Source organism: Phascolarctos cinereus, unplaced genomic scaffold (genome assembly GCF_003287225.1).
Source record: "Phascolarctos cinereus isolate Bilbo 61053 unplaced genomic scaffold, phaCin_HiC Scaffold_2;HRSCAF=192, whole genome shotgun sequence".
Classification (NCBI taxonomy): Eukaryota; Metazoa; Chordata; class Mammalia; order Diprotodontia; family Phascolarctidae; genus Phascolarctos; species Phascolarctos cinereus.
In genome coordinates, this window is record NW_027555625.1 from 172,058,310 (window position 1) to 172,202,488 (window position 144,179).

The 144,179-nt window shown below is 36.9% G+C and overlaps 2 protein-coding genes across 5 annotated transcripts in view; both read left to right on the top strand.

Moving 5' to 3' along the window:
* Positions 1-8,672: 8,672 nt before the first annotated feature.
* On the top strand, positions 8,673-104,059 carry TMX4 (thioredoxin related transmembrane protein 4). Its single transcript, XM_020985649.2, has 8 exons — positions 8,673-8,926; positions 39,144-39,259; positions 59,982-60,027; positions 61,339-61,467; positions 65,067-65,112; positions 74,121-74,222; positions 96,104-96,167; positions 99,693-104,059. Exons 1-8 carry the CDS (start codon positions 8,721-8,723, stop codon positions 100,001-100,003), a joined length of 1,020 nt encoding a protein of 339 aa, XP_020841308.1. The 5' UTR covers positions 8,673-8,720; the 3' UTR covers positions 100,004-104,059.
* Positions 104,060-117,860: 13,801 nt separating this feature from the next.
* HAO1 (hydroxyacid oxidase 1) overlaps positions 117,861-144,179 on the top strand; it is a 118,363-nt gene continuing 92,044 nt past the window's right edge. For 2 of the 4 annotated variants that reach the window (XM_078149728.1, XM_020985640.2), the window contains exon 1: positions 126,245-132,452. In XM_078149728.1, the coding sequence (XP_078005854.1) occupies positions 132,316-132,452 (137 nt within the window). In that variant the 5' untranslated portion in view covers positions 126,245-132,315. The other 2 variants (XM_078149729.1, XM_078149730.1) reach the window with 2 other exon arrangements.

Below are 144,179 nucleotides of genomic sequence, written 5' to 3' on the forward strand. Positions count from 1 at the left end.
GAAGATTGGAAATGTGGGGGTCAAGAGAGAGAGGGAGATTATGAAGGGATTTAAATACCAAAAAGAAAATTTGGTATTTGGTCGTGGAGGTTAGAGTGAGCCATTGGAATTTACTGAGAAGAATGGCATGGTTGGACTTTAAGAAAATCACTTACTGAATTCAGGATGACTTTAATGGGGAAGAGTCTTGAGGAAGGCAGACTCACCAGCAAGCTGTTGCAATAGTCTAAATGTGAGGTGATGAAGACTTGCATTAGGGAGATGGAAATATCGGGGAAAAAGAAGAGGGCATATTGGAGAGAGGTTGCAAAAGTGAAGTTGACAGGTCTTGGCAACAGATTGGATATGAGGATGAGAGAGTGAGAAGTCAAGGATGAGACCTAGTTTGGGAGGCAGAAAATGCTCTTCTTGACAGTAATATAGAAGTCTGGAATGGAGGAAGGTTTGGAGGAAAAGATCATGGGTTCATTTTTGGACATGTGGAGTTTAAGATGTCTACTGGACATTCAGTCTGAGATGTCTGAAAGGGAATCGGAAAAGCAAAACTTGAGGTCAGCAGAGAAGTTAGGGCAGGATAGGCAGATGTGAGAATCATCCATATACAGATGATAATTAAACCCATGGGAGCCAATGAGATCACCAAGTGAAGTAGTTTGTAAGAAAGAAGAGAATATTGTCTGGTAAGGTGACCTGTGAGACACCCTATGGTCAGAGGGTGTGACCTGGATGAAGATACATCAAGAGAGATTGGGACATGAAATAAGACTGAGATTCATGAAATCCATTGACTACTAGACAAACTCTTAGTAACTCTTGTTTACAGACCTCCAGGTCACTCTCTTTTTCTCAATGTGCTTAGTACCTGGCTAACAAATCTTGACTTCATACTAGGTGACTTCAACATGGCACTCCCTCCAACATCCTAGGTGTTAATCAACCTACAAACTTCCCATGACTTACTCTTCTACCCCACCTCAGCCACATACAAGACAGTCCTACTTTTGATCTATCACTCACAAATGTACTGCCTGTATATTCAAGAATCCTGAAATCTCCTTATCTGACCATAATCTACTGGCTTTCTACCTCCCTTTCTGCCTTCCCTTATCAAACCCTATTCTTAGTCCCAGCCATGACCTCCAATTTCTCAAGCCCTCAGTTCTCTCTCTGGCCATTGCTCCCATACTAACCACTCTCTTCTTTTTTCTTCATCTTGAACCCTTGGCCCACCAGGTCAACTCTACTCTGTCTTTATGTCCCTGGCTCCTACATCATATTGCTGATCTCTCCTACCTTCAAGCCTCAGCCTTGTATCACTTCCACCATCTGCCACTTTCATTCATACACACATGTTGTTCAACAAAGGTGGAGGCAGCCATGCAATCATTTTCACTAGGCCCATTATAAATTTGTCACATAATCTCAACTGGGCCTTACAGCCACTAGGCAATCTTTTTACACATATTTCCTTTATCATCTCACTATCTCACTCTCCACAATAGCTTTTCCAGACCTTTTCATACCTTCTCAAACCTCCAAAGGCTCTCTTTCCCCCTGATCCTCTTGACTGAGAATTTTGCCCCATTTAATAGAAAAAAAATTGAGGCTATTTACTCTGAGCTCCTTCCTCTCCCATCTTCATCTCACATCAGTTAGATGCCTTTTGCCACTATTCTCTCCTTCCCCCTGTCACATGAAGAAGTGGCCTTATTCTGTACCAAGGCCAACTGCTTTACCTACACAAATGATCCCATTCCATTCCACCTCTTCCAGTAGGTTGTACCCTCCCCCCAATTATCCTCACTCTTTATCTCCTATCTTTCCCAATATACTAGCTATGTGCCTACTGCTTACAAACCTATCCCTGTCTCCCTCATCCTCAAAAAGCTCACTTGATCTTTCCATCTCCACTACCATCCTCCATCTCCTGTTCTTTGTCACTAAAATTCTTGAGGCTATGCACAATAGGTGCCTCTACTTTTTTCCTCTCTCTTAACTCCTCACAATTCAACTTCTGACCTTTTCATTCCACCAAAATTGCTCTCTTCGAAGTCACCAATGATCCAGTCTTCCAACTACCAAATTCAATGATCTTTCTTAATCCTCATTCTTCTTGACTTCTTTGAACCTCTGACAATGATAGTCAACCTCTTCTCCTTTTTACTCTCCTCTCTCCATTCCCCTCCTCCCTATCACATACTAGAGTACCACACAAAGTGACTGTTGCTTCTGATCTTGATGTTCACATGGGTCAAAGAGATCAAAGGAAGAGACAAAGAATGGTGTCTATGATCACCATCATGACTCAGACACATCATAGTGGTAAGTACTCTTGAAAGAGGTGTTAACATGGCTCAGTTATAATTAAAAAGGGAACATAAATAGTGGAGCTCAAAGAACAAATAGTATTGGAAATGATGTCGATAAAATTCACATATAACAGGTAACTAACTAATAAAGGGGACTGCTAGTGCTGAACTGGATGTCTACATGGCTGTTGCATATTGAAGGAAACAGATAATAGTGATGGCAAGTATTCATCATGCTTAAGATAGACATGTAGTATGAAGAAATAGGTATCAACATGGTTCAGATACATCAGAGAAGTTAAAGTGTGGACACCATAGTCAACAACATGATTCAGATATTGTCCCTAGAAGTGATTAAAACTGCTGAAATTAACATCAACATTGCTCAGACATAACTGTGGAAGAGAGTAATTGTGCTGGAACCAATAGGAGTTTCAAACCTTATTATATATCAACATAAGAAATGAGACTAATACCAGTGGAAATAGGCACTGTCATAACAAAGACAGAGCACCTGAAGTGTTTAGCACTGTTACACTTATTCTCAATATGCCTCACATATAATAGGAGAGAAATAGACTAGAGGCCACCTTGTCTACCATAAAGGAAGGAAAAACACTAAGACTAGTGGAACTTGTGGGTAATGTCACTCAAGCATTGCTCAGATAGACAAGTAGTGATAAAGGCCTGTGTGCAATCTTGATTTAGTCACAAGTCTTCAGGGGAGTAACAGTTTTAGAACTGGTGGCGAACACAGGTTATACATACCAGAGCATGAGATGAAGAAATTAGGTTTCAACATGGATCAAAACGACAAATTGTATTGGAAATGAGTGTCAGTAGGATCATACATAACAGACTTCCTGAAAAAGGTGATTATTACTGCTGAAGTGGATGAAAACATTGCTCTGACATACTAGAGGAGGAGATTAATAGTAAATAATTGGGGATCACGTAGCTCAAATATCGAAAAAGGATATTAGCAGTGGTAAAACTGAGTACCCCCAAGGCTCATATTTAAAAGCAAATGTATTCCTGTGAACTTCATGTGAAAATGGCTCAGATGTAAAAGAGGAGAATATCTGTAGTGATGAACTGGGTACCAATATTCCATAGACATTCCAAATGAAGTGATTAGTCCTGTTGAACCAGATCATAAATAGCTCACAAATGCAAAGTAGAAAATTAATCATGTAAGAATTGCACTCCAACTTGAATAAGAAATAGCAAGAGTAACATGAGCTAATTTTTTTATGGTAGGGTCTAACATTACCCTTAGCACAATATAGTACAGAAATTGCATTATAACATGCTTCAAGACATACCAGCTCAGGAGACTATTAGTATCAAAAACTGCATTTAACACAAATCAAAGATAAGAGGAACAGACTAAGAAACATACTTTCAACATGGTTCAGAAAGAGAAACAGTATTTGCAAATGGGTGTCAACATGACTCGGTAGCACAGCAAGTGATGACTCCTGCTGAACTAGATGTCAGCATAGTTCAGATGCACAACTGCACTAACTGACCTCCAACGTAGACTAACAGCACAGGATATTAGTAGTATTGTAACTAAGCAATCGTATGACAGACATAACCGAGCAACTACTAACTCAACTAGATATCACCGTGGCTCATGCTATTCGGAAGATGAGACTAACTGTTGTGGATTTGGCCAAAGACATGATTGACACATAGCAGAAAAATTAACTGTATGTCAACAGGGCTTAGTCAACAGGGGAGTCTAACTGCTTCGAATCTGGTGCCTAACATCACCCAGATATAGGTAAGAAGACTGATAATAGAAACGGGACTTAATATGACATATCAGGTCACGAAACATGATTTCAACATGCTTCTGATCCAAAAATCTTAGAAGTCTAGCTCAACTTGACTCAGACATATCTGTTCAGGAATTTACCAGTATCAGAACTAGGGGCTAACATGTGTGCCATCTCATAAGGCAGATGAATAGCCCATAACAAAGCCATTATTAGCCAGGTGGGACATAAAGACCACCTTGGCCTAGTTTATGGGGAATAACAAAATGATTAAGGAGATTCTAGAAGATGGTTAAAGAGATTCTATGCATAGCTGACCAGCTGTCAACTCTGCCATGCACTGGTCTCACCCACTGTTTTCCCATACGGTCAGGACAACCAACTACTAAAGACATGTATGCCAAATAAGGTAAAAATTACAAATGATGAGGTTGGGCAGACATTCAAAGGGGTGGGAGACAAAAGGGCAGAGATGAATAGGAAATGAAGGCATCTCTCTCCATGCTTAGGAATGCCCAGGACTCCAGAGTGGTAATTTCATACAGCTTAGCAGATGTGCAAGCCACACACAGCAAATGACTAGAATCATTGGCAGGACAGTAAGCAAGCAAAAGCAGCTAGGAGAAAAAGCAGTCCTCTGGCTCATCCCTCACTCAATTCTACTCCCATCCAGAGTCAGTCAACTATCATTTATTAAGCTCCTACGATGTGCCAAGTATTCTGCTGACTAGGTCTCCTTGCTGCTCCTTGAACAAGATACAAATACTCCAAGTCCCAACCTTGGGCATTTCTAATCGGTTCCCACGTGTAAGAATTTTCCCTCTGCCTCACCTCCACCATTTGGTTTCTTTGATGTCCCAGATAAAATCCCAACACTTCTATAGTAATTTTCTATCCGTCTAAATTCTAGTGCCTTCCCTCTGTTATGATTTCAGATTTATCCTATACATTGCCTTATTTGTATACACTTGCTTGCATGTTGTCTTCCCCATCAGACGATGAAGTCCTCCCTTGAATGCAGGGAGTATCTTTTGCTTGCTATCCCCAGAGTTTAGCACCATACCTCAAATAACCAGTGCTTAATATTTATCAACTATATAGGCATTGAACCTTCAGGAACTATGAAATGCCACATCTGATGACCTTTTTCCAGGCTATTATCTTTCCTCCTCTTTGCAACATTTGATATTGATTACATACTGCTAAGTGCTCCAAGTTTCCATGGCATTGCTCTCTGGTTGATGTCCTTCAGTCTTCTTTACAGGTCCTTCTTCTAAGGCATATGCCTTTAGCGTACTCTTGAACTCTGTCCTTGGATCTCTTCTTTTTTCAATAGAAACCACTGGTGATCTCATTATCTTAAGTTCAGCAGGTAGATCAATACCAGATCTAGACTTTTCCATATCAGTCTCTCCCCTGAATTCCAGTCCTGATTCAGCTTTTGTTTTGGTTTTCAGCAATACTTCCAAGCTGTATTGCCAACGATGAAATAATTAGATCAGGTCAAAGGGTATCATTAGTTTTGCAATTTTTATTATGTAATGCCAGATTGCTCTCTAAAAAGCTTCTACAAGTTTATTATTCTACTGGCAATAGTCGAGTATACTTTTCCTTCCACAACCTCAGCAGTTTTACCTGGTGAGGCCTTCAAAGGTTAGTTTGCCATTTACCAGCATGGGATTCTTTTTTTTTTTTTATAGATTGTACTCAATAGCTATTTAAGTCCTTTAAATTGTGATTAATTTATTTAAATTAGTTTTGCCCATTGCTGACTATGAAGCAGTACCTTAAAGTTTTAATTTGTATATAAAGATATTAGTGATCATTAGTTTAGGTTATTATTAGGTTATTATTATTTGAATATTTCAAATTATCAGGTTTCTTTTAATAGTTATACCTTTTTAAAATTGTTTATTGCAATATGAATGTGGAATTACCAATTCTTCCTGTCCTTTGTCAAATTTTTAATGTTGTTTGTAGTATTTTTCCATCTTAGTTCCAAATGTCTTACTAAATTTATTTTCAGTCAAGTATATCAGTATTTTCCCTAATAGCTGCCTTTTTGTTGAATAATAGCACTCAGTTTTCACTGCATGACTGAAATAAATGCTTTATTCCATTTTAATGTTTAAGAATCTCATCCAGCTGGAATTTATTGCAGTTACATGGTATAAGATGTAGATCTAAATGTCCTTCCTACCTGGTTGTTATTTTGCCTAAGTACATTTGTTAAAAGATGAATTTTGAACCGAAGAATTTTTTAAACTTTCTACAGGTTTACCAAACAGTAATCTTTCATGAACATTTTGTTGCCTCTCTGGTGTACCTCTAAGTTTGTTCATCTAATTTTCCATTTTGTTTCCTGAACCAGATAGCTCTGAAAACTGCTTTATATCTTAAAAATCTAAGAGTATAAAACTACCGTTAACTCTTCAGAGTACTCCTAATTTAGATAGTTGCCTACTACTTTCTCCATATAAGTTTTAATATGATTTTATCTAAGTCCATAAAGGTCACTGACATTTTGATTTTATCTTTAAATTTAATTTTTCGTATATTCCTATCTGTATCTCATCAGACCCATTCATGAAGTCTATGATCCGCTATAGTTATTTAAATTAGACTTTAACCTTGCAAGAGATTAAACTTACTCTTCTGAGCTATGACTCCCAGCACTGTGGCCAAGAGTACCATCTACTCTTTAAGTAATTTTTCTGGTTCTAGGAATGCTCTCCCTTTTTCTATTACCTTTGGTAAGTGCCCTCTCCAGTACATGCCACATTTCAAGAGCGCATTATTAATTATCCTCTAATGAAAAATTCCCCCATCTCTATACCTTTGCATAAGAATGCTCTGCTTCTTTACCTTCATTTTTTATAATGCTAGCATCCATTAAGGCTCAGCTCAATTGCTCTTTCCTTTACCAACATCTTCCTGACCCCTCATTTGTTAGTGCTGTATTCAGAAATTACTAACTACAAATCTGTGAAGCTGTGAAATCCTCATATTAAAATAAAATGTAAGCTCCTTCAGAGAAGGAATCATTTTTATTTTTGTATTCCTAACCTTTGGCAGTGTTCTATATAGAGCACTTTTAAAAAATGTTTGCTGAATTGAACAGAAGAGACAGTAAGTAAAAACATAATTGGATTCAAATATTTGGAAAGCAACTTGTATAAGACAGGGAAAATTTGCTCCTACTTTAGAGGGCAGAACTAAAGTGGAAGTTATAGTGAAGCAGATCTATCAGGATTGTACAATAAATTAACAGATCATCCCGCCAAATATGCAACATCCTTTTCCTTGGTTATATTCAAGAAGAGAATGGATCCGATTGATGTGATAAAATGGATTCCAAGAAAACAGGCAGGCAGTTGTATTAAATGACCTCAGAATTCTAGTATTAAATGTTTCACAATTCCTACCTTCACTGAATGATTCTTGATTCCTAAAATGTCTATCTTACTTATTCAAAGTCCACTTTACATTTTACTAGCTTCTCTAATTCCTTTCTTTATGACTGTAGACCCCCATTAACTTCTCAGTTTGTACCACTGAGGCAACCAGATTAGAAGCCAAACTCTGAAGTTATTTAATCTTTTTCAGTTGGTCTCTTCATCTGCAAAATGGTGATAATACTATAGACAAAATGCTCTGTAAATTTTCAGGTTGGACATAACCTTGGTTATTATTACTTAAAGCAGCTACTACCATACTAGGCAAAGTGGCAGATTATCCAGTTAAGTACTCCATAAATCTTTAGCATAACATATACCTATTATGAAGTCTACGAATAAAAAGTGTCATATCAAAGATCAATCTGTTTAGCTCACATAAATACAACTGCATTTCTTTTAAAATAGCCTATCATTTTTTTTCACTGACAAGTACTCTTCTTAGACCTTTTGAATTGTACTTGCTAGATTTTTAAAACACTGAGTCAAAAACGACCTTCATGTTCCCTCCAGCAACGAATGCCCGATATTTCAACAGCAACGTGAAAATCCTAAAACAGGTAGCTATTTTTGTTTGCCAATTCTGTACTGAAGATTGGCTGGGGGCAATTTTTTGTTTGCCTTTTCCCTTTCTCTCCAAAGGCCCAACACAACAGCCGCAACAACAACAACAAAAAAAATCCCCACACCCTTCCTCCACTGCGGAGCCACCAAGAAAGCTTCTCTTTTAATAAAAGCAAGTTGGCTCATCGTTTATTTTCGGCTGTGGCAACCATCAAAAGGAGGGGAGGAAAGGGCGCTCGTTGCCATAGCAACCACCCCAAGCCCAAATGCTAGTGAAAAGGAAAAGAAGGCGTGGAAGGACCTGAGGCTGAGAGGATGGAGACTAGGGGCTGGGGGGGGGGAGGGCGGCCTGGGCTTTCCGGCTTTTCCTCCCGATTTGCTCTGGTCAAAGACCCAACCTGGGGGACCCTCCGCTCAGGTTAAGAGGCTGGGGAGTCGGGGAATCTCTCCAGACCACCTTAAAAAAGAAAGGGAGAAAAGGGTGGGGGCCTGAGGTGGTGAGCGGGGGGAGGGAAAAAAAACCGGAGCCCGCCCCCCTCCCCGCCGCAGAGCCAGCCTCTGCTTCACTTCCTGACTTTCAAAGCTGGTCTTCCCTCCTGCCTTTCAACATGGCCGGCCCGAGCACCAGGGCGGCCCGGGGGCCTGGGGCCCCGCGCCTCGTGGCCACTGCCGTGGCCATGGCCGTGGCCGTGGCCGTGGCGCTGGCCGGGCCCCCTTCGGCGGCGGCGGCAGGGCAGGAGGAGCACAGCCGGGTCCGAGCTATGACCTCCTCCAACTGGACCCTGGTGCTGGAGGGGGAGTGGATGCTGAAATTGTAAGTCACCCTCTGCCTCGTCTCCTGCCCCGGCGGCCGCGGCCCCCCAGCCGCCTTCGCAGCCCCCTAACATCCCCGCTCCACGCTGGAGAATCCCCCCTCCCTCCTCTAGGTTGCTTCCTTCCCCCAAACCCGCAATGCGCCCGACCTGCGGCGCCCGCGCTCCGGCTCTGAGCGCCGAGTGGGGGCGCATGCGCCTTTTGAGAGCTCGCGCCGGACGACCCCCCCCTTCCCTCTCGGGAGGAAGTGTGTAGTACCCCCTGCTGAGCTCCCTTTTGGAAGGAAAGGGGATAGTATTCCCTGCACAAAAGATGAGAATGAGGGCATCTGGGAAAAGGGGCTGGGGGAGGTAGAATGGGCTTTGAGGAAGATGGGATTTCTGGGGGAAGGAGAAATGGAGGTTTAGTTTCTGATAAACTGGGGAGGGGGCCATGAACTTTGGAAAGGTTTTGACTACGTATAGCCAAAAAAAAAAGGGTTTGGGAGTCGGGGAGTGGTCTTCCTGGGGGACATGGAAGAAAGAGTCCATTTGAATTGTCTTTCAAATGTTCCTTTTGCTTCTTGGGGCAAAGAGGAAGGGGGGAAGGGGACAGGCACCAAAGTTAGGGTTTGTAGGCCAGCTAAGACCAGAAGTGCCTCCAGAGGAGGGGTTTGGTTATGACTTCCCAAAGGTGCACGTTTTCCTGTAGAATCAGCGCAGTAGCATGGAAAGAGGTTGGGTTTTTTTCTTCCTTTTTTAAAAATTGAGAGTCAGAGGAGCTGGGTTTGAATCATTTACTACCATTCTTAAGTCATGGTCTCTCTGGAATTCAATTTTTATTTTTCGTTTAAAATGGAACTAGATCTAATGTCTATTCCAGCACTTCACTGATGCTCTGATCCTTGGACCTGGGAACTGTATCACTCTTCTGGGAAAGGAATTCAAAAAGGGGAATGTAAAGCTGAGCAATTGGGAAAAGGGTTCTTACAGCATGTGTGTACTCTTTGTTCAGGTTCCCATGGTGTAATGAATAAAATACTGATTTTGGGGTGAGAAGACTTTAGCTTCTTCATCTGCAAAATGCTGTAAAGTTTTATTATGTACCTCATAAGTTTGTTGTTATGAAAGTGTTTTGTAAACTGTACAGAGTTATTATTTATGTGACCTTTTGTAGCGCTCTCACTACCATGTATCACCTTAGGCAAATTACTTGACTTCTTTGGACTCAGTTTGCTCCTTTGTAAAGTGGAGCTAGATTAGTTGATCTATAAGGGCCATTCCAGAGCTTGGTCCTGAGTATGAATATATATTGTACCAAAGACTAAACCTTGGTCTTTGAAGAACTTTTCTTAAGAAGAAAAAAGAGAGAAACATACAACAGGGTAACACACACGTGTAAATATATCATATTAAATGTTGTCAGATGTTTCTGATATAGGTTTGTCTGGGTAATATGGTACCAAGCAGTGCATAATAGTGCTTAACATGAATTTGATATAATACTAATAATACTACACACAGTGCTACAGTGCTTGGCACATAGTGGGTGCTTATTAAATGTAAATTTTATTGACTGTACAGGATGGACATGTAGGAAAAGAAGACCTTGGTGAGTCTTTGAATATGGAGTTGAAATGTTGATAGTTTTTTTTTAATTGTAGTATTTCCTGAAGGTGGGATTTGAAAAGGTTTTGTTTTTTCTTTTGTCTTGAGGGAGGCAGATAATTTAGATAATGTGAAGTGAGAAGATCTTCCTAATTGAGGTAATGAATGACCCCACAAAAGGCACAGAGATGAGTGTTCATAGATATATGAAAAACTTCATGAACCTCTGCTGGTATCATTGACCAAAGGGGGCAAAAGCATCATCCAGGAAGGAATAAGAAGTAATGCTAGATGAGGGAGACTAATGAAGGGTTGAATGTAACATATACTGTTCATATTCAATAACTGATTTAAAGATGAAGATGATTTTTTATTTTTCTGGAGGGCATAGGATTCCACAGTAGCAATCAATCTTCAGCACTCTAATAGTTGTGATAGCTCCATTTACTCTTATTTAGTGAAAGTTGTTGATGTTACCATATGTGCTAATGCCACTTTTTCAATTCTTTATCTTTTGGTTATTTAAGAATAAATTTTAGTTTTAATTCTTCCTGATTTGATGTTAGCTATATATTTCTTAAAATGTTTTTGAACAATAATCGTAGATCTTCCTAGTCCTGAAACTGAAGAAAAAAAATTGGAAAATATGGGTTAGGGCAGGGGTGGGGAACCTGTGGCCTTGAGGCCACATGTGGCCCTCTAGGTCCTTAAGTACAGCTCTTTGACTGAATCCAAACTTCATAGAACAGATGGATCTGTTCTATAAAACTTGCACTCAGTCAGATGGCTGTACCCGAGGACCTAGAAGGCCACATGTGGCCTTGAGGCCACAGGTTTCCCAACCCTTGAACCATGAGGGTGAAATTACCCATAATAAAAAGACCCTTTTTGGTACATTTAATAATGTATAGTAAATGAAGCACTGACAGCTTCAATATTTGACACTGGAGGATTTTAATGCTTATAGATATTTAAACGTATCCATGTTTTCAGTGCTGTGTACTCCCCTGAACAGTAAAGATTATAGCCCAGTTATCTCCTCTTCCTGTATAATACTTGTATACATTTTTTTTTCCCATAAATCCTTTTTAAAGGATCTATCCTACCTATTAGACTTAATTTTTTTTTTCTATTTTAGCATTTTATGTATGTCAAAAATATTCTTCCACTCGCATGGCTACCACCATAATTCAGGCTTCCCATTACCTCTTAACCTATAATTGAAATAGCCTTCTTGATCTTTCTCTTTGCAAAGATCTGACTGTGACACTCCTCGTAGTGGCTACTTATTGACTCTATCTGGCATTTTTTAAAGCCCTTTACAGTCAGTTCAATTCAATAAACATTTATTAAGCTCCAACTACTGCTGGGCTGGAGATAACAAAGATAACAAAGACCATCCCTGCCCACAAAGTACTTACAGTCTAAAGGGGGAAAACATACACATGGGTGGGGAAGGGAGAAGGGGCCAATGGGGAGTTGAAACTAAGTTCTAGCCTGACTTTACAGGCTGATTACATCTTTCTCCTATTTACATTCCAACCAGAACATAATATTTGATGTTTCCTTCTCATGACATATCATTTTGCCTTTTATACAAGTTTCCCCCATGCTTGGGATGTTCTCTCTCCTCCCTTCAAGGAGGGCAATATGGTGTTGTGCATTGAATTTAGAGTAAAGAAGACCTGAGTTTGAATCTTGCCTCAAACATTTACTAGTTGTGAGACCATGGACAAGTGACTTAAACTTTCTGTGCCTTATTTTCCTCATCTGTTGGTTGGACCTGAAGATTTCTAAGGACCCATGCAATTCCAGAGCTATGATATTATGATCCCGTCACTTCTCTTGGAACCCCTAATTATTTTTTAAAGCTTAGCTCATGTTATCTTGGAGAATATTAGTGTTTAAGATACAGGTATTTACACGAAGCAAGTAGCTGGGGATTATTGGAAGCTATTTAACAGCTTCCAAAGTCTCTAATACAATCTAGTCCATATTTCTTTTCTGGGAAATAAAGCTCCTTTTCTATCTGCAATTCCTCAGTCTGTGCAGAGACTATCTTCATAATAATTTTATGGAGAGAAAGTAAGCATATATTTTAAGAGTTGCTCTTTTTGGCCTATTTTTGCTAAGAGTACCAAAGTGATCTTTCATATTCTTTTGTACTGTGCTGAAGATATGAAATTACCACATATATAGCCTTTGCACTCTGAGAGGTACACACTTAAATTCTGCTGGAGGAATATAGATTATAAATAAAAATTACAAGTTTATTTTGTTTATTTAGGGTATCCCCAAAATTTTAGTGCAGTTTAATAGCTTCAAACTGTGCTAGGATTTTTGGCACTTTCTATTTTCTATGTACCTATATATGTGTATGTTATCTTCCGATTTAGATTTTTATTTCCTGGAGGATACCAACTTTTACTTTTTTCTTTTTGTACTAAGGGCCTAAAATAGTGGCAGATAATGTAGAATAGACACTGAATTAAGTTTGTGGATTGACTGAAGTAAATGTAAAGTTATACTGAGTGATCTCAAGAGGAAGAGAATACCAACACCTAGGGGGAGTCAGGCAAGGCCTCTTGCTGGAGATGACACACAAACCATGCTCTGAAGGAAGGAAGAGGCAGAGATGAGTACAGAGAACACTCTGGATATGAGGAACCTATACAAAATCATGGAAGTGAGAGATGGAATGTCATAATATGGGGAAGACTTAATGAGCTATTTTAATTGGAACATGGAATGCAAGGAGAGAAGAATCATTAAGACTAGACAAGTAGGTTAAAAACATATTGTAGAGGGCTTTAAATACCAGATATAGGGTTTTATATTTTAACCAAAAGGCACTTAAGAATGCACTTAAACTTCTTGGGCAAGGAATACCAGGGACAGACCTGTGCTTTAGGAATATTAAGTTGGAAGCTGTGTGGAGGATGAATTGGAAAGGAATGAGACTGAATGTAGGGAGACCAATTATGAGGCTGTTGTTAAAGAACAGGTAAAAGATAATGGGAACCTAATTTAGAGTGGTAGTCAGCAATGGAGATACAAAGGATGAAAGGAGAACTGTTGTGGAAGTTATACTGATGATACTTGGCAACTAGTTGGATATGGGGTTGACAGAGACTGGAAAAGTACAGGTTAACTTACTCCAAGGTTATGAACCTGGTTGGCTGAAAAAAAATGGTAGTACCATCTACTGCAGTAGGGAAGTTGAGAAAAAGGGTGAGTTATAGGAAAGATCATGAGTTCTGTTTGGGATATATTGAGTGTAAGATGCCAATAGGACATCCAGGAGGAGATATCCACTAGGCAGTGAGTGATCTTGGACTCAAGTTCAGAAACGAGACAGGCTAGATATATGGATATGAGAGTCATCTGCATAAAGATGGTTAGTAATAACAGTGATAATTTTTATAGAGTGCTCAGTTTGCAGAGAACTTGACACATAGTATTTTATAGGATACTCACAGAAACTCTGGGTGCTCTTATCTCCATTTTACAGATGAGGAAACTGAGAAACAGGTTAAATGATTTGCTCAAGGTCATATAGGTAATAAGTATATGAAGCAGATGGTATTTGAACCCAAAACATCCTGACTGCAAGTCCCAGTCAGGTTTTCCTGACTCCAACTGCTTTGTCCACTATGCCATGTAGAGCAAATGAGGTTATCAAGAAGAGACAATAGAAGAGATGAGGACCCCAGGACAGAGCCTGAAACAATGCCTTCATTTAGAAGTAGGACAAGGGTAGTGATTTAGCAGTGGTCTAGGAGGAGTGGTCATATAGCTATGAGAATCAAGCCAGAGCAATGTCATGAATATCTGGAAGAGTATTCATCCAGACTCAAAGAGTCGCTTCAGAGTGGTTAAAGAGATAAAGACTAAGAAAAGGCCAACCAATTTAGCAAATAAGTGATTCCTACTAATATCAGAGAGCTTAATTTCATTTGGGATCATGGGGTTTAAATCCAGAATGGAGACATCTGTTTTTTCTCGGAATTTGGCTCTGAAACGGAGGAGAAATATATGACATAGCCTGGGGTTGATAAGGGCTAATGAAGTAATAGTAGTAGCAGTAGTAGCAGTAGTAGTAGTATTAGTAGTATTAGTAGTAGTAGTAGTAGTAGTAGTAGTTGTTGTCGTTGTTGTTTTGTTTGCTTGTTTAGGGTAAGAGAGACCTGGATGTGTTTATGTAAGAAAGCCAGAGCAGAAGATAGGCAGAACAAATGTGTTAATAGGAATGCTGAAATGCGTGATGGAGAAAAAGATCATTATACTTCAAGATTGCAGACCTCCACATCAGTGATTTGTCATTCAGTATGTCAAGAATCAGTGCTTAATCACTATTGTCATTTCTGCTTATCAGTAAAGAGGAAAAAATTATATATACATACATAGATGAAACATGAAGAAGTTGGGGCCTTGTTACAGAATCCCCAGTCCTCCATAATTTTAAATCCTCAGAATTAATTTCAGTATGAAACTACTGTCAGGGTACACAGTGATGTCACAGTGGCGAAACTTTCTGGAGCAGAACGCATTCCAGTTATAATCACTGATAAAAATAATATAGTTAGTTTAATGCACACTTTTTTCAAGTTTGAAAAGCATAGTAAGCCAAGAATTCTTATTTTATGAAAAGTATGTTAAACGTCCAGTAAAGTCCCAGTTCTTTATCTTATGGTGGTATTGATGTGATCATGGGTTCTTGAAGACTAATCCAGACTTTGGTGGGGCCTATGAAGGTAGAGGCTTTAGATACAGGTTCAACAACGAACTGTATCTGGCCTTAGACCTGTATCTGAAATTTAGTTAATTTCAGAGGGTCTTATCCCTAGGAGGCTGACCACCAAGGTCTGGGAGAATGGTGAGATCTATGCCCATATCGGGATATCTACCCAGATAGAATAATAACTCTTTTGAAATATTGTAGCTCTATTATACAGTGAATCAAGTTAACAAGTATTCATTGAACCCCAGCTGGCTATCAGCATGGGGTTAAGGTGTCAATAAGCATGTTTAAGTGGCCAAAGTGCTCTAGTTACATCACCTTCCACCCATGTAGTTAGTTTAATGAAGATGAGGAACTGGCAAACTATGGTTAAAACAATTTATTTAGGACCTTGGTTTGGGCCTTTGCTTTTAGAATTTAAGAATGTAAATTGGCAGGAAAAACATAAAATTCACTTTGGTTAAAATAGCAGAACAGTTTTATGTCCTTGGAGAGAAGAGTATTTTAGCAGATTATTTTGTTCAAAGGTACTAATTTATGCCCCCACCCTTCAGATTTGTCTTTCATTTTCTGCCTACAAAAGAGGAGATAATTTGTTTTGAGTATTCAATATTTTTGAGGCCCATTGAATATCTAGTAGGCTACAGCTATAGAGGTCACTTTCCATTTAGGAAATTTAGAGATTTAAAACTACATTAAGTCAGGTGAAGTCTCATGCCAGGGACTGACATAAACTTAAACAATAATGGTTTTATATAAATTAAGCATTCTATCAAGTGGTAGTTGAGAAACAGTTTTTTTATTCAGTGCTTACACAATAAAGTCATTCTGGAATTTTATTCTGTATTCTTTACTGTATGTGCTCAATGAAAGAAAAGGCAAGAAATTTCCTATTCATAATTTTCTATTACATCAACATCTTTATGTTCCTAAGGGAAATAGTCTTTAATGCTTAAAAAAAACTAAAAATTTGGGACAGTTAACATTAAGATTATGATCTGAATCATGACAAACAAGGTCAAATTTTTCATTATATTTGAAACTTGAACATAGTTTTTCTTTCAAATATACTTCAGAGCCACTGCATTTTGATAATAATTATAAGAAAATCTTCCTTACTGTTCTCTCTCACATGCCTTGATTTGATTAGTGATGAACCTGATTGTTTTTGGTTATCTTTGCCTTGGTCTATGTTTCCCCCTTTGTGGAAGAAAACTAGATGACAAAAATAGGACCAGCAGTGGCCTATAAAACAATATTGTCTGTAGGTTTACATTTTGGGCACATGAGATAATTTTAGTAAAAGTGTTTGTGAGTACAAAGAAAAAAATAATAGTCCCTACCTCTTTTTTAAATATCCTTTTTCATTAAAAAATGCCAAATGCAATTAGTGATTGTCACCATCAGTAAGTTAATTGGTTCTTAGGAAATTCAGCATAATTAGCAGCTCTTGACAGAATGTAGTAGGGAAAGTTTCTGAAAAAACTCATCTGATTGTTCTTTATGTATTTTTTTGGCTAATCATCAGTACTGTTGATCATCCTGTTTGAATTTCCTACAGAGAAATATGTTTTTAAAAATTATTAAAAAGTCAGCAAAAAAGTAATATATTTACAATATATTTCTATCATTCACTATTGTGTTCTGCAGCTGTCATTTTTTTCTTTAGTGAGAACAGTTTCTATACATGTGTTTTCACCATTTTTTCTTAACTTTTCTTTTTAGTACTATATTCCTGTTTCAAATATGTTTTTTTTCATTTCTTAGATCCTTTGATGTCCTTCTATTCATTCATTTTTTCTTCCCGATCCTCCCATTTCAGCTTTTGTAGAACTATTCACTTCAGCTACCTTCTAATGTGAAATATTGCTATTGTGTTGTTTTGTTTCTCATCTCAGTGGAAAATGCATATTATCAAAAATATTTTTAATGTTTTTTGTTGTTGAGCTGTGTGTGTGTGTGCATATGTGCGTGTGTGCATATGTGCATCATCCTCATTACTTCCTATCATCCTTCCTCATTGAATTGTTTTCTAACTTTTGACTGTTTTAGAAACTTGCTTTGATTGCATTTTATTTTTTAAATCACAAACGGTATCAGTGGTTGACAGAAGCACTGGGAAGACAACCTTGTTTCTTCTGAATCAGAAAAATGTACAATAGGATACAAAGCTTGTGTACTTCTGTTTCTTTCTCAGAGGGGAAAAATCAAGTCAGTGCATAAGTAGCTTAATTTCTACATGCCTGTATTTTCTAAAAAAGGAATCAAAATGAACAGGTTGTATCTTCAGGTTAAATTATGCTAATCACTTTGCAGAACACACAGATCTTAAAGCATCATCTCTTTTGTATTTAGTATTGTTAGTAGCTAATGTAAAAATCAGATGACGGGGTGAAATCCCTCCCTTTTCTCATTATCTTCATTTTCTTTCATTGTTATTCTATGAGTATCTTTCTGACAACCAACAATATCTTGACAGTACCTGTTTAGTCTCATTGCTTTAACTTTAAGTGAGTTGTCATAGGAAGCTTTCAGTTGCTTACATTTAAGGACTGTGTTGATTGATTCACTTTCCTCATTTTAGGGATGAATACAGCACAAATAATCTGACATAAAGCTATTATTTGTTATTAATAAGTTTAGATGTTGGTGGACAATAGACAAACATGGAATGCAATGTCCCTTTAACAAATATAGCCTGGGTGCTTGAGGGGAGTGAGACAAGTTCTCTCTATTCACTTCTGGGTTGGTATTGGGGGTGGAAGCCTGTCAGTCAGATTCTAAATCTAGCCAAGGAATGAGCCACAGTTCCTCAAATGACCTGATAAGTGCAAATGGGAAAGTCTAGGGCCAAGGCTGTGACCCTGTGCAATCTCAGCATCATTGGTAAGGAAATTGTTTAGAGAAAGTTGAATGTGCCCCACTCCCAACTAGAAAAGCTGTGGAACCCACTTCCCTTGGCAGTGAAAGTAAAAAAGGAGTATTCAGTCCCTATATGTGTCAAAGAGGAAATATCTATCCTAGAATTCGTTTAATTCTCTTTTGAATTTTATCTCTTGTGATAGTTTCTTACAATGAAATGTGCCATCAAAGTTCACCCCTTTTGTTGGCAGAGGTATGTATAATCATTCCATTATTACCTTGAGCATGTCTCAAGAACACCCTTGTGTTTTATAAAGCTGCTCAGCATCAACATTTTCCATCCTTCAGACATTCCATTTCAGAGCTGAGGTTTTTTTAGGCCTGCCACCATTTTTATCATGAGTTTTCAGTATCACCAGTTATGACTCCCTTAGCATTTTACTGATAACCCTGTTCTAAAATAACAGATCCTGTCTCGCAGTTTACATCTCTTTTTTGATACAAAGGTTCCATCAAAGAGGCCTTGTTTAGAAAAAGGAAGAATTGCCCTGCAGTTTTAGCAGAGCTTGTTTAATGACTGTGGATTTCGTTTTGTTTGGTGAATCATAGAAAAATTATGGAATTATTTTGGAATTAAAGTATTTGATTTGTATTTTCTTGGGGAAATATAATCTAGATTTAAGTAATTTATTCCCCTCATTTCTTCAAAATGTCTACTAAAAATAAAAGTATTTCATGAATTAATGTAAAAGCTACATTTCAGGCAAAAATTTAAATATCTCCAAGTATGTCATATAATTTTAGATTGAATTTAATTATTTTCAAACATGAAGGTTAAACAGAAATAGGTTGTAAAGATGATTGTAGAATTTACTTTAGTGCTAAAAATTAGGCTATAAAAACTGAGAAACCAACTAATTAGGACCCACGGTAGATTGAACTTGTTTACTCTTTTAGCAGGAGGTAAATCACAAAAAAGCAAGCTGACATTTTAAATTTCAGTACAAATTCAGCCCAGTTTCCTATACCTTTTGATCATCAACAAGTACTATATATGAGAATTAATTTTCTTAATAAAGATACTAAAGCCTTTCTGGAGACTGAAGTATTCATTTCTGTTTAGTATATTTTATTTACTGAGACAAAGAAGTGAAGGAATACATTTTATAAGCATTTGATCTAATCTTGATTTATATAGGGTTTTAAAGTTCTGTTAATCAAAATATTTTATTTCCTGTGCCTTCTGGTTACCTGAGATTTCATTATAATATAATTTGATAAAAGTATTAAATAATTTACTGATTGTCATCAGCCTTTTTGTGGTTTTGATGGTTAATACTGAATTGAGTAATTTGCATAGTCATTGAAAAATTCTTTAACTTTTGTCAACAGGCAGTCACAACATTGTAAGACTTAACATGAAAACCAGGTTTATTACAAGAGAAATGAGCATGCATGTGGAACCAGAAGGGTTCCCAGTCTTTATAGAAATTTATATTTTTATAATAGCAGGACAAAGGAAGGTGGGGATACCAGGAAGGGGCATGACATAGGAGGGGAATGGTGCAGCAAAGGTGGGAAAACGATAAGACCACTCCCCGCAGAGAGGAGCAAGGTGAAGGCAAAAGCTTCATTCTTTTCCCTTGGGGTCTGCTAGCTAGGCTATGAAGATAGAAGGGTCTGCTTATCTGCAAAAGACCCCAGCAGCACAGGCATTATCCCAGCCTGGCACAGATTGGCTGGCGCCTGCTGTGTCTTCCAAGAACGGGTAGGGAGTCCAGCTTGGGGTGCAGCAACAAATTATGTCAGCTCAGGGGGAGTTTCATCCTTGACACATTTAGGGCCTCCTGCATGCCCTGGGTCTGATGTTTTTGGAAAATATGGCAACTCAAAAAGACATATTCAGAGGATCCCTTAACAGCCCTTAATACTTTCTAGTGTATATTTCACTACAATTTCTGAAATATGCTATTTGTATGACAATAGAATTCAAGAAAAGGTATTAGTATAACAATTATCTTGACTACTGAATGCTGGTTTTTCATGTGGGTTTTGCAAAAAAAAATAGTATAAAAGACAGACATAAATATGTCCAAAAGATCAATAGAATATCAACATATCCTGTGAGCAGGTCACAGATTTCTGCCTCCTACATGAGATGTTTCCCAGTTCTCCCAGCTACAAATGATGCTTCCCTTCCACTCATCAAAACTACCTTGTATTTTTAAATATTTTGTATTTTGAACTTAAGCATTAAAAAAGAGCATTCCATATGCAGTAGAACACAAAAGAGGAGTCTTTATGAAACCATGAATCTGTTTCATACTGCTTGATGAAAAAAAATATAAAAAATTCTGCCCTTTGCTTTGAAAACTGTCCTGCTCGTCTGTCCTTCTTTATATCTGAACTTCCCTCTGTTCTCTTTTGTGCTTTTTTAAAATGTTACAATGGCCCTCTTTTTTTTGTCACCACTATTGTTAACTCACCCCCTCCTTTCAATTAACTGAGAAAAGAATAGGGGAAAAACAAAAACAAGACACATTTGTAACAAGTAAGCACAGTCAAAGAAATCCACACAGTAGCCATGTCCAAAAATATATGTCTTTGTACTTAGTATCCATCACTTTTCTATCTGGAAGTGAGTAACATGCTTCATCAGGGACCCTCTGAAGACATGGTTTGTCATTTTTATCAAATTATCCAGCATTTAACAAACTGTTACTATACGCCAGGTATTGTGCTAAGTACGAGGAATACAAATACAAGCACAAAAAAAGACAGCCTCTGCCTCAAGTAGCTTACATTATAAAAAAAAGAACTAAAAGAGGAGGGGTACCCAGTTGGACACATTGTAGAAAAGTCTGAGAGAGTCAGGACTTCAGTCTGTAAAGGGATGAAGACATGACTGGCCCAAGCCTTCTCCTTAGCAGATTCTGTGAGGAACCAGAGGATAATTTCAATGTATGAAAGTCCAGAAGTATAGTCAAAGAGGCTGAGTGAGCTTCCAGAAGAAGTGGTTTCTGTAGAGAAAGATCCAGAAGAATTAAGAGTGCAGCCTAGACAGGAATGAGGACTCTTTGATCAGAGCTATTAAGTCTTTCAAAGTTGTCTGTCTTTCTTTCTTTCTTTCTTTCTTTCTTTCTTTCTTTCTTTCTTTCTTTCTTTCTTTCTTTCTTTCTTTCTTTCTTTCTTTCTTTCTTTCTTTCTTTCTTTCTTTCCTTCCTTTTTTTTGTTTTTTTGGTGAGGCAATCAGGGTTAAGTGACTTGCCCAGGGTCACACAGCTAGTGAGTATCATGTGTCTGAGGCTAGATTTGAACTCAGGTCCTCCTGACTCCAGGGCCGGTGCTATATCCACTGTGCCACCTAGCTGCCCCCAAAGGTTTTTTTTACAGTATTGTCTGTCAATAAATCCCCTAGCTTGTCTTATTTCATTCTGTATCAATTCATACTACCCAGGATTGAGTGAAATTGTTTCTGATCATGGCTTATAGCACAATATATTGTATTATATTCATATGCCATAATTTGCTTAGGCTTTTGCCAAATGTCCAAAAGTCAATCTAAGGCACCTAACCGTGGAGATTCTAGTTCTTTGGTTTTCTTTTTTCCTTTTAGATTCCCACTTTCAGGATCAGGAACTTTGTTTTGCTTGTGGCTATTCCTTCTCTGGCATCATCCTTTCTCTTAACCACCCCCATCAACCCCACTTATTTCCTTGTTGAGTTTTTTTTTCTCTCTGTGTGTGTGTGTGTGTGTGTGTGTGTGTGTGTGTGTGTGTGTGTGTGTTCAACCTTCCTTTGTCCATTTTAAATAAAAGATTCATCTGACAACTCCTCCCTACACACACACACACACACACACACACACGTGTGTGTGTATCCATGTTTGTATATCCTTCTACACACTAATTATGAGAACAAGGAAGTTGCTTTAACCCCTTCTTCCTCCCTTTTATACTAGTGTACTCCCCTTTTTAATCTTCCTTTCCCTTTTCTCTCTTAAAATTTGAAAAATACAACCAATCTACTTGCCTTTCCCCAAGTTTCTTAACCCTCAATATTCTTTGAAGATAGCAAACTTATTTCTTCTCTTACTACTAGAATGTTAACAATTAAAACATATATCCACTTCCTCCTGCCAATTGCTCAATAAATTTACCTTTCTAGGTTTCTTGGATTTGTTTTCAAAGTTCCTACTCAGGTCTGGTCTTTTCAGAAAAAATGTTTGAAATTTCTCTATTTCATTAAAGGTCCATTTTCCTCCTTGAAAGATTCAGCTTTTCAGGTTGTTATTCTTGGTTGTAAACTTTTTGTCGTATTATGTTCCAGCAACTCTTGGGTTTTTAGTACATGCTGCCAGTCTTGTATGATCCAGCTATAGTAACTCGTGCTTACTTGCAGTATTTTTTCTTTAACATCGGAGTGTTGGATTTTGGCTAAGACATTTCTAGGACCTTTTATTTTGGGCTTCCAGGAGATGATAGGTAGATCCTTTCTGCTTTACTTTGCCTTTTGTTTTTATTAGTCACTTGTTATCTCTTGAAATACAGTGTAAAGACCTTTTAAAAAAATCGTAGTTTTCAGGGAGTTCAGTGATTTCTAATTTATTTCTCCTTGAAATGTTCTTCAGATATGTTGTTGTTGATAGCAAATAGCTTATATTTTCTTCCATTTATTTCAGTCTTTTGAATTTTTTCAAATATTTTTTGGTATTTTAAGGAATCTTTCATTTCCTTTTGGGCTGTTCTGGTTTTGGGGATTACGTTTCTTGGTAAAGTTTGCTACTTTTTCTTCTAAGTTACTTATTTTCCTTCAAAGTTTTCCTCAAAAGTATTTATTTAAAATTTTTTTTAAAGCTCTTGCTTAATGTTTTCTAGGTATTCATATAGTCCTTATGGAAAGTCCATTTTTTCCCTTGAGTATCTGCTTACATTTGTTATGGTGTTAGGTTAATAATTTTTGGTACTTAAACTTAATGTTCTTTGATTTACTCATCCTTCTAGCTTTAATTTATGAATGGGAGCATTGTGGCAGGGCCAACCTATGCTCCTTGTTCAGCTCTAGGGTGGAATGGTTGACCCTTTTGCACTGACCCCCACCTCCTAAGGTTAAGATCCCCCCACCTATTTTTGAGGTTCAGAGCACTGAATCTTCAGGACCTTCTGGCATATCAGAAGAGATGATTCAGGACCTCAGAGCTCCTGGGCCTGTGTTATCCTGGTTTGAGTGTTCTGGCACCACATTGGGTGGTGCTATTCTGGTTGGCACTGCTTTCATCAGTGCCTGTTCCTGTACCATGGCCTTCCACAGACTTTCTCATAGGAGCCCTTCACTTTTGCTGCTTTCAGACACAGAGCCTTATAGGTATCCCAGTCAGGCTGAGAGACCCTGGCACTAGCTTTATTGGAGTTTGGGATAGAGGGGTTCTTCACTCTTACTCTGAGCTATTGTCTGACTTCTGTGAAGTTCCTGGGTAGAACTATCACCATGGTTTCTTTTTTGATTTCTTAATCATTATTTGATACAAACTAGATGGTGTCATTGGAGTGGGTATATGAGAATTGGGCTGCCCTCTCCTATTCAGGTAGCTATCTTGGCCAGAAGTCTCTTAGTCTCTTGTACATGGGTGTGGTTGTGATTGTGGTTGTTGTTTCCCTGAGACAGAATATAAGCTTTCTGAGGCCAAAAAGCCTCTGTATCCCTCATACCTAAGACAGGGTCTGCTACATAGTATGCCCTTATTAAATGCTTGTCAGTTGATTAATTGTAGAAAAGTACTGCTATTAGAAAAAAAAATTCCCTTAAGACAAATAATTTTTAAAAGAAAAAGGAAGAGAAAAAAATCAATAAAACTGATAAATACATAAAAAAACTGGACATTATATTCAATGCTCCACACCTGTGAACCCCCCTCACCTCTGCAAAGAAGTAGGAGGAGTTCTGTTCTGATAGATCATCATTGGAGCCAAGAGTGTTCTTGTAATTTGGCATAATTCATTATACATTGTTTCAGGGTTGCTGGTCTTTTCATTTGTATTATTGTCGTCATGCTATATATTGTTTTCTTGTCTTTGCTTACTTCATTTTGCATCAGTTTACGTGTCTTTCTATGCTTCTCTGTATTCATTGTATTCTTGCCTTTTGATAGTTCAATAACGTTCCATTACATTCATGTACCACAATTTGTTTATCTTTTCCCTAGTCTATGGGCATCTATTTTATTTCTAGTCTTTTGCTACCACCAAAATAAGGGGGGGTGGAGCTGTATTAAATATTTTAATCTATATGGAACCTTTCTGTTTTTCACTGACCTTCTTGGGGTATATGCCTAGCAATGAAATCTCTGGGTCGATAGCAATGGACATTTTAGGCACATTATTTGCATTTATTTACACATTACTATCCAGAATGATGGTACTAATCCATAGCTCCGCCATTATTGCAAGAGGGCATCTATGTTTCCCCCACTCATACAACATTGACTATTCACATTTTTCATCATCTTTGACAATTTTCTGGGTATGAGGCACACTTTAGGGTTCTCTTAGTTTGCATTTATCTTATTAATAATTTGCAAAATTCTTGTACATGATTATTAATAGTTTGCAGTTCTTTTCAGAATTGATTCTTATATCTTTTGACTGCTTATCTTTTGGGGGAAAGGGTTTTGGTTTTGTGAGTGCACGTGCTTACTTGTGTATTTTTGTTAGTTTTCTATATATCTTGGGTACTAAACACCTAGAAAAATATATGTCTACACTTACTGATTCCTCTTCTTCTCAGTCACTTTTTAGTCCCTTACAGTCTAACTTCTGAACTCAGCTCTCAGTTGGGAGGTAGATGGCACAGTGGATATAGAGCACTGGGCCTGGAGTCAAGAAGACCTAGGTTCAAATCTAGCCTCAGGCACTTTGTAGATTTTTTACCCTTGGCAGTCACTTAACCTCTGTCTGCCTTGGTTCTTCAGCTATAAAATGGGGATAATAATAGTATTTACTTTGCAGATGTCACTAGTGAAATTTAACAAAGGTAGACTGAGGCATATTTTCTCCAAGCAAGGCAACATTTTATTAACAGGGATGCTATCCACCAGTAGAATGGATCTAATTACTGCCTCAGTAAGCCAAAAGACCCCAAGATAAAGATTTAACTCTTTCTATAAGGTTAGAATAAAGAACAGAATAGGGTAGGTAAGGAAATAATATAATTGGTTATAGGATTGGTGATATCATGGGGTTGAACAACATTATTGGTGTGGAAAACAGTATCATTGGTTAGAATTTGGGAATAAGGGAATAGCCACGACTCCCTTCTTCCCTCCTGTAACTAAAAAATGTTCATTGCTTGAGTCCATCTGCAAGGTCGGAGATAGTGGGACAGACTTCTTTGGATAGCAACCTAGACATACTTGAAGGATAGCTTGGTGGTATAAAGATACTAGACCAGACCCTCTGGTGTCCAAACTCATTCCTCAAGGATTACAGGTTTCGTTAAGGCAAAAATAGAACAGTGATTAGCAAGAGAACTGGATTTCTAAACTTAACTCATAGGCCAATGGAATTTCTGAACTAAGTTCAGCAACAAAGAACCATGACTTGGGTGGTTTTAGCACAAAAATCAATTAACTATAAATAGGATCAATTAAAAAATGATGCATAATCAATTTAATCTTCTTACGAGGTTGTTGTGAAGATTAGATGAGATATTTATAAAGTGTTTAGCACATTGCCTGGCACGTAGTAGGCACCATATAAATGCTTATCCCCTTTCTGCTTGAAACTTCTCTCTCCAAAGTTACTAGCAATCTTTTAAGTGCCAACTTTGATTACGTTTTCTTTCTCCAATATATATTTGATAATTATTTAAATATAATAAATATAGACATACTAGTTACATTATACTATGAATATAAAACATCAACAATAAATATAAAACAAACGCCACACAAATATATAACTAATAGACTGTTATTTATGTTATTAACAAACACAATAAACATGTCTAATAATATTTATTTAACTTCCTTACAGCATCTAACACTCCAACCAGTTTATTTCCTGATATTTGTTCTCTGGGCTTTCATGATACTGCTCTTTCTTTGTTCTCTTATCTGTTTTAATCCTCCTTCTCAAGTCTATTTTGCTGAGTTATCTGCCGTATTTCACTTCGTAATTGTAGGTATACTCCAAAGTTAGGCCTTCTCTTTTTCTTCTGTGCTTTCTCTTTGACCTCATCAGCTCCCATGGGTTCTCATCTTTATACAGATGATGCCCCAAAGTATAAATCCATTCTGCTTTCTCCAAAACTCTCCCATATCACCAGTTATTAGACATTCCAAACTAGTTATCTGCATGTCTGCACTCATTTTTGCATCACATTAATAAAATTGGTAATCTGTTTATTTATATATATATATATATGTGTGTGTGTGTGTGTGTGTGTGTGTGTATATGTATGAATGTATTTCCCTCCATACTAGACTTCATATTTCATAGTGATTTCCTTGGGAGAAAACTTACTGTACTGTTAAAAACTGGCAGCTCCTTTGCAATTTATAGTCTTAAGGGTTGCTTTGGGGCTCTGAGAGGATGACTTCTCCCCACTGTTACTTTGCAGATCCTCTCCCAACTCCTTTCATTTAAGCAACTTCCCTATGAGATTCAAGCTATCTAAACCTATGGCCGAATACAAAGCCCAATGCTTGTTATCTGAAGACTTCCAAGGGTAGATCACCCAGGTCTTTCTCCTTCCTTTCTCAATGAATTTATAGTCTGGCTCATAATTTTTCTCTCTTTTCCATTTTTTGCCCTCATACTAGGGCTCTCTAACATACACATTGATATCCCTTCAAATCCTCTTACGTAACAGTTCCTTAATCTACTCAGTTTCATAGCCTATTCCTCCACATCACCTCAGCTACACACAGATTACACCTTTGACCTTGCCACCACCCAAAGTGGTCTACTTCCACATTCATGAACTCTGAAATTCCTTTATTTGAATATATTCTTTTTATCATTCCATCTTTTGCTGTATCTTATAACCCATAACTCTTTTCTTCATACTTATCTTGACCTCTATTCCCTCGATCCCTCAGTTCTTTCCCAGGCCATCACTCCATTCATTGACTACATTTTTCTCATTTTTCTATGTAGATTCCTTGGTAAACCAACTCAAGTCTGCACTATTTTCCGTCCTTGATTGCCTCAAAAGCCAAAGCAGAAAACATCATAACTGCATTTGTTTGTTTTGCCAGTAGGTAGAGAGAGTAATATTTTCTAATGTTTAATCCCTTGTTCCCTTGTCCTTTCATGGTGGATTGTTTCTGTCATCTTCCTCTTTTACTCCTGCAAAAATCACAAAACTGTGCTGAGTTCTTCCACTACAGATTTAGATCATATAATCTCAACTAGACTCCCACTACAGCAGTGTGATCTTATTACTTCCCCATAATTGATAACCTATCCCACTCTCCAAATCAGTTTTTTCCAAAATTTTCTTTTTTCAACCCTCCCACACCACTTCCTCCTTTCACTCCTTCACTTTACTTCATATTGAACAGAAAAAAAGAGAACTTTTCTCAAGAGCTTCCTCTCCCTTCCTTATCTCATGTGATTCTTCTATTTTCCTCCAGTCTTAGATGAAGAGGTGGCCTTTCTACTTTTTAAGAACAAAACCTTCTCCTTTGATTCCATTCCTTCCTGGGTTCTCCATTCCCATTGTTTACTTATCTTCATTGTCTCCCTGTCCACTGACTCCATCTTGGCTTCTTAAGAACAGGTTCATGTCTCCCCTATCTTTAAAATAACCTTTACTTGATTCTAGCATCTTGCTAGCACTCATACTACATCTCTTCTCCTTTTCATGACTAATTTTTTTTTTAAAGCCATCAACATTAGTGCCTCTACTTCCTTCCCTTTCATTCTCTTCTAAATCCTTTTCAGTCTGGCTTCAGACATCACTTACCCGAAACTCTATCCAAAGTTAGCAATGCTTTCTTAATTGCCAGATCAAATGTCCTTTTCTCAAATCTGACTCTGTTTAACTTTTCTTTAGCACCTTGTAAATACACTGTCCTCTCTAGGTTTTGTAACACTGCTCTCTTCTGCTTCTCCTATCTGTCCAACTCTTCCTTCTCAGTCTCCTTTGTTGGTACCTCATCTGGGTCATACCTGCTCACCATAGGTGTACCCCAAAGCTCTATCCTGGACCCTCTTCTCTTTTAATTCTGTTTCACTTGATGATCTCATCAGCTCCCATGTGTTTAGTTATTGCCCAGATGTGTATTACCAGCCTTAATCTCTCTTCTAAGCTGTGGTCACACATCTCCAGTTACCCCTTGGGCATCTCAAACTGGATGCCTGTAGGCCTCTCAAACTCAGTTTGTCCAAAACAGAGCTCAATATTTTCTCCCACAAACTCTTCTCCCTCCCAAATTTCTCTGTCACTGCCTATCCTTCAAATTATGCAGACCCACAACCTTGGTGTCATCCTTGATGCCTTACTTTTGTGCACCCCACATATCTAAATTGTTTGCATATCTTGTAATCTCTTACTTCACAGCATCTCTGATGTATCTATCCTTTCCTCTTCAACTATACACCCACAACCATATTTAAGGTCTCATCACAACTATTGAAATAGCTTCTAGCTGATTGTTCTCCCTCAAGAGAAAGTACTGCAAGTATTCCCTACTCTAATCCATCCTCCTCTCAACCACCAAAGTGAATTTTCTAAAGCATAGGTTTGACTGTGTCACTTTCCCTTTCCAAAGAATTTTAGTGTCTCCTTTTTACCTCCAGAATCAAATATAAGCTCCTTTGTTTGGTGTCACCTCTTCATAAACTGGTCCCTTTCTACCTTTCCAGCTTTCTTACACTTTACTTACCTCCCCAACCATTCTGTGAAGCAGTGACAGTGACAATTTACAGCTCCTCAAATACTTAATTTCTACTCTACATGCCTTTGCACTGGCTGTCCTTCATGCCTCAACAGTTATGGCCCCATAGCCCTGCCTCAATTGCCTCAATGGCTTCCTTCCAGACTGCAGTAAAATCTTTCCTTCTGCAAGAGGCCTTTTCTGGTCTTTCCCAGCTACTAATGCTTTATTTTTATCCATCTTGTATCCACCTAGATATTTACATGTTACCTTTTTTATTAGAATGTATGTTCCTTGACAGAGATTCTGTGTGTGTGTGTGTGTGTGTGTGTGTGTGTGTGTGTGTGTGTGTGTGTGTGTGTCTGCCTTTGCCTTTCTTTGCATCCACAGTGCCACATCTCGGCCAGAGTAAACACTTAATAAATCCTCGTTGACTGACTTATTCAAGGAAATAGCTAGCCAATTTGTGTCAGAGATGGGACTTGAACCCAGATCTTTTTTTCTTCCATTACTAAGCTGTTGTTATTTGTGAAAGTAAGTAGTAATAAATTCATTTTTAAAAATTCTTGACATCCTTTCATTTTTTTCCCTTTCCCTTTGCATTGGTAGAATGAAAAACCTGCCAAATTAAAATATTTTGAGTTAGCCTGTAGAGAAGTAGTCTGTGTAGTCAAATAATACAAAGCATTTTACTTCCACATCTGAATGGAACTTGTATACTAGACTCTGCATAGATCACAGATTTTAATAGTATTTGTAGATACTGACAACAGTATTTGACCGTGTACTGTTACAGATTTTGATCAGCTGTCATTTTGTCTTTCATTTCTTGTCATTAGTCATAATACATTTCCCCCCTCAGTTCTACTTTCTGCTCTTTGCCTTGACTTTCCTTTTAATCCCTTTTTTCTTCTATTATTTAAACAATTGTGCTTTTTCTCATATTTCTTGAGAGCTCTTAGCTTTTTGAAAGTGTCTTTATTATTTTCTTCAAGGAACTTCACGCTTTAATGCTGTGGAAATCTTTCTTTTTCACTGTTCACCTAATTTGTTTTTTTTTTGTTATTGAGATTATTATGGCAAAATTTGTAGTTTTCTCTTTGAGGAAATGTTTTTCCAACATCATTATCCTTTCAATGTTAACCTTTTTTAACATGGCAAAACGTTTAATGTATGTTGTATATCAACACTTAAACAGGTCTCGTACCTATGGTAGTGCTTAATAAATTCACAGTATTTTTTTTATTGAGGCTTTTCTTTTCCACTTATCTTAAGATACAGTGAGAAACATTTCTAGCCACATTTCCTGCTGGTTTCAATAAATAGCATCAGATCTTTTCCCATTTGACATACTAAGTCCACTGAAACAGTCATATAAAAAGGAAATGAATTTCTAGATGCTAGAGAGAAGTAGAAAGGTCGTTGTTTTAACCAAATTATTTTTTGTAGTGTTTAAGTAGTTAATGACATTGGCCTAGATATTATAAATAAATATCATAGTTCAGGAGAAATTAACAGATATTTTAAAGAGCAACAGTTTAAGGGAATGATTTTTTAAAAATTAATTTGATGTGGTAAAAGGGTAACTTTTTGCTCTCTGGAAAATTCACTTATGTGTAATATATCCTTCCCTGCTGTTGTCACCTGGCTAAAACTGTTATAGTAGTATTGTAAGATTATGTTCAGGAATAAATTTCAAGGAAGAAGACAAGAAGATAACCATCAAACTTCTCACCATGTTTCTAGGGCTTGTCACGTTTAGCTACTTTGGAATTATTTGTGACACTGTAGTGTTTATCACTTTGAACAAACAAGAAAATGTTTAAAGTAGGTCTTTGGGGAAATCTTTAGCTTACTTCTTGGTTTAGTTTACATGCAACCTACGGTAAGCCACTCAATTTCCCTAGTTTTTAGTGTAATATCCTTCATCAAATAATCATATACATACATACATATATACATATATACATATATATATACATATATATATATATATATATATATATATATATATATATATATATTATATATATATATATATATATATATAATATGTTATCTGTTTATGTATTGTGTCTTCCAGTAGCAAGTAGGCACCTTAATGGAGGGATTGTTTTTCCTTTTGACTTTGCTTCCCCAGAATGTGACCGTGCCTTCAACGTAGTTTCTATCTCTGTGCCAGCCACACAGTAGGAGCTTAACAAATATTTGATGAAATGAATATGTTGAAGGCACGGTCACATTCTGGGGAAGCAAAGACCTGCAGTCTTTCAGTGTTGCCATTGCTAGGTCTTGTGTGATTCTGTTTGTGGCACTGCCATATTTAAATTGTTTTTTTCTTGTTGCTTGTAATATTTTATCCTTAAGCTGGGGGTTTTGGAATTTGACTGTGATATTCCTGTGAATTTTCCTTGTAGGATCTCTCTCAGGTGGTGATTGGTGGGCTTTTTCTATTTCTATTTTTTCCTTTTGTTCTAATGCTTCAGAAAATTTTTCTTTAATTTATTGTATTATTGTATCAAGATTCCTTTTTTGATCTTAGCTTTCAGGTGGTCTGATTATTCATATGTTTTTTCTTCTTGATCTGTTCTCCAGATCAGTTGTTTTTCTTATGAGATGTTTCATGTTTTCTGTTTTTTTCATTTTTCTATTTTGTTTTATTATTTCTTGATCTCTTATAACTTCACTGGCTTCCCCTTGCCCAATTTTTTTTAATGCTTTTTTTTGATGAGAAAATTGGGGTTAAGTGGCTTGCCCAGGGTCATACAGCTAGTGAATATCATGTCTGAGGTCACATTTGAACTCAGGTCCACCTGACTCCAAGGCCAGAGCTCTGTCTTATCCACTGCACCACCTAGCTGCCCCACCCCTTGCCCAATTCTTATTTTCAAGTTGTTTTTTTCCTTAAGATTCTGCATCTCCTTTTCTAATTGGTTAACTTTCTTTTCATAATTTTTTTTTGTTTTTCTTGGATTGTTATAATTTTTTTTTAAAGTTTTTCCTCAATCTTTCTCATTTGAGTTTTGAAGTCTTTGTTAAGTTCTTCAATGAATTCTTTTTTGGGCAGGTGACCATTTGATGTTACTCTTTGGGGTAGAGTAGGGTTTCTTTGCTTCAGTATCCTCCTCTGAAGATGAACCCCAGTCTTTTCTCTTCCCATAGCAACTCTGTATGGTTGGATTCTTTCTCCTTTGCCTGTCCATTTATTAAAATTTTATTTGTAGCAGCTTAGTTTTTGTAATCGCCTCTAGTCCTCGGGTATAGGGGATGGTGACTCTGGCCTCAGATCCTCCTTCAGTTCTCCCCTCTGGCCTGGAACTGAAACCAAGACCTCTGGCCTCCTGTAAGTGCCCATAGCCAGTGGTGTCCCTGCCCCACTGCTTCTGCACTCATCAGGTATGTGCTGGTTCCTTCTTGCCCTCCCCCACTGCGTCTCTGCAACACAGCTAGGTTTGGCATTTTTTGTCAACAGAGGTTCCCCCAATGTTCCCCAGCTCAGATTCCCAACTCTGCTCACTGTCCTGGGGGTAAAAGTTCCTGTGGATGGAGTGAAGGTTGCTTCCCAACCAGTTAAACCCCAGTTTAAGTGGAACTAGCTTGGAGGTATATACCTAACAGGGACCACAGTTCATCCTGGGATTTTTCTTCAGATCTTCTCCAATTGTCTCAGGAGGGCCACTGTTCTGCCCCTAGTCTTATTTATTTTTACTGCTCTATGTTAGCCCTGAGGCACTATTTGTGGGGGAAACCTGGAGAGCTTGGAATTTTCTGACCTACTCCACCATCTTCCCAGAATCCTCTGGTGGTTCTTAAGGGAACAAATATTATAGAGGTTGTTTCTGAGTTGAATCTTCCTTTCAATAGAAGCTTCAATCTCCACCACTTACAGGTTCACTGAATCCCCATTTTTTTTTTTAATCTATCTTGGAGGTTGATGTGGAACAACAGTTTTAGGAGTTGGTATATCCCACCTTTGACTCATGATGCCCACAATCCAGTAGCTGTTTTTAGATGAATTTCTGTGACATGTCCCCCATCTTATGTATGTGAAGTTGATTTTTTTTAATCACAAGCATAAAAATTTACACTTATCTCAGTTATTTTATGTGTGCCATTCAAAGTTAATGTATGAACCATTAAAAAAAGACAACATAATGAATCATTAATTAGAAGTAGAGAATTCTAATATATCATCTATACATTCTTGAAATGTGCAGTTATTATTTGAAGGTTAAGTTTTAGTTATTCCAAAACACTGAAGAATTTTATACTTCTCACTTTTTAAAGTTTTCACTACATCAACCTATCTTGAAAGGCTGTCTTAATTTTTTTTTTCTAAAAATGTTTGTTTCTTTGCTATTATATTTTCTGTAAAGGAGTAGTTTTTGTCTCTTAACGTACTTCTAAAATATTTGTGGATGGTCTTTTTCATTAGCACAGTTAAGTCAAGTTCTATATAGTCCAGATCTTTTGTGATTCAGTCTCTCTACTCCAATGTTAGCTATCCTTTCCAACTCTTTCTTCTCTTAAATGTGGTCCATATATACCATCTATGACTTTTCCAGGTCACTGATAACAATGTTAGACAGCGCAGATCCCTACAGTTCTCCACTAAAGGCTTCCTCCTAAGTTGACACTGAATCATTTTTCTCTATTTTTTTCCCTTAAGAATAATAAGAGAGGCTTTGAAAGGCTTCAAGAAAATCTACATAAATTATATCTACAACATATCTCTTATCTACTAGACTCACAACTTTGTCAAAAATAGAATTGAAGCTAGTCTGGCAGGATATTTTTCATGAAGCCATGCTGGCTTTTTGTAGCCCAACTTTTTTCTAGATGTTCACATGCTATCTCTTTAATAATATGTTGTAGAATTTTATCTGCAATCAGTCAAGGTTTTGCCTGTAGTTTGAAGATTACATTCTCCTATCTCCTTAATGTGAGTGCCTTCCCTCTTAGGTTATTTCCAGTTCCTGCATATATTTTTTTCGTTCGTTGTTTGCATGTTGTCTTCACCGATAATTGAGTTTAGAGACCATTTTTGCCTTTCTTTGAATCTTGGACTCTTGGCAGCATGCCTGATGGGTAGTAGACAGACTGTTAGTCAATAAACATTTATTAAGCTCTTAGTACCTGCCTGGCACTGTGCTAAATTCTGGGAATACAAATTCAAATAGAAAGAAAGATAATCCCTGACCTTCCAGGAATTAACAATCTTATGAGGGAAGACAGCACAAAAGGAAGCTGAAAGCAGAGTAGGGGAGTGGGAGGGGGAAAGAAAGTGCCGTTGGGTAGTATGGTAGAGGAAGTTCCAGAATGTGGCCTGGAGAAGAATGAGACATGGCTTAATAAATCCTTGTTTACTTAATCTTTTTTGAAAAGCACGATATTTGTTCTATAATGCTGTGAGAGCTCTTCAATTCTCCATGGTCCTTCAAAGATTAGTTAATAATTCAGCAGTCATCCCTTTCAGTTTTTTCAAAACTCTAGGATATATTCCATCAAAGTTGGGTACTTGGATTCATCAAGGGCACCTAAGGTGCTCTCTTAATATCTTCCTAACTATTTTGAGTTTCAAATCCCTATTTTCAATTCTTTTTTTTTTGCCCTGTCCTTTCCATCCTAAATATCATGCTCTTTGGGAGGAAAAAAAAAAACTAGAAGCAAAATAAGGGTTGAATAGCTCTTCCTTCTCTTTGCCCGTTTTCATCATGCCATCTACCCCTAGCTGCCATCTTATCCTTACTTTTATCTTTATTTTCCCCTAATGTGACTAAAAAGAAGTGACAATAAAAATCTCTAGCTTTCCTTGCCAACTTTAAGTCATTCAGTGTTTTTATACTCCAGATGATATTCTTATGTGACCATGACTGTAAGAACTCATTTGATTTAATCCTGTTCCCTGTCTTTGTCTTCTACATGTCTTAAAAAACCTGAATTGATTTATGAGTTCCCCTTTGTATTCACATTCATCTCTTTAAGCAATCCCCTCCTCTTTGCTCCTCCTCATTTTTTCTCTTCTGTATCTTCAGATTTTCATTTTTGAGATTTTTTTCAGCTCTTTTGGACTGACTTCCTCAGTAGAATTATAGGTCCTGGGATCCTTTTAGGAAATAGTTGAAATTTTTTTTTAATCTGTGATTCATATCAGATTTTATATGACTTTCTTTATTTTGTTCTAAGATGGAGTACTCACTGCCCCCCAGCAATCAGTTCCTCCTTGTTTGGCCTAGTCTGGACCTGTGATCTCATCAGTATAGGTAACACCTGGTTTGCACACTCCTATATAACTTACAGTTTTAGAGAATTGTTGTGGCGGCACTAAGAGTTAAGGCTACCCCTCTGTCTGCTACACAGTGGTGCCTCTCTTTTCCTTGCTGGGGAGATTCAAATTGTCCACATTTTGAAAGATAAAATTATCATTAAATCAACTTTAGGAAATATTAGCTACTCTGATTTGGGCATAGAGTCTAGTCCAGCAGATATCTGTTTAAGTAAAGTTCCATATCACTTCAACTTCGTGTTGTCTTGCTGGGACTTTGATGTTTCCTAAACTACTCAGCTGTTTCCTCTTGTGGTCTGTCTCGGTGATATGTAGTGTACGCTAACAGCAATGATGTGTCTCTTTCTGTGTCCATTGATCTTTACTCAAATGTTCTTTACTATGCTTACCTTCTCTGGTTCCTCTATTTCCTCACATAAACATATGTGTTTAAAATACAGTGCTTAACTCCACTCCCATCCCCTTCCAATCCTTTGGAATATTCCATTCCTTTGGAATAAGGCAAACCCTTCTATGCCATATTCCAGTCATGGGTCTCATTCCACAAAATCTTAATGAGGTCAAACTTTCCTTCTTGTGTAACAGTCTCTAGTTCTCCCTGCTTGTTATCCATCCTTTGTGCATTAGTGTATCAGCATCTACATCAGAGGCCATGGATTTTATTGCTGTCTACTTACTTTTACGTGGTCTCATGTGAATTTCTGGAAGCCTCTGCTTCTATTCTTATATATCTGGTGGCTACTCTCTATAGTGTCTAGCTTGATTGTTACGTAATAGGCAGTTTTCTTCTTCTTCCCTTTATAGTTTAAAATTTTTTTGATTAGATTTAAAAGATTCTAAGCAAGTACATTTTAAAAACCGGTTCTTATTAGGTATATACCATCCTTGACCAGAGTCCTATCATGGTCCAGAAATCAAGTCCTATTCTCAGGCAAACCTGAGTTGTATCCCTTTGATCTACTCTGGTCTAGACTTGAAGGAATAGTCATTTCACAACTGAATTAACCTCCCTTAATTCAGGATAAATGAGTCAGGGATATATACCACCCTGAAAATTGCCAAGCTCTTTTATCTTCTCCTGTGAAGTGACTAAAATAATACCATTTGCTTCTTATAGGATCGTAAAACCAGGAGGGATGTCAGAGTCTTTCTAGGCCAGGCTCCTTTTTTTTTTTTGAGCATTTCTTTTTTCCAGTTACATGCAAAGAAAGTTTTCAGCATTCATTTTTTTATAAGATTTTGAGTTCCAAATTTTTCTCCCTCCCTCTCATCCCGCCTCCCCAAGAAGGCAAGCAATCTGATATAAATTATATATGTGCAATTATGTTAAACATATTTTCACATTAGTCATGTTTTGAAACAAGAAACAAAACAAAAGGGAAAAGCCACACAAAAAAAGTGGAAATGGTATGCTTCGATCTGCATTTAGACTCTATAGTTCTCTTTTGGATATATATATAGTATTTCCTGTTGTCAGTCTTCTGGAATTGTCTTGGATTATTGTAGTGCTGAGGAGAGCTAAGTCAGTCATAGCTGATCATCACTCAATGTCACTGTTACTGTATACAGTGTTCTCCTGGTTCTGGTCACTTTACTCAGCATCAGTTCATGTAAGTCTTTCCAGGTTTTTCTGAAATCCTCCTGTTCATCATTTCTTATAGCAAAATAGTATTTCATTGCATTCATATACCACAACTTGTTTAGCCATTCCCCAATTGATGGGGATCCCCTCAATTTTCAATTCCTTCCCATGACAAAAAGAGCTGGTATAAATATTTTTGTACATGTAGGTCCTTTCCCCCTTTTTATTAACTCTTTGGGATAGAGACCTAGTAGTATTTCTGAATCAAAGGGTATATGCACAGTTTGATTGCCCTTTGGGCATAGTTCCAAATTGCTTTCCAGAATGGTTGGATCAGTTTACAACTCCACATGCATTAGTGTCCCAATTTTCCCACCTCTCCAACATTCGTTATTATCCTTTTCTGTCATATTAGCCAACCTAATAGGTGTGAGGTGGTATGTCAGAGTTGTTTTAATTTGCATTTCTCTAATCAATAGTGATGTAGAATGTTTTTTCATATGAGTATAGATAGTTTTTGTTTCTTTGGAAACTGCCTATTCATATCCTTTGACCATTCATCAATTGGGGAATGACATGTATTCTTATAAATTTGACTCAGTTCTGTATCCATTTGAGAAATGAGGCCTTTATCAGAAACACTTGCAGTTTCCCATCTTTTGCTTTCCTTCTAATCTTGTTTGCATTGGTTTTGTTTGTGCAAACCCTTTTTAATTTAACGTAATCACAATTATCCATTTTGCATTTCATAATGTTCTCTGTCTCTTGTTTGGTCATAAATTCTTCTCTTCTCTGTAGATCTGACAGGTAAACTGTTACTTGTTCTCCTTATTTGCTTATGGTATCATGTACCCATTTTGACCTTATCTTGGTATACAGTGTGAGATGTTGGTCTGTGCCTAGTTTCTTCCATACTTTTTTCTAATTTTCCCAACAGTTTTTGTCAGATAGTGAGTTCTTATGCCAGAAGTGGGTTTATCAAACAGCAGATCACTGTAATCATTTACTACTATGTCTTATGTACCTAACCTATTCCACTGATCCACCATTCTGTTTCTTAGCCAGTACCAAATAGTTTTGATGATTGCTGCTTTATAATATACTTTTAGATCTGGTATAACTAGGCCACCTTCCTTTTCATTTTTTTCATTAATTTCCTTTCAGGGGTGGGGAACCTGTGGCCATGAGGCCCTCTAGGTCCTCAAGAGCAGCCCTTTGACTGAATCCAAATGTCACAACAAATCCCCTTAATAAAATATTTGTTCTGTAAAACTTGGACTCATTCAAAAGGCTGCACCCAAGGACCTAGAAAGCCACATGTGGCCTTGAAGCTGCAGAATCACCACCCCTGTCCTTGGTATTCTTGACCTTTTCTTCCAGATGAATTTTGTTAATGTTTTTTTTAGCTCTATAAAATAATTTTTGGTAGTTTGATTGGTATGGCACTGAATAAGTAAATTAATTTAGGTAAAATTATCATTTTTATCATATTAGCTAGACCTACCCATGAGCAATTGCTATTTTCCAGTTGTTCAGATCTGACTCTTATTTGTGTAAAATGTGTTTTATAGTTGTGTTTATATAGTTCTTGGGTTTGTCTTGGTAAGTAGATTCCCAAATATTTTATAATGTCCACAGTTATTTTTTTGTTTGTTTTTATTTTTGTTTTTTTAGGGAGGCAGTTGTGGTTAAGTGACTTGCCCAGAGTCACACAGCTAGGAAGAATTATGTGTCTGAGGCCAGATTTGAACTCAGGTCCTCCTGACTCCAGGGCTGGTGCTTTATCCACTGCGCATCTCTCTGCCCCCGCCACCTAGCTGCCCCATGTCTACAGTTATTTTAAATGGAATGTATCTTTCTGTCTCTTGCTGCTAGACTTCAGACTTTTCATTTTAAAGATGAGAAAGGGACATGCCTGAAATCACAAAGGTAGTATATATCAGTTAGGATTTGAACACAGTTCCTCTGACCATGGAGTCACATGAGATAAATTTGATTACTTACAAAGCATGTTTTCACTTTGACAAAGTCTGGGTTCACCAAAGAAAGCATGGTAAGGTTCTTCTTCTCCCAAAAACCTTGTCATGAGCAAATATTCTATGTGACTATACTGGGACATAGACTGACAAATCTGTGTTCCTATTTTTCTGCCTCTGAAAATTTTGTTTTTATATTTCCCTTTTCTATGCATTTTTAAATAAATATAAACTGCCTTGCGTGTCTTTATTTTTCTCACAGGTGCATTTTCGTTGTGTACTGATGAAATATTCTTCCCCCCGTAGTTATGCTCCGTGGTGTCCCGCCTGCCTTCAGACTGAATCAGAATGGGAGACTTTTGCCAAAAATGGTGAAATACTTGATATCAGTGTGGGAAAGGTGGATGTCACTCAAGAACCAGGTACTATAGATGATGAACTTTAAATGGCATATTTTTAAAGAGAACTTTGAATGAGTAGGCTTTTAAATGTTGGCAAGATGCCCAAAGTTAACTATTCACTCAGTGTATAACATCCTGTAATTTAAGAAATAAAGCTATATTTTTTTGTAATTCATATTAACTCTAAAAATTAGATGACTTCTAAGCCTCCAAAAGAACTTTATTTTTACCCTTGAATTTTTTTTTTAACTTATTAATTTCATGTCTAAGTTCTGTTTTGACCTGTTGGGACCATTTGAAAAAAGGAAGAATAGATGTGGACTTACTTTTGGAAGCTAAAGGATCAGATTTTGGAAGATCTGCATTTAAAACCCTAATCATTAATTCAGTTGGCAATAAAAAAAAAAGGCTGTGCAAGTTAGGCCTGAAATGTATAATAGATCTAAGGAAGGATATTTTCATTAAAAACCATCCTCAGTGGGGCAGCCTCTTTGTCCCTTTTATAGAGGCCTTTGAATACCAATCATTTCTGCTTTTCTGCTTTTTAAAAGGAGGAAAAATTATGGTTGCTTTTGTATATGTAGGAGGATGGTTGATTATGCATGTTATGCATGATTTGGGTGTTAGAGATCTATGGTGGAGGTCATATTCTTATAATTATACTTTTGCTGAGAACTTGTGCTTAACATGGTTATCCTTTTCAGCCCAGTGAAATTAGGTGTGAATGTCCTCAGTTAACGAGCAGCCAGAACATATTATATGTTACAAAATACTTGGAAATTTAGCTGGTTTGTTTAAATTTCAGTCATTTGAATAAATACTTCATGAGTTCACATCATGACAGAAGAAATAAATTGAAGAATTCATAATGGAAACCTTCATAACTTTAAAATATAATTGAATCCGTTGTTTCCATCCAAAATTTAGAATTACAGCCAATGTTTAGCAATGTTCTGGCTTAATTAGGACTCTAAGTTTCTTAAAGTTTATTTTTCCCTCCAGTCTGAGGTGAAACAGCTATTTGGCAAGGAGATCAAGTGATTACGGATTGAAGCAATATTTATACATCATTATTGGGGTTAATTTACCTTGGTTAAGCTTCCTTAAAAATGGTGACATTCTATGTTGATGTCCATCTTTTATCTGTTTCCCATATTCCCACATTAATAGCTTTTTAAATAGGTTAGACTAGGGTTACTTTGATTATAGGCTGTATCTTCCTTTTATTTTGCCCTTTAATTTGACATTGATTTTAATCTTTGCTCTAACAAGTCTCAGTTTCCTTATCTGTAAAAGGAGCTGGAGAAGAAAATAGCAAACCATTCTGGTATCTTTGTCAAGAAAACCCCAGATGGGGTCACAAAGAGTCAAACACAACTGAAAAGACAAAAGTCTTGCTGAATTATTTATAGAATTTAACTACTCATTTTAGTATAGTATTCATATATATGTGTGTGCATATATACGTATGTGTGCTATATTATAGTTTATATAGTATCTAGTAGAATATGTAGCATACATATACACCAGTGGTATCAAGCTAAAACCGAAATGGAGACTACCAAACCATACATAAGAATCTCTATGGGCTTCATATTGACTTAGAAAACTACATCTTAACATTATCTATGTTTTATTGCATTTCTATTTATTTTATTAAAATATTTCCCAGTTACATTTTTATCTGGTTCAGGCAGCACTTGGTAGTGTTGTAGGCCACATGTTTGACATTTCTGATATATACTTTAGTATATGAGGAAACATCTATCTTTATTTATATTTCAACTTAAATATACATTTAAATGCAAAGCTGATAATTCTGTATCATGAATACAGAGATTATACTATATGAATATATTATATATGATATAGGAATAATTATATATATTATACTACATATAACTATATTATAGGAATCAATACATGTTTATTCCTATATAATATCATCTTTGCATTTAAGTTATATTCAACACATTCAATCAATACATATTTATTAAATGCCTGTTACTTGCCAGACACTGAGCTATGTTGTTGTTCAGTCATTCACTCATGTGGGGTAAGTCATGTGGATTCTTCAGTGGATTAAGACAAACAGAGGTTAAGTGACTTGCTCAGAGTCACACAGCTTGTCTGTGTGTCTGAGGCCATATTTGAACTCAGGTCTTCTGATCCAGGCCTAGCCCTCTATCCACTGAGCCATCTAGCTGCTTCTAAGTACTGAGCTATGTACTGGTGATCAAAAGACCAAAAATTAAATAATCCTTTCTCTCAAGAAGTTTGCATGGAAAGAACACGTACACATAAGCATATGACAAAATGATTAGAGAGCTATCCTCGGAGCATAGAAAATCTGGGTTCCACTCTCGCCTCTGACATATACTATCTGGGTCGCCCTGGGCAAGTCTTTTATCTCTCAGTGCTCTAGGCAGTTTTCTTAAGATTATAAATTGCAGGGAAGTATTAATTTGCATTTGATGGAAGGAGTTTCCTTCCCAAGGAGTACCCTAAATAAATGAAATTATAGGTCTGGTTCAATTCCTGTGTGTAAGTAAATGGAGAATAAATGTAAAGTAGCTTGGGAGAGGGGACTAGCAGTTGGGGGAACAGGAAAGGCTTCTTATAGAAAGTTGTCCTTGAGCTGCATCTTGAGGGAAGTGAAAGATTGTCTTAGGTCTAGGTGAGAAGGCAGTGCTTTCCTGTTTAGAGGAGGGCCAGGGCAAAGGCACACAGATGACAGATGGAATGCCGTGAGTGCGAAACAGAGGCAGCCAGTTTGAACAGGAGGTTGGAGAAAGGGCAGTAATGTAGAATGAGAGCAGAAAGTAGCCAGCAAGTTGAGAAGGAGGAATTTATATTTGATCCTAAAGGCAATAGGAAGCCACTGGAGCTTTTAAGTAGGAATGAAATGGTCAGACCTGTGCTTGAAGAAAATGATTTGTGGTAGTTGGATTGAAGTACAGAGGCTTGAGGCAGAGAGTCTCCTCAGAAGCACACTTCAGTATATGAAGCAAGAAGAGATAAGTGCCTGACCTGAGGGGCTGGTTATGTGAGGAGGCTGAAGGGGTCCTATGTGAAAGATAGCATGGTGGTAAAAGTGGCAATATTTGGCAGCTTTTTGGATATATGAGTGAGAATGAGGAGTCAAAGGTGATGCCAAGTTTACAAGCCTGAAGACAGAAAAAATTCCATTGTTTCTTAATTTTGGTTACTCATTATCCATTTTTTGAATTTTTAATCCCTAGCTACCTTTCCTCAACCACTCAGATTATTCCCTTTCTTCTGACCTGCAGGCTTTTCTTCTTCCTCATTATTTCTCCTTTCCTCACCTCCAATCAAACTAATTTTAATATTGGCTGAATAATACAAAAATATGCTTAAAGAATCTGTAAATGCATCTATGTCAATACCCTCTATAGATGTACTTTGTGTGTTTTTCCTTGGTGATGTCATAATAATTAAATAATAACTAGCACTTATAATAATAATAGCTTACATGTGCATGTAAGCTACTATGTAACCAGGCATTATGGAAACATTTTGAAATATTCCTCCCAACAACCCTGGGAGGTAGGTGCTATTATTATCCCCATTTTACAGATGAGGAAACTGAAGCAAACAGAAGTAAAGTGATTTGTTCAGGGTTCCCCCACTATTAAATATCTCAGGCCGGATTTGAACTCAGATCTTCCTAACTCCAGGCCCAGCCCTCTATTGTATCTATTGTAACACCTAACTGCCTCCAGCTATATAAAACTTTTATGATTTACAAAGCCACACATGCATGTGTGTATGTATATGTATACAACACAATCTCATTTGACCCTGTGAGGTAGGTGATATAATTAGGCTCATTTTTCAGATAAGGAAATTGAGAACCAGGGAGGTTCAGTGATTTGTCCGGGGACCCATGATCATTAAGTGTCTTAGCCAGGGTTCAAACTTGGGTCTTCCAGACACTTTTAACATCTATCCAGTACACCAGTTAGGAACCCGAATTTCACGTGGTTGGGCCCCAGAACCACTCTCCAATTGATTACCAGCTCTCTGGTCATGAGCCTATCTGAATTCACTGAGCTTTTCCTCAAAAAACAGACACACAGTCTGTTACTGAGCCTGCATTCCAAGTCTTTTCAACTTAGGATTTCTCAGAGGTGGTCCCTTAATGCCACAGACTTTGAGGTTATAGTGTTTCTTCCACATTATTATGAGGCATCATACTATATAGTATGACTTTGGTGGAAAAATACATGTATTGGAAGTTAAATATGCTGTATTCACAGTGAATTTAAAAATAATTTTAAAAAAATGAATGACAGTTGAATGAATGAGAACACCTACCTTCTCTTAGTATGGATGCTATTATATATCATATTAGCTACCATTTTAGACATAAGAGATAGTAAGGACAAATGGATTCAATTCAAAGTTTTTTAAGCAATTAAATTTCAGTTATGAATTTTGAAATCAAATCCTAGGCTTAGATTACTGTTTTGATGTTAAAGTTCAAGGAGTCGTTTGACAGGTACTTCTAGGACCTAAAATGAACGGTAGAAAATTATTAAAATAATAATAAATTCTTCTTACATTTAAAAGCTTTCCAGGAGGGTACCCTATGAAAAATTTCCGTTTAGTTGTCTCCATTAATTTTCTGCTTTATTATTATGGTTGCCTAACTATAGCAATGCTTTCATTGCTTTTAAGGAAGGGCATCACTTTTTCTGTAAATTAAGTTTATAAAGAGAGAAACAGACTTTTGATGGTGGTTAGGATTGAATTAAGCCTATAATTTAAACATTTCTGTCATAAGTTTTCTAATTTAATACAAAAAAACTTAGATATTTTAGAACAGAAAACAATGGAACTTCAAACTAAAAAAAAAGATTTTCAAAAGGAAAACACATTGCAAAGACAGCTGCAGTATATAATCTCAGGATAAGAACAAGGTCCAATGACAATACAACTCTGCCATAAGGAAATGGTTTTACTCCACTGAACTGTAGATTTGGGTACATTTCCTTTATGTAGCAAATGCTGTGTATAGCAGATGATGTTTCAATTAGGCTTATTTCTTGCAATTAATGTTAATGAGAACTGACGTGAATTTTCTGTTTTCTGCATTTGAACTTGACTCCCAAGGACAAAGAATACCAGCTGTTCCTGTCACGGCAGCATACGTTTCTTACTCATCTCAGAAGTTAAAGGTTAAACCAAAATCTTGCCAAAGTCATGGCTGAGCATTGTGTTTAATGACCACTTCAGGAAGGAGAATTTGGTCCTTTACACTGAAATTTTCAAACCATTCCTTAAAGTTTTTTCGCAGCAAAATCTTTGGTCAGGGAAGGCTTATGGTAATGTGACATGGTGGAAAGAACACAGAATTGAGGGGTAGAGGTCAGAAGACTGGAGACCCACTGTCATTGGCTAGCTAATGTCTTTGGTAAGTCACTTAATCTCTCTGCTTCAATTTCTTCATCTGCCAATTGAGATAATAATATATGCCTTTCTGGACTCACAATGCCATTGTGAAGACCAAATGAAATAATTTAGGTATTTTTAAAAAAAATGTTTTCAAAGAGGTAGCAGTACTTTTCAAATGTAAGTTGGTATCATTATGGTGATTAGGAGCTCCTTGCATCAAGACAGATGACAACTCAGCTGTAACTTAGAGTCTCAAAATGTTGCCCACAGTTTGAAAGGGTACGTGATATATGTATAATCACACATCTAATAAGTATTGGAAGAAGAAAGAATAGTGACCCCTTATCAGGTATTAAAGTTATGAAGAAGGCCAAAGACTGGATATTGATAAGGGAAATTTGGAAGAGGAGAAAGGAGAAGGACTCAAGGTGGAGGAGAAAAGGTCTAGACTCAAAAGAGCAGGTTGAGTAGGGCTCAAGGAGAAGGATCAAAAAGAAAGAAGAGATAAATTCTTCAGTAGGTTTTATCTCTTTAATAAAGGGACTGGAATCTATGGCCTCTAAGATCCCTTCCAGCTCTAAATCTGTGACCCTGTGATACTGTGATTCAAGCAAAAAAAAAAAAACCTGAGGAGAAGAATATCATTGTTGTTGTTCATCCTTCCTTTTTCAAGAAGACCAATGACATAATGTCATGATCGCTTGACTTGTGCATGAATTGGAGTTAAGTAAGGCAGAGTCATACACAGTCATCAGCCTCACCATCTGTTCCAGAATCATTAAAGTACAGTGGCAAGACAAAAGTTAGGACAACTGATGATGGCCTCGGATGCAGTGGATGACCTTGGTGTCTTCTGTGTCTGACCAAACTCTTAAGTGCTCCACAGTGCATACTTCAGCCACCTTCATAGCTCTTCAAGCAAACTCTTCTCATCTGCCCATTCCATCAAGGAAATTCTTCACATATTGGGAGACATCCCCCTAACTCAGTGATGGATTTGCAGCCTGTTGGTTACTCTCAACCTGATTTAGTCCATCTGTCAAGATGGTTTTTTTGGGGTGTGGCCACTGCTCATGCTACAGCATCTTGGAGCGATAGGTCAGAGCTGGTGAAAAGTGGACACCAAAGGTGGATGAGAAGCCCTGAAAAGGGCCCAGCAAGCCCTCATACCAGAAGTGCTAGTCTTCCCTGAACACAAAACTAGAAAAAAAAATATACCTATGGAGTTAAAACCACCACATAATAACTATAGAAAGATCATTAAGAGATTTTTTTCTAAAAGTATACAGAGAGGGTAAAGATAAAAGCAGAACTTAAATAAGAGAAGTGACATTTGGAAGAACAAGCCTGAAACACTATGGATTAAACCTCCCCTGGCTCCCCCAACTCCCAGCCATGCCCCTAGTAAAGAAGCTTATATTCTGAAGGGGGAGGCAGCATATACATATAGATTAAATACAGAAGGCATATACAAAGCAGACAAGATAACTTTGGATGAGAATGTAGTAGCATCTGGGCATAAATGGAAAGTCTCTGGAGAAGGTGACACTTGAAGTGAATCTTTAAGGAAACCAGGGATTCCAAGAGGCAAAGGCAAGAAGGAAGAGCATTCCAGGCATGGGGCTTCTTGTGTAAGGCACAGCAACAGACCAGTATGGCTGGATCACCAAGTGTAAGAAGAAACTAATGTGTGAGAAGTCTAGAAAGGTAGAAAGAAGTCAGGGTATGAAGGGCTCCAAATGCCAAACAGAAGAGTTTATATGTGATCCTGAAGGAAAAGGAAACAATTGGAGTTGCTATAGTTTAATAAATGATTGACCAGCATTTGAGGAAAATTACAATTGTCTGGAAAATGGATCCATCATAGACTCTGAAGGAGTCTTCTCCCTGATGGATTGTAAGAGAAACTGAGGAGAAAAAACAAAAACAAAAACTAACCCATTCTTTTGAGACTTGAAGGACTTAAGGAGGAAGCAGAGCAGATGAATGAGGTCAACAGATAAAGAAGGATTCAAGGAGAAGGAAGAGTAGAAGAGGAAGGAAAGAAAAAAAGGGACTGGAAGGATTGAGATTAGAAAAAAGAATTGACCTGAAGGAGGACTTGAAGGCATAAAAAAAGGACAGAAGGAGAAAAAAAACATGAGTAAAACAAGGAGGAAGAGTATTCACAGAAGGGAAAGGTAAGCTAGAGTCAGATATCATGATGTTAGCAAGGTGAAAAGGAGAAGGATAACTCAGATTAGGGCAGCAGTTCTCCAAGGAAGTTACTAGCAAAAACATCAAGGACTGAGGAGCAAGTAGGGAAAATTTTTCAGTAACATGCTTAGAGTTTGTGGTGTTTGTATTTTGGCCACATCTAAGCATCTTCTAAAGTCGAAGTACAGCATAGTCTTTTTGGTGATAGTTTTCCACACTCCAGGTTATGTATAAATATTCATTAAAAAATAGTAAGTGAAGAGGTTTAATGAAAACAAGGAAGAGGCAGAAATGAAATCTGGACTGTCAGGAGTTTGGAGGGTAGAAGAATATGATACAGAGAAAGGGGAGAAGGACCACTGAACACTTGGGGCTAAGTGATGGATATGAAGCTCTTCCTAAAGAGTCAGGAATTAGATACTTTTAGAAATAACCATCTGCTTGTCAATAATGAACAATAACAGAATTTGAGAGTTTGAAGTCACCTCAGTGGTCATCTAATCCAATCTCTATAAAACAATAAATTGACACTATAACATATCTAAAATGTGGTCAGCCAGCCTTCACTTAAGATCTTCAAGAAGATGGAATCCACCTCTTGTCAAGATGGCTCATTCCACTTTTGGACCACACGATGTGTTAGTAGGTTTGTTCTGCACATCAAGCCTAAATTGGCCTTTGTGCAGCTTCCATTCTTTGTTCCTGGTTCTTCCCTCTGGGGTCAAAAAGGGCCAAAATTTTGTAGTTCCTCCTTGTGTCACCTCTAAATATACTTGAAAATAGTTATCCTATACCCCTCTTCTCTGCCCAAGTCTTCTCCAGTTTGTGCTAAACATCCCCAGTTCCTTCAGCAGATCATGTGATGTGGTCCTATAGCCCTTTTTGAGATGGTGCCCAGAACTGCAAACAATACTCCTGGTAGTAGCAGAGCACATCACAGTGGGATGACTTCCTCCCTATTCTTGGGAGCCATGCTCCTCTTCCTCTTCCTCTTTCTCCTCTTTCTCTTCTTCTTCTTCTTCCCTGCATATTTATTAAAGACAACCACTTACACAGCTTATTAAAAAAAATACTTCCCTAGCTTACACAAAAGTCTTCTGACATTGGGAATGAAAAATGCCACTACCCAAGCACACAGAAAAAGTTAAAAACCCCTAGCTTGAAATGCAAGCCGATAAGACTAAACACTTTAGGTCCTGGACCAGGTAATAAAGCACTCACAGACTTTCAGTATCCTTCATCACACTCTTATGTACATAAGCCTCTTTTCTGATCACAACGTCATTTTTGTAATTGGTGTTGTTAGCATACCTCAGCTTTCCCTCTGGCCAAAACTTGAGCTCCGGGAACCTGTGGCCGAACTTGCCCTTTTGGTGATTTATGTGGGCACAATGTTACTGTGAGAAGGAACCTGGAAAGCATTGGTAAAGAATATAAAGTCTTAGGCAAGAAGATTTTAGAGACATTCATTATGGTTCTATAACTGTTGACCATTCAGTGCAGGGCTTCAGAAGAGAAAAGTGAATTTAGTAGCCACCTCTCTGAAGGAGTTGAGAATTTGGAACATACTCCAGAAGACAAAGGATATAGACTTACATTGAAGAATAATTTACTCAACAAAACTGAATATAGTCCTATGGGGGAAAATAAACCTTTAGTGAAATAAAAGACTTCAAAGCATTCTTGATAAAAAGGCAAGAGCTGTGTAGAATCTTTCAAGTTCCAACTCTGATGTTGAGAAAGTTTAAAAAGGCAAACAAAAAGGAACAATCTTAAGTTACTAAACAAGGATAAACTGCTTACATTGCTATCCTGAGAGAGGAGAATGATGGCACATTGGTGTCTATGGAGAAGTCAGTAGATGAAGTTGATAGTTAGAGATGACTCCAGTCGCATGCTTTCTCACAGCTAATACATTATTAAAATATTTAAATATGTATATCTTTGTATTGCTTGTTGAACTGTTAATAAATTACATAGCCAATAGCATCTCCTTTGTGCATTTGGGAAGAGAATATGGAAAAAACAGGTTTTTCTGATTTATTTATAACTAGAGTAGGACTCAGAGCTAATTTATTAATTAATGAAATATATTATGCATTTCTCTTCATTTATGAGAAAATAACAGAGCATATTCTTTGATTCCCTTAGAATAGAGAACTTAAGATAGCGAACTGATAAGACTATGAGCCAGTAGTGAGGGGGTGAGCTTTGGCGTGGTGGTCAGATAGTTCAAGGACCTGATTCTCACAGAAGCTACGTAAGTAGAGGTGTAACATTTAAAAAGTTCAAGAGGCATAATTTCTGGACAGTTAATCATTTCATTAATCATGCTAACAACAATTAATAAAAGGGGTCAGTGACACTCTCGAATGCCAAAGACTCCCTCATAGAATCTCACTCAGCACTTATGTGCCCTTGGAAAAGTAGGTGATCCTGAGGGTAGCAATCAGCTCTGATTGGTTGACAATTAATGAGAGAATGAATATTGTAATTGGAGGTGGACATAATCTATTGAGGGTCTGAAGTGTGACTCTGATCACTCACTCTTGGTCAAAGACACTTATTTGTACCCATATCACCCACCTGACAAAAGGGGAAAATTCACATTTTTTCCAGACCTGAGTAAAACAGTGGGCCAGAATCCATCAATTCACCTAAACTTCATTTACCTCTTGAACATTTATGAGTTGTCCCTCCCATTCTTAGCCCTGTACTTCAAAGGCTGCCTGAATAACCTGCAGGTCTGATTTCTGAATGAGGAATTAGAAAAGGGGAAAAACTTTGGTCCTAATTCAATAATTAGTTATTAATACAAGAGAAAAATAATAATTTCTCCCTGGAGTGTTCATTGTAAACACTATTATAAGTGCAAAAGCAAGTGTAAGTTGAAGTCCTGGTGGCTGTTACCTACCAACCCCCCAGGACACTCTTCTTTCTTCCTCAGTAAGTTCAGTGGCTGCCTGGCTTATATTCTCTTTCTCCACCCCAAGTCCTGCCCCTCATACTGGGGGACTTCAGCATACATCCTGATACTTCCCCAAATACTCTACTTTCTCAGTTCCTAAATTTATTCATTTCCCATGACCTATACTTCTGCCCTCCCATATATACACATAGATATAATCATACCCTGGATCTTACCATCACCCACAAATATTCTACTTACATGTTCTGAAACTCTGAAATTCCTTAATCTAATCATAATCTTTTATCATTCCATCCTTCCCTCTTCTTTAAAAACCTTAACCATATTCTTCATCTTGTCATCAACTCCAGTTCCTTACCCTCTCAGTTCTCTCCCAGTCCATCACCCTGCACTGGCTATGCTATCTTCTCTTCCCTATTTTGACCTCATGGTGAACCACAGTTAAACTCTGTATTCTTCCTTGTCCCCTTAGCCTATCACTGATCATGTCCCTACCCTTGGATTAATTACTTCTACCATTCCCTGCTTTCCGTCTTATTTACATGCTGCTGAATGAAACTGGAGAAAATTATGAAGCTATACTGTTGTGGTTAACTACAGATTTATGTTACGTGCTCTCAACGGCAAGACAAAATGGCTTTGTCTCCTTAATTGATTTACTCACCACAGCCATTTTTCCAAACCTTTTTTTCTCTCCTGAAATCTCCCCTCATTATTCTTCCCCCAACCCTCTCATCTGAGAGCATTGCCTCATAATTCAAGGAAAAAATTACTCAAATGAAATAATAGAAAGGGACTTAAGAATTGGCAAATATGATTATTAAGCCAGTGTCAATGATTTTCATAAGACTGTGGAAAATAAGAGAGGTGCTGCCAAACTGTGTATAACCAATGTTTCCTTGATTTTGAAAGAAGAGAAATGTTGAGGTCTAGGGGTGCTAGGAACCTTGAAATTTAAGGGCAGAAGACACGGGTCTTGCTTCAAAAGAATATGACTCAAGCCTTCTTTCAGTTAGAGACAAGGTTTATTAAAACATCGGTTGAGGTGGTGGTGGGGGGAATTTTCCAGGGCCTGTACCCCTTCAGAAGGGGAAGTTTGCAAACTGTAAGCTACTGATCTGATGACCATGATTCAAGGCAAAATTCTGGAACACATTATTTGATTTCTGAGTGCTTAAAATACAGAGTATCACCATGAGCTAGCATGTATTCATCAAGAATAAAAACATACCAGACTAACCTAATTTCCTATTTTTTAAAATAAGGTTACTAGATTGGTAGAGCAAAAGATTGTCATAGATATAGTATATCTGGATTTGAAAAAAAATATTTGATCAGTCAGTCAACAAGAATTGATTTAGGGCTAGGCACTGGAAATACAAATACTTGCAGAATACAAATACTCCCTGCCCTCAAGGAGTTTACATTCTAATAGAGAAAACAATATATAAAAGGGAGCTGAAAAGGAGGGGGGGGAAGGGGAGGGGAGTTACCCCACTCAGGGACATGATAGTCCAGTCAGTAATGCATCCCCGAGAGAAATAAAGACATGGTTGGTCTGGACCTCCTTCTTAAATTTGAGGTTTTAGTAGGGCCTAGACAATTAGAAGGTGAAGCCTCAGGGACAAAGGGTACTTTTAAAGTGAGAAGTCATCCAGGGTAGAGTGAGCTTACTGGTAGAAGAGGGTTCAAAGACATAGTTGACAGAGTCCTGTGGAGATAAGTCATGATTGTTGATGTTATCCTTCTGGACAAGATGGAAAGATATAATCTGGATGATAGTAGGTATATATGTAGGTAGATTCAGAAATTATTGAATGCTTGGCCTCAAAGAATGACAATTAGTGGATCATTATCAACCTACAGGGAGATCCCAGTAAAGGGCTCTACTCTTGGCACTATTTTCATTATTATGATAAGTGACTTGATTAAAGGCATAGATGGCATATCTATCAAATTTTTAGTGAAACAAAGCTGAGAGAGGTAGCTAACATACTGGATAGGGATAATTGAGTCATGTCTCATGCCTTAAAGTCAACTGCTCAAGTATAGGAAGGGGGAGGTATGGCTAGATAATTCATGCGAAAAAGGATCTGGGGATTTCAGTGATCCCCAAGCACAACATGAATTAATAATGTAAAATGACCACCAAAAATTACAGTAATCTTAGAAAAGCATTGTGTTCAGAATGGGAGAGGTTATAGTAAATTGCCTATACTGTGATCTGCTTTGGTCTGACCACATCGGAGAATTGTTTACCTTGAGACACCATACATTAAGAAGGATATTGACAAAGTTGAGCATACTGGAGAAATGTTATCAGGATAATGAAGACACTAAAAACCATGGACTACAAGGAATGGTTAAATGAACTAGGAATGTTTAGTCTGGAGAAGAGAAGACCTTGAGGGATGAGGGATGAGGAGAGATTTAATAGCTATCTTCAAACATTTGAAGAGCTGCAGTGTGGTAGAATCAGACTTAATCTGCTCTCAATGCCAGAGAACATAGAGGCAGATTTTAGCTCATTGAAAACTGAAATGGACAGCTTCATTATAGGTCTTCATAGGGTGGGGACTGTTTTTATTTTTGATTTTGCATCCCCAGAGCCTTGCACATAGTAAGTGCTTTATAAAACTTGTTGAATAAATGAATGAATAATGACTTGGAGCTGTTATAAAGATTCGTGTTCTATTAAAGGTTAGACTATAGAGCATCTGGCTTCCTTTACAACAATGAAATTCCTTGGTTTTATATGGTGTGCTGTTACTTCTCTTTTTTCTCTGTTCTCCAAGACAAAAAGTTTACTTTTAGGAAGTGTTTTCAGAATTGAGATTAACTATAACTATATGATTTTTAAAATCATGTTTTAAAAACACAGAAAGTATATAATGGTAAATTAAGAATAATAAGGGAGGAAAATGTCCTAGAGTTTGCATTTCTGTAACAGAGAGCACTGTTGAGTATTTTTTCCCCAAAGGAACTATTTAAATTATGAGAAGAATTAAAAATATTATATCTTTTCTTGTTTTCATGGCATTCAAACATTTTTGCATATCACTCTGGTGAGATGACAATTTCCATGTATTCAGTTTCTTCATGTTCATTGTTAGAGAAGGCTTTAATACCAGGACTCTCTTAATTCAGGTCTGATGTGGGGATAAAGTAGAGCACTAGCAAGTCACAGAAAATTTAACAAAAGTAGGTTTACTTTGCCCTGACACAGCAAGAATATGCAAGAAGGACACGGTGACATTTAGATTCTCTGGGCTTAGAACCCCTCATCTTCATCTGAAAAGGCATCTGGGTCGTCAGAGTAACTAACGCATATGGTAATGCACGTGGCAACTTGTGTGTCCTTCAGAAATCCACCAAGTTCAAGGGACCTAGATCCGCTTGACTGGGGACTTTTTATGCCCTTAGTTGTCTGGGATTCTGGGTCAGGGAAGCAGGGGTCAATTTCAGGATATTTTGGTCTCGTTTTAGGGGAAGATAATCACTGGCTCAGGAGCAAAAGAAGAGGAGTCTTAGCCTACCGCATGTTGGGTATGGTGCGGAAAAAAGCTTTGCTAGGAAGATGCTAGCAATTGTTAGCTCTATCTCATTCATATTTCAGTGTAATTCTTCTACCTTGACTGTACCCTTTGATCTTTTCAACTTTGCCACAGATTTCTCCAAAGAACTATACTGTATCTCCTTAGATTTATATTCATGTATTTGACATCAAGTTACTTCTTTTTCTACAAGTCATAGTCAATCTTTTAAGACATATTTAAAAAATTTTTCATCAACTGCCACAATTGCTGGGAGTTGTATTTATCTTATGAAACTTTGCAGTCAACATTTGTATCCTTACATTTAGCCAGTAGTCATAAAACTATATTGTAAAGGTAGTCTTTTAAACTGTACAGTTATTTGTGAAGATAGGTTAACATGCAACCTTTTGAGACAAATATTAGTGCTTTAAATGGTACCTGGTATATTGACACATGTTTCTTAATGTAATGTAGGAAATGAATTGTGAATATACAAAATTGCATACAATGCTTACCTTACAATGCAAAATTACATACTATATATATATATATATGTATATGCACACACACACACACACACACACAGAGACACACACACTTCCTTTTAAATCCACTAAAGGTGTTTCAGAATAAAATTTTTCAGGCATGAAAAAATACTTTTTTTTATATACATTAGCTTTTCAGTTTAATGAATGCTGATCATCTTTTGCTTCTTTGTAAAGTCAATTACACATAATTGCCTTGGGTAATGATTCAGCTTTTAAAGTGAATGAGAACAGGTGGCATCTCATTGTTGTTAGAAAGCAAAACCTCATTTCAAGATGCAGTTGTCCAGAAGGTCATCTGCTTTGAAGTAAATGGCTTTAAATGTCCCAATTTAAATGTCCTGCAGGTGAGCAGAGGACCTAATTATTAGACAGTAAAGAATAGAGGAAAAGGTAAGAGGAATTAAAAAGTTATCTGTTTACCCTCCTATCTCCTCTAATCAGTCACTGGAATAATCTATATTACTAAGCAGAGAAAACTCCTGGACTGCAGTTGCTTAAGGCAGGTAAGTTACTCCAGTAGATAAAGAAACAGAAAGTGATTCTGTTGGAAAAAATAAACAGGTTTGCTATGTGTTTGTGAAGGACTTAGAAGGGAGGGGAGGGGGCATAGTTAATTAAATCTAGCAGACATATATTAAGAAACTACCATGTGCCAAACACTTATCTAGACTAGGGGGAGGAGGAGTATACAAATTATAAAACAAAACAAAACAAACAAACAAAAAAAAGATCCTTGGCCTGAATCAGTTTCTATTCTACTCAGTTGGAACAGGGATACAAGTGAGTGTATTAGAAAGAAAATTTAGGATGGAGTATCAATAATTGGGAGATTAGGAAAAGCATCTATTATAGTGCAGGTGATACCTGAGCTGAGGCTTGCAGGATTCTCAGAGGCAGGGATGAGGAAGGAATGTGATCCAGGCTGGGGACCAGCTTGTACAAATGCATGGAGGTGGGAAGATTGGGTATTCAGCAAGTAGGGCATGAAATAAATCTAGAAAGATAGAGCTTGATTGTGGGAGCCCTGAAATGCCAAGGGAGCCCTTGAAGGTTTTTGAGTGACATGGTCATACCTAGGATAATTATTTAGGCAGGCATGTGAAGGATACTTTAGAGATGAGAGAAACTGAAAAGAGGGAGGTCAATTAGGAGACTATCATGTAATACAGGCAAGAGGTGAAGAAGCCTTATAGCTGTGTTAGTGGAGAGAAAGTGTTGGATTCAGAAAACTGTAGAGCTTTGAAAAAATGTTGCAGAGAATCAACAAGAAATTTGGTAAGTGACTGGGTGGATTGGAGGGAACTGTGGGAAAGAGGGATCTCTGAGGTTATGACAAAACAGCCCTTAAGAGATCATTGGTAACATGAGAGAAAGCAATTTGAAGGGAGATGGGGTCTAAAGCTAAATTTTTGAGATTAGGCACTTCTCCCAAATTCTATTTTAAGTTTAAAAGTTTTGGCCCACAAATCATGATATTAGCATCAAATACAGTTTAATATGATTTCATGTATACTAGATATTGGCCTTGCTCTTAAGAAATAACTGTAAATTAATATTTTAAAAATGATTTACAGAATAAGAACTCTAGTTTTAAAGCCAGAAAAATTCAGTTGGGGGAAAGGCACTCTGGAATATCACCTGATGGGACAAGGGAAGACAGAGATGCCATGAGCAAGGCTGCTTATGGAGTTTGCCACTGAGGGGGTACAGAGATGCTACCAGATAAGACGTTCCTATTTTAATGAACTATCCTTGCCAAATGCTAAATTCATTTATTTCCAAGTTGTAGATGGAATACAGCTACTATCAGTGTCCTCCACATTTAGGGTCCCTGGAATAAAGCCTGGGTCACCCCGCACTAATTAGAGGTCAGAGTAGAATTTTTTTTTTAAGCATTAGAGGTAAAAGGTACCTTAGAGAGCATGTAATCCAGCCCCTTCATTTACAAATGAAGAAGCATCTCCAAAAAGATTATATGATTTGCCAACATCAGTTATACTTACAGTTCCAAAAAGCCTCTGAGATATAAGTAGAAATATAAAGGCTGTACATGGAGAGAAAGGTCAGTAGGAAGGTAATTGGTTCTTTGAAGAAATATAGCAGAATTCAGCAATGAAAGGATTGATTTGCCATAAGAGGGACTGGAGTGGGGGTGGAGCAAATGTGGAGAAGAAGGAGATTGGATGGAAGGTTATACTTGTTCCCAAGTGTCTTGGATCCTTTCTAAATCCTCAGGTCTCTCAGGAGTGCTGAACATAGGAACTGTCTGGGAACAAATTCCTTAGATGACAGTGCACTGTTCCTGCATCCCCAGCTAGGCAAGGGGCAAAATAGTCAATGCTGCTACTCAATCTACCATACAGGCTTACTCTCTCTCCCTTCTCCCCATAGGTTGTTTGTTCATATTTTGCAATGAGAACGCCCTTTCTCTTTTCCTTGCCAGCACTGTGGTAGTGGTGGTGGCGGTACTAGAGTAGTTTACCCAGACGAGGAATCTCTAAGATTAGAATTATCAGCAAAGGTGCAGCCCAACATTGGTAGAGGGCGTTTCCTCATCTTTGAGTTCCCTGTACCAGTAAGATCACAGTTCCAGTCTTTTATCTGTTTTATTACTACTATTGCAACAGTATTTTTTTATTATTTTAATTGAGCATTATTTAACAGCATTATGGAGTTAAATACACCTTTTGGGTCTTGTTTAGACTGCGATGTTGCTTCTGTAGAAAAATGTGTTTTGAATTTGAAAAAAATTGACATAATGACTTTCAGAACACAACTTGTTCCTAAGTAGACACTGTCTGTGACCAGTTGGAGGCAATTAGTACACAATTTTGCATTCAGACATTCAGGATGTTACTGGCAAATAAGAGTCAAACTTTAGAAAACACCTTCTTTCTGGCCTGACCTTAAGAAAAAGAATATTTGAAACATTTTAGCCTTTTTTGAGTAATGTACTAAAGATACATGAGTATATATTAGCACCGAAAGTAGAGGCAATGCAAAGATTCATCCAAGAGACATTTACTAAGGTTTTTCTATGTGTGATGTACCATGGTAAAATTTGGGAAAAATTAGAATGATAAATATAATAGCATGTCTGTCCTTAATGAGTAGTATGGTAGAGAATAGGGGTCCTTAATCTAGGATCTATAAACTTGAAAAAATGTTAATAACTATGTTCAACATAATTAGTTTCCTTTTTAATCTTTCATATTTTATTTTATGTGTTAAGAAACATAATTCTAGAAGGGGTTTCACCACACTGCCATTGTGTGGAGCGTGATGCAAAAAAAGTAAGGAACTCATAGTCCACAAGTGCTAAGATATGTACAATGGTAGTCTTTTAATATTCTGTGATTTCATTGGTATATCAGGGAAGGGGATCCTGTGGCCTTGAGGCGATGTGTGGCCTTCTAGGTCCTTGGTGTGGCCTTTTGACTGAGTCCAAGTTTTACAGAACAAATCCTTTTGTTAAGGGGATTTGTTGTGTGAAGTTTGGATTCAGTCAGAGGGCCACACTTGAGGACCGTGTGGCCTCTAGGCTGCAGGTTCCCCACCCCTGGCGTAGGTATTCACTATCTTTTCTAGTAAATGCCATAACCTACTCTTGTATTCTCATCTTGGTACTATTTCTTTATATCTTATCCTAAACCTCTGTATACCCAGAGTGATAGAGGTATTTCTCTGGATTCCATTTTGGCTAGAGAGTAGAGCTTGTGATGGGAAAGCAGTGCAAGATAAATCTGGAAAAATAGATTGTAATGAAGTTGTGAAGGACCTTGTCTGTCATGTTCAAGAGTTTGGACCGTATTCAGTAGGCAGTGAAGAACTGCTGAAGGATTTTGAGCAATGTAGTGACATGCAATCACAAAAGCTCAGATTAGGAATGGCCCTCAAAGAGCATCTAATCTAATCCTTACCCAAACAATAATCTCTTCTACAAAAATCCCTAGCAAATGGCAGTTCCAACCTTTGTTTGAAGACTTAAAGTGAGGCATATCCCAGCCGATCACTTTCATTTATAGATAATTCTTAATTATTGAGAAGGCTTTGCTTACATCCAGTCAAAATTTGCTCCTTTGCAACTTCTACCCACTGTTCCTAGCTGTGCTTTTTGAGGCCAAACACAACACATATGTTTCCTTTTCTATATGGTAGCCTCTCAAATACTTGAAGACACTTACCATATTCTATCCCTTACCCCCAAGTCTCCTCTAGGTTAAATATCCCCAGTTCCTTCAACCATTTCCCATATAGCATGATGTCAAGGCCCTTCACAGTACTGATCTTCTCCTATGGATGCACTTCTGCTTATTAATTGATGTCTTTACTAAAATGTAATACCCAGAGCTGAGCAGAACAGATCTAAATACAGCAGTGCTTTACCTTTTTTATTCTGAATACACTGCCATTCTTTTTTTTTTTTTTGGCAAGGCAGTTGGGGTTAAGTGACTTGCCCACAGTCACACAGCTAGTAAGTGTTAGGTATCTGAGGCTGGATTTGAACTCATGTCCTCCTGACTTCAGCGCTGGTGCTCTATCCACTGCGCCACCTAGATGCCCCCCAACACTGCCATTCGTAATGTAACCTAAGATCACCTTATTGTTTTTGGCTGCTATATCATACTATTGACTCATTAATTTTGTAGTCCATTAAAATACCCCGGTTGTTTTTTTTTTCCAGATAAACTACTATGTAGCCATGGTATCTCTATCTTGTTCTCATATCATTGACTCTTTAAAACCAAGTATCTGACTTCTCATTTATTCCTATGCTATTTGTCTTATAGAAGCAGCCCTGTGGTTTGCCCTGCCAAGATGTTTTCATTCTCCTATCATCAAATATGTTAGCCTTTACCCTCATATCTGTGTTATTTGCAAGTTTTGTAAGGCCTTTGCTATAAGAAGATTCACCCCAACCCTAACCTGTCAGCATTGTACAGGTTGGGTAATGGGACTTAATGATCTCATGTTGAAGACTGCAGTAGTTCATTCTCCAGTTAGCTTTCCAGTCTTCTTTCTGGCTTCCCAGACAGTATTCTCCTCCACTTCAGTTTATCCTTTTTGGTACTACCTCATTAGTCTTACACTATTCATACCTTGTCATTCTTCTTTTCAAAAACAATGATGTACCATCACATTTATCACATACTTGCTGACTTCAGTGGTTGTCCCTGTCTCCCACACCCCAGCACTTGCCTGTATTTCCACTGCTAGATCATAACTTGAGTTTAGGGATTGTGTTTTTACAACTATATGTATTCTGTACAGTAATTTATTATTCATCAAAGGCATTCAATAAATATGTTGAATGAATGGATAGCTAAACTAAAAATTCATTTACTTAGTTTATTGTCATTAACAGTATATTTTGGGGGTTTTTGGTGGTATCACTAGAACAAATATCTTCTTCATTCAACCTTCCCCATGTTTTTGTATCTCTGTTACTTGTGCTGTACATATGTTATAAAGGAAATATGAGCAATGATCTAAATTGTTTATCTCCTTATATAGTGTTTCTCCTTATGTAGGAGATACGGATCAATGGAAAAGTGCAATGGATTAGAGAAAAATAATAAGTTTCAGTGTTGCAACAGTTTACCTTAAAAAGTACCTTTCTGTTTTTAGTCGCTGTTGAAAGCATAAGGAACATTGGGTTTGGAGACTTACATGATCTATATAACATTACCTAAATCACAAAGTTGTTGTGAGGTTCAAATGAGATAACACAAAGCACTTTGTAAACTATAAATATCAGCTATTAGAATAAGAATATTGAATTAGTAGTATCATTGACATAGTATCTAACTAGTCCTGGGATCACTAGTGATCAGCAGTTAAATATATGCCAAGTCATGAACATAAGAAATTTTAATAGTAGTGTGTAATAGTAGTAGAAAGAAAAAGTGGTTTGTAAATGGCTATACATAGAATTAAATCATGTGCCTTACCACTGTAATGCTAATGGACATGAAAAGACCATCATGATTTTGATGTATATACAATTTGAAAAAATGCTTAATTTTTATTATTTGTTTTTAGAACTGAAAACTAAATGATTCAGATACTGTCCTACTAAGTATGACTTTTCATGTGGTTTCTTTTATTTTCCTTAGGTTTGAGTGGCCGATTCTTTGTCACTACACTTCCAACTATTTTCCAGTAAGTTTACGTATCAAGTGAAGAACAAAACTATTCACTTCCCAGTATAAACAGAAATCACTTAATAAAATGTCAACAACAAATCCTAATGTGTCTCCTATAACTACCTTTTTTTGAGCTTTGTGCTGTCCCACTCTGGATTTGTACAGTTTGACAGTTTCTTCATTGTTTTATTCCATGTAAAGGTTGATTTAAGAGTTCACAGCTTTCTAACACCCATTTTAGATCACAAACTTTGACTTTTAATATCATTTCTCAGGACTTGATATGATATCCTTGACCAGTACACCTTACTGAAAAATAGTAAGAACCCATTATGCAATGAATCATAGGCTTATAGGCTATAGAAGGTCCTCTAATTTATTCCCCTGCCATCATATTAAATATGCTAAAAAGCCCAGAGACATTAGTTTCTCCCTATTCCCTATTCCTCCTTAAGAAAAAAGGAATTCATGGGACTGTATCAGCTCATTCCAGTAATCATTGCTGGGCAGATTCTGAAGCAGCAATTCACTACACCATTTAATAATGACAACTGGTACAGGATTTGTTGTATGGACTTTAAAAACACTTAAAGTCAGCGTAGCTCACAAGTTTTCCTTTGTTTTTCATTTTCAGATACATTATTTAGGTGAGAACATATTTCCTTTTGGCTATAATTCTCAAATCTGGGCCAGTTAGTTGGCAAAAGATATAATTTTAGAAATGTGAAAATTGAGGATATAAATACCATCAATCAAAACAATTAAAAATATGTTTGTATACATATATGTAGGTGTATATATGTATGTATGTATGTATGTATGTATACACACACACACACACACACACATATATACCTTAAAATAATTTCAAATAATTTGTAATAGATTTAATTAGATAAAATAATGATTAACTTATAAAAATTCCAGTGTAAGCTTTCTTTATTTAAAAATCTGGAAACTTTCATTTTAACTAGATAACAAGATTATAGGTACTTTTAAGTTTATAATTTTGAGTATGGTAATTATCTCTTTGAATATTTTTTCTTATTCTATAGTTCACAGATGGATCTACTAAATTATCCTTTAGGTTCAGAACTGTGTATGTGTGTATATGTACATATGATATACATATATACATACTTAAAAATGTATGTGTGAATATGTTTTAAATCTTTGAATCTCCAACTGTAGTCTCAGTGTCTCATGTGTAGTCAGGACTAAGTAAAATTTTATTTAATAGAATTGAAATGAAAGCAAAATTCATTTGATTTTATGATATCCAGTACTTGTACTATTAATGGATGTTTATTTTTTGTCACCCTTGTAGTGCAAAGGATGGAATATTTCGCCGATACCGTGGCCCAGGGATCTCCAAAGACCTTCAGGATTACATCTTACACAAGAAGTGGAAAGCAGTTGAGCCTGTGGCTGGATGGAAATCCCCATCTTCTATAACGTAAGCCATGGCTTGCTTTTACTGAAAGAGATGATTATAAATTCACATAAGAGATATATTGGGAACCAAATTCACAACTTTTTAGGCTCCAAAATTCAGAATTTCCTGTTTATACAGCACAAGCAGAGCATAGACAGCAAACAATGCTCCATGCTGCTTCTGAAACAAGTGTATGTATACTGCAGCTACCTTTCAGATTCCTATTTGGCCTTCCTGTGGAGACACTTTGAAGAGTAACAAATGTTTATGCATATTTTAGATAGTGACTATGCTGATTTAATGTAACACGGAATTTATAAATCTTGCACTAAGTTGTACTAACATTACCTCCTTCATACAAAACATGGATTTGTGTACCATTTTCAGTTTCTTTTACCTTTGAATTAATTGGAAACATGAAATCAATTAAAATATGTAATGTATCTTTTTTGTTCCGTAGATAGTCTTTGGAGCAGTTGATAGAGAGTTTAAGACATCTAGGGAGATAGTAAATAGAGTGCCAGACTTGGAATCAGGAATTCCTGAGTTCAAATCATGCTTTAGATTCTTACTAGCTGTGTGAATCTGGGCAAACTACTTGAACTTTCTCAGTCTCAGTTTCCTCATATATAAAATGAGGATAATCATGAGATTCTTTATGTAAAATGCTTTGCAAATGAAGTGCCATATAAGTTCTTATTATCATTATCACATTCATTTTATTATTATTATCACACTTATAACCGTTACTTTTACTACTACTACTACCACTACTACTATTACTATTACTACTACTACTGCTACTACTACTACTACTACTACTACTACTACTACTACTACTACTACTACTACTACTACTGCTACTACTACTACTACTACTACTGATATCAAGGCACAAGGGGAAAAATAAAATTAGTAGCCTCTTTAAGGGCTGCCAGAGGTTCAAGCAGTGATTGTCAATAGCTTCATGCCTCAACCAAGGCCATGTAACAATCAGTGAGGTTGGTATATTTCCTGGTCTAAGAGTCAGAAAAGAGCTTTGTAGTTAATTTTAGCTATCTACAGCAAAATTATTCTGTTGAAGTCCTCTGGTCCCTTGCCATGATTTGGAGGTGACCCTGCCTTTTCAAAGACTTTATAATGGAGCATAAACTTTGACAGGTCCTTAGAAAACTGAAACATCTTCAAAAATGGCCCCATTCTGTCTGTTGTATGTGCATCAGCCTAAATCTTAAAAGCCTCATCACCAAGTTGGCCACAGGGTAATAAAGTGTTCAGTTATAGCAACTGTACCTATTAAGTTCATAATTCATGGATTTAGTACTAGAAAGGATCTGAAAAGTGTCTAGTTTATGTCATACATCTTGCAGTTGAAATAATTGAGGCCCAGAGAAGTCAAGTTACTTGGCTGGCATTACAAGGGAAGGAAATTGAACATTTGGAATTCAAATTCAGATGCGTTGACTCTAAGTCTTCCACCATACTGTTTGGGAGAAGGAGTATTCAAACCATATAGAGTACTCAAGTATAAGGAATCAGTTTTTTCTGTGACAGGTTATACCAGTGCTGAATATATCCTTACTAAAATTGAAATAAATCCTGAATAAATTAACCAGTAGCTAGCTTTTGATATTTTCTGTACATGATACATTTTAATTTGTTTGAATAGAGCTAATATATAATAATCATTGAGGTCATGAAGATTGGGACATGACTGAACAACATGTTAATCATAGTGTAGGAAATACCCAGATTTATGTTTTTCTTTAGTATGCTGTAAACTTTCTTCTTTGTGCCTAGAGAAAAATTTCATAAAGAGTTTTGTAACTCTCTTTACTAATGGTATACAATATAAGTAGTATCATTTTACACATTTAGCAGTTTTATTTGCAAAATATTTGACATCAAATGTCTTATTAGTTCTTGAGTATATCTGCTAAGCAGTTTGCCTAACGTTAGAATTGATAGTGTTAACCCCAATTTACACACGGGGACAGTGAGGCTCAGACAGCAGAAGTGGCTAAACCAAGATCACACAATTAGACTATACCTAGTTTTGTGGGGGCAAGGGAGGAGAAAGCAAAAACCCATTTCAAAACTGAAACTCACTCATGTTTTTTTATGTTTTTTGTCCTGACCTGTGGCCTCACTGGTTTGAAACTCTCTCCCCTGATACAGGTTGGCAACTCATCTATAATGTTTGGACTTAGAGAGTTAACTAGGGAGTTCAGAAGTTAAATGACTTTCTCCTGGTCATTTAACTACAATAGTTAAACTAGAATAAGTCATTGACTTGAATCCAAACCTTCCTGCTTCCCAGGATAGCTTTTTATCTACTTAAAACATCCTTTCTGATACTTATTTTATAGACTCTTTATTTTATGGTAAGAGTTACAAACAAGTGACATACTTTGACTCATGGGCTAATTAAATTCATTAAATATGGGAAGTACTTTATAATGGGCCTTTGATGTTTGAGCTAAGGTTTTATTTTTCAACTTTATAGTATATTCTTGCTCAAAGAATCCTTGCTCAAGGATCTAAGACATCTCCAAAGGTCTCATGATGGAAAATGCTATCCACATCCATAGAAAGAACTATGGAGTTTGATTGCAGATCGAAGCATACTATTTGCTATTTTTCTTCTTCTGTTTTGTTTTGTTTTCTCTTTCTTGTGGTTCTTCCTATTGGTTCTAATTCTTCCTTATAACATCACTAATGTGAAAATATGCTCAATGGGAATGTATATGTATAGCCTATATCAGATTGCGCACCGTCTTTGGGAGGAGGTGGGGAGAAAGGGGGAGAAAAATTTAAACTCAAAAGCTTATGGAAGTGATTGTTGATAAATCAAAATAAATTCATAAAAAAAGGAATCCTTGCCCAGCACATAGGTGCCATATAAATACATATTCCACCCCAGCTCCCTGCTAAGTTATAATATTTTTGCAGAAAAAAGTATAAATAACAATTTAAATTGGAAATTGGCTTAGGTTTGAAAACTGAGATGGGTTTACATATTCAAGACATTAGGAGATATCTTCTCAAGTTGGCATTACCAATATAAAATTGGCAGTGAGGTGGCATAGTGGATAAAGCTTCAGAGTCTGATTTGGGAAGGCTTGAATTCAAATCCTGCCTTGGATGCTTACTAGCCAAGTGACTCTGGGCAAGTCACTTCATCTCTCTTATCCTCAATTTCTTCTTCTGTAAAATGGGAATAATAATAGTATTTACCTCACAGAGTTGTTGTAAGTCCCAAATGACACAATATATTTGAAAATGTTAGTTATTATTATTATAACTTTCACTCAAGCAACCTCCTTTCTAGTCCTTCCTAATGAGAAAAAAGATAAGTGGTGAGATGGTAGGAAGATAGTTTTTCACATGATGTGTATAATATCATGAGATGCTTTGACTGTGTGAATGGGAGGTAGCTATGTATTAGGACCCAGACAGTAATGTTTGTTTAGATCCTGCTACTTTGTTTAGAGGATAGCCAGAGGAAAAAGGATATTAGAATCATTTTTTAACTGACTCTGTAGCATTCATCAAGTTTTGTGTCTTTTTATCATATTGCATATAGTTACTAATTTCTCTGCTTTAATTTTAATTTTTAGAATGTCTGGAATGGCTGGTCTTTTCAGCTTATCGGGCTGGATACGGGTGAGTAGCTTTTAGTAATTCCATTGCAAGAGTGCTTACTTAACATTTATTTCAAAGAAGTGAGTGAAAAGTCAATTTGCTAACCTGTGAAAATAAACATTTGACAAATGTGTACACTATTTAAGTTTTCTCTTATCACAACTGATTCCATGACCTTGGTAGGAGTTTGTATGTCCTTGTATAGTAAAGGCAAAGATTGAGCAGGACCAGTAGGTAGTTTGTCAAAATCACTTTTCTGTAAGGTGGATGCTAATCAAAGCAAAGGGTTTTATGTTGTTTTAATTCTGTTGTTTTTTTTTTTCAGTTCTAATCCCCCTGCTGATCAGAGTGTTAGGGCCTGAAAGTAATTCAAAATGGATTTTATTGAGTAGTTTCAGAGGTTATTATCCAGCTTTGGCTATTGATTTACTGTGTAATCTCTAGAAAGTGACTTAACTCCTCAGTGTCTCGGTTTCTTTATTATCAAATTAGAGAGATCAAATATAAATGATTTGGCAGGACTGCTGTAAAATCGGGTAAATCTCTGAAAAACATTTTTAATATCTTCTGAAAATAAGATATTTTCATAAAAAGAGTCTCAGCATGTATTAGGTTGTTTGACTTTATTTTAATGCAACATTTGGAATATTATCTTAGCTTAGGTTTTATTCTGCATCTCATTCCTCATTATTTTTCAGACCTTTGTCAGACATCCATGCAGAATATCAATGAGATTTCCCATCTGTATCAGTGGGGACAGTGTGTTTTTTTTTCTCTGTCTGAATGTTCAGCAACCTTGTTATGATAGAGATGATAATTTAGTAAAATTAGTCTTAGCCCTTACTTATTTTCAAATATCTGTCCTCTTTTCTGTGCATTCTTTATTTCCTGCACATGTGCACATATGTAATCAAGGAAATACAGCATGTGTTAGTCATAGCAAAACCTGCTGTCTAAGCTTAATAAAGCCAGATTGCTGTTTCTAATATCTCCTTTGGATCAAAGATTATGGTATTTTCCGGGGCTCATCTGTACGTTATTTTTAGACAATTTACAGTACTATTCTAACTATGAGTCTCCATCCTTTAGCATTTTGATTTTTAAATATCTAAAAATATATATTTGTATTTGTTTATGAATATGTATAATTTATGGCTTCTCCTTTCCGTTTTCCTCACTCTCTTCCTGTACATTTTGTGAACGATTGACAAGGTAGGGTTTTTTTTCTTTTAATGCAGCTTTTTGGTCCTGTTTAATTTACTTTCCTTCTTTATGTTGGGAAGCTCTTGGATGACAGATTGAGATTTCCTGGAAAATCTCATATATTAAAAAGAAATGTCATTCTTTAAGAAAAGGTAGCAAGGTATAGTGTAGTGTAATCCCAGTAAATTTTCCCTTTACCCTTTCTGACACTGCCTCCTCCTCACCCAAGGGACTGTATTGGTTCTTTTGCCTCAACTCTACTTACAATAGACCTCTAATAACGAGGTCAGAGCCTCAAATGGAGGACTTGAACTGCTGTCTTCTGGCATCTAGAGCAGAATTCCCTTCCTCTCAAGTATACAGACACTCAAGTGGAGCCCCCAGTCTGGTGGGAGCATATCACCTTGAGTTCAAAATGGGAGGCTTTTGATCAGATGAAGGTGGATCTTTGCCTGAAAGAGGTCAGAGCATCTCTTAATGGGCTGAGGCCCCTTTAGAGCCCCGAAGGTTCTGGCCTTTAAACAATCTGCCTGCCTGAGAATTTAGAATTTGGAAGGCTAGACATCTTTGTGGTGCAGTGGATAAAGTGCTGAGCCTGTCAGTCTCAAATACTTGACTAGATACTTACTAGCTCTATGACTCTGGGCAGTCACTTAACCTCTCTAGTCCTCAGTTTCCTCATAAATAAAATGGGAGTAATAATAGCACCTACCTCATAAGATTATTGTAAGGATCAAGTGAGATAATATAAATAAAGTACTTTTCAAATCTTAATGTACTATATAAATGTTATTGTTATTATTTCAAATCAGACCTCAGATGCTTATTAACTGTGTGACTCTGGGCAAGACACTTAACCCTGTTTGCTTCAGTTTCCTCATCTGTAAAATGAGCTGGAGAAGGAAATGTCAAACCACTCTATTATCTATGCCAAGAAGACGCGAAATGAGATCACAGAGAGTCAGACATGACTGAACCACTGAACAACAAATTGTTATTATCATTGTTGTTGTTGTTGTTGTTGTTATTATCTTGGTTAGGGTTTTCCTTCAAGCTGAGTTTGCCCTGTTACTCTGATCGTACTTGACCCTGGCCTGCCTGGCCTTGTCTCTTGCCCAGTCTATTATAATCATTCATCTTCACCTTGAACTTTCTGGTATGTCCCCTTAGCTGGCCACCTGTTGTGATCTTATACTGTGTTGATTTTGAATTTCTAGACTCTCTCCTGCCCACCCCTCTACTCCTTTAAATCATACTGACATTAGTCTTCTTGATACAACCTTTTTAGTCCCAAAATGTCAGATTGTATAAGCTTTCTCCTCCCCCTACTCTTTCTCCCAACCAGTGTTCCTGGCTTGTCTTGCCATAGAACCTAATTATCTAATCTAGATTACATCCTGGAAAAAATTCCCTGGACTAGGAGGCAGTAGATCTGGATCCTAGTGCCTGTACTGCCACTAGAGTATGGACAAGTGATTTCACCCATTTGTGCCTCACTTTATTTATAAAATAGGCAGGTTGTACTGCATTATTTTTTAAGAGTTTTCCATCTCTGAAATACTGTTTTTCTGTCTGAGGCCTGCCACATTCTTATCCATGCATACTCTAAGATTCAGAAAGGATCTGTATTTACATCCGTGCAGGAAAATTTCACTTCTTCCACCAACATCAAGCAACTACCCATGACTTACCCACTAAATCCTAGGAAGTTGCCTGAGGCTCATAGAAGTCGTAGTCACATAGCTAGAAGTAGGATCAGAGCCCAGGTTTTCCTTCCTCTAAGCCTAACACTCTCCACTCTACCATGATGACTCCATTCATGTATGTTCTTATGTTTAATATTAATTTATATATCTATTGCTACAGATATCCTCCTTTTACTGAAGTGGAGACTGAAGCTTCAGGAGGTTATTTGCCCAGAGTTATTTGCCTTGAATTTTCATTCTGCCCCACATATGTAGTGGTTTACCATTTTTTTCCTATTATTGCATCTTCTTTACTAGTAGTCTATAATTCTACAGATAGACATTATCATTTCTTAGGTACTTATTAAAAATCTTTATCTTTACCTGTTGGTTAGGCAACATGGAATGTTTTCTTCTAAAGAATTTTTTTTAAATTAAAGATTGAGCTGGAGTTGTCCACCGGTTGGGAAACATCTGCTTTGTTGCCTCAGATTGGTGTTAGTATATATATATTTTTAAGGATAATTGTATTATGTTTTGGCGATATGTATTGTTGGTGACCCAGTTAAAGAGACTGTCTCATTTCGCTTAAACATTAGTATTGTCTTTGAATGGGGGCCATCACATACTAAATCTTAGCCATACAGATGTATCATATCCATGGAAGACCATGTTTTATGGTTACATGCTTCTCTTTTGACTAAAATGAAAGGGAGATTTGTTGTCTTAAATTTTTTTCATGGTAAAAATTAAAGGTTTTACCTTTAATTAAAATTATAGGCTGTAGGAAAATAGATAATCAAAATGTGTGTGTGGTGTGTGTGTGTATTTCCAGGGGGGTACCCAAACTTCTACTTTTATCCTACATTATAGACCAGGGGTAGGGAGCCTGTGGCCTTAAGGCCACATATGGCCCTCTAGATCCTCAAGTGCACTGAATCCAAACTTCACAGGACAAATCCCCTCAATAAAAGGATTTGTTTTGTAAAACTTGGATTCAGCCCAAGAACCTAGAAGCCACATGTGGCCTCGAGCCAGAGGTTCACCACCCCTGTTATAGACCATAGTACAAAGATGCCAGGTCACAAGAAACCTCATATCTCATCCCTAGACTGGAAGGTTTCAGAGGTCAGAAGGTCTAAGAGTATGTAACTGAAACTGTAGTGTGACTTCAGAGTCCCAGAGCCTCTAAGCGCCATTTTTTGGTCATTGGGTAAAGATTACAGGAGTGAAACATAGGTAGACCTACAGTCACACTGGGGATTTTTTTTTCCACTGCTGATTTATATTCTGAGAAATTCACAAATAGAGTGTCATGGGGACTTCCATTCTATTTTTGATAAGAACAAGAACAAGAATTCAGTCTGGATTGCCCCATAAGTCTATAAATTAGAGTAGAACACCAGGGTAAGTTTTGAAACCAACACTCCTCTAGAAATAAAAGGTGCCCTGTAGATTATCTAGCCTAGCCATGTCAATGTATAGCTGTGGATCCATCAGCACATGTTGAGAAATTTTTATTATCATGCTTAAAGTAGAAACTCTTAGAAAAGCTGTGAAGTAGAATTAGATTCCTCCAGACTTGAGGTTTGAACCCACTATAATTGCTGAGTCTGTAAAGATGAGAGGTGGGATTTGGAATTATGCTTTTGTTAAAAAGTGACTAAAATGTCCATTCTCATGTATATCAAAATACTCATTGTAGTACCTTTTGTAGTAACCCCCCCCAATTTGAAAGTAAAATAGATGCCCATTGTTTGAGGAGTGACTACACAAATTGCAGTTTGTGAATATAATGGAACTCAAGAAGTAATGAATATGAAGAATTAAGAAATATGTAGGAAGATTTATTTGAACTGATGCAAAAATGGAGTAAGCAGAACTGATAAATCAATATAATGCAGTAACTATTACAATATACAATGGAAACCAAGCAAGCAAGCATTATTGTATCTATATACTCTATAATAAATATCTATCTATATATTATATCTATAAAAAGAATAATAAAATGAAACTTAAGGCTGTGGAAAAAAGAGAGGAAGTAAAGTACTTTACAGATTGTAAAGGTTTGTACACACACACACACACACACACCACACACACACACACACACACACACACACCCCGTCAGCTATTACTAGGCTCCAGGCATTTCTTCTCATTTGTCACTACAGAAAAATTAAATATCAGTTCTATTTTATTGTTATATTGATTGCCCCCTCTTACATCTATAATTATTCATTGTAAATTAAATTATGGTTGAACTCATGGATGCCTTGAGATAAATACAGTAAAATCATGTTACCTTTCTTTCTAAAGAATATGCGGTATATTAATCTTATCATATCCTTCTCCCAAAAGCTTTTGTCCGAGGAATTTTTACAATTTGGTCATAGCTTTATTAAAGTTAAATATCACTGTGACATAATGGAGTTATATGTATGTTTTGTTAAGTATACTTTCTTGATTTTCCTTGGCAAACACCTAAATTATATAAATGAATAGGAAAACCGTATTGCTTATTTAGTTAATTTGATACAACCTGGAAAAAAAGTGTTAGAAATGGGATTCTTGTTGAAATTTGTAAATAGCTAGTGAGTAGCTTTAAAGCAACTACAGTTATTGCCAAAAGCAAGAAGAAACTTAACAGTAACAGATGACCGCAAACTAAGACAGATAATCATGTAAGGAAAGGTTGCCATCTTGTGGGCTTTCAGGGTAGTCCAGTTGAATTGGTGTGAAAAGCTAAAAGCAATCCTGAAATTACGCAATTTAGTCTGTTGCTAAATAACAAAGTAGGTGAGACACAGTGCTTCTTTTAAGACAAACATATTTAACGTTTACTGAAACTTTTTAATGAAAAAGAAATATAGAGTCCCTTTAGACTGTGAGCTCCCTGAAAATAAGGACTTCTTTTTGCCTTTCTTTGTATCACCAGCATTTAGCATAGTGCCTGGCTTTCAATAAATACTAGTATTCCAGTTAGCCTCAACTTCTAGAATGAAGTGTGTGTGTGTGTGTGTGTGTGTGTGTGTGTGTGTGTGTGTTCTTTGTGTGCTTTAAAACATCATTACCAAACACCCAGAAATCTAGCTCTTTTAATTAATCTGACACCATTACAAAAATGTAATTAAATGAAAAGAGTGGGATCATGGGCACATGTAGAGGGGTTGTCATTGATGAGGAGAAAGGCCTCTTAATTATTGGAGATTGGAGTGAAAGGAGAGAAAGTGAGGAATGAGTTAAGGAGTTTGGAGATGAAGAGATAGGGAAAAGAAGGAGCTTATGGCCCATGACCTGACTTTATTTTCTTAGTCACGTATGAGGCTAGCTTCTTATAAGAGGGTGTAAAGAGGGGAACTTTGAGGACAGAAAAACTTGGAGCACCCTCTGTAGGGAATGGAGTAGGGAGAAATAAATGCTTCAGTGAGGCCCTGTTAGTTAACATAAATTTACACTGAATTCAGTCCGGTTGGTTGTACTATTTCCTTCAGCTAGCTGCATGGTAACAGTGGTGGAAGATGATGATGGGAGTAATCCAGGGTTGGTATTTAATAAGAAGCAGTAAAACAGAGGGACAAGAGATTCAAGAATAGCGGGCAGTGTGGAGTTAAGCTATTTAACCATAGCATCAAAATTAAGGAGGGAGAATGATAAAAACAGCAGGGATTATGGCCTGAGAAAGTACTGAGGATTGGAGGGATTAGAGGTTACAGAAGAAGTAAAAAGTATCTTCCACATGGTGCTAGAGTGAAGAACCTTCAGGATTCTTCTCCACCAGAGCTTTTCTCCAAGGGGTAGTAGTAGTAGAAAAGAGAAGGATAGTGACTCCCCCAGGAGCCTTAATGTTCATGAAAGGCCCTACCTGCCTGGGCACTTGGTCAGAAATGGAAGGCTTTGACATTGTGGTGACAAACCTCAGAAAGGAGCCTAAGAACAGTAAATTCTAGGGGCAAGAAAGGCTCCAAACCTACTTCTTCAGTATTGTTAAAACTTGAGCCCTATCCCAAGATCCAGTGATGGAGAGGCCAGGGAGAGACTAGTGGTGGGGCTGGGTCATTATTAGTAGTGCTACATCATTAGTTAGTCCCACTTTACTGCGTGCTTAGGAATAACAAAGTCTTATTGCAGAGACTCAGGAAAGAGTAGAGTCCAGAGCAACAAGTTGATTAGAGAAAAGAAGGGGCCTGTAGAACTTGTGGACTTAGGGCTGGAGCATCCATTTTCATTAGTCAGTGGCAGACCTCTGTTCCTGGCTTAGTGGTCACAAAAGGTTGTGGCTTTCTTATATTTGACCTGGGATGATGAGCAACAGACTTCAGGGTAAAAAGGTTTCCAGAGGGAGGAGATCTTAAAACCCAGTCCCTGAGTAGTCTAGGACTGGAGCAAGCCCTGTACCATTCAAGAGACAAAGGTTACAAAGGTTGACCATCTCCATGAGGGCAGATCCCAGAAGCAGTCACATATTCATGCTGCCTTATGTGCACATATTATCAGTACCAGGTTATGGCTGAAAAGTGAACACTCACTAATAATCTTCGTTGGGGAAGAACTGATGGAAATTCACAAAAAGGGTTCTGTTTATACTTCTGTTTTGAAATGTAGTAAAACTATGTTTTGATTCAGGATCACAGCAAATAAAACATTGGTTGAGCCTGTGTATCTGTAAAAAGATATAGAAAGGCAAATAGACAGGCAGAATCTCAGATTATTTTGGTGGTAATTTAAGATGACTGATAGTTTAAAAAAAAAAGATTAAGATGTATTCATCTTGTTAGTTTATTGTTCACTATTAGGCCAAGATTTTTAAAACTGCTGCTTAGATTCCTATGTGTATTTAAAAAATAAATAGTGTGTAACATTTTAATAATTTATATTTTGAGAAAATTAAGACTTAAAATGTACCATTATTGCATTGGCTGTACTAGAAGCCCATTTTCCTTAGGTTTTAAACTCCTTTAGAAAATGTGTATGTTTCATATGGTTTGCAGAATCAAAGAACCTTTATGGCTCTCAGTGCTAAGCATAATGCATTAGACAAATGTTTAATGATCGGTTGAATGAACAAATGTGATATTTATTGAGCATGGAAATGGGATTAATTTCCAAAGCAAGTGACACATCTGTGACGATAGAGAAGGAATCATAGCTCCTGGCAGTTATTATCTCAGTATCTTTTACTTAGGATCACTTTATTGAGAGTTGCAGAGGCCCTCAAAGGCCATCTAGTTTCTTAACACCATCATGTTAATGTAAAATGTAATGTGAAATGTGAAATCTGAGGCCATGGAGGTTGTGGCTTTTCCCAGGTACCACCTGCAGATTTCTTTCTGGTTGAGATTATGAGATTCCTGTGTGTTTTGTGTTCCTATGTGATTCCATCAGAATCAGAAACAATATTTATATGGTATTAATAACCACTGAAAAGATATTTGTTCTCCTGAATGACTGATTAGTTTACATAGGTAGCTGCTAATTGACTGAAAAAGACCCAAGTCTCCCGTCTAAATGATTTCTTTAATAATTACTTGGTGGGACTTGAAGTAACTTAATGCAGATCATGTGTTTTAAGAAAAACATGGAATTGATACAGTTCATATGTCTTTAAGCTTATGTGTAAGTTTAGGACAACTAAGTAGTAGAAGAAGAATTGAGGAGAGAGAACAATTTATTCTTTAAACAGTTGTCTTTAAATAAAAAATTTTAATCTAATTAAAATGGTAGGAAAAGACACACAAATATCTGGAGTTTGTAGATGCCATATGGCTTTGGAGCATTTCAGCAGGACAAGATGAAACCTAGCACAGAACATCATGAAGGAAATACGGAAGAACTCCAGTGTGATGGATGAATGGAACAATGAATTCCATGAGTGCCTGCAGAGATCAGGTATTCACTTCAGGCAACTCTTAAGCCCTACTATGTTTGAACTTATTCCTGCATTCCCGATCTATAATTTTATTAAAAAAATTATGACCATTAGGGGAAACAGTTCAGGTGCTGAAATATGTTTGATGATTGATTATAATTCACGTATAAAGTTAGTTCATTGTTTTGAGTGAATATAGAACAGAGGTAATCATATCCTTTCTTGCCCTCAACAGGAATTAATTTAGTCTTTTTTTCTTTCCATTTCAGCAACTTCACAACTATTTCACAGAGACTCTTGGAATTCCAATTTGGGGTTCATACTTCATCTTTGTTGTAGCCACACTTATGATTGGCCTTATCCTTGGTCTGGTAAGAGACTATTTTTCTCATTCTCCCTTTGTAAAGTAGGAGTTCTTAATTGGAGGTCCACAGACCCCTTTTGGGTGCCTGTATAAATTTCCTGAGGACTTTGAACTTGGATGGGAAAAAAATTACGTGACTATTTTCACTAATGTATCTCACATTTAGTAGTTCCTTTAATTACTTTTTAAAAAAGTCACTAATTTTGAGAAGTCCATCGACTTCACCAGACTGTCAAAGGTGTCAGTGATGCACTCAAAAAGATTAAGAACCCCCTCTTTAAAACAAATGATTAATTTTGTAGAAGGTAGAATAGAAAATGAATAAATATACAATTTTTCTTGTATGATTTTTTCAATGCAACTTAGGATTTCTTGTTAAATTTTCTTATAAGATACCACTCACTCTTACCTGTTATTAGTAATGCAGGCTAATTAAACTTCCATGCCATTAAAAATCTCATATTACTTTCAACTACCTCCTTACTATATCTTTAACTCTCTCCAAAATAAGCTGTCTAGATTATTACCTATTTTTTTCTGGCTCTCTCTCCTCTGATGAAGGTGCCTACTATCCAATGGCCAAAAGGCAACAACTGAGAAAAGGAAAAGGAAAGGGACTGCTTAGTAGTCAAACTGTAGGATCAGTCCATTAACAAATGAGTCAGCTATATATGCAAATATCACTATGAGGTTAAAGCACTGTGCTAATGAGAACAAAGTCATGGATTTGGCACACAGGCTTGTGGTCATAGATCATAGGATCTAAAGCTAGAAAGGTCTTTTAGAAGGTATCCAATTCAGCTTATGTTTGATAGAGCATCCCTACAACAACATACTTGATCAGAGGTCATCCAGGCTTTGCTATGATAATTATAGCACAGAATGTGCATTAGAGCATATGATAATAATAATAACAACAATATCAACTATCGTAATTGTTATTATTTCTCAAGGCAGCCTATTCCACTTTTGGATAACTGTAAACATTAGAAAGTTTTCTCTGACATCAAATCTAAGTTTTTACCTTTCGACTTCAACCCATTGCTCCTAGTACTGCTTCATCTCAGTGTGAACTGTTAAGTTTCACTCAGTTTTATGACCAAAGATTATGCTCTTTACTCTGGTCATTTGTCTCATAAATGTGCATCCAAAATTTCTACTACTTGAAAAAACAAGCAACTCTTCATTTTCCACATGGTGTTCTACTTGGTTTAGACCCCAAGAGCAATAACTCCCTCCACCCCTACAGTTTGAGGACCCTGGTGGTTCTCCTCATGTCTATACCCCTGCCCCTTTTCAGAGCCCTCTGTATGTTGACTTCCCCCGCATTAGATTGCAAGCTTCTTGAGAACAGGGACTATCTTTCTTTATCTGTTTGTGTGTCCATACTTAGAACTATGCTTGGCACATAATAGGCACTTAATAAGTGTTCACTGACTATTGACAAGCAGCAACAGTTGACAGCAGATGCCCGGTCAGTGACTGGTCACTAGTATCCTCTTTATATGTGAAGGACAATATTCCAACTCTATGTGAAATTTTTCCATCTGTATATGTTTGAAGGAGAGAATTAAATAGCAAATATGCTATAATAATTGCTTATGAACGCAGTAGAACAAATCCTATTAGTCAATTACAGGTGCATTAGCTAATTTCATCTCCAGAATAGTGAGTCATTAAAACACTCCCTCTCCTTACTTAGACAATTGCAAGTTGTCTGTTGTGCCTTAAACTCCTGTTAAATTCTGTGGAATTTCACTAATTGCAATAAAGTTGTATGCTAATTGCTGGTTCTGATTACATATACTGAAAATACCTGATGACTTAATTATGGAGAAAAAACAAAAATGTTTCTCACTATCACAGAATTTTCAGAGTTAGAAGGGACCCAAGAAAGCATGTAGTCTAGTCCATGTTTGTGCTATATAAGCGTTTGAATGCTTGTACCCTGACTCCTCCTCTCCTTGACATTAAATAATTCTGTTTTTACATTTGACACTTTTTGATGTTGTTGAGCATTTAGACTGTCCAGCTACTTTTTTATGTGTTTGTGTTTCAAACAAAAACCTTTAAAGTGTACCGTTAAAACAAATCTGGGGGCCCAGAGTGCAATCGAAACCAACATATATAATTCAAGGGAACTAGGATAGTTTAAGATAAACATACCCTTTTAAGGCATCCTATTATTCATCTTTGAAAGTTAGTTATTTTTATTTTCACACTTGGATTTTTTTTTCTGTTTGCCTATAAGAAACTACTTTGTTAGCTCTGTGGTAGATGCTGGGTTATTTTTTAGTTGCTAATTAGCATGTACCCAGTGTTAAGTCCTAAAGGAAATTAGCTAGTATACTTAAAAGAAATAAAATATACTCTGCTTCTCCTTTTTTGTTTTATTTATTTTTGGTAGGTTATCATAGGAATTTGCTCCATTATTGCAAGACCATGACTGAATTTGCTGGAATAGTGTTTCTGTGCTTATTAACTTGGGGAATTAGTATAACCCAAGTATCCTGAAGATCAGGACATTATTGTTAAGTATAGGTAAATGGTAATGTTTACTTGATGAAGTAGTGAAAATTATCTTCTCATCATGACCTTTGTTTTTGAAGGAATTTAATGAATGTTTGTTGACTGACTAAAGTTGACCTTTTCTGAGAACTCATTTTTTTAAATTTAGGTAAGCCTTCCCCCAGGTATTTTCTATGTAATCCTATCTGCACGAATTGTTTCACTATTAGAATGCAAACTCATTTGCTTTTGTCTTTGTATCTCCAGCAGTTACCACCATTCCTGACAATAGTAAATACTTAATAGATGTTTGTTGTTTTTTTTTTAAATAAACCTGTAGTAAAAGGACATTCTTTAGATGTGGCCATTCTCTTCCTCAGCATCATCACAATCATTTATATAGTGCTTTAAGGTTTGCAAAGTGCTTCATAAATATTTCATTTTATCCTTACAACAGCCTTGGGAAGTAGATACCCTAGTTTACAGATAAGGAAACTGAGGGAGACAGAGGTTAAGCAGCTTGTCCAGGCTTGTACAGGTAGTAAATATCTGAGTCTAGATTAGACCTCAGAGCTCCTCTGATTGTAAGTTCTTGCCGCTGCACCACCTAACTGCCTTAAAAAAGAAGAGAGACAACTTGTTTGTTATCCAGAGGTAAAAGTGATTATATGCTTTAGAGAAAGTTTTAAAGGAAAAAAAAATGTGATCCTCTTGCTTAATCAGTAATCAAAAATAATTTCAAAGAAACAATAAAGGTTTACTAAGCTCTTACTATATGGAGGACATTGTGTTGAACATTATGGGAGATAAATAATTTAGATAAGATGGGCAATTTCCTCTTGAAATTTACCAAAGAGGAAAGTAAAGTATTTCAGGTGTAGGGAACAGAATAAATAAAGCTAAGAAAAAGAACATAAGGCATGATGGGGGATGGGGTGGGGGGGAAATAGTTGTTCTGTTTCTCTGCAACATAAAGATTGTGAAGGGATATAATAAGTGATAAGGCTAGAAGGTAAAACAGTGCCAAATATCTAGGACCTTGAAGGCCAAAGATTTTATTTTTTATTTTACTCAGTAGGCACTAGGGACCACTTAATAAAATGTTATGGCTACATTATGAAGAATGGAGTAGAAGGGACGGAGAAAATCACCTAAATTTGCAAATAGGAAGGAATGGGAAACAAGCATTTGCTACTATATGCCAGGCGCTATACTAAGTGCTTGAGGCTTCACTTGCCAAGATACCTAGCCAGCCACATGGTCTTCCACTTCCGTATTTCATTAGCTACTATTTTTGCCCTTTGAACTCTCACTATTCCCATCCTGAGGATTCTCATGGCTAGGTAACTCATAGCAGCTGACTTCTCTGCTCCTGTTTGATGATAACAATATATACCATGTATACAGCTTTTTAAGGTTTGCAAAAATGCATTGCAGCATTTTCATTTCTAACTTGTCAGTTATTCCATAATGACATTTTTATTAGCTTCAGGCATTATTATCATAGAGGGACCTGAAATCCTCTGGTTTCATAAAATTATGGCACAGGAGGGGCCTCAAGAATCGGCATAACACCATCTTTAGTCAGATGAAAAAACTGAGGCCCAGAGAAATAAAATGATTTGTCTGATGTCACGCAAATAGTATCTTCAGGCATACTTTATTCTAATTGATTTACTCATTCAGAAATTAAGTAACTAACCTGGGCTCCCTGGCTTCCTTTAAGTTTCAAGACACTGCTCTCTCCTGGTTTTTCTCCTACCTATCTGACCCTCCTCAGTGTCCTTTGCTGGATCTTCCTCCAGATCATGCCCTCTAGGTGTCCCTCAGGTTCTGTCCTAGACCCTCTTTCCTTCTTCTCCTTCTACACTATTTCACTTAGTGATTTCATCAGCCCCTTAGGATTTGATGACCATCTCTCTGCTGTTGATTCTCAAATCTACCTTTCCTGTCCCAATCTCTGTATTGACCTCCAGTCTTACATCTACGACTGACTTTCATACATCTCCAACTGGATGTCCAGTAGGCATCTTAAACTTGATAATTCCAAATGGAACTCATTATCTTTCCCCCAAACCCTCTCTCTCCTTCCTTCTCTGTTACTTTAGAAGGTAACACCATCTTCCTAGTTCCTCAGGCTCACAATCTAGGAGTTATTTTGGATTCCTCCCTATGCCTCAACACTAATGTCTAATCTGTTGCCAAGGCCTGCCAATTTCACCATTGCAACATTTCTCAGATACACCTTCTCTCCTCTGACACTGTCACCACCTTGGTAGAAGCCATTAACACCTCATGTCTTGACTGTTGCAGTAGCTAATTGGCAGGTTGGCCTGCCTCAAGCCTTCCCACTCCAATCTGTTTTCCATTGAGCTACTAAAATGATTTTCCTATAGTGCAGGTTCAATCAGTATCTTCCTATTGCCTCTAAGAGCACATACAAAATCGTCTGGTATTCAAAGCCCTTCATAACTTAGTTCCTTCTTGCCTTTGCAGTCTTCTTGCACCTTACTCTCCAACACATACTTTTTGATCCTGTAACACAGGCCTCCTGGCTCTTTCACAAACAAGACAATCCATCTCTAGACTCTAGGCATTTTGCTCCCCTTCACCCTCCACCCTGTCACCATACCTGGAACATTGCCTCCTCTGCTCTGTCTCCTGACCTCCCTGGCTTCCTTTAAGTTTCAGCTAAAATTCTACCTTCTAGAGGAACCCTTTTTAATTCCAGTGCCTTCCCTCTGTTAACTATTTCCTATTTAACCTGTATATACCTTGCTTGGTATATATTTGTTTACGTGTTATCTCCCTCATTAGATTGTAAGTCTTTTAATTCTTTTTTAAAAATCTCTACCATTTATCAGAATGTCTGGCACATAACAGGCTCTTAATAAATGTTTATTGATTAATTGATTAGAAGTTTCCCCCTTGATTTAAATCACAAATTGGAATTAAAAATATGCAAACTTCTATGCTAGGTACTAGGGTTATAAAGACAAAAACAAAACAATTTTAAATCTCAGATAAAGTAATTCATAAGAGAATATCAAATATGTTTATGTGTATGCCCTTCCAATTCTAAATCCTGCAAATATGTGTAGTTTCAATCATATTTATTTTAGAATGCAATACCACTTGAAGAATCTAGGAGGCATGATATGGATGAGCAGTTGAGTCACTTTACTTGCATAATTCCAAACTGAAATCCAGGAGAGTTAAATCACTTCACAGGTCTATCTTGCCACAGCCTCTCTAGCAATTGCTGTTCCCATCTTTTGTCTTTTCTAATTTTCACAATGTGAAGTAAAAACTTAAAGTTCTTTTGATTTTCATTTCTCTTAATCTTTATGATTTGGAATGTGTTTTCATGCAATCATTTGTAATTTGCAGTTCGTCTTTTGAAAATTGTTTATGTCCTTTTACCACTTATCAATTAAAGTATTACTCTCAGCGTTATAAAACTGTGTCAATTCCTTGTATGTTTTGCCTATTTAATGCAAAATTTTCTCTTTCTAAAATTTCTCTTTTAGTTCTGTCTTAATTGATTTTTTATTCATGCAAAAACTTTAGAATTTAATTTTGCAAAGTCAAAATTGTCTGTTTTATCTTTTCTGTTCTTTTCTGTTACATGTTTCATTAAGTCACGGTTATGATCCTTGTTTTGTCTGTTTTAAAAATTTTTGTCTTATGGCACAACCTTTTACAGGTCATGGGTCTATTTTGTACTTATTATAATCCATAGTATAAGATGTTGGTTTTAACCTTATTTCTGCCACACAACTTCCTAAGCTTCCTAATAGTTCTTGTCAGAAAGGGTGTCTTCCCAGTAATTTATCTCATTGGTTTTATTAGCACTAGACAACTTATTTCTGTTTTCAGGGCTCCTGTTTCTTGCTTCTATCATATTTCACTGTTATACTTTCTGTTTTTTAATCAGTAACAAATGGTTTTGATGATCACTGCTTTATAGCAGTTTGAGATCTAGTAATCCTATGCTGTAGTCATTCATATTTTTTACCTCATTATGTCCTTTAAGATTTCATATCTTTTGGGGGAAGCTAGGTGGCACAGTGGATAGAGCACTGGCCCTGGATTCAGGAGGACCTGAGTTCGAATCTGGCCTCAGACATAACACTAGCTGTGTGACCCTGGGCAAGTCACTTAACCCCATTGCCTAGCCCCCCCCCAAAAAAAAAGATTCCATATCTTTTGTTCTTCCAAATTAATATTATTATTTCATCTGGTTCTAAAAAGGTATCTTTTTAGTAATTTGATTAATATGGCACTAAATCTGTAAATTAATTTAGGTTATATTAAAGTCAAAAGATTTTTAATTTGAGATAGCCAAATAAAGGGTAAAAGGTTTGAGATTTATTTTGCTTGTCATAGTCTGGCAAATATCTCAATCCTTCCCTTCACTTTGCATAGTTAGACAGCATCTAACATCAGATTGTATTTTGCCAGATGTGATATAAATCTGTCTAGTGAGTCACAAGATTAATAACATTTTAATATTTTTGTTCTCATCCTTTGGGGAGTAAATCTTAACCATGAAAAGATGGAGAAAAATAACTACATATGAATTTTATACAGTTTTGTTCATCAATACTTTAGATATTCATTTTAATTGTTATTTTACCTTTGCTAATTTTATTCTTCTGTGTATACTTTCTGCCCTCATTTAAAACCACTTAATGACATCAGAGTCAAACATCTGTGACACTGCCATCTGTTAGAACTAAATGGAACTGACATACCAGTGTGTTCAGATGTCCCTAGATAATCATAGGAACATTGGTTTCCAAAGAGGAAAAAACATACTTCAAAAACATTTGCTAATCCTTCTCAATCCAAGAAAATATTTCTGAAATGTGTACTTGTGCTTGGCAGATTAGATACAGATCATAACCATTTAATACTTTAATATCTAAAATTAATAGCATGAAAAAATCAACTTAGGTTCCTAAATAAAATCCCCTTCCTTTCTTCTCTTTGTTTTTATCATTCTGTAATGCTTACTGCGTAGTTGATACCCAATAATTGCTTGATTATTGGCTAATATTACTGGAAACGTAGGAATACTGAAAACCAAATTATGAATAGATTAGAAAAATGAATCCCTTTCTTTTATACCACGTTTCCTTATATAGCTTTTCAATGCAAGGCACAAGGGTTAGGTACTGTGGAAGATACACATGAGTATACTATAAGGTAAACTGAGGGAAGGCATGCTAAGTGGCGGGGGGGAGTTATCAATGAAAGCTTCCTAGAGAAGCTGGCACCTGATTTGAACCTCAAAGGAAGTCACTGATTTTTTATAAAGGTCAGAGGACAAAGAAGTTACTTTCAATTTTGAGATGAGGGCTAGAGCAATGATGGAATGGAAATCACAAAAACATTTATGGAAGAAGAGGCTTTTTTATCTGAGCCTTTTAAAAGATGGAAATTGGGAGAAGGGCATACCACCCTTCCAAAGGGAATACCATGAGTAAAGGCGTAGTTGTAGGAAAATTCAGAGTATAATGAGCATAAGGTATACAGAGGGAATATAGGAAATGTAAGTTGGAATCATACTGTAGAGGCTCTTAGATACCCAAGTAAGGAATTTGAACTTTATTTGGCACATAATAGAGAATCATTGCAGATTTTTGGGAGAGTAGAGTGACAGTATCACAACTCTTAAAAAGATTTATATAGTCAAAATGAAAATATTTTCATCAGAAAAAATACTGTGCTAACATATTTAAACTTTCCAGTTAACTGTTTGTCAGTTGCTATTGGGACATTCTGTTTTCTGTGACTAACTGATTTCTTGGGAATACTCTCTGTTTTGAAAAGACAAGTATCTTTTCATGTTTTTCCTCTTTTAGAATACTGTGAGAAGAATTCTGAAATTGTCATGTAATTGGAAGAAATAACATGCATTTCAATGATAGAGAACATTGACATTCAATACAGAGCTTATGAAAGAACAGATCCTTATATGGGGAGGTGTGTGTGTGTGTGTGTGTGTGTGTGTGTGTGTGTGTGTGTATAAATATATAGGTATGGATATCTATATCTATATATTTATCTACAGAGGGAGCATGGTTTAGGGGAAAGAGCTAAGACAATTTGAGTTCCAGTATTGGCTCAAGCACTAACTACCTTTGTGTGACCCTGGACAATTCCTCTAACTTCTGTGAGCTTAACTTTTCCATAAAATGAGGAGATTGTATAACATGACTTGTATTCATTCAGACAGCAAGCTTTCATTATGCCATGCTGTGTGCTAAGCACTACACTAGGGATAAAAAAAAATGAAACATTCCTTGACCTCAAAGAGTTTATATTCTATAAAGGTAACAACCTATATACATATAAATAAATGCAAGATATATACAGAATACATAGAAGGTAAATGGAAAGGAGGGTAAATTCGAAGTTGAGGGGAACAGGAAAGGACTCATTAGAAGGTTATGATTAAGCTAAGCTTTGAAAGAAACTAAGATTTTTAAAATGTAGATTCTAGGATAGATCCTCTCTAATTATAAAATTTTATGGGGATGAGGACCAGGAACTTGACTTATAATTTCATTGGCATTCCCTGATGAGAATGGCAGTCTGCCAATGCAAGTCAACACCTTCTCTTCATTTATAGACTTAGAAAATTGCCTAAATGAATAAGAGATTAAGCAACTTACCTAGCTAGTATCACATAGCCAGCATGTATCAGAGGTGGGACTTCCTGGCTACAAGACTGGTCCTCTATCTTCTATACCATGCTTCATCCTGTTGTGATTTGTAATAAAGAGGCTGTCTGATACAATGAAAAAAATCTTGAATTTGGAGTCAAAAGACCTCAGTTCAAATCCCTGCTCTGCTACTTACTATATCTGTATTTTGAGATAAGTCTCTCAAGATCTCTGCCCTCTAATTTTCTCATCTCTAAAACACTGAAGTTGGACTAGATGACCTCTAGAATTCCTTCCAGATATGATGTGTGATCCTACAATAATCTCACTTCCTTGTATCATTAATTCCCCACCACTACCTTTTCCTTCCCTGCAAAACAAGAATGACAATTGATGGACCCCCACTCCCTTTAGATTTATGTATTAATTCAATGGACTTTATTGCTTTCAATTTTGTTAATCTCTTCTCTGGTTTTCTTTTCTTTTCTTTTTAACTTTTTCCCCTACATTTAAGTTCCTGCCTATCTTCCTCTCTCCCTCCCCACTAGCAAAGGCCACCATTTGACCAGATTTATAAATATATGTAAAAACATACTACGTGTGCTTCTATTTATTAGTTCTTTGCTGGAGGTAGATAGCATCTTTATTGGTCCTTTATAGTACTCAGAATAATGTGGTTGTTCACAATACTTCTTCAGATATTGCTATTACTCTACATAAGTTGTCTTGCTTCTGCTAATTTCACTTTTCACAATTTCATGCAAGTCTTTCCATGTTTTTCTAAAAACATCATTTCTTACAGCACAATAGTGTTCCTTCAAAATCGTATACCACATCTTGTTTAACCACTCCCGAGCTGATGGACCTCTCCTCAATTTCTAGTTCTTTGCCACCACAAAGAGAGCTGCTATAAATATTTTAGAACATATAGGTTCTTTTCCTTTTTCCATGATCACCTTGGCAAATAATTAATGGTGGTATTGCTGTCAAAGGATATAGGCAGTTTAATAACTCTTTGGGTGTAATTTCAGATTGCCCTCTAGAATGGTTGGATCAATTCACAGTTCCACCAACAGTGTATTAATGTCCTAATTTTTCCACAGCCCATCCAACATTTGTCATTTTCCCTTTCTATCATTTTCGCCAATCTGATAGGCATGAGATGATATCTCAAAACTGTTTTAATTTACATTTCCTAATCAATAATGGTTACAGCATTTTTATATGACTATATATAGTTTCAATTTCTTCATTAGAAAACTGCCTGTTCATATCCTTTGACCATTTATCAATTGGGAAATGACTCGTATTCTTATAAATCTCACCAGCAGATTAGTTTAGGTACAATTGTCATTTATATTATGTGGGCTATGCCCATCCATGACCAATTACTATTTTTCCAGTTGTTTAAATCTAATTTTATTTGTATAAAAATGTTTTATAATTATGTTCATGTAGTTACTGGGTTTGTCTTGGCAGGTATGCTCCCAGGTATTTTGTACAGTCTAAAATGATTTTAAATATGGTATCTCTTACTATCTCTTCTTGCAGGTTTTTGTCAGTGGTATATAAAAGTGCTGATGATTTATTTGGCTTATTTTATATCCTGGTACTTTGCTAAAATTATTAATTGCTTCAACTAACTTTTTAGTTGAATCCCTAGGATTTTCCAAATATATCATCATATCATCTACAAAAAGAGATAGTTTATTTCATTGCCCATTCTGATTCCTTCATTTTTTTTCTTCTCTTGTTGCTATTGATAGCATTTCTAATATAATATTGAATAATACTGGTGATGATGAGTATCCTTGTTTTACTCTTGATTTTATTTGGAAGGCTTCTAGCTTATCCCCATTACAAATAATGCTTGTTGATGGTTTTAGGTAGATGCTTCTTATCATTTTAAGGCAAAATCCATTTATACCTATGCTGTCAAGTGTTTTTAATAGGAATGAGTGTTGTATTTTGTCAGAAGGTTTTTTTCCATATTGAATAATCATGTGATTTTTGTTACTTTTATTATTGATATAATCAATTATGTTAATAGTTTTCCTTGTGTTAAACCATCCCTGCATAATCCCACGTGGTCACAAGTGTATAGTCTTTGTTGTTTATTATTGTAATCTTTTAACTAGTATTTTATTTAGGATTTTTGCATACATATTCCTTAATGAAATTGGTCTTTAATTTTATTTTTCTATTTTTATTCTTCCTGGTTTAGATATCAGTATCACATTTGTTTTCATAAAAGGAGCTTGGTAGTATCCCTTCTTTGCCTATTATTCCAGATGATTTACTTAATATTGGAATTACTTGATCTTTAAATATCTGATAGAATTCTCTTGTAAATCTGTCTGGTCTTGGTGCTTTTTTTCTTTGGAAGCTTATTTATGGCTTATTAAATTTCTTTTCCTGAAATAGTCTATTTTGATACTCTATTTCCTTTTTTGCTAATCTGGCAGTTTATATTCACTTTCCCAGCATCATATAGTTAGTCTTTTGGGTGTAGGGTATATTCAGGGAAGACTAGCTCATCTGGTGTGAGCTATGTTGAACCCTTTTCAGGGCTGCTTTCCACCTTTGTTGTCCACCTGATTCACCCAACTGTCACCTGTGGTTTCAAGAAGCTGTAGCATGTAGCCACACCATGGTAAGTATTCTCAGCAGTTGGGCTAACCCAGATTGAGGGTAACCAAGAGGCCTCAAACCCATCATGAGCTAGGAGGGTGTCTACCCTAAGCATGTGAAGGCTTCCCCTGCTGCAGTGGGTTGATAAGGACATTTTGTTTCAATGCCCATGAAGGTACCTGAAGCAACCACTGTAGAACACTTAGAACTTGGTTCTAAGCATCAAAGATGCCAAGGTTATCCACTGCATCCCAAGCCATCACCAGTCATCTTGACTTTTGTCTTGCCCCTAGACTCTGATGTCTGTGGAAGAGAGTGTGAGGCTGATAACTTCACACAACTCCATCTCACTTTGATCCAAATTATGTGGAAGTCAAAAATATTACCAGTACAATTTTATCATTTTTACTCCCTCAAAATCCTGTGGTGAAAGTCAAGTGACAAAGCACCACATGCAAGTACTCTGGAAGCAGTAGTCACAACCCTGCACATAGGTGGCCCAGTCTATAGGATCATCTTCTCAGTGGACCAAAGGAGCAGTGGAATTTGGTAGCCCCCTGGGTGTCTGAGCAGCCTTTTTTAAGGACCACACTGCTTACCTCCTGGCATGAAGAAGGGGCTAGAAAAGGTAATATAAAAATTGTCTGCTTTATCCAACCCTGGCCTACTTACTGTGGCAGGCAGGGATCCCATCCTGTGGTCGAAACACACACACAAAAAAATGTACTAGAACTTATGCAGAGGTGATTCTATTCACTACCAGTACATGAAATATATGCATACTAATGGGCCACATGAAATCAAGTAGACTTGAAAGACAAAGAGTTTTTTGTTGTGAGAGAACTCAGAAGGTATCACATCCAGATAGTAGCCTTGAGTAAGACAAGGCTGGGAAATGAAGGCTAGCTTACCAAAGTCAGAGCTGGATACACATTTTTCTGGAGTGGCCACAATGATGGGGACTGCTGTGAAGCTGGCTCAGGTTTTTCAATCAAAAACCAATCTAGTCAACAAGCTTGTATGCCTACCAATAGGAACAAATGACAGACAAAAATGGCAATATGATTGCCACTTTCAGGAAAGCTCCATACCACTATCTTTGGTGCATATGTTCCTACTATGTCAAACCCTGATGAAGTCAAAGAAAAATTTTATGAAGACCTGGAGACCCTCATCATCAGTGTGCTGAAAGAGGACAGGCTTGTTATTCTGTGTGACTTTAATGCAAGAGTGGGCCCCAACTACAAGACATGACAAGGAGCCCTTGAGAGGAATGGAGTTGGAAACAGCAACAGCAGTGGTCACTTACTAATGAAGACTTGTGCATCTCCTGACCTTCTCATCATCAATAACATTTTCCATTTGCCTAAATGTGATAAAACTTTGTGGATGCACCCTCACAACAAACGTTGGCCTTTAATAGAGTATGTCATTGTAAGGAAAAGAGATAGACAGGATATGAGAGTAATGAAAGCCATGTGTGGCACAGACTGCTGGACTGACAATAGACTTATCCTCTCCAAGCTAAACATTGCATTCAGCAAATGTGATGGCTTCAAGGCAAGACAACTATCAGACGATTTGATGTCAGCAGATTAGTGCTTCTCCACCTGTGAACAGTTTATTGCTAATGGTAAATTATGTAACTTGAAGAGGCTACAAGCCAACACTGAAGTGGAGGGGAGAGTTGGTGTGTAATTTTTTGTCCACAGATGCTTATGCACTCAATGCAGCCACTGATGCTGAGATGTAACAGAGTATGGCTTGATTCTCTGCAAATTCTGTGCAAATTTTGGCCTCACAATTAACACCAAGGAAACAGAGGTTCTCGCTAGCCAGCACAGCACCATTTATACATGGAACCATTGGTTACAGTAAATGGAGAAATTCTGAAAGCATGGATAAGTTCACTTACTTTGGTAGTATACTTTCTAGGGATATACACGTAGATGATGATATTGACACATACATTGCCAGAGCTAGCTCAGCATTTGGGAGGCTCCAAAAGAAAGTGTGGCAGATAAGAGGTATTAGGTTGCCTACCAGACTGAAGGTCTATAGAATTGTGGTGCTAACCTCATTGTTATATGCCTGTGAAATCTGGACTATATACCAGTGCCATGCCAGGACACTGAATCACTTTTATTTGAATTCTTAGGAAGATTCTGAAGATCACCTGGCAAGATAAGGTACCAAACACTAAAGTCCTTTCTTAAGCTGAACTGCCAAACATTCAAACTCTATTACAGAGTATGATTCTGGCAATGTTATTTGAATGCCAAACGGATGTTTGTCTAAAAGACTATTTTTATAGGGAACTCACAGAAGGCAAGCTCTCACGTGAAGGCCAGAAGAAGCAATACAAGGGCACTCTCAATGTCTCTCTGAAGAACTTTGGAATCACTTATGCGATATGAGAGATATTGGCACAGTACCACCCAGCAAGGCATGTCCTTATCAAAAAAGACACTGAGCTCTATGAGCAAATCAGAATTATAGTAGCTCAAAAGAAACATGAGGTGCTCAAATTTAGAGACACTTCTGCTCCAAATGTTCACATGGACTATTTGTGCCTGACCTTTGGGTAAGTCTTCCAAGCTCATATTGGTCTGATCAGACACAGTCAGACATAATGTACCTTGACCCCAATATAGTGATGTCATTTTGGTACTCTTCGAGAATGAAACATGGTAACCAACAATTAATTTTAGTCTCTTCTTCAGCATCCTCTTATCGAATAAAATTTTGTTTTTGCTGAGTCGATAAACATTATTTTTTCTATTTTTCTACATGATGAACAATCAAACACAAAAGTGAATGGTGAATATTGTGTTTATGATTGTTCACGGAGAAACAAATATACTCCCTTCTGTTTCCATTCATCTAGGTCCCCCCAGAGACTAGAACAAGTTATTTAGCTAAACTTCCATTCAGGTCATTAACTTCTTTCTTGTTTATCTTTTTGTTAGATTTGTCTCAGTCTAAAAGAGCTATTTTGAGGTTTTTCCACTGTTACAATTTCACTATTTCTCCCTGTAATTTGATTAGCTTTTTCTCTAAGTTTTTAGATTCTGTGCCATTCCGTGGATATATGTTGAGGGCCAGAACTGGAAAGTCTAAATATGCGTTAAGGTATTTAGGTTAGAGCTTGACTTTTTTCCTTTTCCTACCCATAAGGGCTTAATTATTCAGATCCTTTGGCTCACCAGCTTCTCGTGCCTAAAGGTTAGAATACTCTGACCCTTAGACCTTGACTGTAAGCAGGTGTAAACAATTAAGGATGCGCATAAGGGCTAGAGTTAGGTAAGAATGGGGAGGACACCTTGGGATGATTGTTAGCTTTCACTATATAATCGGTTCCCTCAGATAATAAATTGGCTCAGTGTTTCACTGACCCGCCTGGCCCACGTGACTCATTTCACACCCCTCCGTTTGATGCAATACTTAGTCGCAGGAGACTGATATATGTTAAGTGTTGGTATTGATTCATTATCTACTGTGCCTTTAAACATAATGTAGTTTCCCAGTTTATCTCCTTTAACCGTGTCTATTTTTTAATTGTTGCCTTTGAGATCATGACTGCTACTTTTGCTTTTTTTGAGTTCACCCAGAGCAAATATATTTTGCTCTGGCCTTTTATTTTAATTTAGTGTGTATCTTTATCCTTTAAATGTGTTTCTTGTGAAAAATATATTGTTCAATTCTGCTTTCCTGTTAGAATGCATACATTTCATCATTGTATACCCACTTCTAAATGCTTCAGTGCATTTATCTTTCTTTTTTTTTTACCTTGACTCTCATGTTTGTATTTCAAAGCTTCTATTCATCTTTGGATCTTTTTTAAATCAAAAGTGCTTGAAAGTCTCAATAATGCTAAAGGTCCTTTTACCCAACCCTCTCCCCCAACCATGGGATTATACTTTTGCTAGATGAGTTATTTGTGGTTGTATCTCTTTCCTGTGGGAATTTGATTCTTTGATAGTCTGACCCTCTCTCCCACTATGGCCCAGGTAGAGCTTCCTGGGTGTTAGTTTGGCTGATTGCTTCCTGCTTCTTACTGAGGTCTGTGGCAGTCATCTGGTGCAGTCTTGGACTGCATAAGGGAGCTGATAGCTCTTTCTCTTTGGTTTTTGTTTTTGTTGTTGTTATTGTTGTTGTTTTGTTTGTAGTGCTTTACTGGGATATTTGTAGAGAATTTGGACTCCTCGCCATCTTAAAAGACTATAATCTTTGTCAGAAATACCAGTAATCCTGATTCTTCCATTTCTGAAACAAAGAAGAGAAAAACCTTATCTCTCCTGCTAGCATAGTTTCACTTTTATGCTGGTTTATTTTCAGGTTAAGGGGGAAATTCTATTAAATCGATAATTTTTGTAATCACCAATATACTTATTAAATGACGTCTTACTTTAAAAGTTTTGTGCTGAAGATTACTTCATTTTATTTTGACATTTCAGTGGATCTTTGATCTCAGTGATGTGGGTACTCCCTCCAAGAGAAGCATCTAGGATGCATAGTGGACCGAGGGTCAGGAGGACTTAAGTTCAAATTCAGCTTCAGATGCTTATTAGCTTTGTGATCCTGGGCAAGTCAATTTACCCCTTTCTGCCTCAGTTTCCCATCTATAAAATGGGGATAAGCATAGCATCAATATCCCAGGGTGGTTGTGAGAATAAAATAAGAATATTGGTAAAGCACTTTGTAAATAACTTTAAAGTGCTTTATAAATGCTTGCTATTAGCATTATCATTAATCTTTGTAACTCTTACTTATATCCTCCCATAAATCCACCAAGTGGGGTTCAGTCAAAGTGGTGGGTTGTATTTTTCCATCTCTCTTGACATTATTGTGTGGTACCAGTGGAATATGTGGGGTCTCCATCAGCTATCCTAATTCACATGATCTTTCCCTCAGATGATAACCTTTACGCTGCTTCTCCTGCACAATACTTCATTGGTAGTATGTTCCACCCTACTCACAAACACTATCCACCTGTCTTTTGCCTTTTAAGTAATTAGGTAATCTACAACTTTAATTCTTCAGATACTGAGTTTTGTATTACTTTCTCTGTGTGTGTGTGTGTGTGTGTGTGTGTGTGTGTGTGTGTGTGTGTGTGTGTGTGTGTGTAGGCAATTGAAGTTAAGTGACTTGCCCAGGGTCACACAGCTAATAAGTGTCTGAGAACAGATTTGAACTCAGGTCCTCCTCACTCCAGGGATGGTGCTGTATCCACCACCTAGCTGCCCCGGTTTTGTATTACTTTTCATCATAAAACACCTTTATGTTTAAAGAGGGCACTTTACTTTAGTGTGAAGCACAAGATCCTTAAAAACACTGTGGTTTCCCAGGTGCAATCTAGCCTTTTCTTTTCAAATTCAAATCTGGGCTAAGTTTACTGTTTTCCATACTGTGCTTTCATGGGTTCAGTCTTTTTTTGTTTTGTTTGTTTGTTTGTTTTGTTTTGTTTTGTTTTTTGGCTAGGCAATGAGGTTAAGTGACTTGCCCAGGGTCACACAGCTAGTAAGTGTTATGTGTCTGAGGCTGGATTTGAACTCCTGAATCCAGGGCCAGTGCTCTATCCACTGTGCCACCTAGCTGCCCATGGGTTCAGTCTTGATGAATTAGCTTTCTACGTTGTCTTTCTTACCAGATACCATCATCTGCACAACAGGTATTCTTCTTCTACTTGGAGAGAGAGAGAGAGAGAGAGAGAGAGAGAGAGAGAGAGAGAGAGAGAGAGAGAGAGAGTGTGTGTGTGTGTGTGCACTTATGTAAAAAGTTAGGTGAGATTCATTTGAGTGACTATGGATTGATTCTTTTCAAAAGCTTCTGCAGCATTCTAGGGCTTGAGGAAATCAGGACAATATCATCCTCAAATGGGAACATTCAGGGTATTTTTATCATCTTTAGGGAACCCCTTTCCCATTTGGATTCTGTGCTAGACATAACTTCATTTCAGTGGCAAATACCTTTAGAGAACATATGTCTCCTGTTTAATGCCTGCTTGGTGTTAATAATTAAAGAGTCATGAAGCAAAGTTATTTCTGTTGTTATGCCTTTAAATGAATCTTGTATGATTTGAACATAGGCATATGAGATACTCTTTTGCTCATTAGCCTTAGTGCTAGTGAGGAGTCCAAATTCTCTACAAATATTCCGGAGTATTAGTAACCTTTTGTGTTTCATGGGCCCCTTTGGCAGTATGTTAAAGACTATGAGTTCCTCAGAATAATTTTTTAAATTCATAAAATAAAATGTATAAGATTATAAAGGAAACTAATAATATTAAAATAAGATTCTTAAAATATTTTTAAAAAGAAGTTCATAAGACTCCAGATTCAAAATTCTTGCTTTAAGGTAACACTTTGCTATATTGAATCAGATTTTTTAAACCTTGTAATCATCAAACAATAAGCACCATGGAAACATTTATTTTCTTGACTTCTTAATCAGCTGGGTGAGCATAAAAATATAGTTTCTTGTGGGCCATCATTTAGCCTGCTTGTCCCCTTCTCTTACCTTCTCCAGAGATGCTATCTGTATATCTGGGTTATTCTTATAAAGTTTTACTAGAGGTAGTAGAGTGGGTATATGAATTATACTTGTTGATCTGAATCTCATTCACCTCTTTTTCTGTAATAATATTTATATTTTTCCCAAGCATTTTAGTATCCTGTCTTCCAGAGATCTTGAAAATCAGTCCTTAATTGTCCTAAAGATTTTGTCTACTGGCACAGACTTGTTCTGTATATGCTTAGACTAGCCTATCACTCTTAGAAATCTTTATAGATCTTCTCAATTTTTCATCTGCTGTTTTGTTTTGTTTTTTGTTTTGTTCTCCCAGTTTTACCCATAAATGCACTCAAGATCATTTGGCTAGTCGAGTCTCTCCAAGCTTTCTGTAAACTTCTTTGTCCTTCCACTACTTCTCACTGTTTTAGAAAGTTAAAACTTTAAGTCTTCTACCATTATACAAAAGAATTTACATTCGTAACTTTTGCTGCCCTGTACTATCATGTTGTCCATTTGGCCAGGAATTCAAGAGTCTGCTGGTTGCGGTAATTTCTTAATCATTTTTTCTCATTGTAGCAATCAATTTGCATTCCATAATTCTTCCATAGAAAATGATGATATCTGTGACTTTTTTTCTATTTCACATTTATTGTTGTCCACATGTCATATGAACAGGTCATTTTGAAAGTGCATAGATTGCATTCTTTAGCCTCATTTTTATTCTTTGTTATTGATTTTGATCTCTTCTCTGTCAATGGTGTGATTACACAGAGCTGATTCAGAAAATACTTCCAGATCAGTAACCAGCCATTTCCTATTCTTAATATTATCAATTTTGTTTTCTGTGGCATTATTCAGTGCCCACCACGTTCAGCCTACTTATATTTAGGATAAATGACTGGATGCTTTTGAATAATGTATAAGCCTTTGACTTCTTGTTTCTCTTTCTTTAACCATATTTTCCAATACGTTTTTCACCATCCTTCCACGTTTTTCACATCCTTTGTGCTAAAGTCACTGAGTACAAAAATGTATGTTGATTGGATAGTCCTTTTTAGAATTTCTGTCTCTGCTTGTTCTCTGAAATAAATGATACTAGGCTATAATGATCTTTGTGATGGTTTCTTCTAAATACTTATCATGAACATTGCAATGCAAGATGATCAAATACCCCACCATGATAAAACTAACTCTACAGATTATGATCTTACACTTTTATTTGTATTTCCAGAACCTCACATGGAGTTGGACACTTAATAGAGACTTGATAAATCTTTGTTCATTGAGTCTTGTTTCAATTATAGGAAGAATGTTGACTGATGTAGTTAAGTTTTTCCTGAAGAATGTCAGCTCTTTGAATGTTGGGCAAATACCTAACATTTAGAATTTAGAATAATTAATGCTTACATGTGGTAAAAGTTGTGTGATTCTTAAGACCTTCTGCCTCCTTTACTACTGTTCTGTTAACGTCACTGCAAACATGGAGGCAGATAAGAGAGCAGTATGAGGAGCAGTTTGTATTTTTGTTTTGTTTCACAATTTGCTGTGTGCAAAGAATTTATTGTGTTGTGATATGCTTTGAGATACTTCAAAAGGCTTGCTTTTGGAAAGAAGAAATGATCACTGACTGGGACTTTATTTGAAACTAATCTAGTATGGTACAGTCTTCCACTGCTCATGTTCCATTGACATAGCCTTCAAGAATCCAGGATCATCTCCCCCTGTTCTACAGATAAAGCCCCACAGAAAGTTAAGGGATTTGCCAAGACCCACTTTTAGTATCATATTCCTAGCTTTGGGCTCCTGCCCTAAGGCTGCTATCTAGTTTCTTGTGAATAACGGATTAAAAAGAAATGATTTTACTCTTTGAGGGGGAATTGTGGTTATGATGAAATGACAAAAGAGTACACAGAACCGTAAGTAACAGAAGATATAGTTTTTAAAAAAGTAGAACCAAGAATTACAAAAATTTTCCCGCAAATACTGGTTTTACTTGCAGACTGCTAATGTATACCATGTCTTTGGAATGATGTGGTGCCCATTTGTACCATTATGAAGACTATTCTGTTTGGTTTCTTAAATGTAATGTAAATGTAACATTTGCAATGTTATTATCATAGAGAGAAGAGATAATTTATTAAGGCTATTCAGTTTGCAGCATTAACTATCTTTCCCCATTTGAATTGTATTTTAATTCTTAATTATAAAATTTCTGAAACAAGTTTCTTTGGTAATTCTGATGGTTATGAATTTGGAGAATTTTGAAATTCTCAAATCATTGCACTTAGGGAGTTCAAGAATACTTCTCAGGGGAAGGGGCCTTTGAATTGGGCTCTAAAAGATAAGTAACAGACTGAGGGATGGAGAGATCATTACAAACATAGAGGATTACAAACATAGAGGAAACAGATGCAGGAAAGTGAGTAAAGGGGGCAAGATAAGAGATAGCAAGCATTCCAGTTTGAATGGTATATAGAATATGTGGAGAGATGAAGTATTAGGGATAAAAACGTAACAACAACAGCAGCGATAATGGTAGCTACCATTGTTTTAGCTCTTTAAGTTTAGTGAAGCATTTTATAAATATTAATTCATTTGATCCTCACACCAAACCCTGGAGGGCAGGTGCTATTATTATTCCAATTTTACGGTAAGGAAACGGAAGCAGAAAGATTTAGAAACTTGCCCAGGGTCACACAGCTAATAAATGTCTGAGGCTAGATTTGAACTCAGGTCTTCCTGACTCCAGGCTCAGTACTGTATATATTGCACCACCAGCTCCATCAGCTAAGTAGAGTGGTATCAAATAGAGGTCCTTGACTATGAGATGAAGAAGTTTAGACTTTTTCTGGCGGGCAGTAGGGAGCCATATGGAAATTAGACATGTATTCACCTAATTATAAAGGTCAAATGTGCTAAATGCAAAGGAAAGATCCAAACCAAATGCTGTAAGAAGTTTGAGGAGGGATAGTCATTTTACAGTAAAGGGGATTAGGAAAGTTTTCCAGGAAGAGAGATTGCAGTTGAATTGTGCCTTGAAGAAAGAGAAGTTCAGCAGTTAAAGATGTGGAGGAGTCTTCTAAAAATTCATTATTTGAACAAACGCACACATGAAAAAGAGGTCAGGACAAGAAAGGGGGATGGGAGCAATTTGGCTAGGACACAGAACAAGTGAAGATGTTGCGTGTGAAATATGCCTGAAGAGGTAGGTTATAGAGAGCCTTTCATGTTAGGATAAGGAAATCATACTTTATTTTATAGATGAGGAGGGAGCCACTGAATAGATTTAAGCAGGAGAATTTATGATCTGAGCAGTGGCTTAGAAAGATTACTGGAGCAGTCATGCATAGGATGTATTTATTGGAGAAGGAAGAAATTGGAGACTGGGAAGCCAAGGGGCTGTTAAAATATTTAAATATTCTTTTACCATTGCTCACTGTTGATCATTTATTTAGAAATAAATACCTCTGTTTTGGGAGCAATATATAATTTGAGTAATTTGGATATTAAATACCATCTCTTTTATACCTTGAATCACATCTTTTCTATTTTTTTCCCGCAGATACTGGTTTTACTTGCAGACTGCTTTTGTCCACCTAAACCAAGAGATGGAACAGATCAGTCTGGTAAGCCAATGTATACCATGTCTTTAGAATGATGTGGTGCCCATTTGTACCATTATGAAGACTTTTCTGTTTGGTTTCTTAAATGTAATTGAGCCTTTCACCATCAAGCAATCTGTTCACTTCTATACTGGGTATATCTTTAAGAAGAAAAAAAATACTATGAACAAAGAATATCCTTATATATTTTCTCCTAATTGAAGATTTAACTGTAGTGGAGAACATTTTCTCTATAGCTTCCAAAATTTTAAAAGCTATTCCATTCTAGATGATTTTGCATTATTCTTATCATAATAATAAGCATAACTTGATGAGCAAATTTTGTGTTTTGTTTGCATATTCTTGTTTTTGTGAGAACAGAGAACAAAACCTACTAATTGGAATGACACTGACTTCTGAAATTTTGGCAACTAGAAGGAAAAATGTATATTAATCTCTTTTTTTTTCTAGACCTGTGATTATATTCGTGTCAGAAACTGGCAGTGTAAAAATTCCCTCCACTGATGCTGATTAGGAACTTTTGTAATTTATATTCTTGCCTGGCACCCAAAAAGATTAAATTACTTGCTCATGGTCACATGATTTGTATGTTCCAAGGCAGGACTTAAACCCAGGTCTTCCTTATTCCAGTGCTATCTAAACCATATGCTTAACTGTTCAGATAAAACTTGGTATATGAGTCTAAGAATATCTACACTTGATGTTGTTTCTTTGATAATTATGACTATCCAAAATCTTTCAGTGCTCCCCTGCTGCTGGCTGAATAAAATTTAAACTCCTTAGCCTAGCTTTGAAGGCCCTCCAGAGTCTAGTTGCAAACTACCTTTCCAGTTTTATGTCAAACTATTCTGCTTCTACTCCAAACTGTATTCCAGCCAAACTGGAATACTTTCCATCCCTATGCTCTCTTATTTCTGCATCTCACACTATTCTCTAAACCTGGAATAGATATTCTTCATGCTTAATGTCCATTGATTGAAATCTCTCCCTTCCTTCAAAGCCTAGCTCATGTGCCAACTCTTCCATGAAGCCTTCTGTGATTCTTCTTTCATCTCCTTCCTTTCCCCCATTCCCACTATGATTTCTTATACCTAATATCACTCTGCCTATATCTTTCCTTTAACCTTCTCGTTCTCCTTTATGTCTTAGTTTTCCTATCTCCTCAAGCCCCTAACTCTTCTCCTACCTCTCCCACCTCTCAACAGAAAATCTCACCTCTGTCTTTCCCGAAAAGATTGAAAATATCCTTTTTGGATCTCCATCCAATTCTCCACACTTCAGAATATGTCTAGCTTCACTCATCTTCTCCTTGTGCTCCAGTGTCAGAAGAGGAGGAGGATCTTTCTGCCAAGGCTGACACCCTCACTTGTACTCTTGATCTCATCTACTCTAATATCCTTTAGGAGATTGCCTCATTTCGAATTTTCTCTATCCTTCTGATCTTAATCCTCCCCTCATCCACTGGCTCCTCCCCCATTGCCTATAAATAGGCTCAAATTTATCCTGTCCATTAAAAGAAAAAAAAAATCCTTTGACCTTGCCCATCCCTGGAGCTGTCATCCTTTACCCCTCTTCCTTTTCACTGCTAAATGCCTACTAAGAATATACCGTATCACCACTAATTTATTCCTTACACTCTTTAACATTTGCATTATAGCTCGTGACCCCATGACTCTACTGAAACTGGTCTTTCAAAACTCATGAATGACCTTTTAATTGCTAAATCTAAAGACTTTTTTTCTCAATCTTCATCATCCTTAACCTTTAAGCATCATTCAGAAACATTGCCCAGCCCTCCTCCTGTATACTTTTCCCTCCTTTAGCTTCTTTGACACTAATCTTCATCATCCTTAACCTTTGAGCATCATTCAGAAATACTGCCCAGCCCTCCTCCTCTATACTTTTTCCTCCTTTAGCTTCTTTGACACTACTTGAGATCCTGGTTCTCCTTCTGCCCATCTGATCATTCCTGCACTAGTTAATCCTTCTTTTGCCTTATAAATGCAGGTGTGAATCAAGGCAAATATCCTGGGACCCCTTATCTTCTCTCATTACACTCTTTTTCCTTGTTCTCATGGGTTCAGTTATTTCCACGTAGATAATATTAATAACTAACATTATGGCTCATAGTCTATCTACTATGTTCTAGGCACTTAAGCACTTTACAAATGATATCTTATTTGAATCTTACATTTCTGGGAGATGGGTGCTATTATCTTCAATTTATAGAGGAGAAAAATGAGGCAAGCAGAAGTTAAGTACTAGTCCAGGTCATACAACTAGTAAGTATCTGAGGTCAGATTTGAATTCAGGTCTTCCTGATTCCAGGTTCAGCACTCTATCTGCTACCCTACCTAGTTATCCCAGATGACACCTATACCTAGCCTGATCCTCCATTTATCTATCTGTCTATCTATCTATCTATCTATCTATCTATCTATCTATCTATCCAGTCATTTATTTATTTTTTATTGTGAGCTTAAGAAATAAAACAAATATTTTCATAACATAGTCGAATAGAAAAAAAAGATGATTGCACATGAAATGAAACTGCAAATCTATTGTGTTCAACTTGCTTTTCCTTCTAAATACATATAAAATTATCATATACCTTTTTTATTTTTATTCTTCTCTCCCTCCTCCCCCCACCATATAGATGCTATCATTAGACACAAATGAATGTATATGTATATATATATAAAATCATTCTATACATACTTCTATTTATCAGTTCTTTCTCTGGATACAAATAGCAGCCTCCCTCATAAGTCATTTGAGGTCCAATCACTCAACTCTAATTGACTGCCAGAAATCTTCACCTACTTGTCTTGCGAGCACCTCAAACTAATGTATTCAAAACTCTACTCAATATCTTCTCGTGCCTCCCTCCTCTCAATTTCCCTGTATCTTTTAAAAACATTACCATTATCCTAGTCACCCAGGCTTGAAGTTTGAAAGTCATCTTTGACTCTTTGGTTACCTACTTTATCTCATACATTGCCTCAGGCTTTTGACACATCTCACACCTTCTTGCCATCTTCACTGCTACTTACATAACTTTGGACACATCACTTAAGGTTTCTGGTCATCAGTTTCCTTATCTGTAAAAATGAGGGGGTTGGAATGGATGACTTTTCAGATGCTTTCCAGTTCTAAGTCTATGGTCCTGTGTTGTCTCTTAATTATTTTCATTAAGGCAGAATAAGAGTGTCCTGTAGAATTTAAAGTATGTTAGGAAGAGAATAGAAATATGATTTTTGTAATATTTAAGATTAGCATAAGAGTGAGTAATGTCATAAGAAAATATAGTAAGTCTTTGATAGTAGTTAGAAGTCTGTGGAATATAATTCAGGTAAAGATTAGGGATAAGGACAAACAAAACACCTGGTTAATATATAAACTGGAATGTCCCTCCAGAATTGTAGAAACCTACTTTTTAAAAATTATTGAATATTTGTGATTGGTTGCTGACTGGAAGCTGATTTGGTATTTGGTGCAAGCTATTTTTACTTCTATTTTTCTTTATAGAGCTGATTGAAAAGGAGAAGGAAGCTCTTATAGTTGAGGATCTAGGAATTTCAGAAGGAAAGAAAGACCTTTCAGATGAAGAGGAGGAGAAAGATGACCTTTCAGAGGGAGAAGAAGACAAAGAAGACCTTTCAGAACGAGAAGAGGAAAGAAGCAATTCAAATGATGAGACCTCTGAAGAGGACTCTGCAGTGGATGAAGGATCAGCAACTGAAGATGCAGGGAATGTCCCAGACCAGCAGTTGACTGATGTGGAGCCTGAAAGCTCAGTGAGGCAGCGCAAAAGTCATGCTGCTGATGTAGAACAGTAATTTTTTTGTGAAGGTATTTCCAGCAAACTGGACCAAAGAAATGTGTCAATTGCCCTTCTGGTCTACAGTGGAAGCCAAATTCTTAATCTGTCTTGCATGAGCCAGCTTCTCTCTGAAAAGCTTATATATAACAAGCAACTAGTCCTAAAAGGCAGTAACCATCATGTAGTAATGAGAATCTTTTAGGCATGACAATCAAAATCAAAAATATTTTATTCTTATTGGATTATTCTGCTTGGAGATTTGTGATGTGAAAATCTGTGGGGTTCTGTTTGTAATAGGTGACCATCATTCCATTTTAATATCCTCCAGGAACATTGCTCCAAGCCACATGAGATGAAAGCATACTTGACTTCACATGTCAGCAGTAACAAAATGTGCCCTAAGAACTGTAGCAGAAGTCTCACTTCCTTATTTGGTCTTGAGTATTTTTGTCTAATCTCATGGAGAACATCAGACAATGCAGTCAGTCCATAGGTATTTATTGAGATAGAAACCGAGAGGTCCCTGAATGTTATCCTAGTAAAGGAGCTGTGGGTCTGGCGGTTTAACTCTCATCACCGCTCCCTGAAGCACCTTCATTATGCTCCATTTTTTCCTTCTCATTTTTCCTTCTCAATGTTTCTTTTGAAAATATACTGAGTGCACTGTGACAACAGGGACTGGCCGTAGCCTGGGCTTGCTATATACAACACCAGCACTCTTCAGTTCCTGAGTGTTCAGAGGAGCAGCGTCCAAGTTAATGTGATATCAGCCGAGCTTATTATGACTTCAGGGGCCTAGATCGTCGGAAACCACAGGCAATGAAATGTTGACCAGCAAATGCTGAAAACGACATGCAACCTTCAGAGATTTAGAAGGAAGTGGTCATTTAGCAGGAGGAGAACTTTTTTTTTTGGCCAAAAGGCAATCTTTTCCCCCAGCCCCCTTTCAAATATTTCATTGAGAAGTCTTCTTTTTGAAGCCAGCAAATCCTCTTAGTGTTGCCAATACAAGCAAGTCATGTGCAGAGAACTGCAGTATGATGTGGTACTATTTCCATCTCTAGAGTAGCTCCCTGGCTCCATCTGAGCTATTTTAGTAATCATAACAACCAAAAAGCCACTTACGGTTTCCTTTTTAGTGAACTGACCGACTGGTGAAAGAATTGAGTGAAAATCTAGAGCAGGAAATGAGAGAAATGGTTTCTTCTCTTCCCACCCCCCCCAACTCTTTTTAATCCTACAAAGAAATGCGTCTTTGTAAATCTCTCAATACTTGACTTATTAAAAGTGTCCAGGGGTTTAATTTCTTTATAAAAAAAAAGACTTTCTTTTTACTTGATTTATTTTTTGGAAAAAATTGAGAAAATCAGAACCAAGTTGTGCATAGATTCTCAAGGTAGGGCCTATCCCCTCTTTTTTTTTTCTTTTTGGCTGCACCAGGGTGCATAATAAGGAAAGGAGCAGAATTTTATAAAATCCATTAATTATTTTGTCACCTTTAAAAATGAATTAGATATACATCTGGCTATTCAGATAGCACTCTCATTGGGTGAGTTAAGAACAAGAATATTAGTGTGGGATTCTGAGAATCTCTGCCCTCTTATGGTTGAATGAGGAATTACAGGACTCGCACAAAACTAGCTTTTATTTAAAAAAAAAAAATCTGATCCTGGGATTAGTTTACATCTTTTAAAGTTAGTCAAGTTTTATTGTTGTTGTTGTTATTATTAATCTCCTCTTCCTCCCTCCCCCAGGGGACAGAGTGTGGGGAGGGGGTGGTGGAAAGATGATAATAAAAAGAAAGGATTTATTTCAAGAAGTTGTAGGGTTTATTTTAAGCTTCTACAGTCCCATGGTTTTTAGAGTGTTTATTTCATGGTTTTGCTGTTGCAGAGTAGATATAGAAAGAAACTTTTCAAAAGAATAGGAAACACATTTTAGTGGCTTCCTTACATTTTAAAGAGGATTTAAGGCAGTTAAATGTTATATATCTATGTTTATGTGACTAAGCATTTGTATCCTAGGCAGCAGGCATTTACTGAGCATCACAGTACATGTGTCACAGGTTCAGTTCTTTTATGAAGATTGATATATGTTCCTTTGAATTATTTCAGTGGCTCAGACAGTATCATGCACTTGATTCATATTAAGTGATCTTGAAGATCAGTTACATCTATTTAATGTTAATGTTGTACTAGGTACTTAATACATCCAAGAAAACAGACTTGATCCTTACACTCCAGTTATTTAAAATCTAGGGAAAGGTACACTTTGGAGCTTTAGTATTTTTGTTCTTGAGATAGCTGTATAGTCTTAAGAGCTTTAAGAAATCTCAAAGCTGTTGGACCTTTACTCCATCCCGTGTTTTTTCTGGCAGGACTATTATTCATCTCTCCTCAAGAGAGATAATATTTTCACAATTACTTTGTGTATCCAATACCAGTAGCCTTTCTAATTATTTGAAATAAATTTGGCCCGTAGAAAGGGCCCTGGATTTGGGTTTGAATTCTGGTTTTTCTACATAATACCCATGTGACCTGTATGGGCTGTATGGTACTCATTTATAAAATGAAAGGCCAGAGTAGATAACATCCAGGTCTGTTTTCACTCTATATCTATGATCCTATAGTTTCTAAAGTATTTGTGTTATGGTTCTTGTTCAGTCATTTTAGTTGTATCTGACTTTTGTGATTATGTAAAATGCATCTTGATGTGATAGGCATGTGATAGAGTAATTGTGTTTCTGGAGTAGGGAATATAGTCCTTTAAAAGTGGTGACAGGATAAAACAAACAGTTCTTTGGGGATCCTCAAACCATCTTGCTATTGTATTTTTTCAAATTTCATAGTTTAAACCCGGGTTTATGGATAAACCACTTTCCCCCTTATTTCTCTATTTGAAAATGAAACAAGCCTTCCTTTCCCTACCCTCACTTCAAGCTTTAAAGAAAAATCAGAGGGTGGATATCATTCAAGTATGGAAGCCTTGCAGTGCAATCATTGTTTATTTCCAGTTCATTTGATCACCATCTTATTTATAGGTCACCTAAATTATGTAAAGAAATGAAAAATAAATGTTGTATTATCTTGAAATTCTAGTTTCAACAGGGTTGGCTTTCAAAGAAAAATTCTGAATTATTTGCTAGCAAAGAAACCTTGTTGATTTCTATAGGATTTCTGTGTGTGTTCTGCAAAATTGAATATACTCCAACCTACCACTTAACTGCAAGGGATGGGAGTAAGGGTGGGTTGTTTCGTGTTATAAAGTCAGTGTTAAGTATCTGACATTTTATGAGTAGTAGAGAAAACATACTATTTTAAGTGATGAGGAAGGGGTTACTAAAAGGAATAGAGGATAGTCAAGACTGGGCAAGATAAGCTAAGTATATGATTTGTTTGTTGAATGGATGATTATATCATAAGAAGGCAAATCAGGATAGAGAGGGAAAAGACGTAGGTTGGTGCTTTGTTCTAAAATGAATATTTTTTTTCTCTTTGGTATCCTTCATCTCAGTACAATATTGAGTGTTATTTCTGCCAGTATTATAGATGAGTAGTTTATTCAATCTGCCGCATTGCCAAGGTTTTCAAAAATATTTGCCTCTGTCTTCTGTGCCAACAGTAAAATTATTTTATTGTTACATTCTCTTTACCTCATTCATGTGTTTTGATTGACTTGAGAAAACCACAACTTATTTTGAAAAGTTGAAATGTAGAATTAACTTATTCAATGTGTTATGTGTTATTACATGATTGATTGGTACTAAGCAATAGGAGGTCTTTGGGGAAAGCACGTCTCTGTTAACATTATTAAGCTTATTACCAGCATGTGAAATACATAAACTAAGCTTTCTCTTAATTGGATTACTTACTATAAAGAAAGTTTGAGGTAGAAGGTAACTAATGTATGTGAATCATGCAGCTTTGACATTTTTGTATTGGCTATAAATGTTGAATGGTATTTATGTTACGCAGCTTTTTTCATGGAAATGCAATCTTTTTATACTAAAGTTTAGCAGACATGCTATTGCATATTTGTATTGCAATACCTTATAAATTTAGTATTTAATCTCTTTGTGGCTACTCTTGATTCTTTAATGTAGTGATATTTAATGTCTGATTTTACTTATGGTACTTTGTGTAAATCTTATGAATTTATAATATCACTCTTTTTACAGTTTCTAATGATGTGTAAAAAGCTGAAATAAGAAAGCAAGATACAATTTTGGAACATCACTACATCAAAACTTAATAGTTATCTCAAAGACTGTAGTCAAAATATATTACTTTTGTATGAAAGATTCCACATGGCAGTCTTCCTTTTGGAAACTATAGAATACTGACTTAATTAAAATTGACTTTTACATTCGGTGATAGCTGATTTCTCGCCCTCACCCCATCCCGTTTCCCTCTTCCTCCCTCATCTCCTTTCCTGTCCCTCCTCCTATTTCTGCCTCTCTCCCTGTCTTCCCTCTTTCCGATATCCTTCTCCTCACTTTCTGCCTTGTAATTTTTACAATGTTGGCTTTCTTTCCTTCTACCCTCTCCCACTCCCTGTCTCTCTCTTCCATCCTCCTCTCCTTCCCCTCCCCCATACATCTTTTCTGATGTGACTCTGGATGATCTAAGTCTGGCCAAAGACATACCTAAAATTCTAGCAAACTCCAAGGATACAGAGTGTCACCCCATTGCTTAGGGCTTCTGAGTAGCCTAAACCCAGCCTGTTCACCTAGCCTTTTGAGATTAACTGGGATTTGATCTAAGAATGATTATGCTTCCTCTGGCAGTGGGGCTATGCTAAATTTGGAATAGACATCTGGGACTAGTCCAGGCTTTTTAGTCTTCTACAGGTACCTTAGTCATGGTCTAATCCTGACTATGGTCTAATCAATCTTAAGAACATGGAAATAGGAGTCAATGAGCTAGAGATGGACAATTGCCCTTCACACGTCCTTACATTCTAATGTAAACCACCTGACCACTCTAGTCATTGTGGCATTCAAAAAGCGTAAAGGAAGGTAAACATCCCTGACAAGTAACATGATGATGCAAAGATGCACATGTGTATTTGGTGGCTTGCTTTGTCTGAAAAACTAGGTAGGAGAGGAGGACAAAAGTGAAAATCACCAAATAGACATACAACTTAGTGTTTTATTGATTTGGAAAAATGGAAATGCTATGGATTGGAAATTAGGTAGGACAAAACTCTGTGAGGTGAGATCTAAGTGTCTTGTTCAGCTTTCACTGATTTGCTTTCAGGCCTTGGGAAAGACATTGATTCTCTATGAGTCTTGGCCTCCCCATCTATAAAATGTGGATGTTCTCTGTGGATTGTGCTCTGTGGAATGCCTGATGAATAATTTACAAGCTTACTTTCATCTTAAATCTTTTCCTTTTGCCTTTAGTTCTTTTTTTTTTAGTACTTCCCTATGAATACATGAGATACTTCAGAATTTCAAGTACATAGAGTTTTATCAGTCTTAGAACTCATTCTACCAATCTAGCTCATAACTCTTCTAAGATGTAATATACAACTTTAAAGAATTGTTATGGACCCCAAATTTAATTCCTCTGTAACCATTCTTTCAATTAGTTTCTGAAAAATTGATCCATGCTGATCCTCAGATGATAGACCTGGTTCACGTTAGGTTTAATTCTAGAGCCAGCTCAATAGAACTTAACAACTTGCCAAAGCTTGGGTTTCACTACCTCAGCTTTCAAGAACCTTGGATAGGGTAGGACTCTAGTGGAAGAAATAAATGAGAGAATTTCTGAAATCATGTTGAGCTCTTTAGAGGAAATGTACTTTTTTCTGCCTTCCAGCCCCCTTCTTGTCCCAGGGCTTTTCCAGCATTCTGAGCTACTCTTGACACTGTCTTCTCTTCATGGCCTTCCTAGCATCACTTCCTGGTTCAAGACCATACTCAACATAACAACATTACCAATCTACCATAAGGTTGGACCTACAGAAAGTAACTTGAATAGCCCAATCACCTGTCTCATTCAAAAAAACCTATTATCCTTACATCATTTAGTTTTATATAAAATACTATTCCCCATGTATTTGTGTTAAAAAAATAGATATTTATCATTTTTTTAAGAAAGGTAGATAAGACCAACAAAAGATTAAAACTATACTCATTGGAAATATGTAAAGACATTATAATTGGCATTTTTCTGTACATCATTCTTTTCTGGTGAAAGAAAAATTTTGGGAACAAAGAATTCTTTTCTTTATGTATTTTGGTTAATGGCAGAAGAGCAGGATTTCCTTAGACTGCTCTTTGCAGTCTCCTTAGTCAAAGGAGAAAGCACTTAAAACTTTCCAATCTATATTACCAGTTGTGAAAGGTTTTTTTTTTAATTCTCTAAAATTTTTTTTAGTTCTTCAAAACATAAAGTTCTCTTATGTTTTCGTATGCATATCTGAGGTGACTATGAAAAGTAGAATAAAACATTGCTTAGTAGTTTGTTGATTTATGAATTTGCAGTTGTAACAAAAAATTAAGAGATGTATTATGCAGCTGGTTAAAAAAAGGCAACTTAAAAATTCTCAAAACTATTTCCAAAATCCTTATTAATGGAATTGAAAGTAAATTTTTTTCAGGATTGAAAAATAATATTTAAGAGATGTTCTAAGAGGCAGCTAGGTGGTACAGTGGATAGAGTATGGGACCTGGACTTGGCAAATACAAGGAAAGTTCAAATCCAGCCTCTCTTAATAGCTGTGTGACTCTGGACAAACCCATTAACCTCTGTTTGCCTCAGTTCCGTTCCCTCATCTGTCAAATGTGGATGGTGATACCACCTCCCCCCAAGGGTTGTTGTAAGGATCAAACTTCATAGTCTATGATAACATTTGTAAGTTTGCATAGCATTCAGTGTTGACGTAGGTTTGTCAAATCACCTATCTTTTGGGAAGTCAGTGACAGCAAAAAGAATTGATCAGCTTTGTAATGCACCAGTAAACTTGCTCAGCTTTGGGGTTCTGGATTTTTCTTCCTGTTTACCTTTTTGTTTCATATAACCTTGGCCTTACGGCTGTATTGCCACAGGATGCAATTTCAAAATCTTGGACCCAAAGTATATTAAAAAAGTGCACCTAGGCTGAATTTGCAGGGCACCTTACCATCATTAAAGTTGCACATCTGATTCTTCCAGACTGAGCTTAATCTCCTAATCACCTAGGAGTATTTCCTATTGGTGGGAACTTATGTGGCAAATTTTCAGAATCTATATTAATGGCAGAGGATAAAATATATTGGGAGAGAATAATGTAATCTCAGAGTTGATAGGAATTTCAGAGGGTCATTGTACCTGACTTAAAACCTCCCTCTACATACTCATCCATCATCTGCCTGAAGTCCTCTTGTGATAGAGAAATCTGTAATTGAATGAGGTATTCAACACTATTTTTATAAAACTAATTTGTTGGACACTTTTTTCTTGTATTGAGCCAAAATCTGCCTCTGCTTAGAGGTGAATTTGATAAAGTATGCTTTCATGTAAGTCATTGATAAAATTGTTGAAGTAAATAGGGCACCATGATATGCCACTAGAAACATCCTTCCCAGTTGAAAAGAATTTAAGGGACTTCCAGCCAAGATGACTTCCTGAATAAGAAGCAACTTCTACTTTAAATGAGAGATCTTAGACTACAATATTCCCAAAGCAAAATATATAGGATTACAACCAAGAAAAAGTTACCCTCTAATTCTAGGGGCAGGTGGTGCAATGGATAGAGTGCTGGGCCTGAAGTCAGGAAGACTCATCTTTCTGAGTTTAAATCTGGCTGTGTTATCCTGCTGAAGTCACCTACCCTGTTTGCCTCAATTCCTCTGTAAAATGAAGGAAATGACAAACCAATCCAGTATCTTTGCCAAGAAAATCCCAAATGGAGTCATGAAGAGTCAGACATGACTGAAACAAAACAAAACAAAACACAATTCTACAGGAGAAAAAATGGACCTTTAGTGGATACAATGTGAGCTCTTTGAGAGCAGGAATTGTCTTGCCTTTTTATTTATATCCTCAGTGCTTTTAACAGTATTTTTTTACATAGTAATCACTTAATAAATACTTCATTGATTCATACTATGAAGATTAATACTCTGAAAACTTGAATATTATCCAGTTGGGAAAAAATGGATTGTTAATGGAGTAGAAGACTTTCCTGTTTCTGATGAAAATACCAGAGCTGAGTAAGAACCTTGAATTTCAAAGTTCAAACACCAGAGCTCAGAGAAACCTAGGAAGGGAAATTGAAAGAAATAGTATGATTATGTAGTGCCAGCATTCTAATGAAGGAAATGAAACATGTGTCCCTTTAGACTATTAATGTCTTCAAAGGATTTTGAGGGAGTTAAGATAGAAAAACAGAGGACCTGTGGGTGGATTGATTCTGGTCTTAGGGTTTTAAGAGGGGAAAGAGCACAGGATGGAGGGGAAAGGAATTTCTCATAATTGGAACATCTAAATAAAAGTATTCAAACATAGAGGAAAGGTTGAGATGAGAGGGCATCAGGTGAATATCATTCTTATGAAACTGACAAAGGACCATCAAACACACAGAGTTTAGAAACATACCATATTAAAGAGTGAAATAATAAAAAGGGAGGCAGAGCGGGGAGGGGGGGAGGGTGGAGCAGGTAAGAGAATTTGGTATTGAAGAGGCAATACCTACAAGCAAAACAAACCCCCTGGTCCTGAAAAAATGAATTAAAAGAGAAAAACCAAATAATTGTATTTTAAAGGGATGCCCATCAATTGAGAAGTGTCTAAACAAATGATAGCATCCATTATGGTATCATAATGTAATGGAATAATATTCTGCCACAAGAAATAGTAATGGCTAGCATTTATATAGCAGTTAGATATTTGCAGCATGCTTTATACATGAAAGGTATCTTGCTGGTAGAGTAGGGCTTACAAAGAAATGACCTTGGTATGTAATTGGACATTTTTAAGGAAGAAGGGTATATACATAATTGGAGCAGTAGTATGTATCCTTTATGATTACTTATCTTTGAGAACCATCTTGAAATCAGCAAGACATATCCAACCTCTCTCTCTCCCTCCCTCACCCATATGTGTATGTGTGTGTGTGTATGTATACACGTACACATACATGCATTCATATACACACACACTTGATTCTCAAAGATACATTCTCAAAGAAAAGATATATAGATATAGGGATAGAGATATATACAACTCTATTTCAGTGATTTCAAAACGTGTGTGTATACATATATATATATATATATATACATATATAAGATATATCTATATGTGAAATAGATTTATACAAGATAAATGCAGAGCAGATGGGAGATAACCTTAGAAGTGGAGGTATTAGAAACTAGGATGACAGCACCATCTATGTGTTGGGCATTTCATCCTGGATGTCCCATAGGAATCTCAACCACAACGTGTTCCCCATGCCTGTAATGATTTACTTTCTAGTTGTCGACTCTTAAAATCTTTGGTTCCCTTTAAGACTCAGCTGAAGTGTCACCTCCTCTGGGAAGTCCTTCCCAGTCTCCTCAGCTGCTAGTGCCATCCATTCTAAGGCTACTATTCATCAATTCTGTATTTATCTTGCATATAGTGATTATGCATGTAGTTTCCCTCATTGTTTTGTAAGCTCTTTGAGAGCAGGGACTTTTTTTTTTGGTAGGATACTTGGGTATGTTTGTAAACAGTAGAGAAGGAACCAACAGATCGGAAGAGATTTAAGACTACAGAGAGAAGAAATAGTGGTGACAATCTGCTGGAAAAGGCCAGAAGGAATGGGATTAAGTATTCATCTAGATGGGTTGGATGTGCAAGCAGAAGAAATACTGGGAAATGTCAGAGGGATGTGAGGTGAGGAGAGGGGAGAAGAGGAAACTCAGTGAATGGCCCTAGTTTTGTTTTAGGGTGTGTGTGTGTGTGTGTGTGTGTGTGTGTGTGTGTGTGTGTGTGTGTAATATGAGGTAGAGTATTCATCAGAGAGTGTGAGGATTCAAGAGGGGTATGAGGTGCCTGAGGAAAGAAAAAATATTTGGATCAGTTGCTGTGGTAATTGGAAGAGGGAATTCGTTACAGACATGTGGTGGGATTGCCATGCTGTTGTAAATGACCAATTTAGATGAATTACTATAAATTTGAGTGGTTTTTACAATTCTTTTCAGCAGCACTTGAGTAAAAATGGAGGAGGTAAATGGTGGGAATAATTCAGGATTGGGTTTTGGCAGGATGTGATCACTGATAGGATAAAGAAATCCCAATGCAGAGGATGGTATAAAGCTAAACTATACCAAGGGGGTCAATACTGTGAAGGGAGGGTGAAGAATGTAGCCAGTGTAGGCTTGGTGGCTCGGGATAGTACTGGGATAAGAGCTCCAGTTAGGGTAAAGTGTAGCAGGTTATGTGTCCTAAGACATAGGAAGAGATGGAAACATAAAAGATTATGATGAAATAAAGTAAACTCAGTATTCTTAAACATTGCTCAGATCCTGGCATTTTCTCTGGCTGTCCTCCATACCTGGAACACTCTCCCTTCAGCACTCTGACTGCTGACCTCCCTGGCTTCCTTTAAGTCCCAACTAAAAATCCCACCTTCTACAGGAACCCTTCTCTAATCCTTCTTAATTCCAGGGCTTCATTATTTTCTGTTTATCTTGTACATAACTTGCTTTGTATATATTGTTTTACATGTTATCTTCCCCTTTAGATTGTAAGCTCCTTGAAGACAGGAACTGTCTTTTGCCTCTTTTTGTATCCCCAGTATTTAGCATAGTGCCTGGCAGCATAGTAGGCACTTAACAAATTGGCACTTATAAAATAATTGAATTACTGAATTGAATTGAATGAAAGTGGAGCTGGTGAGTGATGGCAAGGTCACAGATATGACCATTCCTTTTGGTAGCTGAGGTGCAGTAAAAGGGTAAGAAGTAAGTATTTAATATGAGGAACTGGAAAGTTAAGATATTTGAGGAAAAGAGTTGGGGTAAAGAGGAAGACTGTGAGCCAGGCATTATACCCTTTCAAAATGATAGCAGCAGTGGATAACAGCTATGAAGATCTGGATTGGGAGCTAAATTTGTATTTAATGACAAGATTACTGATTAGTGGTGGTAGAGGAAGAACATGAAAGTGGCATTGGAAAGCAAGGAGGAATCAGACACCTTCATGGTGACCAGAATTAGAGGTATGAATGGAAGAAAGTATAGCCAGTACTAGAAAGGGGAAATGAAGACACAGGGGAGAACTAGGTCTCAGTGAATATCGGAGAATGAAATAAGCAAGAAAGAAAGTGCTATAAGATGAGAGGAAGTTTGTTAGTTATGGAGTAAGCATTCAAAAAGGCACAGTGGAAGGTGTGGCAGATTTAGAGTAGGACATTTATTGGCAATGGTTGGGATGAGAATGAGAATAATGGATCAGGCAGCTGGGCTGGAGAAAAAAAGTAGGAGTATACTAACCACTGGGGAGTGAATTCAGGCACAGAAACAGTGAGGGGTCTGAAGAAGGAAGGTTCAATATTGAGTGGGCACAGTCTTCAGCTGTCCTCAGTCCTTTTTCATCAACTGAGAGCAGGCCTTGGCCATATCATGCTCTTGGGCTGGTCTGGAAGCCTAATAAGGAGTCCAGAAGTGGTTTGTCCTGAGACCTCTAGCCAAGAGAATGGTCTGTGTTCCCAAATGATGTTCAACTCAAGCATCTAGGAGGTTTGGTCACTAGATAAAGGGTTCAGGAACTTTGGATGTGGGATTTTTCAGGGTATGGAATATGGGTTTGGGGGTGAGCTAGAACTTATGAAAACTAGTGCTTTTCCTAGTCTCTTGTTTCCTGACTGATTCTCAGAGTAGCTGGACCATCATAGAATAAGGGCAGTGAACTCAGCAACTGGGCCCAGAAAGTAGAATTTCTAACATTGAACTATGTCCTTCATTAGCAGAATTAAACTGTTTTGCTGCTGTACTCTGAAGTCCGTGTTCCTTTCCATCTGACTTACAGTTGAAACCTTCCATATGTATTGTTTATATATTAGAATGTGAGTCCCTTGAGAGCAGGGACTGCCTTGCTTCTCTGTTTGCCTTATTTTTCTATGGCTTGGTAAATATCTAAGGCAGGATTTTAACTCAGACTCCAGGCCCAGCACTTTATCCCATGTCACCTAGCTGCCTAAATGAGGAGGTGATCTCCTGCTGTCCTGGTGTACTCTGTCTTAGTCTGAACACATCTGGTGCATTGGGTTCAGGTCTGGGTGCTGAATAATATCAATAAGCCAAGACATCTAGAGGAAGGTAACGAAGATGGTGAAGAGACTCTAAAATGCTGCGTGGTGATCTGTTGAAGGAACCAGGGACATTTATCCTGAAGAAGACATAGAATAGACTTGACAGGTTCAAATACATGAAAAGTTTCCATATATGAGAAGGATTAGACTTGTTCTGCTTCCCTTCTTAAGGCAGAACTAGAGGGAACAGATAGAAGTTGAAGAAACTAAGTTTCATATAAAGAAAAACTTTCTATCCATTAGAGTAATAGATTTCATTGGGAAGTCTAGAGTTCTTCAGTGAAAACTTTCAAGCCAAAGACTAAATCATCACATTTCAGGTATGCTTTAGAAAGGACATAGAGATTGGACTGGATGGTTTCTGGAGTCCTTTCCTACTCTAATTTTTTAATTAAATTTTAAATTTAAATTAAATTTTAAATTTAAATTAAATTCTAATTAAAATTCTAATTTAATCTTATTTTTCCTTTCTTTTGGGTAGCACTTGTTTCTGAGGCCCTCAAGAAAGAATATTTCGATACATCATATATATATATATATATATATATACACACACACACACACACACACACACACATACATATATATGTGTATATATATACACATACATATATATGTGTATATATATATATACACATACATATACATGTGTATATATATGTGTATATATATAGACATACATATATAGACATATATGTGTATATATATGTACATACACACACACACACACACACACACACACATATATATATAGGCCTTTGATATAGCTATAGGTTGGAAGAGTACATGTGCATATCAGAAACACCTTTTACTTATTTGTACCTAAAAACATGGGCTAAGAATAAATAACCCACTGATAAGTATGTAATGCAACTATAATGATATTATTTTAGTTTATCCCAAATAATTTTGGGGAGAATTTTACTATGCACCATTTGCCTTCTCATCTTGCCTTTAGAGAAATCTTTTGCTATAAAAAGAGAGTAACTGGGTCTAATTTCTGGAAAACTTTGTTGACCATCAACACTGAAATCTCATTAACATACCCTTTCCTGTTGTTGAGAGCTGAGGAGGCAGAGAAGTTTTTGTGTTCCATATCCAGATTAACTTCAGAAATCCTACCAAAAATAAAAGAGCTGGCTAAGAATTGTTGGGTTGGTCTTGTTCCCAGTGTTTTCTGTACAAACCAAAGGGTGTGGATCTGAATTTTGAAGGGGAGGCAAAGAAGAGCGGGGGCCACAGATCCATAGAGTTCCTAGTATGTCTCTAGGCAATAGTTAATACTTTCAAATGTAATTTGTAATCAAAATTTAGCTTTGGGCATCTTAAATCTTGGGTGCCTGGGCTGACTGCCATTTGTGCCTTTATGTTAATCTGTATCTGGGCAGAAGGAGAGAAGGAGCATTAGCAGATTGGTGGAAAAACATTAGAGAGAATAAGAGAAGCTAATGAAAAAAGATAAATGTAGAACATGCTTTATGAGAAACTAAAATTTCTAAGAGGGAAATATGTGTAATTAAGTTGGGCAATGCTCTTTTGGTTTGGTTTCCTTCAAACCAGCATTTGTTAGACTGGATGTCAGGCCAACTGGAGAGAAGTTCCAAAGGAGTTGTGAAAACCAGAACTACATAATTCCAAATAGTTGTTTGGCCTTGGCCACAGAAATAGGTTGGGCTATAGGATGCTGGTAATCCCTTGGACTTTTCCCTGCACTCTCCTCTGATTGTTAAGATCTAGGAACCGATGAGGAGACCTAATCTATGATGCTTTGATTAGCTACTGTGTTAATTTCATTTATTTGGGGCTATTGGTAATAGTTGCAGAGTCACTTATATTTTTGTTTCAAGAAGTGACGTGGATCTGGCTGATTATAGTAATGACTCTGAAATTCACTACACAATACTATTCTGTCTTTTACATTTTTTTCTTAGTTTCAGGTTCAATTTTCTCATAATTGTTTTAGTTTCCCTCTCTAATTATACACAACACATGTTAATCTTTTTATATGTCATCTATGTCATCTTTTTGTGAGCTCTTCTCTCAGAGTGGGATAGCTGCTTAAACGTGTGTGTGTGTGTGTGTGTGTGTGTGTGTGTGTGTGTGTGTGTGTATGTATGTGTGTTTTATTCCTGGGATTAATTCAGCAAGGATTGAAAGTCTTGGAAGAGACAAAAATGATAGTGTTGCATTGTGTGTTCCTTAGGGCACCTAGTATCACATATGGTCCTCAGAAATGATGTAGTAGAAAAAATGCTAAATTTGGAGTCATAGGACCTGAGTTCCAAGTTCTAACTCTACCATTTACAATCTGTATGATCTTAGGAAATCACTTACTATCTCTAGGCCTCAGTTTTCTCATTTTGCAAAATGTAAGAGTCTCTTCTAGCTTTATATCTAAAATCCTTTGACCCCGAAATTAAAATACTCTGCAAGTGAGTACTGTCATTCAAAAACAGCTTACAAGTCCCTGTTGACATGTTTGATTTTACCAGCCAGATAGAAGACACATTAATTCAAGCAAAAAAAAAAATTGAGTCAAATAGTATAGCGAAAAAAAAAAAGAATATCCCCTCCCATCCATGCATATGGAATAGGAATATGTGAAAACATACCTATGGTAGAAAGTATGCCAGTTAGGCCCATACAAGGATGATACATCTGTATAGGAAGCAGATGTGGCCAGGGAACATGTATGAGGAGGTACACACATGATCTCTTGTGGCCAGGGCACTCAGATGTAGGGATGCATATGGTGATGACACACTGGTAGTTTGTATCTCTGATGCTGTAGGGCTGAAAAAATCCTCCGGTGATGCCATCACATTGATCTTTGATAGTCAAGGTGCTCAATTGGTTTTGGTCAATTCTGGACCTTGTTCTCTACTTTGACCTTCTTGGATTAATAACTTTAGGGTCATCTGCTGACCATTTGGCTATTGCCTGCTAGAATACCATGACTAACAAACTTCTCCATGATGAGGGCAAGCTAGCAACTCTTTTGTCATAGGCAGAGCCTATGTGCTATCCACTAGCTAAGAACTGTTGAATTTAGTCCAGGGAGGGTGATCCAAGATTAAACCCTTCTTTTAACTTACTGGGCTGGTGTTGAACTGAAGTCCACTGACCTACAACATGATCTGATTTGGGGTTAGAAATTCATTGTCACTCTTATTTAATTCCTTATCTGTTACCAGTAAACCTCTTTCAAGGGTTTTTGCCAAAGAAAGCCATAAAAACTATGTGGGAGCTTGAGTACAGAAGCCCATTCCTATTCTCGGATCATCTCTAAGTTGGCATGCAAATGAATAAAATCAAGCACAAATACTAAGCAAAAGAGGTATGGGCATTGTCTTCCACCCTCCTGACTCAATTCTTGCCTTTATTATTTGTATGTCAAGAGAAACAATACAAAACAAAATCAATACACAGTAAAGTTGCTTTGGTGCTATACATTGCCTAGCAAAAAAACTCAGTGTTTTTATCTTATCATGTGGTTTTATCATGACATTGTGTCCTTCTGGATTGAAAAGGAAACTGGCCTTAGAAAACTTCCTTATCTTTGTGTCCATGCAAGCACCTTACAGTTAAGCATCCATCCCCTGAAAGTAGCAAGCAGAAGAGGGGAAAAATATTGGTCACTAAGGAATTTTCCAGCATGAAACATGGGCTGGCAGATTTTTCTCAGGTACTGCAGAGAATCTGGAAAGCAACCATCATTCTAGGGATTATAATGAGACTGTTGCCACTAAATAAATTGTAAAATAACCCATAGAGATTAGAGTACACATCCTGCCTGCCATCATCAGTTGCTAAGGTTAAAGCTGAGACAGCTAATGTCTCATTAAGTAAATTTAAAGAGTCTTTCATCCAGCTGGACAGCTGCTGGATAGCTTCATTGGAAAAGAGGCCAATTACTCAGGACAGAATTACATTAGAGCTGCTCCACATTATGAGTCTGTTTCAGAGATAGGAGTTAATGACAAGTCTGATACGCTAGAGGTTAGGGTCAGAGTACCACATCTGAATCTCACTCCCTCTGTACAAAGCTAACAAGTTTCCCATGGGATTGTAAGAGGCTAAGTGATCTGACCTACAGACTGATTAGATATTTTAAGTGTTTCTATTGTAAGAAATTCCAAAGTCCTCTAGTTCTTTGACACACATATAGCTATTAAGCAATGTCTTACAAAGGACCTTGAGATAAATGTTTGGGAACTCAAACCTTCCTGTAAGAAGTTACATTTTAGGCACATATTTAATAGTTTAATGCTATTTTGCTGATTACCATTTGTTTGTGCCATACATCTTTGAAATATGGAAGCTAGGTAGCACAATGTATGAATCCTTGAATCTGGAATAAGGAAAATTGAGTTCAAATTCAGCCTCAGGCACTTACTAGTTACTTGACCCTGGGCAAGTCACTTAACTTCTGTCTGCTCCAGTTCCTTCATCTATAAAATGGAGATTATGATAGCACCTACCTCCTGGAGTTATTATGAATATCAATGAAATCATATTTGTAAAGTGCTTTTCAAACCTTAAAATGCGAAGTAGATACTAGGCAGTAGTATTGATAGTAATAGTAGGAGTAGGAGTCACAGTAAGAGTAGTAGCATTAGCAGCAGTATGGGCTTTCAAATATCAAAATATGATGAAACTTAAAAAACCGATTTATTTGTGATATCTCATTAATGCAAGTACTTGCCACTGAGACAGACTGTGATCCTTACATTCCCTCTCAGCCTGTGTCCTCACATGAAACCTCCACAGGGAGTACACTCAATATGTATTTTGCCAGGGTCAGCAAAATACAGCTTAAGGACCAAATCTGGTCTACTCCCTGTTTTTATGTGGCTCTTAATCTGAATTTGCAATTAGCCAGATTTGGCACTAGCTACAATTTGCAGACTCCTGTGCTAGGGATCTTATTTTAGATTTTTAACATTGTGTGGATTTCAAAGAAGCACACAGGCTGCGTGTCAATTAGTACTCCTTACAATGGATCTATTTTCTTTTCAAAACAGGTATCTCTTTGTTCATAACCTTTATGGCACTTTTCTTATGCAGATCTTTCTTAGTAATGTGTTGTTGCCTACTCACTTTCCCTACTAGTTATCTGATCTTCTGCCATGAAAATCAATTTGATTGCATTATTAGCTGTGATTACTTAGTAGTCAACTAATGATCACTTATATCACTAATGTTTTTTAAGCATTAGACTTTTGTAACACAAAATTATACATAAAAAAGACGTAAATTTTATTTAAAACCTAAGCTTCCAGGAGGTGTAAGTATATATTCAACCCAACATCCACCATTTTCTACATCTGTTGTTCAGTACGATAAACGCTGATGTTTTGTTTAACTTTCATTTGACCAGAAAAAGTAATTAAAGCAATTCAATATTTATTAAATGCATATTATATGAAAAGCATTGAATACTCTCTCCTCCGTGGAAGAGAACTGAAATTTCACTGCCTTTTTTTTTTCTACAGAAATCCACAAAGAGAAGACCTGTAGAGATGGAAGATTAGGAGAAAGCAGTTTGGCCCAGCTCCTTCCTCCAGTTAATTCAACAAAGACTTAGAAAACACAACAGATCAAGTCTTGATCATGAAAACTAAGGAAAAATCATATCCTGTCATTTTTCCAGCTCAGATCAGCACAGGGAGATAAACAAAGGTCTGTGGACACTGTGATTCAAAGGTCTAACCAGGAGAGAAGGTGTCCAGGCAGAGCCTTCCAGTACAGGGATTGAAGTGGAGTATGGGCCTATGTACTAGGAAAAGAAGAGATACCTCCTCCTCACCCCACACCCCAATCAAACATGGATAGTTCTGATGCTGTATAGGAATTGGAAACAGGTGCCAATTGGCAGTTCTGTTGATCATGCCTCAGAGCTGTGATGCAAATCCAATGTGGACTGATTCAGGGACCTGAGCCTGGAGGTGGGAGGAACCAAGGAGAGCTGTGTACTAGGCAAAGGAGGGGAAAAGAAATAGGCAGCAGCTGTGTGACTCTGACCCCCAGAGTCGGGCAGAGTTTCAGATGTAGTCCCTAGTCCACTCTAAAAATATGCAGCTGGATAACCAACCCAGAGAACTTAGACCCATGGGGAGCCTACCATTCTGTTACTAAGGACTTGCAGTCTCTTCCAGCTAGTTAGTGGTGGTTGTGTGCAGCAGCAGGTAAACTCAGCTCATGAGCTTGAAAAGCTTAAACTAGGAAGGGAGTCAGGAGGACCTGAGTTCAAATCTAGCCTCAGAGCAAATACTTGACACTTACTAGCTGTGTGACCCTGAGCAAGTCACTTAACCCCAATTGCCTAAAAACAAAACAAAACAAACAAAAAAGAAAACTAAGAAGGCAATGGTTAGACTTTACCCTGCATCAGACCACATTGGGTGCACTGAAACCTTGCAGGTCCCCACTATAAACTGTCCCTGATAGGCTTGAAAAACAGAGTATTCAATACTTGAAGAAATCAGTGACAAGATATTAGCAAATACAAAATGGGACTAAGTAGGGCCCAGTCTTTTTGGACATTTCCTCCACAGTATGAAGAATCTGATTTGAATGAAAAATATGACTTTTAAAAGTAACATGGAAGAATGAGTAAATACAAAGAAAATCCCACCATAAAGTGCTATTATGGTAAAGGTAGTGCTCAAGACAAACCCAGAAGAAGAGAATAATCCCCAAAACCAAGCAATGTCACAAAACAAACAATCTCTCTCTCTCTCTCTCTCTCTCTCTCTCTCTCTCTCTCTCTCTCTCTCTCTCACACACACACACACACACACACACACACACACACACACACACACACACCCCTTGGTCACAAGTTCAGCTAGAATTTCTAAAAGAATTGAAGCAAGAGATATTTTAAAGAATTTTAAAAATGATTTTATGAATCAAATGAGAACACTAAAGAAGATAACTGAAAGAAAAATGAGCATTATAGAAAGGGAATTAACAGTTTTACGTAAGAGGTACAAAATTTTGCCAAAGTAACAAATTAGGTGAAAATTAGAATGGACCAAATAGAAGTCAATGGCTCTGTAAGACAGCAAGAAATATTATAACAAAGTTAAAGGAAAAGATAGGAGAAAATGTGAGAAATTGCATATCACAATCAATTGACCTGAAAAACAAATCATAGCAAAATAATTTGAGAATCACTGGAGTACCTTAAAGCCATTGCCAAAACCAAGAATACCTAGTTATTATATTTTAAGAAATAATGAAAGAAAACTGCCCAGATCTCTTAGAATCTGAGGTTACTGTGAAATTAGAAAGAATTCACTAATTAATGAAAGAAACACCAAAATGAAAGCTCCCAGGAACATCATGGCCAAAATCAAGCACTTCTAGGTCAAGGGGAAAGTACTGCAAGCAGCCAGAAGGGGAGACTCCAAATGCTGAGGAGCCACTCTAATGATCACATAAGATTTAGCAGCCATCACTATTACAAACTGGAGAGCTCAGAATATTATATTCCAAAATGCAAAGATATAGGCTTAAAACTAAGAATAACTTTCATAGAAAAACTTGGTATAATCTTACAGGGGAAAAATAGACCACTAATAAAATACAGCACTTAAACATTTCTGATGAAAGGCTATAAATTAGTAGAAACTTTAAAAACATAAACACATGAGTCCAGAGAAACATAAAAAAAGAGGATGACTTTTGTACTGGAAAGTGATAAAAACAAATATGGCTAATGGATTTATAACTCAAGTTAGGAGCTAGTAAGAAAGCACTTAGTTGTTATGTAAATGGCAGCTATATGTATTAAATATTAAAGTGCTCCACAAATATACCTCAATACATCAAGGACCTCTGTCTTAATCTGAGTGGGAACATCCTCTATTAAAGTTTGTAACTTTATGAAGTTGCCTGTGCCTCAGTGAATTTAAGTGACTTTCCCAGGATCACACAGCTAGTAAATATCAAAGATAGGATTTGAAACTCATGTCTTTCCAACTCCAAATTCAGCACTTTGCTTACTATACCATGCTACCTCTTTGTTAAGAGAAAAAAAAATAGGATTATTTCTTGATGTCACTTAACTTCTCTTAATTTTCTCATCTTCACAATAAGGGCATACTTGCATTCCTACCTCACAGGGTTGTTTCGAGGATTAAAAGACATAATTAAATGCTCTAGAGCTGACAAAGAACTCAGAGGCCATTTAGTACAGCCTCCTCATTTTACAGACAAGGAAACTGAAGCCCAATGGTAGTAATGTTATACAATTTGACTAAGGTCACACAAGTAATAAACAAAAGAAGTAGGATTTGAACCCAAGAGCTCTAATTCCAGAGCAAGTGCCCTTTCACTGCACTATAATGTATGTTAACCATAAAATTCTGAACAAATGGATGCCAATATTCATTTCTCCATCTTAATTTTTAAGACCATTGCAGAATTTTAAGGAGTGAACGTATAACACTAATGTAAAGATAGCAGGTAACAGGCAGGAGATGGAGAAGGAACTGGCAAACCACTCCAGTGTCTTTGCTAAGAAGACCCCAAATGAGGTCACAAAGAGTCAGACACAACTGAAAAATGACTGAACAAAAACAAAAAGAGAATGTAGAAAAGCTGAGAAGCCATAAAACAAGAATGGCAATCTCATCAAAGGGCACAGTTGACAGTATCATCTGTGAAGATTGGAAGGGATACATAAAGCAAGAGGCAACAAGATATATGAATGACTTGAAAATTGGATAAAAGAGGGGGGAAAAGATAATGTAGGCACTCAGTCCTAAATTTTAGAATTCTGTGTTGCTCAATACCACCTCATCCCCATACTTTTCCAGGATATTTCTATCTAGGATATTAAAGATATCTATATAGACTGCCAATGGGAAATGAAACTGTTGCTGAAAAAAAAAAGACATTGGAATAATTATTTATGGAGAAGTATCTATATACTAATGGCCCCAAGCCATTTGAAGGAATCATCTTCACTGCAAATATGTTTTCCCTTAATTGCAAGTGACTGACCATAAATCCTATGACATTCTATCCATAGTGTCTTGACTGCCAGGTAAGGACTGAGTAAAGTTGGAGCAGAAGTGGTAGAATGAGTTACTACATCAAACTACATTCTCTAGAGGAGTGATACTCTTACAAATAGAATTAAGTAATTAAAATAACTCCACTTTCTCTTCTGCTCAGTATACTAAGGGTGAGCAAAATCTTTGGCTGCCAAAAAGTGCCTCCACTACCCCAGAGAAACATTAGAAAATGAGTAAATAACTATGCAAGCTCTTCAATTCTTTGGCTAATTTTCTATGCTAATGTGATTATTGGCAGCAACATGAAAAGAATGGAGTTGCAAACATTACCTTAATTTAGGGTTGTTTTGTTTCTTTTCCAAGTCAATTTTCTTATTCACCTCTAAGAAATTTGTATGCTTTCTGAATTTGTGCCAAATACAGATACAGTTATCCATTAAAGATTTCCGAAAGATGTGGGCTCCATAGATACTGAAAAATTATCTGTATTTCCAAATATACTAAAACAATTTTTACTCAATATGGGCAAGCATATGAAATCTTCTGCATTTAGCAATCAAGCCTAATTTCCAGAGACAATGTATGCCTTTTGAGACTAGTTCCTTCTGTGAAGATATTGTATGGTTAAATACCCACATGAAAAGTAAACCTCTCTCTCTCAAACCTCTTAAACTAAGCCAGCCTTCAGATGGAAAAGTAATTAGAGAACATATGTATCTCTAAATGCTATGGTTTTGTTTAAACATCTACCTTTTTAACTTAGAACTATTCTCCCTGCAATTTTAAAGATATCTACTTAAAGATTTTTTTTAAAAAAATTAAACCCCAGAGAGTCTTTTATTTCTGATAGGGTCTTAGATCACTAAAGAAAGTACTTTGCATGCCTTCTCTAGGAGGCAGCTAGGTGGCTCAGTGGATAGAGTGCTGGACCTGGAGTCAGAAAGAACTGAGTGAGTTCAAGTCTGGCCTCGGATACTTACTAGCTATGTGATCTTGGGCAAGTCACTTAAATTTTGTTTTCCTTAATCCAGTGGAGAAGGAAGTGACCAATCGTTCCAGTATCTTTGTCAAGAAATTCCCATGGACTGTATGATCCATGGGGTCACGAAGAGCCGGGCACAACTGAATGACTGAAAAACAAATACTTTCTCCAGTATGTATCCTCATATCTGAAACACTGAAAATAATGACATTTGAACATCAGCTTTATTCCCGTCCATTGTACATTGAGAATTGAAGGCATATCCATTATTTAAAGCTATAAACTTGGTCAGAACAAAGATTATATCTTTTCTTTATTTTGTACACTCCCTTAAATACTGTATCCTTGTGGGCATTAAGGGATGTTGATAACAGATTTCATGTAAGTAATTTCCTATATCAATAAAACATGGTCATTGTGGTGTATTGCAAAGATTAATAGGCTAGATGGCAGAGGAAACCTGAGTTTGAGATCTGCCACCTATGCCTACTCACTATGTGACAATAGTCAAATCATTTAACTTTCCTGAGACTTAGTTCCCTCTTCTATAAAACATGAATTATAATAACTGCAGTGTTTTCCCCACAGTGCTATCGAGGGGATCAATTGAGATATTACACGTAAAGTGTTTTACAAACATTAAAGTGTTACATAAGTGTGAACTCTTATTTTCCTCAGAGAGCTGTTCCAAAAGTATTTTTTTTAAATTAGGGTTAAAAAAAATAGAATTAGGGTTATATCTAAAGCACAAGACTTTAAAATAATTTGATTTGTGTATAAGAAGATACAGTCTAAGAGTATTAACCATTTCCAAGCTATTAATGCTTAAAACTACACTAAGGCTTTTGAGATGGCCTGTATATGCTACATTCACTTCAGACTGGTGCAATGAGGATTTTATAAAATAAATTTCTCTTGGAAAGAAATATGTTGTTTATAAGGATAACAATCATAAATAACAAGTGATACTATATCCTACCACTTGTCTTACCTAATGTCATCCTGTTCGCCTGACCAAGAGGCATAGGAATCAATATGAGTGGTGATCCACCAGGGTAAACTAATGCTTTTCCTTATCTGACTTTTGTATCCCATTTGTACAAAACAGGCATTTGAAAAGGCAAAGCCCCAAGCAAAATATTTGGAGAGTGTCTTCCCTTTTTTTTGGCCTACTCCTTTTTAGGAATCTCCTCACCAAATAGCCTTCTGCTTTCACTAAGCTCTAATTGCTCTGATTGCCCTTATGTAGTTTTAGAACTCCTGTTTACCTCATTGAAATTGCCAAGGTCCTAATTGTTATTAATGATCTTTATACAAAATAATAAAGCTAATATAATGTTTACCCATGAATTTAATGCCCATGCATATAATAATGTTTACCCATGATTTTGCAAAGGACTGAAAAATTCCGAACCCTAGACAGAAACATAGGTAACTAAGTAGTGCAGTAAATAGAGCACTGCTGGGCTTGGAGTTAGGAAGATCTGATTTCAAATCCAGTCTCAGACTGTGTGACCCTAGACAAGTCACTTAACCCCTATTTGCCTTAGTTCCTCATCTGTAAAATGGGGACATACTAGAGAAGGAAATGGCAGACCACTCCAATATCTTTGCCAAGACAACCCTGTGGACAAAAGTCCACAGGGTCATGTAGAGTTGGACATGACTGAAGGACTGAACAACAACAACAGGCAGGAACATAATAGGGATTTAAAAGCTGACTGAGAGGGACATCTAGGTGGTGCAGTGGATAGAGCACTGGCTCTGGAGTCAGGAGGATCTCAGTTAAAATCTGGCCTCAGAACACATGATACTCACTAGCTTTGTGACCCTGGGCAAGTCACTTAACCCCATTGCCTAGCAAAAAAACAAAACAAAAAAACCCTAAGATTTGTTGTTCAGGAAGAGAAGCATTCCCCCTCCAAGCAATTTGGAACTATCAAAATCTTTGGGCTGGAAGGTGGACTTGAGTCATACTTAGAAGTTCTTAAAGGGAAACAACAAAAATGGGGAAGCAGTAGGAGCTGCTGTGGGGAAACTCTCTAGCCCTACCCAGCACTTAATAAGGCAAGACAGAAAGAATTAAGGACATAAGTGAAACAGGCTAAATAAAGGGGGGGATGACAGGAGGGTGGAGTTGTGGCAATGAGAGAGGGATCAAGGTAGGCATCACAGAACAGAGGACTAAAACAGAAGCTATAAGTTATATTCATCTCTTCAAGGACTGAGAGATGTTCATAAAAAAGACTTATGTTTCTTAACTTCTCCCCATGTTGGTCCAATGGCAGACACTCTAATATAGTCTAATTGTTTCTTTTATTTCAATGTTTCCAGTTTCCTCATTTTTCCTCAAACGTGAAGAGGCCAGGAACTAGTTAGAGATAAACAGAAACTTATATTAGGACAGAAAGCTAAGCCTGTCTGAATTTTAGGAATTTTTCTAAATGGGGTCTCTGAGCTATTGCGATTATATTAATGGCTTTTCATTTAGTATGAACTTCATAAAATAGAGAAATAGATCAAGTTCACCACGAGGCCATTATATTATTACCCTTATGCTGACTTGCAATAATTGTATCAAAGTGTGACTGATAAGTCTCCAGAGATAAAAGAGATAGGGTAGTGAGGATGGTGGAAAAAAAAATTTCACTTTAAACCAGTTCCCAGTGAAGAGATGGAAAAATGTTAGAGAAGTATTCTGTTCCTATCCAACATGGAGGAGGGAATAGAGAGGATCAAATACTGTTAGGCCAATTCTGGTCTCTACAGAAGCACCCACTGGTGTTAAACCTTGTTAAATGTGTTTTCCAGGCTATATATTTTTTTCCTGAAATCTTTTAGTAGTTCTAGAAAGAGAGTAATGAATTTGCCTTATTCTAAAGCTCTTTACAATTTCTACCTATTGCTTATAGTTTAGTCCTCTAGAATCAAGCAGCCTTTCAGGTATTTAAAGCTTCTGCTCTTCTCACCTCTCTCAAAGTTATCTGTCCTCCTGGCTAAACATTTTCAGTTCTCTTCAACAATTCTTGTATGCAAAAGGAGTTGAGAAAAATGAAGGCCTAGCTATCACTACACTTGCACAGAAGTGGAAGAGCAAAATTAGTTTGCAACACTTCTAAAGTTTCGCAATTCCTTTTGTTGTTAAACCTGTTACTCAATATCATGGGTTTACTTTGATGGATTATTCGGTATCAATTCACCCAAAGCCAAAAGATTGAAAGGAAGGTTCCATAATGTTGCATGGACCCCCCTGTGTCAGAAGGTAGGTATGAACAGGTTGCTAGCAGCATCTTTGGAGGAAGTACATACATTGATGAGAACACAGATTCTTTGGAATGCAGGAATATGTTTCCATATGGTAATAGCCTTAAACACAGGTCTTCTCGGTAGGCAGCATAACAAAGCAGATAGAGCTCCTTTTGGAAGAGAACTGTGCTGCTGTTCATATCATGTTAAAGAAAAGACTTAGAGAAGGGGTCTCTAACATGGTGGGTGGGCAACTATAAAGGATTTATGGTAAGGATATAAATAGCAGTTGCACAGAGTGAGAAGGTGCAGTTAGGTTATGATCTTTACCAATAAAGAAAGGATCTATGTGACAAGATCACAGATCAAATTAAGTATGGCTATATGATAGCTATTTCTCATTGAATTAAAATAGAAATAAAACATTCCTCTGTCTACTATTATTCCTGTGGAAGGCTTTAGCCAATATGGTATGGTAGCATATTATAGTTTTAGTTTGATTCTCAGTTACAGTATGCTGTTCTTCATGTGTGGAGGAGATGCAATTAAACTACCATTTATTGTTTTTCCATTAGTAGAAATGGATTTTGCTGATTCATCCACACTCTCCTTGATGGACCCCTTTGTGACCAGCTGTATGATGCATTTGCCAGATGGCTGGCAAATTAGGGAGATAGTCTGTGCTCATGGCTGAGAACAAAGCCCAAAGGTAGGCTCAATTCTTTCTCTGCCTTTCAGTTTTTCCTTTCTCTACCCTAAATTTGAAAAAAAAAATTTGAGAGGCAGTTTGTGCCTAGTGCTGTGTTTAAAGTCAGGAAGAACTGGGTTACAATGCCTACCTATGACAGATACTGGATGGGTGAACATGAGCAAGTCACTTAACCTCTTAGTGTATATAGGCAATTCTTTAAAGCTACAAGCTATATTTGACTTGCCCTGTTGCATTAGGGTATGGAATTCCCTACACTATGATCATAACCTTAGGACCATATACCCCTTCTTTGACAAGCAAACCAAAACAAATTCAGACTTTTTACGTACTTGTGAAGCCTATGACTTTATATTCTATGATCAACCTTCATTTGCATTGTAATATTTAAACCTAGTGACAGGCTGAAAAAAAAAGGCTTACATTCAGATAGTAGACATAATTAGTAAAGAGCAAAGATTACTATGGGAAAATATACTCTTCCTTATTACAGCATCTTAAAATGGTCAAAAGTGGAATATGACAGAGGAAATGGAATTAATTGAGCTGCAGAAAAAAAAAACAACAGAAGCCCTTACTAAAACAGATGAAAAATTACTCAGTCTCATTTTTACAAGACTAAATATACACGTTTGAGTTTACCTTGAGTGCTTTAATGTGGGAACCAGACTCCTTTATGACAAAAAGATTACCCACTGTCTTATTGATTCTTAAAGTTTAATGTTACTAGGAATTTAGACTCAATTTTTAAAAAATTTTTAAAAATTTATTTACTTTTAGTTTTCAACATTTACTTCTATATGATTTTAAGTTCCAGATTTTCTCCCATCCCTCCCCTCCTCCCACTCGAAGATGGTGTGCAATTTAATATAAGCTCTACATATATATTCATATTAAACCTATTTTGATATTAATCATGTTATAAAGAAGAATTAGAACCAATGGGAAACACCACAAGAAAAAAAGCAACAAAAAAAGAGCAAATAACATGCTTCCCTTTGCATTCAGATGCCATAGTTCTTTTTCTGGATGTGGATAACATTTTCCATCATGTAGACTCAACAATTTAAAAAATTCTTCTTTATTATGAACTTGCCATCCATAAATATAAATATTTCAGTATACAAAGAACAAAAATACGATTGTATATGAAAGAATGAACTTTTGTTATGTAGTCTTTTAAATATATATTAAATTTAACATAATAGTAACAAAACTGCCATTGTTTCTGTCCCTCTCGTGAACATTCTTGTTTTCTTTGAAGTATTTTTCTAATATTTTGCTGATTCTTCCTCCCTCCATTCTTTCCTTCCTCTATTCTTTCCTTTCTCTATTCTGTTCTTCCTTGCTTTCTTCCTTCTTTCCTTCATTCTTTTCTTCCTTCTGTATCTTTATCTCTCTTTATTACTACCAAATAAATCATATCCTTTCCTCTATCTCAAATAGAAGCCCCCTTTTGTAGCAAATGAGTGTAATCAAGCAAAACAAACAAATACATTGTCCATATTTGAAAATGTATATGTCATTAGGCATCTTTGTACAATTTTCCAGGGAAAATCATGTTACAATATTGGTTCAGAGGGTAGAATTAGCATCTGTTTTATAAACCTAGTTATATTATATCTTGCTTTTGCAGTGTGGATGTTGTTGGAGAAGACTGTAGAATTGTATACCCAAATCTGCATAACATGGAGCTATTTTATGAGTTTATATTGTGGAATGACACTCAAAATGACTCAAGACTTTTTTTCTAATTAGCTGACTTAATTTAGAGAATGCTGGTAACAAGTGTTATTATTAGTCCCAATGCAAATATAATTAAATAAGACATAGATGGGAAAGAAATACTGCTCATAGGAATTTGCTGACAAAGATAGCACTAACTTTTCCTAACAATTCCAAAACTGATGTGATTATCTGATTCTTCTAGTCCACAAAATCATCTTGGGAATAAACCATCTGGAGAACTATTCCCAGAGAACGGAAAGGAAAAAAAAAACTAATTGACCACACTCATTTTTTTTGCATTTATATGTAGATTTTATCTTTCCATAATATCCCTGCTGCCTATTAGACCAATAAATGAGAATAGCCTATACTTCAGTTTGGTAGGAAACTTGAATTTTACTATATTTCACTATTCTTTTGATTTATAAATAAGAACTGTTTTTACAAAATATACATGTGATCTAAACAAGACGAACATGGAGAGGAAAGCAGGGTCAGCCTTGGACAATACTATGAACTGTTTAAGCTTTGTCTTCAACTCTTCCTTCTCTAGACTCCTTCAGAATTACAGAATTTGAGAACTGGAAGCTTCCTTCCACCTCCATCCTTGGAAGCAAGTAGAAGAAGTCTAGTCTTTCTCCCACATGGTAGCCCTTCAAATACTTGGAGATAGCTACCATCTCCTCTTTAAGTCTTTTCTTCAACTGATCCTTATGTGGAATGGTCTCCAGTGTCCTCACCATCCTGGTCACCCAGTTTTGGGTACTCTCCTTCTTGTCAGTGTCCTTTATAAATATGAGACCTGCTAGGCATCAAAAGGATCAAAGATAGAGTAAAATAGTTATATATACAAAAATACTTTAGTAGCCCCTTTTATGATAACACCAAACTGTAAAGTAAGGGGATTGGGGAATTGATAAACAAATTGTGGTATGTGAATGTGATAGAATGTTATTGTGCCACAAGAAATGTTAAAATGGACAATTTCAGAAGATATCAGAAAGGGCTCTGTGGAATAAAGTGAACTAGGGGAACCTATACAATGACAACAATATTATAAAGAAAAACAGCTTCAAAAGACTTTAGAACTCTGACTAATACCATGGTAAACCACAAAGTCCAAAGAACTGAAAATAAATGTGTCCCCTCCTGCCAGAGAGGTCATGGACATAAAAGGCAGGATGAGAAATATATTTTTAAACATGACCAATGTGGGAATTTGTTTTGTTGGACTATGCATATTTGCTATGTAGATTTTTTTCACCTCTTTTTATTGTTCAGTTGTGGAGACCAGTGGGAGGGAAGGATAATAAATTACTTGTAAAATAAATAAATACATTTTAGAAAAAATAAACCAATGTGGCAATTGTAACAACCCAATAGCCCAGATATTATTAGACCAAGGATGCAAGAGGATTATCCCTGCCTCCATTCTGCTTATCATGCTACTTTAAACAAATTAGTATTTTCCCCAATTACCTCTAAAATAATTTTTAATATTCATTTCTTAAATTTTGAGTTTGCTGATTCAGTCACCCCAAAGGCATGCTCCTGGTTTCCTGTGGCTGTGGTGCAGCCTGTGTTCCACTCTTACCTTGGTGCAAGAGGCTTTTCCTGACAGTCTTCTAAGTTGTCTTGGGCTGGAAAACTGTTTTATCCCATCCTTTTGTGGGTTCTGCCACTCCAGAATTTGTTTTAACGTGTTTTTTAAAGCTGTTTGGAGGGGAATTTGGGAGAGCTCAGGCGAGTCCTTGCTTTTTCTTTGCCATCTTTTCTCCAGCTTCTATTATGTGCTTTTCAAGATGGCCTACAATTATATTAGCTTTTGTTACTTCCTTTTCACACCACTGACTCATAGTGGACTTTTTTTTTTCATCTGAACCTATGTAGGAAACTACATTGATTGCTGCATTCCTACAATGATGTAGGAAACTACTGATAAGCAGCCAACTGTCCTGTAACTTATAGTCTCAGAGTATTGTCTCAAGGTACTAAGAGGTTAAGTAACTGTCCCAGAGTGATACAGCCATTATGATTCAGAGGCACAGGTCTTCCTAGCTCTAAGACCAGCTCTCTATCCTGTTTCCCTGTTTCCCTAATGGACATACAGTCTACTAAACACCCCAGATCTTTTTTCAGATGTGCTATCCTAGTCTTTTACTTGTGAAGTGTTTTTTTTTAATCCAAGCGTAGGACTTTATATACATACATTCCTATTATATTTTTTCGTATTATTTTTCAGCCAATATTTTAGCCAGGTGAGGTGTTGGGTTTTTTCCCTGCTTTTGTTATCCAATGTACCATCATCTAAAAATCCCATAAATATGCAGCAGCCATGCTTTCATCCAAGTCACTGATGAAAATGTTGAATGAACATCAGTGTGCCAAGGAAAGAGTCATGGGACACTCTACTAGACAACTTTCTTCATCATCATTCTAGGAATAATCTTTGGTTCTAGTTCTTCAACTAACTGTAATAACATTAAATACCATTTTAATGGTTTCACTCACAAAATTCATTTCCCTTTCATTTTACCACAGGAAATTAGGAGCCAGAGAAGTTTAGTGGGTTTCCCATTGACATTCAGCAAGAGCGATTGAGGTAATTCAAAGTCAGTTTTTTACCACTCTATAAAACAAAACAAAAATCTAAAAGCTGCCTCTTGAGGGCCAGCAGAGGCAGGAGCCAAAAAGCTTCAGAGGAGAGGCTAGAAGGAGATATGGTAAAACTGTTATGAATGGCACTTTGTAGCCACAGGGAGATTGTAGGCGAAGACAAAAGGAATGGTGAAGGAGAAAGAAGTTTTAGAGATTCTTGGCTGCTCAGCCTTCAAGCTAAAACCACTACTTAATTTCTCCAGCTCCCTCTGGATGGCTCAGGGTGAGGGGAGCTGAGGCTACAGCACCAAGCCTGCAGCTCAGCTGTATCTGGGAGGATGAAGAATGGAAGTCTTGGAAGGAACCAGGTTGTAGCTGCCAGCTGCATCAGGGCTGGAGCCAGTGCAGGAGCCCACACCAAAGCCTCCCCTGTGGGTACCCAAAGTTCTAGTTTTGGCCTTGGTAGTAGTGCTGTCTGGGGTCTCTGCGCTCTAGGAAAGCAACAGCAGTCCCCACCTCCTGCTCTTCACATTGGGCTCAATGTCTTTGCATTGCTACCGCCTGGCTAGCTTCCCATCCATGGCTTCTGGCTGCTCCTCAGTCTAATAGAGTCTGAGCTGTGTAACTTGGCCATGTTAGGCTGTGGTGGCCAGAGACTGAATGAGAGTTGTGGGTAGTTGTGAACTGCCCCTCCAAAAATATGTTAATATCGCCCTCAACCCTGAATAATTCTTCTTCTTCTCTCTTCTCTTCCTCCTCCCCCTCCTCCTCCTCCCTCCTCCCTCTCCTCCTCTTCCTTCTCCTCCCCCTCCTCCTTTTTCTCCTCCTCCTCCTCCTCCTCCTCTCCTCCTCCTCCTCCTCCTTCTTCTTGCCTACAGGGTCACTCTACAATAGATCTTCAGACAGGCTCTCTCTATTAATCCCTCTTTCATCATGCCACTCACTTCCATGTTGACTGTAGCATCCCTTCTTCCTGTTTATTCAGCTCTCAAGTCTCCTTCTTCTTTAAAGAAAAAAAAAAATCAGTGCTTCCCAAAAGTTTCCCCACTCCCAAAACAGGCCTCACCAATAAGGATCTATCTAACAAAATGTAAATATCTACTTCTTTTCTCCTATGCATCTCTTTCTATTGAAGCACAGATGTGTCCTTGTATTTCCTGGGCTACTCTTCCTTTTTAGTCCATTCTTCAATTTTGGGACAACTTCCTAACCCTTTGCACCCTTGTATTGCTATTAGCTGCCACAGAAATCACTCTGCAGTGCCCACTTGGATCTGTCCTTCTTGTTTAGACTCATAATCATGATTGTCATAAAAACTATTGGCCTGTATAAAGTATGGGCTGACTATCCCAGCAACCTTCTTCCATACTTGATTCATATATAACAGACATGTACTGCTTTAACATTTACAAAGCTCTTCACATAGATGATCTCATTTGACCCTCACAACAGCAGCATAAGGTATGCTTTACAGTTATTATTATCTCCATTTAAAAGATGAAGAAACTCAGTCTCTTATAAGAGATTCTGGTAAAATGTATGTGAATTGGGCATAGATATTCTTTTGTAGACTGTGTCCTCATGAGATGTCAAAGTTTAACTGGATCTTTTGGTCCCTTGTTTGTGCACTTTTGTAACATATTCCTGAACTGAACTTTGGAAATTTGTTATATTAATGATTTATAAATAAAGGGATCATCAGTATATAAGACACAAAGCAGGAATGCTGTAGGGTCTCAAGAACCTGGAAAATGTTTCCCAGGCCAGTTTGTATTGATGATTTTGAAAAATATGCAAAAACAGTTCTTCAAAAGTCCATCTATGATTACTATAGATCTGGTGCAAATGATCAAGAAACTTTAGCTGATAATATTGCAGCATTTTCAAGGTAAGGCAATTTAAAAAAATAATATATTTTGGTTATGCAGCTGACAGATTCTAAATATACTTTTTAATTATGTGTATGTGTGTTGATGTATGTCTGTGTGGTTTTTGTCAGGAAATTGGGGTGTATATAAAATTAGCCTGAAGTGGACCCTAAAAATCCTACTTCAATGAATTTGTTATCTCGTTGATGTGTGTGCCCCCTTTAGTATTGTGTATTACAACCCATTCGTGTTACTCATCCTATATGCCTCTTGTCAAATGTTTAAAAATATTGGATTTCTAAACATTTTTATACTATATATTTTTAAATCCTCAGAATCAGGGGATTTGAACCACTATATCCCTGAACTATTCCTGTTTTGCTTAATGTGCATGTTTCCTATCCAGGTGGTAGTATTTGCCTCACATGGACGAGTGAAAACTTTACATTTGACTTTATATGAACATAGCAACATATTCAGATAAGCCTTTTCTCATTTCCTTTCTCTTATGGCAGTACTCTTCTCCCTTAACCATGCTTTTCCAAATAGTTACCTTGAGTATAAGACAGCAATTTTATTTGGAGAAGCCTCTGGAGATCACATCCTCATTCTACTAGCGTTTGATTATCATTCATTTTGCCTGCTGCCTAGGCATATCTACACTTCAGATTTCAATTTATCTAGGGAGGCTCAATCTTTATTCTTTGAGACATTTCATCTCTCTTCCCAAATGTTTCCTCTTTCATTCTAAAAGAGCTGATTCCCTTGATATTTTACTATTTCAAAGATAGCTGGCAGGATGGCTTGTATCTTCTCATCATAAAGATAAATATTGAAGAACAGGGAAATGACTCCTCATAACCAGTGTAATTACATAGAATTGATACTTTTCCTCTTGCCATTCAATCACTGTCATTCAGTTTTAGAAATGAGGGAATAGAGAACTAAATAGTCTACACCGCGTATGTTATCATCAGCAATGATATTGTCCAATGTAGGGAAATAGTATGTGCATTGTGTCCACAATATGTCACAGTATGTCATTGTGTCCTTGATGATGATAAATGAATGAATAAACAAACAAATGCTTATTAAGTATTGTGTGCCAGGTTGGATGTTCCGTCATTTTCCAGTCATATTCAACTGTTTGTGATCCCATTTGGGGTTTTTGTGGCAAAGATAATGGAGTGGTTTGCCATTTCCTTCTTCAGCTCATTTTGCAGATGAGGAAACTGAGGCAAACAGGGTTAAGTGACTCACCCTGGGTCACACAGCTATCAAGGGTCTGAAGCCAGATTTGACCTCAGGAAGAGCTCTTCCTGACTTCAAGCCTGATGCTCTATCTGCTGTGGCACCCAAGTGCCCCTGTGTGCCAGATACTTGAAGAAAAAAAGGAGAAACGATAGTATAAGAAATAAGAGTTTCCTTATTTATTCTAAAAACCTGGGATAGAATTTCTAAATTTTTCTGTTTGTAAAATGATTAGTATATTATTCTTACCCAAAGGATACATTTTTTAGGAGGATAATAATAAATTATTTGTTTTGGTGAACTTCATAAATATCATTATCAACATCGTCATTATTTACTTTTTAATCACTTTTATCCTTTACAAGGTAAATTTACATTTTTCATTTATATTTGATTACAAATTTTATTTGATTCATCAAAATTCATTTCATTACAAATTTGCATTTATTATTAATAAGGTAAAATCATGGAAATTATTTTATCTACTCTACACAAATATTCTTGTGAAGTAGCCAAAATAGCTATTATTAGAATGGGAGATAGAGAGGTTGGATGCGATTTGTCCAAGATCATTGTGAGTTCTAGTAGCAGCACTAGGACTATCACCCAAGTTGTTTTCTGACTCCTGCAACAGAGCTTTTCCCACTACATTAGTATATTATGTCACTGAGCTCTAATCCTATCTCTTGCTTACTCTCAGTGTAGTTTTGGGTAAGTCACTCAGGTTCCCTGAGCCCCAATTTTCTCTTCTGTAAAATAAAGGAGTTGTATCAAATGGTCTTTGAAGTCCCTTTTAGCTCTGGGTCTGTGATTCTGTGTGCCTACTGTGTGCAACTTCTTGCTCATCTCAATATAATCCTATATCAAGGAGCAATGAGGCTGGCTTTTTTATTGTAATAGAAAGAAAGCTTGTCAATATCCAGGCAGTGTGCTGTGGACTTTCCCCAACTGCCCCCCAGGAAAACTCAGATTCACTTTCTCTGATTTCTCAGGATCTAATTTTCTTCTAGATAACTTGTGAATTTATTCACGGCAGTGAGTATTAAAGAGCTGATCCTTTACAACTTTTAGTAACATTTGCATTTTCCTAGAGGCATCTTGAAAACAATTCCATAACTTGAATAAGAAATTCTAAAAATGGAATTTTTTTTATTATTGAGGACTTCAGAAGGATTTGAGAGAGGTCAAGAAATCTTTCGTGGTCTCTTAGATCATGTCATGGAAATAGCTACTTATTCTGATTATGTGTAGCCTTACCAGGAGCAGTGACATGTTGTCTTAACAGTAGCACAGGTTCCTTTAGTCACTACAAAGGTGACATAAGGAAAGCAACATGATGGGGGATGGGGCAGATAAAGGAATTCAAATTAGTCAAACCAGTGAAGTAACTTTTTAGGCACAGTAGCATTCTCTCCCTTTCTCCCACCCCCAAACAAGTAACTCTTTTTGAGACTTCCAAGCATATGACACTGTTGGTGGTGGTGACTGGGGAGGAGTGTTGACTCGTGGTTTTCCAAGTGGAACATTTCAGAATTCTTGACTTTGGATCAGCCTGCTACAGTGCACTTAGTGGAACCCTTGTGTCCTACTCACCTGTATGAACACTGGGACAATCTTAGACTGTGTCTCAGGGATTGGATAGCAGTGAACTTGGCGTTGAAGATCATGATTTTGATTGTACTATTATCATATGCTTTGCCAGTGCACCCTACTAACTATGGAGCCTTTCCATTTGACTTGCCATTGTGATCCTGTTATTAGAATATGAGATGTTTGAGAGGTTTAAAAAAATTACAATTCCATGTACCTTTTTTAAAGGTCTTATTATCTATTCTTTAAATTCCTTTGGTTGTCATTCGTTACACTGGATATTGATCATATTTGCATCCCCAGTACTTAACACAGTGTGATACTCAAAGTAATTGTTCAATGTTATTTTTTTTATTCATTCATACCTCTCTTCTCTACCTTTAAATAAATTTTTTATTCACAGAGCAAAAAATAAAAAAAGCAAACTCTCCCCATTGAAAACAAGGAGTTTATTTGGATAGAGATTTTTCTTTCTATTGAAGTTTTAAGAGATGTTAATGATCAGGGGATACAGGCCATGTCTGGACATTTGAGACTTCTTTTTTTTTCACGTCCTTTTTTTAACCTTATAAAATATCTGATGACCCTTGTTTTTCTCGCTACATATTTTAAAATAACTGACCATGAAGCATTAAGAATGAATTTTCCATCATCAGGTGGCTTTAGGTTGATGGCTTCCAGGAAATCAATATGCAGTTTCCTTATTCTGAATTTCAAATGGAGATTGGAAAAAAATTAAATCTTAGGTAATCTAAGGTGAGACTCTCCACCATAAACACTACAAAGGCATTCAAAAAGAAGGAAATTTCCCTCAGTGGTACAGAGGCCTCCGACTGTCATAGCTCTTGTTTACACAGTCAGAAAAAAACATTCAGGTCATCCTTATGGCTACCCAGCCAAAGGTCATTCCCTTTTACTGATTGGGACACTCTCCTAGTCCAGTTTCAGTACAGAGACCAAAGCCAATATGGATAAGGGTGTTTGTTTTTCATCTGCAAACTTACAGGAACGTGGTCTGCTGAAAGCCAGAGCTTCACAGAGGGCAAATATCAGGTTGTTAGCATTTGCATCACATTCCCTTCTCTGTGCTACATTTAGGACTTAGAGTAATTTATTGCTATGGCACGTTGATGCAGACAAAGTGCCCTTTTCAATCATCACTCTCTTGAGTCTTTTGTGGCTTTCTCAGAACTGAAGGGTCATTGATGGAAGGTAATTCTAGAGGGTAGACATTTAAGAATACAACCTATGGTTACAAAGAATTATGAAACTCTCTTTCCTACCACATTACCTAGGGCCTTTTGCAGTGGATATGGTTTTCTCATTCTTCTAAATAACAGGTGAGTAGAAACAAAACTCCCTTACGTTATTATTCAGAAGGTGATTTGAACTTACACAGTGACATTTTCAACATTTTTCTCACTTAGGTACCATAGAAATATGTAACTAGATGATCCCTGGAGTTGAACTTGCTCTCTAACTTTGTGCCAGCAAAGACAGTGGCTTGTTTTCTATTTAAAAAAAAAATCAAATGGAAAGAGGTTTCACAATCTCCATCTGTATATCTTTTCCAAAGTTAAGACATATTTAGGTTCTATATAGATGGTGCCAACACATTTAGAAAGCTGAAATAGGTCTTCTAGAATACTAGAGCACTGTTACATATCTTACTGATACAATATGAGCCTTCTCTACCCAGGTTTAAAAAATGCCACCTCCATGCACCTTTCTTTAGCGGTCTTATTGTTTACCCTTTAAATTCCTTGGATTGTCATTGGTTACTTTGCAATGTTGGCATATTCTTTTTGAAACATGGCTTCCTAAAAGACCATTAGACTGCAATCAGTAGACATGGGTCCTAATTTTGGCTTGGTTTGTTGAGCAATGTTGACAAATTACTTAACTTCTCTGAGACTCAGCTTCCTTATTTGAAAAATGGTTTAAATGCTTTCTAGGATCCATCTACCTCTCAATTCATTTGATGAAACTAGACAAAATAATTCAAAATGGAGTCGGCAAATTCATTAAAAGTAGTATCATCTGCCCTTTTCCACCTGATTCCATCTGGGTGAGAGGCCAGGAATAGAATGGGTGTCAGGATGCCTGAGTGGAAACCCTAACTGTGTTTTATCATGGGGAAATGGTGGGAAGAATTCATCTTTCTCAGGATTTGAGGGAAAGTAGGTAACAGCAGTACCAGAAGTTCAATGCCAGGTATGCTACAGTATATGGCTCTCTCTATAAAAACATCCAAAAATCATCCATTATCATATGAGGCAAAAGAGTAGGTCTTGTCCATTAGTCATCCAATTAGAGCTATGTAAAAGAGACCCTGGCTAAGCAGAATTAGATCAGAAATAACAAACCAACAAAAAGTCTTAACATCATAGATTTAGAGGGGAAGGAGTATTAGAGGTCATTCTGTTCACCCCTTGTCCCATATTTTAGATGAGGAAACCTAAGCAAAAAGAGGTCAAGTGACTTGCCTAGGATCACACAGTTTGTAAGTGTCTGAGAGTGATTTGAACCTAGGTCCTTCTGACCTATCTAGTATTCAAAGCCACTGTATCTGTGTGGTATAGAGATATGTGCAAATATTTTATGCATTATATGTTTATGTATTAATACATACACACACATATACATATACACATATATGTATGTGTGTGTGTATATATATATATATATATATGTGTGTGTGTGTGTGTGTGTGTGTGTGTATGTATATATATGTGGAGAGAGAGAGAGAGAGAGAGAGAGAGAGAGAGAGAGAGTTTAGTAGCGTAAAACTATACCAAAACTATTGGAACAGTGTGCGTGTGTGTGTGTATGTGTGTGACAGAGACAGATAGAGAGAGAGAGAAAATAAGATTATAAGGTAAGAAATTATGCTTCAGTCCTCTGACTGAGTATCCTTTAATCTGTTGGAGGATGAGATATAAAATATAGCTGGTACTAGCCATACTTTCCTATTCTACTCAAAGAGTGAGAGCCATAATAATTTCAGGCAGTGTTGGACCTCATCCTCAAATATGATAAACAATTCACCCCTGGAATCATTTGTGAGATTAAACAATATCCCACAACTGACCTAAGAAGAAGCATTTAAGACGACCCATGTAATTGTCTACTGTATGTGTAAATATCTACAGTTACTATCTTTCCTTCAACATTCAAAATACTGTGAAGTGTATTAATAATCATTAAAGTATATATAGTCTTAGAAAATTGTACTGAACATTGATAGGATAAACAACTTGTCCAGATTCATATGGCCAATATGTGTCAGAGACGGGACTTGAACCCACATTTTGACTTTTAGACCATCTATTTTTATAATCCCTTTCTCTAAAAGACTGAGTTGCAGAGTAGGGGGCCAATTTGAACTGGAAGAGGGAGTTTTCTCACTGGAAGCTTGTACTGTTATAATTATGCTGTTATACTGTATATATACTATTATATTGTTATATACATATATGTATATGTACTATTAAAATTACAGAGATAGTCCAAAAAACAAAAAAGGACATTTATTTTTCCTCTCCTGTGTTCTATTAATTTATCTGAAACTGTTCAGTACATTCATTGATGGGGTAAACTCTGTTGCATCATGCTCAGGAAGGGAAATGAAGTGTTTGTGAAGAGTAGCTGCTCACATGGTTATTAGTGGAATAGTCCCACCCAGTGGCCAAGGGCTTCATTAAGCCTGAAGCAAAAAGACATTACTGTATCTGAGAATTGTGGAATGTTGGGACTGGCAGGGAGTAGAGAATGTTGAGCTCAGTCACCTCATTTTATAGATGAGAAAACTAGGGGTCAGAGAGATGAAGAAGTGATTTGTACAAGATCACTCAGCTATTTAGGGCAGAGCTGCAAATAGAACCCAAATCTACTGACCTCTGGTCCAGTATACTTTCCACTAAACTGTGCTGTCCCTGAAGTAGAGTTATGGGTTTTTTTTTTCCCTTTCCTTCTTTCCAAACAAGCTGTTCTCCTACATGCACATTCAAGTATCCACACAACAAACACATATAGTACCTTTTCTGCAGATTCTCATAAAGGCCTTTATTGTTTCATGGTTCCATATGCAAACAGAAAGTACATTACAGACTTTGGCATGTCTCAGCTACTATGATGCTTTTTCTTGGTTGTTCTGATGATGAAGTCAGAGATGATCTGCATTAAAAAACAAAACACTCTTCATTCCTTTTCCCTCTGCCCCTCTAAAATAGATACCAAAAAACTTTACTGTGGAGGCCACTCATAGGTAGAACATTTAAGATGACAAGAAAAAATAAAAATTACAATACTCTAAAAAATTATAGAAGAAAATGTCTTTATTATATTTTTCAAAGGCCAAATAGTTTATGTTATAGGTGAGGAAGAATTAGATTACAATGAATTTAAGAAGATCATGTTAGCATGTTTCTCCTTTTCATTTTTCTACCTTGGCCTTACATCTCCCCTGGAGAAGGGACCACATTCTTCTAAAGGGCAATAGACTGTTTTTGAAAAATCTTTAATTTCCTACTTTTGGAGGGAGAGTGGTCCATTTCTAAATGGATAGAAGTCAGAGGGAGATGGTTTCAGCTCACTGTGAAGAACAGCTTCATAGAATTTGGACCTGTCAAAAATGGAAGGTGCTGCTTCAAAGGGATGATTTCCCCATTTTTGAAAGTGAACAAGTCGAGGCTTGATAAACACTTGTTGGGGATAGTAGAGGGGAGATTAATGAGCTTGAGTGAGATTATCTCTGAGGTTCAACTCAAAAATTCTGTGATTCTGTCCATAATTGCACTAGGCTGGAATGCATGTATTTTGGGGTTTTTCTACATGCTGTCCTTTATAAGGAGCTGTTTTTTTTTCATGAAATCAATTATCTTGACCTTTTGCACTGTAGTATAGTTGAAAGAGCACTGAATTCAGAGTCAGAAGACATGGACTTTAGTTTTTAAGCCCAGCCATTTACTAGCTTGAGGACTTCGGACAAGTTACAACCTCTGTAAGTCTGTTTTCTGTAAAATGGGAATATGAATAACTGTAGTATCTCACAGGATTGTTTTGAGGATCAAATCAATCAATAAACAATCAATGAATAAACATTTATTAATCACCTACTATGTGCCACGCACTGGAGGTGGAAGCTATTTGACCTGAGTTCAAATCCTACGTTGGATTCTTAGTAGCTGTGTCCCTGGGCAACTCAGTTTCCTCACCTGTAAAATGGAGATAATGTCACCTAATCATGTAATTATTATGAGTATCAAATGAGAGAGTATATATAAAGTGCTTTGCAAATCTTGAAGTACTTTGGAAATGCTAGTTATTGTTTATTAAATCCAACAATTGTTTATTATCAATAGCAGCTTACTTCCTTATAACGCTTTACAGTTTGCAAAGTGCTTTCCTCAAAACAACCTCACCAGGTATTCAGTGAATGATTTTATTGATAGCACTTTACAAATTAAGAAAGTGAGGCTTAGAGATTCTAAGCATCTCATAGTCATGGGGCTAGTGGGTGTTGAAAGCCTGGTTCAATCTCAGGCTTCCAACTTTTGATCGCAAGTCAACATTCTTTCTGCTGCTTTTCAAAACGAAGAAAAATCATCAAATTCAGAATCAATCTATAAGTAATTATTAATTGCCTCCTATGTGCTAGGCACTTGGGTAGGTACTGGGAATACTCATAGAAAGAATGAAACAATCTTTCCCTTTAAGGAATTTACATTCAAATAAAGGTGACATCATGTTGCTATATGAATGTCCACATCATAAATGTAAACTGAATACATACAAATATATACAAAGTAGTTAAATAACAGATCATTTTGGAAGGAAGGCACCAGCAGTTGAGAAGGGATCAGGGAAGGCTTCATACAGAAGATGGCACTTCGGCTGCATTTTAAGGAAAGAAATTCACTCTATGAGGAAGAGGTGAGGAAAACATACATTCCTGGCATAAACGTGGGACCTGAAGTGTCTTGGTGAGAAATGGAGGAGAATTTGGCTGGATCACCGAGTGCCAGATAGGTAATAATTTTCAATGAGGCTAAAAAGGTAGATTGGGATCAACTTGTTTAAGGCTTTGTAAGCTAAACCAAAGAGTTTATATTTTATCCTAGGGATGATAGGAAACCATTGTAGTTGGTTCAGTATGGGAGTTGTCCCACCTGTGCTAAAGGGAAATTACTTTGGCAGTAGTATGTGGAATGAAGTAGAGAGTTCTGAGATTTGACACAGGGAGATCAATATGGTTTGTTGTTGAGTCTTGTCTAATTCTTTGTGATCCTATTTTGGGGGGGTTTCTGGGCAAAGATACTGGAGTGGTTTGCCATGTCCTTCTCCAGCTCATTTTACCAATGAGAAGCTAGTGAGTGTTTGAGGCCAGATTTGAACTCTTATATTCCTGACTACAGGATACTATATTCACTGCACCACCTAAATGACCAATAAGGAGGTTGTTGCAATAATCTAGGCAAAAGGTTATAAGGGCCTGAGCTAAGGTAGTAGTTGTGTGAGCATTAAGGAGTCAGATATAACAGATGTTATGAAGGTAGAAAGAGCAAGATTTGGCAACTGCTTAGATATGCAGAGTGAGAGAGAATGAGAAGTTGAGAATAATGTTTAGATTACAAAGCTAGGAGACCAGAAAGGTTGATAGAAACAGGTAAGTTTGAAAGGATGGATAGAAAGGAGTATGTTTGGAAGAGCAGAGGGTTTGGGGCAAAGATGTTAACCACCTATTATGTGGAAGCTACCCAAAAGGTACACGACATAGTAGTTAGAGAGCTGGCCTTAAGGGTAAGGAAGACCTAGGTTCCTGAGTTCTAGTCCTGTTTCATACACATTCTAGATGTGTGACCATGGACAAGTCATTCAGACAACTCTCCAATTCTCTAAGTTAACAGATGATTTGATGATGTACTTTGGTGGAGGGAGATTAAAGGAGAGGCCCCTGCACCGATGAAATTGTGAATCTGGAGTCTGCCTGCACCCACTCACCACCAATCAAAAAACAAAACAAAATACAAGGATCACGATGGAAATGGCAATAAAAATACAAATGTTATGATTGCTTTTGTTATTGCAGAAATGTGGGAAAGGAATAAGCATTTATATAGCCCCTAATATGTGTCAGGCACTGTGCTAAGTGCTTTTACAGATAGTATCTCATTTGATCTTCACAACTACCCTGCCAGGTAGGTGGCCTTATTACCCCTGCTTTACAGTTAAGGAAACTGAGACAAATAGAAGTTAAAGTGATGCATCCAGGATGCACAGCTAGTAAGTATTTGAGGTAGGATTTGAACTCAGGTCTTCCTGACTCCAGGCCCAGTGATCTCTCTATATACTGTACCTCCAGCTGCCTCTTTATTGTTGTTTTAGTAGTGCAGATGAACTTGTGGGTAAAAATATATAAGCAACATAATCTCTAATTGAACTCCATCTCCTCAAATGATGGACTCAGGTAAAATTTTGGAGGGCCTTTTACAAAACCTTTTTTTTCTCATATCCCTTGCCATAGGAAACCATAGAAAACACAATATCTGGCTTATTTTGTTCTAAAAAGAACTCCCTTTTGGTTATTTGGGCTAATAAGACAACAAATATAGGACAGGTTTTATTTAATCTGAACAACAACAATAACAACTAACCACACAAAAATCATACCTTAGCCCCTCAACTCTCTTCTTCCTTCTTACACAGGATCCTATACAGTCATTCTGGTTTCAAGTACTACATAATATAATTCAACGTTGTTAGAGATTCCACCTTCCACCCTCAATTTACACAGTCTTTATATTTTACAGTGTAGTGCTAGCAAGTTGATAGGTCTGGATTATTTCTTGGTGCATGGGGCTTCCTGCTGTGCTCATCTGTTTAGCAGTAAAAAGCCCAAGTTCTATAGGTTTGCTATTATCCCTCTCTGGTCTCTGTCACCATTTCATTGTCTCCATCTGGTGCTAGCTCTTGGGTGCATGTGGTTTCCTACACAGTCTCATGTGCACCTTTGCTGTCTCTTTTCTCCTCACAGTCTGTGTGCTTTCTTCTGTCTAGAACATCTCTTTTTTCGTGTGTGTGCACACCCTAATAATCATCTGTGGATGACGATGGAAGAGTTTAACAAATTATTTCTTTGCATACCCACTTGTGTGCATATACACATATTTATACACACATCCATATATACATACCTATGTGAATGTATTTATATAGATGATGATTTCTTTATCCAATTCTTTTTTCCTCCTTTCACACTATTTATTTTTTGCTCCTGTCCCTATTCCTCTTTCCTTTAAAAAAAAAAACCCTGGGTTTTTTTACTTATGTTTTGTTTTTATATTGATAAAATTCCTCTCCATTTTCCTACTTCTCTCCCTTCCACAGAACCTCATTAACAAAGAAACTATTAAAAGAAAAAAAAAGACAAAGAGTAAGAAGTAGAGGGGCAAACTGGTAAAAATCAATCCATTGAAAAATCTGAAAATGTATACATTTTCCCATACTTTTGATCTTATGGAGGAAAAAAGGGTATTATAATTCAAAAAGAACCACTAATAGCTAATATAGACTACTATATATATTATATATATGCATACTTTTTTTTTAATAAAAAGAAGCATTACTACAGGAAGAAGAATATGAGCAATTAACAGAATGTTCCTTATGATGACCAGATCTTTGATTAAGAGCAGTGAGAGACACTAGAGGCAATCTAATCTAAACCCTTTCATTTTTACATATGTGGTAGTAATATTTCATACCTCAGATTTCTTAAAGCTCATTGTTAGGACTGTTCCCTTACACTTATCCCTACCTAATGTCTTGCTTATTATTTATGGCTATGCTTTTCTCTGCCTTCTGTTGTAAGTTTCCTGACAATGGAATAATATTATATCTATTTT

Coding starts and splice junctions, on each gene's coding strand:
- TMX4 (XM_020985649.2), top strand. CDS start 8,721: ATGGCCGGCCCGAGCACCAGGGCGGCCCGGGGGCCTGGGGCCCCGCGC. Junction 8,927..39,143: donor GGGGAGTGGATGCTGAAATT/GTAAGTCACCCT, acceptor TTCCCCCCGTAG/TTATGCTCCGTGGTGTCCCG. Junction 65,113..74,120: donor GCTTATCGGGCTGGATACGG/GTGAGTAGCTTT, acceptor TTTCCATTTCAG/CAACTTCACAACTATTTCAC.